The 121,896-nt window shown below is 41.1% G+C and overlaps 3 protein-coding genes across 15 annotated transcripts in view; 1 reads left to right on the forward strand and 2 right to left on the reverse strand.

Annotated features, from left to right (window-relative positions):
* Positions 1-40,828, reverse strand: part of FAM107B (family with sequence similarity 107 member B) — a 217,220-nt gene extending 176,392 nt beyond the window's left edge. Inside the window, exon 1 of the mRNA XM_027121916.1 lies at positions 40,418-40,828. Within this exon, the coding sequence (XP_026977717.1) occupies positions 40,418-40,828 (411 nt within the window). The remainder of the gene's footprint in view (positions 1-40,417) is intronic.
* Positions 40,829-69,992: 29,164 nt separating this feature from the next.
* On the reverse strand, positions 69,993-86,317 carry CDNF (cerebral dopamine neurotrophic factor). Its single transcript, XM_027121920.1, has 4 exons — positions 86,121-86,317; positions 75,854-75,981; positions 74,643-74,784; positions 69,993-70,614 (listed from the first exon to the last, which is right to left on the reverse strand). Exons 1-4 carry the CDS (start codon positions 86,233-86,235, stop codon positions 70,436-70,438), a joined length of 564 nt encoding a protein of 187 aa, XP_026977721.1. The 5' UTR covers positions 86,236-86,317; the 3' UTR covers positions 69,993-70,435.
* A 171-nt stretch (positions 86,318-86,488) lies between these two features.
* LOC113628367 (heat shock 70 kDa protein 14) lies at positions 86,489-121,564 on the forward strand. 13 transcript variants are annotated; one of them, XM_027121929.1, is made up of 15 exons: positions 86,624-86,783; positions 87,901-87,981; positions 88,057-88,139; positions 96,316-96,364; positions 96,485-96,590; positions 97,732-97,822; positions 98,754-98,858; positions 99,947-100,108; positions 101,321-101,476; positions 103,403-103,505; positions 105,046-105,144; positions 117,623-117,835; positions 118,251-118,424; positions 120,446-120,516; positions 121,385-121,559. In XM_027121929.1, exons 1-15 carry the CDS (start codon positions 86,727-86,729, stop codon positions 121,461-121,463), a joined length of 1,629 nt encoding a protein of 542 aa, XP_026977730.1. In that variant the 5' UTR covers positions 86,624-86,726; the 3' UTR covers positions 121,464-121,559. The 13 variants fall into 13 exon arrangements, 12 of the variants coding, with proteins under 12 accessions (XP_026977731.1, XP_026977730.1, XP_026977733.1 ...); XM_027121921.1 differs by lacking the exons at positions 86,624-86,783; positions 87,901-87,981 and adding exons at positions 90,468-90,956; positions 91,466-91,964 and having other exon boundaries at positions 88,065-88,139; XM_027121930.1 differs by lacking the exon at positions 105,046-105,144 and having other exon boundaries at positions 86,489-86,783; positions 121,385-121,564.
* The last annotated feature ends 332 nt before the right edge of the window (positions 121,565-121,896 follow it).

A 121,896-nucleotide genomic window follows, 5' to 3' on the forward strand; every position in this document is an offset into this window, starting at 1 on the left:
GTATAAAGTACAAGTATTTTGAAGACTTGTATAATAATATTATTTTACTATTAAAAATATTATTTGATAATATTAAATAGTATATATATATTAAAATATATATACTATTTAATCTACTTTATACAATATATATAATAAAGTGTTAGATATTCAGAAACAGAGTAAATTATTCAAGTCACATACAGCATTTTAACTGTTCACAGAAACCATACCAAATCTGTCACAGAAAGAATATAAGCTATAGTACCTGCAGACAACCTCACCCAGCTTTCCACAATCAATCCCAGAGTCGCTCTAATGTATCTGATGTATCTAATGTATCTAATGTATCGCTCTAATGTATCTGTTTTGTCAACGGACATAATATTTTCCTTGAACTTTGTCAGCCCCATGCAGAGATCCCTAGGGTTTTTTGTTTAAAAAAATGCCATGGAGTTGCACACAAACCTGACTACAGTTACATGTTAAGCAAAAATGATAGCCACCAAAATAGTATTGTTTTACTTATGATGACAAAGCAGTTCCTAGACGCAGGGTATACTGACAGCATGTGTGCCTGTCACCACCAGGAGATTACACTGGTGACAGGTAGCTCATGGGGCTCTCGAAGTATTGCAGTGGATGCACTCAGCAGTGGAGGGAGGTTGTCCATGACAGTGATAAAGTAAACTGGGGTTAGTTCAGCTCCGATAATCTAACATTTATCTCACAGCCCTGAGAGGCGGATTTTATAATCCCCATTGGATAATTAGAAAACCGTGGCTCAGAGAGGCTATGCAGCTTGCCCAAGATCAAACAGCTAGATTCAACTTCAAGTCCGTCTGACTCCAGAGTTTTGTGTTCTTTCCAGAAAACCACATTTTCTTCTCCAATAGACTTCTAATTTGGTACAGTAACTGCACAAACTCTTTGGAATTAATTTCAGTGAGTGTCCGCGCATTAGTCAGGGTTCTCCAGAGAAACAGAATCAATAGGATATAAAAGGAGACTTATTATGAAGGGTTGGTTCACACAGTTACGGAGGCCGAGTCCCACAGTCTGCTGTCTGCAAGCTGGGGACACAGGAAAGCCAGTGGTGTAATTCGGTCTGAGTCCAAAGGCCTGAGAACCAAGGGAGGTGATGATTTAAATCCCAGTCTGAGGGCAGAGAAGATGAGATGAGATATCCCAGCTCAAGCCATGAGGCAGAAAAGAGGGGCACAGTCCTCCTTCCTCTGCCTTTTTGTTCTAGTCAAACCCTGAACAGATTAGATGATGCCCACCCACCCTGGGGAGGGTGATCTACTTATGAAGTCTATGACTCCAATGCTAATCTCATCCAGAAACACCCTCATAGACATATTCAGAGATAATGTTTAACCAGATATCTGGGCATCTTCTGAGCCAGTCAAGTGGACACATAAAATTAACTATCACAGTCCCTGAAAAGAGGTTCTGGTCACCTGGTATATAGAGAGGATTTTGGCAAGGACAACTGGTGTCAACCCAACGTTGCCATCACTTGAGCCATTGAATTACATAAATGGACTGACAGCCACAGCCACATAAATTGGGGACTAGATTTCTTCATGCACACACACTTAAACTTACTTAGTGGAATCTTCTTCACTGAAAAGAACACTAATCAATTTATAATAAGATTAAAAAGTTAAGATAACGAGAATAAATGTCCTGCCACATGTAGCATTAAAGATCCTTTGTATCATTGATTAGTAAGCCATGGGGGGAGAGTGAATAGTAGTGAATGGAGCTCGCAGACACCAACGTTGTCAGACACAAGGTAGAGCCCAATCATACTTTTCTTACATTGGCCTGTCCGGATGGATAGGGGATTAGAAGCATCTTGTAAGTGATTGTAAAAGCGATCGTCAGGAATTAGTAGCATCTGTACCCCGAAGGTCAGGACACACCTTCATTGCTCAAATGCAGTGACAACTTGGGTATACAGATTTAGCACTGGTCTTGGCATTTCCCTACAGCTCTGTGCTCTTAAATAGTTCATCTGTCTGGTACTTTGCTAGTGAAATGCAGTGGGTACAGTTTTACAAATCCCTCAAAGAAAACAAATTAATAGACGTCATCCTCCCCACCTCCCCCGTGGCACATGGAAGCCCATCTGTCCCAGCCCTCACCTGCCAAGTCAGCTCAGTCCTGAGCCAGCCAGTGTTGGCTGCAGACCGGCGTCCTGCAAGATGTCACCCACCTGCTGTCTTGAGGCTTGTACTGCAAGATTGGGTTGTATTTCAGGGTTCAGTCATTCTGTAGTCCTGCGCGTGCCACTGGGAAAAATAAGTGGAATTTATCCACCCCCCCCAATCCGATGGCCTTTTGTGATGGGAAAGATACACATCTATTGGAGCTATTTAAGGGTGGCCTTGATGAAAAGCAGGGTGACAGCTGGTTAGATGACACCTCAGTAAAGGAAAAAGAGCTTGAATTCCAGATCCATTTGGAGGAAATGTATCATTAAAGGATGAGCAGGAAAACTGGGGGCAAAAGACAGCCTGCTTCAGCATGATTCTAGGAAGAATTCCCCAACTACCAGGGGATCAGACATTGGCGTGCCTTCTTCAGGGAGACCAGGAAGACTCCTTTCCAAAGCGTTTAAAGCAGATGGGTAGCTGATACATTGCCAGGCTTCTCTGAACCAGGGCATGGACTGGAATGCCGTTCACAGTCACCTTCTAGGGGTCTATAATTGTCTAGCTGTACTACAGTTCTAGAGTCCCTTCCTTCCTGGGAAATGTAGTAATGTTAACATTTAATATTTGTATATTACTCTATCATTTTCCAAAGTGCTATTATATATATTATTATATTTCATTGTTACAGGAAACCTATGAGGAAGGTAGGGTGTGATTATAGGTTAAATGCAATAAAATGCTACGATGGGTTTTAGTTGTGGGGCCCAGAGGGTGAGCCATGGGTAGAGGGAACAGAGAGCAAAGATGGAGAGTCTCAAAAAAAAAAATTCCTCTCTCTGGCAAAGCATTAGTGCGTGCCTCTAGAATATACTCAGATAGCCAGCCTCAAAATGGACATGCTGAAAGGGACCTCAGAGATCAAGCGTATTCTCTAGTTTTCCAATGAAGAAATGGGCCTATAGAAAGGAAGTGATCAGGAGAGAGACAGAACTGAACAGAAACACAGGTCTCTTAACACCCAACCCTGTGCTGTTTACATTTGTCCCTGGTGTCTCCCTTACCGTTCTCACGCCTTTCAGTTTCGCACCTTATCCTTACCGGAAACCTGGGTTGACAACTGATTGTAAGTGATCAAGAAATAATTTTAACTTACTGCCTACATGAAAAGCACAGTAAACAGCATTTTAACTTTTAAGTACTAGTTTGAAAGAACAAATAAGTAGAAAAAATGGCAACCAACTGTAAGACTGACTGATAGTAAAATTTTTAAAAAGCCAAGGAGCTTCTCAAGTTAGAGGGCAAATCACACACCTACAGTCACTATTTTTATTCCTTGATTAATTTATTCAGCTAGTCAGTAAATAGCCGTGAGCTCAAAGCATTTGCCAACAACTGTGTTAGATGTGAGGGATCGGACAAGATGGCGATGAACAAGTCAGGTCCCACCAGAGGGAAGGATATGTGCAAAACTGCAGAACTATAAAAGAGCAAAACACTCTCGAGTGTGGTTTAGTGTTACTGTTGTCTAGAATGTTTACGTAAGGGTAGCAAGAGATAGGGCTGCAGATGTAAGTGGGACCAGATAGTGGAAAACCCTCTAGGGCCACACGAAGCGATCTGATGTTGAATTTTAAAGAGGGACTGAAATGGACAGATTTATATTTCACGAGGAATAACATGGCAGCGTGGGCAGGATGCGCCGAAGGACAGACCTCCTGGAGGGCTGAGGGAATTGTCCTCCTGTTACTTTGGCCGTTCGTCTCCAGCGACTTCTGCCAGCTCCTCCTCCATCTGACCTTGACATGTTGGAGAATTCATTGCTCTGCCCTTGGCCACTTTCTCTTCTCTAGCAACACACTTCCTAGGTGATCTCATCCACCCCTGTGAATTTTAATCATATTTAAATATCTAGATCTTTTTTTGTGGGGGGAGCCATGCCACGCGGCATGTGGGATCTTAGTTCCCTGACCAGGGATCCAATGCCCCCTGCATTGGAAGCGCAGAGTCTTAGCTACTGGACTGCCAAGGATGTCCAGTATTTAAATACTTTTTATATTTAATAATAATTCTATGCCCGTGATCTTCTGATCTTTATTTCCCGTGAAGGCACACTCAATATCAATGGCTCACTACGGCCGTGCAAATTAAAACCATAATGAGATGACACTTCACACCCTTCACACGAAGGATGGCTATAATCAAGAAGACATACAATAACAAGCGTTAGTGAGCATGTGGAAAAATCAGAGTGCTCGGGCATTGCTGGTGTGGATGAAAAATGGTGCAGCTGTTTTGAAAAGAGTTTGACAGTTTCTTACAACGTTATGTGTAAGTTTATATGACCCAGCAATTCGACTCCTAGGTATCAACCCAAAAGAAAGGAAAACATACATTCATACGAAGACTTGTATGTGAATGTTCATAGCAGCATTACTTATAACAGCCCAAAAGGAGAAACAACTCAAATGTCTATGAACTGGTGAATGGATACACCAAATGTGGCATTACAATGCAGTAGAATATTATTCAGCGATAAAAAAGGAATGAAGTACTGATATATGTTAAAACACAGATGAACTTCAAAACATTATGCTAAGTGAAAGAAGCCAGACACAAAAGATCAAATAAATGTCCAGAAAAGACAAATCTATGAATACAGAAAGATTAGTGGTTGCCAGGGGCTGAGAGTGGGAACAGAGATTAAGTGTAAGTGGGCGTGAAGGATCTGATTGTGGTGCTAAAATTCATGTTCTAAAAGTGGATTGTGGTTATGCAACTCAGGTTACTTACTAAAAATCATTGAATTGTACACTTAAAGTGGATAAATCTTATGATATATAAATTATACCTCAATATAGTCAACTTGAAAAAAAAACCTTTTCCAATCTGACGTCTTACTGGAACTGCAGACTTCTACATCCGATTGATTACTTGACATTTTTGGAGGTCTAATAAGTGTCTTAAACTTAATATGGCAAAAAGAAAAGTATATGTTTTAAGTTGAGACATAATTTACATAGTTAGCACTAATCAATAGCTCGATGAATTATACCCCAGTAGAAGCACCACGTAGATTCAGATGTTTCCACCAGACCAGAAAATTCCCTCACGCCTCTTCCAGTCAGTGCTTCTGCCCCTCCAGAAGGAATCACTCTTCTGATTTCTAACACTGTTGATTAGTTTTGCCTGTTTTTGAACTTCATATAAATTGAGTCAGGCTTCTCTCACTCAAGACAATGTGAGATTCTTTCAGGTCTTTGTGTGTATCCGTTGCTTGATCTTTTTCATTGCTGTGTGTGAATATATCACAATGTATTTATCCATTCCCCTGTAGATGGGCATTTAGGTTACTTACAGTTTGGGTTATTATGAAGAAAGCTGCTGGGAACACGCTCACACATGTCTTTTGGTGGCTATAGGCACTCATTCCTGTTGAGTATAGTCTTAGAAGCAGAATTGAGAGATCCTTGGTATTTCCTTCCAAACCTTATCTTCCTTGAATTTCCCCACATACATAAATACCACCACCACCCACCTAATTGTTCGATCTCCACATCTAAGTGTTATCTCACCTTCTACCCCCTCACCACTCACTCGTCTGTGAGTCCTTTTGATTCCAAAGTCTGATCTGAATCTGTCTACTTCTCCGCAGTCCCCCTATTAGCTTCTTCTCTAAGTCATATCACCCTATCTCAGGGCTACTGACATGACCTAAATGTCTCCTTGCCTCCGCTTTCGTCCTCCTCAATTCTTTCTCTACATTGCAGCCAAGGTTTTAGAAATGGAAACCAGACCGTATCATGTGCTCGCTTAAAACTTCCTTCAAATTTCCATTGAAGTCCAAACTCTTTTTCTGGCTTATGAAACCCTAGGGATTTTTTTCTTTGTTTGTTTCTGTTTTTATTGAAGTATAGTTGCTGTACAATATTATATAAGTTACAGGTGTACAGTATAGTGATTCAAAATTTTTAAAGGTTATACTACACTTATAGTTATTGTAAAATATTGGCTATATTCCGTGTGTTGTACAATGTATCCAATGTATCCTGTGGCTTATTTTATACATAGTAGTTTGTACCTCTTAATCCCCTACCCCTATCTTGCCCCTGCCCACTTCCCTCTCCCCACTGGTAACCACTAGTTTGTTCTCTGTATCTGTGCATCTGCTTCTTTTTTTGTTATATTCACTAGTTTGTTGTATTTTTTAGATTCCATATATAAGTGATATCATACAGTTTTTGTCTTTCTCTGTATGGCTCATTTCACTTAGCATAACGCCCTCCAGGTCCATCCATGTTGCTGCAAATGGCAAAATTTCATTCTTTTTTGTGGCTGAGTAGTAGTTCATTGTATATGTGCACCCCATCTTCTTTAGCCATTCATCAGCTGATGGGCACTTGGGTTGCTTCCATATCTTCGCAGTTGCAAGTAATGCAAGCTATGAACGCTGGGGTGCACATATCACAAAGCCCTGTTTCTTATCTGGCCACTACCTGCCTCTGAACTTCTCTTGTGCACAGAGCTCTGGCTGCCTCTGGGCCTCCTTCTTGAGTCTATGCAGCTCATTCCCAGGGCACTGGTGCCAGTCCTTTTCCTCACTGGGAAGGTTGTTCCCCTGATCCCCAGCTCCTTCTCTTCACTCAGATCTCACCCCAAAAGTCACCACGTCTGAGAGGCCTTCTCTCAACACCTAACTTAGGACACGTAGGATACGTAATTTAGGATGGCCATTTGGTCATTGGCTTTCCCAACAATGTAGTTTAATTCTCTTCAGGGAAATTATGACTGTCACATTTTTATTTATTCCCTCTTTCTCATTTGTCTCCCCACAAGAACATAAGCTCCACGGGCACAGGAACTCAGCTGTCTTGCCAACTGCTACACCAGTGCTTAAACTGTGTCTGGCACACAGAACATGTGGCTGGATGGCTTTAGTGACAGCCATGGTTGATTGTAACTTCCCCCAGCAATTCTCAAATACTCACATGCAGAACTGGAGAAAGTGGATGGCTGGAATAATCCAACTTATGGGTCTGCCAGCTGCTGCTGTGGACTTTGTTCAGGAGGCAAGGATGTTGAAGGCATTGGCAAAAGAACACTAGAAGTGATACACCCCGGAGAGCAAAGGGAAAAAGCTATGTGGGGAGAAAATATGGTTGGGGAGGAGACTGGGGGTCTTGACACCGTGGAAGAACATTTATATCCAGAAGATTATGTTGACAACCTAGAGAGTGAGGCCAGAATAACTGAAGAAGTATTTGGACTTAACGGTTCCTCTGCCAGTGTGGTTCAACAGGTGTGATTGAATCTTCCTGTGTCACCTCAGAGGTATTGCAGGTTTGGTTCCAGACCACTGTGATAAAGGGAATATCACAATAAAGTGAGTCACACAATTTTTTTGGTTTCCCAGTGCGTATAAAAGTTACGTTTATACTCTACTGTAGTCTGTTAAGTGTGCAATAGCATTATGTCTAAAAAAAAAACCCAGTATACACACCTTAATTAAAAACTCCTTTATTGCTAACAATACTAACCATCATCTGAGCCTTTAGCCACTTGTAATCTTTTTGGTGGTGGAAGGTCTTGCCTCGGTGTTGACGGCTGCTGGTTGATCAGGGTGGCAATTTCTTTGTTGTTTGTTTTTTTTTGGGGGGGGCATGCTGTGGGATTTTAGTCCCCCGACCAGGGATCGAACCCACGCCCTCAGCAGTGAGCGCATGGAGTCCTAAGCACTGGACTGGAATATTGCACGAATTACCACGATGTGACACAGAGACATGAAGTGAGCTAGCTACTGCTGTTGGAAAAATGGCTCTGATAGACCTACTTAGAGTTACCAGAAACCTGTAAAAAACACAGTATCTGTGAAGCACAATAAAGAGAAGTACAATAAAATGAGGTCTGCCTGTATTTTATATAGCTCAGGGCTTGGCACTAGTCTGTAAATATCTGTTGAACGAGTGAGTAGACAAATGAATGGAAGAATGAAGAAAACAACAAAGAGATAGTAATAACTAAATAAACAGATGATGACTCCAAAACTCGTGCTCTGCTATGTTGCTGCTGGAAGTTAAAAGAAATGGTATCTTTTCTTTTTTTTTTTTTTTTTCCATACGCGGACCTCTCACTGTTGTGGCCTCTCCCGTTACGAAGCACAGGCTCCGGACGCGCAGGCTCAGCGGCCATGGCTCACGGGCCCAGCCGCTCCGCGGCATGTGGGATCTTCCCGGACCGGGGCACGAACCCGCGTCCCCTGCATCGGCAGGCGGGCTCTCAACCACTGGGCCACCAGGGAAGCCCAAGAAATGGTATCTTGATGTAAATTCGTCAACCTACTTTCATCAGGTCTCTGATGAAGAGTAATCTGCCTCTCCCTTACTCCACTCCATCCGCCCCCCCGCCCCCGTCTAAGGGACAACCCAAACTGTCTGCGACAGCTTTCTTATAGACTCACAATTAAATCTCTATCCATTTGTATATCCTTCAACATCCTGTTGTGTTAAATTGAACAATACTTTACATAAGCACAGTAAGTCTGCTACCAAGAAACTCAAACCCCGTTATCGATCAGTTCTCCTCACTGGCGCTATCAGTCAATACTCTTTTCTAAGTCCAAGATACACTAAAACCCTTTACTAAGTACAAACATCATAAATCAGTAACTATTCACCTCCCACACTTTCACTTTGGCCAGGGGTAACTATTACTGGGATTTATGGCCCCTCACAAGCAGGCAGCATTATTTCAGGACAGTCAATGCTGTAATTCTGAAAGGGTCAGCTAAAAATAGATTCTAAATGAATACCATGGGAAACTTTGCCCGTAAAATAGGGAGTGAACGTGGTGGCTTAAAGCTGCAGAGGGATCCACTGGCGTCTTGATGATGTGACGCCAGGCCCTCCATTCAGAAGCCAGCACCAGGTGGCTATGTGGACAGCCTGGGGAAAGACCTCCCTGCCTGAGAAAGCGTGAGGAGTGGGAAGTTCTGTGAACCCGCAGAAGGACAAGGAATAAGGGAGGGAGTCATAAGGCAGGCAAAGAAGCAAGTGAGCCAGAAACCTTGTCAGGGCTGTGGGGAAGCAGCTGAGAGAGGCCGTTCATCCCTGCTTGACAGGAGGCCCTTTTGTTTTGCTCATATGGTTTCTCTTTTATTCGTCTATCACAGAATTGGGGTTGGGGTGCCATGGGGAGCAAAAGGAAGTGGGAGAAGAGAGGGGAGAAGAATGAAGAAAACCCCTTCCTTTCATCAGGAGAAGCATTTTATTTCCACAGGGAAATGGTCTAAGATAAGTTTATCTTCCCGGACCAAGAGGCCCCTCTGAAAATGCTCCCCAGGCCGATGGGCCAGCCCATCCCCGTGCGGCACTGCTCTTTCCCCAACCAGCCCGTTGGCTTCACTGGGACCAGGCACCAGCCCCATGCCTCAGTTCATCTTTCTTCCTCATCTGAAAATGCCATTTACCCCACTGACGGATGGCGATGGTGTCCGACATGCTGACCACCTTGGGACTGAACCTGTTCACAGGCAAAAGCTCTGCTTCTAGGCATTTGATTCCCATGACACTCGGCAGTAGCTGGTACCTCCGAATGAAGCCTTTACCCTGTGCCGGCGTTGGGAGAAACGGTCTATGTGCAGGCCCTCGCTGGAACTTCACAATAGCTATGCCTACAGATGTACAAAAACCCAGGGAGGAAGATTTCCCCATTCTACAGCTAAGGAAGCCGAAACGTGGGAAATCTAAGTATCTTATTACAAAGGTAATAAATGTCTGAATTGGGATCTGAATCCACAGTCAACTCCAGAGCCTGGGTTGTCTTCAAATAATCTTAAATTAGATGAGATAGAGCAATCAGAATAGTGAGTTCGTTGGGGATGGGAGTTAGGGAAGAGATAAAGTGTGTTTCAGAGCAAAGTTGGAATTATCTACACCACCAACTGAGCCCACTGTTTGTACAGATAAGTGAGTGTGGACTGGAAAGGAGTGTAAGTGGCCATCATTTTGGGCTGCAGGCCAGGCTCTTCTTCCTGACCACAGCCATGCCCCTAACTTTTTTAGGTCTCTTTAAATCTCCTCTGTAAAATGAGATGGTCTCCCAGGTCTCCCAGGTCTCCCTTTTAGCTCCAAAACATTCCCTCCAGATTCCCAGCCGTAGCCTGTTTCTGGGTAGGCTGAAGCGTGTCACATACCTCCTGAGAAAGGAGGTTAGGTGAGTCAATACAGAATGAGGTCAACAGCACCTGCAGGGCTGCCCGCAGGGCTAGTAAAGGCGAGGTGTCCAGACAGGAAGGCTGACGAGTGACCTGGGCCAAATGGGTTGGTGTGCTCAGTTTCCGTTGATTACCATATTATACTAGCTGCTCTCTGTTCTGGGTATTATCGCTACGTAACAAACAACCCCCAAACTAGTGGCTTAAAGCAACTATTTTATTTCGCTCACAAGTTAGTGGGTCAGGAGTTTGGAAAGGTCTCAGCTGGGCTGTTGAGCTCTGATCCACATGCATCAGCTGGGGTAGCTGGGGCCGGAGGACCCCCTTCCCAGGTGGCTTCCTCACCCACACATTGGGGAGCCCCTCTCCAAGTGGCTTCTCATCCACCTGGGCCCCTTCTCGTGGCTTAGAATTCTCCCAGCATGGTGGTCTCAGGGTATTCATCCTTCTAACATGGTGAATGGCTTCCAAAGACCAAGACAAAAGCTGCCAGTCCGTCCAGAAGAAGAAGAACGCCCCTTCCATCCTGCTGTTAGTGAAAGCAGTCACAGAGTGGTCCGGTTTCAAAGGGGTTGGGGGGAACAGCCTCCACCTCTCCATGGTGGGAACATCAAACTACCACATGTCCTGCCTCAGGGTCTGGCCAGAAAGGGCCCAGGCAATTGGTGGATTTGGAGAAACTGCCACAGAACTGCAGCCCCCCGCTGGGTCGGGCAAGCTGCGTGGGCACAATCAGCAGTGGTTTTTCCAGCCCAGCATCCGTGATCCGACCAGCTGTCTTCTGGCGGCAGCACCCTGGGGGCACCTTACATCCTCAGTTCTCGGTTCACGCGGTTCGGGTAGAGAATAGACTTTACCCCTGGAACATGTGGTTTGGGACTGACCAGTCATCCTCAGTGCCTAGAATGTGCCTGGCACGTAGGAGGTGCTCAGGGTGAATGAATGAAAGAAAAAGATGTCAGTTGTTTGGCCCCAAGAATTGTTTCAAGACTAGATAATGTGATTCAAGTTCTCGAATGACTGGGAAAGAGGTATCCTCCTTATACCGGACTTGAGTATGGGCATTAATCCTAGAGCCATCGAGAGTTACCACAAGGTAGATCCCTGCAAGAGAATGGAGCTGCCCTGGGGGAAAGGAAAGCAGAGATGAAAGAGCAAATCAGAGTCTTCATGACCTAATTCGACATCCAGCTGTGCCGGAAGTTAGTGCATCCCCTGGACTATTCAGCTAAATGCCTGAGACCCAAACACCGACGCCACCAAATGCTGGCAAGGATGCGGAGGCGTAAGAACTCATTCATGACTGGTGGGACTGCAAAATTACAGCCACTTTGGCATACAGCTTGGTAGTTTCTTACACAGCTAAACATACTCTTACAATGTGCTCCAACGGTTGTGCCCCTGGTGAGTTAGAAACTTACGTTCACACAAAAACCTGCACACGAATGTCTGTGGCAGCTTTATTCTCAATTGCCCTGGATTAGAAACAACCAAGATTTCCTTCAATCGGTGAATGAAGAAAGAAACTGAGTTATGTGCATACAATGGACTCCACTACTCGGGTATGAAAAGAAATGAGCTATCAAGGTACAATAAGACTTGTAGGAGACTTAAACGCTTATTGCCAAGTGAAAGAAACCAGTATGAAAAGGCTAAAGGCTACGTATGATGGAATTCCAACTATATGGCTTTCTGGAAAAGGCAAGACTATAGAAGGCTTCAGGTAGAAAGGGGGCAGGAGGGATGAATAGGTGGAACGCAGGGCATTTTTAGGGCAGTGAAACTAGTCTATGTGATATTATATTGGTGGATACATATCATTATACGTGTTTCAAAACCCATAGAATGTACAAAACAAAGAGTAAACCTTAATGAACCAATAGACTTAGTTCATAATAATATATCAGGGACTTCCCTGGTGTCCAGTGGTTAAGACTTCACCTTCCAATGCAGGGGGTGTGGGTTCGATCCCTGGTCGGGGAGCTAAGATCCCACATGCCTTGTGGCCAAAAAACCAAAACATAAAACAGAAGCAATATTGTAGCAAATTCAGTAAAGACTTTAAAAATGGTCCACATCAAAAAATAATAATAATTTTAAAATAATAATATATCAGTATTGGTCCATCAGTTGTTACCAACGTACCGTGCCAATGCAAGATGCTAATAATAGGGGAAGCTGAGGGGGAGGGGAGTGGGGGGGAAGGATGGGAAGAGGGGGTATGTAGAGACTCTGTACTTTCGCTCAATTTCTTATAAACCTAAAATTGCTCTAAAAAATAAGGTCTATCTTTAAAGCTAGAGAGTCTTGATGACATATAGCTATGCCCCAAATTAGCCTAGCCCCTCGACTATACAGCCACAAGGCAATACATTCTCTTTTCAGCCTGAGCAAACTTGGGTTCATTTTCTGTCACTTGTAATCATGAAAAGTCCTGATACGTTTTGGGAGGAAATCCAGCTTGGCGGTCAAGAAACAACATGCAAACATGATGACAGGACCCACTGAGGTCCGACAGCCATCAGCAAGGGATGTTAGGGGTTTCCAGTGGGCAGGCGGCACCAGGGTGGAGCTGCCGCGGCTCTGGTGATCGGAGCAGTGGTGGGCAGTATGCCAGCCACGATCGGGGCGCCAGGTTAGGGCTCCGGGGCAGGACTCCAGACTAGCGGATGGGGAATGGCAAGAGCCAGGTGGGAGCTGCAGTACTGAACAGATTGTCAAGACAGTCAGGCCCGGGGAGCAAGACACAAGTCAGGCATCAAGAGCAGTGATGCCTTCTCCGACCAGACCGCTGGACGTGTCAATTGCATGGCACCCAGGAGGCACTCCCGTTCCCCCTTACCTTGCCTGCTTTTTCTCTTCTTCCCTAGCATTTTATCACTTACATACTGTATAATCTATTTCTTTATTATGCTCTCCCTGGGGAAATCTGGGCTTAATGAGGGGCAGCAATCACCGTCTATTTTGTTTACCAGTGAACCTAAACGGTACCTGGACTGTAAGAGGTGTTCACTAAGTATTTATTAAATGCTGGGTGAGTTCTCTGTTCATTCTTGATGGGAGGCAAAGGGAAGAGGGGCAGTAGATTGCATACATTCGAAGATCAGTATCTGGTAATAAAATGCTGGAAAGGGAGTAATGGCCAGATTTTAGCAATTCCTCTCTGGATCCTATATTACCCCTTAGCTCCTGCCCTGTCTCATCCCTCCTCTTCCATAATCAGACTTCCTGGAAAATACTCTGTACTCCTTATCTCCACGGTCTCACCTTCCTTCTCTCCTAGACTCACTGTAATACTGACAGCCACCACCCATCGAAACAGTTCTCATAAAGGTCACCAATGGCGTCTTCCCACCAAAACCACATACACATTTTAGTCCTTGTGTCTCTTGACCTTTTCTACTTCCTCCTCCTTAAAAACCTTTCTTCCTTCGGCTTTCGCACTCCTCAGGTCTTCTTCCTGCCTCTGTCACTTTGACCCTTCTCTGTTGCTTCACAGACTCTCTTTACTGTCTTCTCGAATCACGGATGATCCACACCCACATGGTATCCCTGGGCCTCCTCCCCACCTCTGCTCTCTCTTGATTCTCCCTGAGTGATAGCAGCATCGCTATGACTTTGACAACGACCACGATGGTGACAGTCTCCAACCTCCATCTCCACCTTAGCCCTCCTTCCTGAAGTTCAGCTCTGCGTGCTCCTCTGCCTCCCAGGTCTTTCTACTCCAATGCCTTATAGGCACCTCGATCTCAACATTTCCAAAATCAAACACATCCTCTCTCCTCCAAATTTATGACATCACTTTCCCCATAATTGCCCAGCCCATGAAGCTGCAAGTCATCTGTAACTTCTCTTCCTCTTATATCGATAAATCCCACATTTAATCAGTTACCAAATCCTGTCAATTCCACCTCCGAAACATTTCCTGAATTATTTTATTCTTGGATCTCTCTGTCGCTGTTTCGTCCCTAGACTCCTGTAACTTCCTAAAGTGAAAGGCTTTACCTTTAGTCTTGTTGCCTGCGATTGCCATGACAAAGTGGTGTTTCTAAATTGATTTTCCTTAAAATTCCCCAATGATTCCCCACAGCCTTCAATATAAGATCCAAACTCCTCAGTGAGGCGTGCAAAGCTTTTATGATCTGTCTGTCACTCCACCCTCAGCCCCAACCTGGCCCCTCCCTGCAACCATCCACAGCTGCAATGAAGTTCCTCTTCCTGAAACACCCTCACCTGCCTTTGCCCTGGCAATTCCCACTTATTCCTCAAGATTTAATTTCTGTGTTACCTCCTCTGATTAGGTGCCCCAGTGCTTACTCTGTCAAAGCACCCACTACACCTTTCTTATTCTGTTTTGTCTACCTTTCCACCTAGATCGGTGTCTATTGAGAAGGTCCTTCTCTATTATCTCTATAATCCACCCCGTCCCACACAAAGTTATCCCAATGCCTGGCTCTCAACAAGTGTTCAGCACATGTACGTTGAGTGAATGAATGTCTTTAAGCTGGGAGTGAGCACGTGAGGGTCAAGGTTAGATCTAACAGAGGGTAGTGGACGTCTGTCATTCTTTCTGGCCACCCAGTATCTGACCCTCCCACATCTAGGGACTTTGAGTCTCAGTGGGAGTAGCGTCTGCCTGCCACTGTTGATGCAGTAGCTCATTATCCCAGTCTTACCTGTAGCTATGGCAGAGACTCTACCCTGACTTCCTGCAATCAGATGCTCGCCCCCTCCCCCAAGACCTTGAATGGGAAGCTAGCAGCTTAAGACAGATGGAACTGGAAAGAGGGGCCATCAGGCAAATGTGTATCCCTTGCCAGAAACAGCAGTGGTGCTAGCAGCAGCAGGCAGTGTCCAGAGCCAGCAGAACCAGAGGAGCAGGCTGCAGCACCTATGCCAGCGGTGGCCACACCACCTATGCTAGTGGTGGTCTTCACAGGACCAGTTCTACAGCACAGTTTGGAGTGTCGTTCCAGGCTGTGTAGGCCAGAACCTAATTCCAGCTCCTCTATAAGCTACACAGCTATCCTTTGAGCAGTTTTGTTTCAATCGACCAGAGTTAATTTCTGTTGCTTGCAACTACAAACTCTGACTGGTACCCAGAGGATTCAAAGGTACAGCATCTAACGGAGATGCAGCACAAAGGAAACTAGGTGAAACTGCAGGGACATCAAAGCCTCAGCAGTCCCAAGTGGCCCCGTGTGAGCCGCTTGCTCGAGTGCCAGCTGGCCTGGATTTTACCCCGTCCTTCTTCAAAACAAGGGGTAAGAATAGATCTGATGATACCATTGGGATCCAGAGTAACTTTCCTTTAAAAAAAAAAGAAAAAAGAAATCCGAGTCCTTGTCCTGGAGTCAAATCCTTCCTGTCCTGCGGTGTGCTTAGAGTTTAGCACCAGATGAGCCCTATTAAAGTTCGCGAGGGAGCTGGGGTTCGGTTCCAGCCAGCCTCTCTGGGAAGGAGTCACAGGGGTGGAATGGCTGTGTTTGTAAGCCAGGGAACAATGCCATTAAGGGGAAACAAAAGCCCAGACCATGTGATCTGCCAGCCTCTTGGAAGCCAGCTTGGCCGAGGTCTTGGAACCTGGGTGACACTCCGAAGGGTGGCTGGTGAGCAGGAAGTCTTCCCCTGCTCACGTGATCCAATGCGCTGTTGGTTTAGCAGCCTTCAACGAGATCCTTGCCTTTTGGCATTGCCCGGACACCCCCTTCCCCTCTCAATCAACCTGGCTTCTGAGATACGAGTCCCTCATCAGAATCTACTCTGTAGATCAAGGCTAGACTATGAGTTCATCTGTTAAGTAAAAAACACTTCATCATATAATGGTTTCCCCTGGTGCCAGCACTCTTACTCTCTGCCCAAATAAATAATGTAATGGCCTTCTCAGAACTGAGGCATGACCACAGTTCACGTCCCAGTCATAGTGAGGTCTTCCCAGCGATGTGAAATGAGTCAGAAGGACAATAGTTGCTCTCTGCCAGCCTCATTCTAGCTGGATGATGTCTCACCATTGGCTTCTTCTACCCCAGGGAGCAGAGGCACCAAGACCCCACCCCCTCCCAATAATATCCTCCCTCCTGGGGTGCCTAGAATCACCAGCAGTAGTGTCTTTGTGATAAGGCATCGTTCCAGAACCACTTATGACAATGCAGATGTGTCATGGGAGGGATTATTATTAACAGCCACTAACACATCCACAAACAGCAGACCTTGAGGGAATGAAACCTCAGATAGGAAAGAGGGAAGAAAAGAAAGGTCTAACCCCATCATGGACGCCAGTCATGGACGAGGCACCTCGGTGGTCGTCCTGAAGAGCCAGGGCACTTGGGAACACGGAAAGATGCAAGTGAACAGCTCATATGAGGGGAACACCTAGGAAAAGACCACCTGGAGCCAGGAGGACAATTGGAGGCAAGGCTAGTATGAAAATCCATTGGTACCATCTCCAAGACCTTTCTTATGGAAACAAATTGCACTCATTCATGAAAGTCTTCTAAATGCCTCCTCCCTGGCATAACTACTGACTGTCACCTGTGGCCTGTCTCTTGGGACTTAGGACATCAGTGGAAACCAACGGAGCTGTATCATAATGGAAAGACCAACACCAATTCCCTGGAAAAGCACTTTTTTTTAATTTTATTGAGGTATAGTTGATTGACAATGTTAATTTCTGCTGTACAGCAAAGTGACTTTGGTTATACATATATATATATTCTTTTCCATTATGCTTTCTCACAGGATATTGAATATAGTTCCCTGTGCTCTACAGTAGGACCCCATTGTTTATCCATCCTGTATATACTAGTTTACATCTGCTCATCCCAAACTCCCAATCCTTCCCTCCCCTCCCACCCCTCCCCCTTGGCAACTGCAAGTCTGTTCTCTATGTCTGGGAGTCTATTTCTGTTTCAAAGATATGTTCATTTGTGGCGTATTTTAGCTTCCACATATACGTGATAGCATATGATATTTGTCTTTGTCTTTAGCTTACTTCACTTAGCGTAATAATCTCTAGGTCCATCCACGTTGCTGCAAATGACATTATTTCATTCTTTTTTATTGTTGAATACTATTCTATCCTATATCTATACCACATCTTCTTTAGCCATTCATCTGTTAAGGACACTTAGGTTGCCTTCATGTCTTGGCTATTGTAAATATTACTGCTATAAACATAGGGATACATGTATCTTTTCAAATTAGAGTTTTGTCTGGATATAGGCCCAGGACTGGAACTGCTGGATCATGTGGCAACTCTGTTTTTAGTTTTTTGAGGAACCTTCATACTGTTCTCCATAATGGCTGCACCAATTTACATTCCCCCAGCAGTGTAAGGAGGTTCCCTTTTCTCGACACCCTCTCCAACATTTATTATTTGTAGGCTTTTTAAATGATGGCCATTCTGACCAGTGTGAGGTGGTACCTCATTGTAGTTTTGATTTGCATTTCTCTAATAATTAGCGATGATGAGTATCTTTTCATGTGCCTATTGACCATCTGTATGTCTTCTTTGGAGAAATGTCTATTTAGGTCTTCTGCCCACTTTTTGATTGGGTTGTTTGTTCTTTGTTATTGAATTGTATGAGCTGTTTGTGTATTTTGGAAAGTAAGCCCTTGTTGGTCGCATCATTTGCAAATATTTTCTCCTAGGCCGCAGGTTGTCTTTTCATTTATGGTTTCCTTTGCTGTGCAAAAGCTTGTAAGTTTGATTAGGTCCTATTTGTTTACTTTTGCTTTCATTTCTATTGCTTTGGGAGACAGACCTAAGAAAACATTGGTACTATTTATGTCAGAGAATGTTTTGCCTATGTTCTCTTCTAGGAGTTTTATGGTGTCATGTCTTGTATTTAAGTCTTTAAGCCATTTTGAGTTTATTTTTGTGTATGGTGTGAGGGAGTGTTCTTAACTTCATTGATTTACATGTGGCTGTCCAACTTTTCTAACACCATTTGCTGAAGAGACTATCTTTTTCCCAGGGTATATTCTTGCCTCCTTTGTCGACGAATAGTCCAGAGGTGTGTGGGTTTATTTCTGGGCTCTCTGTTTTGTTCCATTGATCCATGTGTCTGTTTTTGTGCCAGTACCACATTGTTATGATTACTGTAGCTTTGTAGTATTGTCTGAAGTCTGGAAGGGTTATGCCTCCTGCTTTGTTCTTTTTGGAAAAGCATTTTTAAAGCACTGTAAAGCTATCAAAGATGAGAACATTCCAGTCTATGAAAAGTACAAACACAGCACACAACTTTTACTGATATTGTCCTAGGGATGTCATGAAACTTCAGGACACAGAATCAAGCCCTTGGACCCAGACAGGCAGCGCCTCTGCCTGCAACACTTTGCTCTAGAGAATTCCACTCAAGGAGTTCTGGGCCAGACGATGTGCCCACCCAGCACCCATTCCCTCTTGCAGACCATTGGGACTCTGGACCCAGGAATTCCACCCAGGTGGAGCCTTCTTTCTCAGGTCTGGACTCCCGAGGGACCACATGGCAAGTGTGTGCACCTCTGCTGAGAAAGAGAGTTCAAAGGGTGGCTCTTTGGGGAGGGATGGGATAGCACTGGGATCTGCAGGCAGAGGCGTCCAGAGGCATGTGCTAGAGGCTCCGTCAGGGCACAGGAAGGAACCAGGGATGGCACAAAAAGGGGAGCTTGACCTCGGACGTTTTTACTCTGGCTCCAATCCTGCAAGTGTTAGAAGTAGGTCTGCCTAACGCATCATTTCTGTGTCAGCTCATCTGTGAAGGGGCTGGCCCCGTATGCTGGTGGATATCTGCTAGGTCATGAGGGGAGGTCGATGGGCCCCAGCTGGGCAGATGGGGTGTGCACATCTGCTCCCTTCCTTCCTTACTATGGTCCCTAGAGAGAAGTTGAATCCAAGCACAGAGACCCAACCCCCGGCCCTCCCAAGCAAGAGAATGTTGCAAAGCAAACCCACAGATGTGGACTTTGAAAGAAGCTCTCTTTGCCATGAAAACTAGAGGATGTTTTGGGAAACCATTTGGTTTTTATATCATTTCCCATACATGGTCCTTGTCCTGCAAGGGCCCGAGCGTGTTTGATAGCACAGCTGGTCCTCTGCAACAGTTTTTGAGCTTACCGGTTCAGGCTGGGGGACCGCCACCAAAGTGGGGCAGCTGAATGAGTCTGGGATGCCAAGCATTGAGCAGAGCCCTGCGGGAGGCAGGTTGAGTAGAGTGACCTGATATGCTAATCCTTTGAAAAAGTGTGGAAAGTCCTGGGATGTCCATAATTCCCCCAGACCACCCCCAGATGCCCCCAGAGTTGTCCCTGGGTGTCCCTCTCGCTGGTCTGTGGCTCTGAGAGCTGCAGGGACAGGAGGGTAAGTAAGTGTCAGGTTCTTGAGAAGAGGTTGTAACATATCTAGACTGCAGTCTACCTGCCCGAGCTCCCACCTCCCTCTCCAAAGAAGGTGTAGGTTGTGAACAGGACCAGAAAGCCTTCCCCAGTGGCTGTGAAGACAAGGAGATTGCAGAAAGAAGGAAAGGAATCAGAAAAAAGGTCTAATCCACAGCCTCTCTTGCTCTGGGTTGCAAATGGTTTTTGAAATACCCGTCTCCCTATTTTCATATTTACTGGGCCAGGGCGGATTTTTCCATCTCAATGATGTCATTCCCAGCCCGCAGTTTTCCCAATACCCCGTCTGCTGGTGCAGCTGACTTCTGCAGAGACTCTGACCCATTTGCTCAGGCCATTTTACTGCAGCCTGGAAAGTGATGCCTGGAAAAAGGGACTCAACCTATGGCCCGTCAAATCTTCATGACGTCAGAGTCTCTTCCCTTTTGCTCCTCACTCATCTCTGCAAAGAGAACACTCTGGAAGGGACAGAGTGCCTGGAAGGGACCCAGCTTCACACTCAACGGTTTCCCTTTCCCATTTCACTTGCAAAATGTTCAGATAAGAGTTCTACTTCCCCTCCAGGCCCAGTCCAGGTGCAAAGGCACGTGGCTTCTAGTAACCCTTTGGTATAGGATATGAACAGCCAATGCCAATGGAACTGAATGTGTGCCATGGTGTGTAAGCCTGTCCTGTGTCTGGGGACCTCTGTGTGTGTGACGGTCTCTGATCTTAAGATGGGGTGAATAAGGCTCACGCAAACTTAGCCATTCAAACAGCATATCGTATAAAAGATAATGTAAGAATGGGCAATTTTTACCAGCCCAAGTATAATTTTAATAAAGTTTTAAGTGCTCCCAAAGCACAAAGTTTCTAGTTCAAAAGCTATTTATGATATTATCAAAAGGGTAGTAATAAAAAGAGTGGTAATAGATTTTAGAGAACATGCGCGCGCACACATACACGCACAAGCGCCACAGTGACACACGTCTACAAAGTTTTTATGGCTACACTGTTCCTGACAAGCCAAGCTCTACTATTTGCTCTCAGTCAGGATGGCAACAGAAAGTAGAAGTTAGGATTGGGAGTATAAAGCCCATTGTACAATCATGGGCAGGTCTTCCTCAGCCTGGTCCATGATGCTTGGTCAAGTTTCACAAAGTCTAGAAGGAACTTCTAGATTTACCGTCGAGGTCCATTGTGATTATTTAATACTTACTCAAACTAACGGTAAACTAGCATTCTCCTCCTTTAGTTTTCCTCACATCCATGTTATCTTTACTGTGTGTGACTGGTGGAAGGGAAATGAGAGCAATAGAGCCGAACGAAATGGTGAGGATGAACATTTATAGGACTGACTTTTTGTTATTCAGACTTTTTACTTCCCATCTGCTCTTCAGTGATGCAGAGAACTTTTAATGCTTTTCAAAGAAGGAAGAAAAGTACGCTCAACTTTTCCATTTTGATAACCAAAGAAAGTCTTTTGTGAGTGGTTTTCCAAATCATCCACATTGTCCTCCCACATATAAAATGTAACATGTGTGATGGCTGAAAACAAAAATTACCTGGAATTCAACTAAACAATTTTCACATCAAAATGTTTAAAGGAAGAATGGGGCTTCCCTGGTGGCGCAGTGGTTGGGGGTCCACCTGCTGATGCAGGGGACGCAGGTTTGTGCCCCGGTCCGGGAAGATTCCACATGCCGTGGAGCAGCTGGGCCCGTGAGCCATGGCCACTGAGCCTGCGCGTCCGGAGCCTGTGCTCCGCAGCGGGAGAGGCCACAGCAGTGAGAGGCCCGCGAACCAAAAAAAAAAAAAAAAAAAAAAAAAAGAGAGAGAGATTAAGAGGGAACTCCTCAGGATGTAAGAAACCACTGTCTAACGATTTCTGCAGGGAGATGGCAAAGTGTGACTAAGACCTCAAAACTGGTATGTCATGTAGTGGAAACTATGGGGAAAGAATCTCCAGCAGCCGAAGAAAGGGTGGTAGCATTGAGGGTTTCTTAAAGCAGGCAGAGTCGTCTCCTGATAATGTCATAGTAAAGGAAAAACAAGCAGCTCTCAGTTAGGGTGGAAATAATTTGGTTGGAACTGGTTCCGAAGAAGGAAGGATAAAGCCATTCTCTTTCTTCTTCTCTTTATAAAGCCATCTAGGTCCTTCTTTCTTAGAGAGGCAAGTCATGGAACTTGAAGGTGAATTTTGAAAGATTGCCAGTTCGTTGCCAAGTATATAACTATGCTTTTGAGCCTAATATTTGAAGGATGCCATTGATTCTATTTGCATGGTAGGAGGGAAAATACATCTACATATAGTGCTGATAGGCAGGGCGATTTTTGTTTTAAGCTTCAAAGGAGATTTGAAAAGGCATGACTTACTGAGTAGGAAATAGTCACCTAAAAAACAAACTAAATCACAGAAACTTCCTTTTCCCTTCTTACTGTGCTTCACCATTCACTTTACAAAGGAATTATCAGGAATCCTTCACATCTGGTACTGGGCATTGTTTTCCTTAAGGATCTCAAAAAATGTGAGGGTAAAAGAACAATAAAGAAGCTGTTACATGTTGCATCTCTCTGGGGAAAGCTTTTAAAATACTGATGCAATAGTCCCAGCTCTGATGCATTAAATACAAATTCTGAGAGTGCTAGAATTATTAGTCAGTATTAGTATTAGCAATTAAAAAAAAAACAAAAAAAACTCCCCCAAATGATTCTAGACGCAGCCAGGGTTGAGAACAACTGGGATAAAGAATGGGATGGAACTGTTTATCAGTTAAACAGCAGCGTGAACAATGGGAAGAGTGACCACCACAAAATGGGTATTGCTGTGTATTGAACGTTTGTGTCCCCACCCCCAGATTCATATTTGAAAACCTAATGCCCAAGCTGATGGTATTAGGGGGTGCCTTTGGGAGGTGATTAGGTCATGAGGGTGGAGCCCTCATGAAAGGGATTAGTGCCCTTATAAAAGAGACCCCAGAGAGTTCCCTTGCCCCTTCCACCATGTGAGGACACAGCAAGAAGTCTTAACTGGGAAGACGGCCCTCACCTGACCATGCTGGCACCCTGCTCTCAGAACCCCAGTATCTGGAACTGTGAGAAATAAATTTCTGTTGTTTATAAACCTGTTCTAATAAATTTATATAATAAATAAATTTATATAATAAATAAATTTCTGTTGTTTATAGTCTGTAGTCTTTTGTTATAGTAACCCCAATAGACTAAGACAGGCATCAACCCCAAATAAGAGCAAGGTCCTTTGTGGCCACCCTCTCCAGAATTTCTGCACCCCCTCACCCCCAACATTTTACATCCTTTCCCTTGCTTCATTTCTCTCCTGCAGTTATTACTATCTGTAACGTATTATATAACTTACTAGTCTACCTTATTTATTGTGTGCCTCCCTCGGTAGGCTGGAGTCTCCACAAGGGCTGTTTTCTTCGAAACCGGTTGGCTCTCTAGTTCCTAGAACGGTGCCTGGTCACATTTCACGTTCTTGCTAAATACTTGTTGCATAAAGGAATGAATCCATGGGAATCAGGTCTGGTTTCGGTACTGTCCTTGTAAAGCAATTCTGCTGCTGTAAAACTTAGCAATTAGCTTCTGAAGGATTGCTCCTCACTGAGCTCCTCCATGATCCAAGAAGACAATGGGAGAGCTGGTCAACCTTGGCTGGGGACTTGACATTTGTGTCCTGCAAATGAGCCACCCATTGGAAGCTCCCTCAGACAGGAATAAACAATCCAGTAGGTCATTCAACAGTGAGCCTTTGGAACTCAAAGAGAGGCTTTGCTTATGGCCTTGGGGACAATGAATTATAATCCAGATGGTCACGCAGGAAGGACGGTGCCACACACATGCACGGGAAGTACAGAAAATCTAAAGTGAAGAATTGGCCGTAACAATTGGCTAGTGAATACCTGAAGCAAACATGCATTTTAAAACTAGCCTGGGATAAGAATATCATTTCAAAGACCTGAAGTCAAAGAGGTATTTAGGAGACAGGCCTGAGCTCATGCTTCCATGCCCAGGAAAATACCTTACAGGCCAGCAGGGAATGTGTCTTCTTCCAAGAGAGCAGAGCGTGTCTGCAGCGGGTAGGAGGGGAGGGGTGCCCTAGATGCCCAGCCTGGGGTTCCCATCTGCAGGAGGTGCCAACCAGCTGGTCCCTGAGGAGCAGAGGAATGCAAAACTTTCACCTGAAGTTCAAAGTCTGGACTGGGCTGCTGGGACTGCTGACATGCATCCCCAGGTTAGTTGAAAGAAAAGCAGAACACAAACGGCCTGCAAGTGGATTTAAAAAGAGAATCTCTATGCTCTGTAAACATTCATTTCAACCCTCTCTCTATTTGCTCCGTTTCCTTAACTTCTTAATAAAAGTTTCACTGAAAAAATCTAGCCATCCACTTTGAGATAGATGAATATCCCCCCCGGGGGCTAAATGGGCTTGTGACATGAGAGGGTCTGCCCCAGAGCCTGAAAGTGCCCCTCTGCTTCTTTCAGCAACTCCAAAGGCAGCCAACCTCTGGACATCTAGTTATGTGAGATAAGAAATGTCCTTCCTGTTTAAGCCAATTGGAGTCAGGTTCTTGGCCACCTACTGCCTTTCTCTACCTTGCTTACCTGGTGAACACCTTCTAGCTTTGAGACCCTGCTCTCATACAGCATTGATTCACTGCCCACCTGCTTAGTACACCATACATCTACCATGGCACCAATGTTGTTACTGAAGTTTCTGTCTCTGTCGGTCAGACGGTAAGCTCCTTAAGAGAAAGAAGTATGTCTTCTCCCTTTTGTTTTTCCAGAACTGACAAGAGTCCATGGCACAATTGAAAGGTGAATGAATCAATGAATAAATCAATGAATGAATGAATCGATGACTAAGTGAATCAATGATCTTAGAGATAGAGACCCCCTGTGACAGCAGAAATGCCAAAGCATAAGTGTGAGTCAGGAGAAAAGGAGACAAGAACGATAAAGGACACAATGGAAATGGGGAGACAGGAGACAGCAAAATGGGAAAAGTTTGAGACTGTAATTATGAGAAACTGATATGTGATCATTTGGGTTTATGGCAGTTTCATTGGATGGGAAAGAAAAGAGTGTGTATAATTGTATAATGCTTTGAACAATAAGCTGTAGAAATGAGATAATGCCATTTTGGCATTGATGACCTCATTTTGCAGCTGGTTTTCTTTGTTTTTTGTTGTTTTTTTTTTTTTTGCCTGACTCCTGTCCTAACACACCGCAAGCAGCTCCAAGGCAAAATGAGTGCTTGGTTCTTTGTGGCAAACTCAGCAGCTAACCCAGCATGTGTTAGGCCCCCATTAATGTTTGTTGAACCGAGGAATGAATGAAAACTTTAAAGCTCCCAAGTTAGACTTCAAACTAACTACTGAAAACACAGAAGAAATAACCTGCTGAATGAAATGATTTGTTCCTTGTTAAATCAAATTACTTTTTTTCTCCATTAACACCCTCTAACTTGACAATAATATGTACATCATTGGCTTTTATCTCCTATTTAGAAAGTAACCCATTAAGTGCAAAATCATATGCTTTATGCTTTAACCAGATTAACTGAAAATATCTTTTAGATACTGAGTTCTTTGCAAATCAGAAAAAAAAGTTTTTTCTTTCAGCCAAAAACGTTGTAAAGTCAGAATTGTGGGAAAAAATTTAAGCCATTATTGCAGTGTCTTTAATACAGCTCAGGGTCTTAATAATGTGAACAAGATTATCTGTATACTTCTCCACATGCTATTAAAGTCACAGAGAGTAATGAGGTGAATGCATCTCTTTGTTTTCTTCAGCTCCCGTTTCAATGGTGTCATCATTTTGTTATTAATATTCTCTATTTTCTCCTGTATTCCTTAAATTTCTGTATAAATAGTCATTCTTTCCAACACGGCACTAGAATAATAAAAACGCTCATTTTGAAAATAGGTAAACAGAAGCATAAAGAGGTTAGTTCTTTGCCATGTGGGGAATTCATTGAGGGCTCCAGAAAGTAGTCTAGAAGGACAGTTGAAAGAAAACTGCTTCCTCTAGCTGAGTTCACTTCAAAATAAGTTTTTCTGGCTCATTTGTCTTAAACCTGAGTAATAAACAGTTCATCCTTCAAAGGGAAAATATCTTGACCCCTACTCTCTGGTGTGGTCTTAAATTATTTCCATCCATTTCTAAAACAACGAATGGATCACAAAGATATTGGCAACACTAAACAGAAGGCTCTGTGAAGGCTCATGTACAATGAACCTCTCCCCTGATTTTGATTTTGCTGATTCATCCTTCAATTTATTCAATAAATATTTGTTAAGTATCTTCTACATGTCCGGCATTGTTCTAGGCACTGCCCATCATAGGTAAAAAGGAAAAAAGATACAGCCCCTGTCCTCAAGCTCCTGATAGCCTAGTGGGACAGCCAGACATATGAACAAATATGGTGCAGGTTAATAAGTGCTTTACTTGAGGTAAACACCAAGTCCTAGGCCAGCCCAGGAGAAGGCACCAACCTGGAACTAGGTATTGGGGATGGTGACAGAGAAGGGGACGGAACAATAACATTATGAGGAGGGATTGTCCAAAGTGTGTGGGAGGTTAGAGGGGGAGGGAGAAGTCACGTGACCCAGCTGCTACTGGGAGCCATTTCATCACCACCAAGGGAAACACACGTTGGTGAAGCCAAGGCCACAGGTGGCTAAGCAGAAAGATGGAAGACACTAGGTGCTCCATGGCTTCATTGAGCTGCTGAATCAACCCATTCCAAAGCCACCCACCCTTGGGGCTTGTTTTTAAGCGACATAATATGTTTACATAGCGTCTAAGTTTAAGTTTTTCTGTTTCTTACAGCTAAAAGCATCCTAAGTGATACATGGAAGAGGAGGTTTGGAGGAAGGATAGTTCATTTTTACACACATTGAATTTGAGATGACTGTGAGACCACCTGGAAATTTCCCGGGGATAGGTAAGTCAGTCTGGATCACCCTTGTTAAAACATCTGTAATTATTTTTTAATACTTCGGCATAAACACTTTGAGTATCTGTATCCCCTGGACATTGAGTTGCAGTTGAAGTGCTTCCATGGCATCTTCAGGAACCCAGGTTCTTTCTTCCTACTCCACCATCTCAAGGTTATTTGCTTTTATCTACAAGTGTGTCCTCTCCCACTTACAGGATGGCTACAGCAGCGCCAAGCATCCCATCCTTACCCAACAATGTCCAAAGGCCAAATTCCAGAACATTTTTCCTTGTGTTCCTTCTTGAGAGCAAAGAAAGTTTTGGAGGCTACACTCAGAGGTGCTTCGTTAGTATTTGAAGCACCCTGTTCAGGTATCTACTTCCAGAGATGACCACAGCAAATGTTCCACATGAGGCTAGCTACATCTCAACTAGAGGATTTGTTATTAGCCTAAGAGATTTGGGGAATTATTTTTCCCTTGTGAAATGAATGGTATTCAAGGTCCCTGACTGACCAGAGGTTTTGCCTTTGTAAAATGAAGTATGAGAAGGTGGCCAGTTCAGAAGTCCAACTCCTTTATCACATCCTGGATCTTAAACTCCAGTTGGTCTTGGACCCACATCCAGCAGAGGGCTCTTCGCCCCATTTGACGCACGTGGCCGGCTGGTTTTGCCATCAGAACACTGTCACCTTCTTATGTGTCATTCTATTCATGCCAAGGGCTACTACGTAAAAGGACAAGAGCTAGGGGACTTCTTCCACCATTCAGGGTCAGGGAAGGCGCCTCTTTTTGTGTGCTCTCGCCAACAGATGTTTGTACCCGTGGCAGGATTCATGTGAGACTTCCTTTAGTGAAGCACATCACTGGGGAGCAAGTTGTGGATGGGTAGACATGGAGCCCTCAGGCGCCTCTACTTGTTGGAGGCTACCACTGTCTACTGGACAATTCTGAATGGTCAAAATAGCTCAGGTCGACTTGCAACACCACCACACCAAGATACCTCTCCCTACAGAGACTCAAGTATTACACATCCAGGTTAGGTGGGTCCTGGCAGAGACTCAGTCCAGAGACAGGCTTCCTGGAATCCTAGGTAAAGCCCTGGGATGGAGAGCCAGCTAGGAGAGCCATCACCTGACTATGCAGCAGAGTCTATTCAGTTGCTCTTCTTCCTTCCTTCCTGCTTCCTGTGTGTGTGTCTCCAGCTCAGTCAAAGAGGGTAAGAAAGCAGATATTACTGGTTAAGGGCATGTGCATTGATGTTCCTGTTCAAGAGCTTCCTTACACAAGATCTCACCCTTTTTTTAAAAAATTTATTTATATTTTATTTATTTATTTTTGGCTGCGTTGGGTCTTCGTTGCTGTGCGCGGGCTTTCTCTAGTTGCGGCGAGTGCGGGCTTCTCTTCGTTGTGGTGCGTGGGCTCCTCTTTGCGGTCACTTCTCTTTTTGCAGAACACAGGCTCCAGGCGCGCCAGCTTCAGTAGTTGTGGCTCATGGGCTCTAGAGCTCAGGCTCAGGAGTTGTGGCACACGGGCTTAGTTGCTCCGCGGCACATGGGATCTTCCCGGACCAGGGATCGAACCCGTGTCCCCTATGTTGGCAGGTGGATTCTTAACCACTGCACCACCAGGGAAGTCCCAAGATCTCACCATTTATTCGGCCTCTACGTACATGATTTTTCTCACAGCCATCTTTCACGAGCAGGGGGTGGCCAGCACTTCCTAATGGCCAGCAACTCCCCAGGTCTAGTGCCTCCTTCCTTCCCCCTTAAGTCAGTACATCAGAAAGCAGATGCGGGAGAGTGATTTATTCCAGCTTTACTGAAGAGTGATTGACAAACAGAAAATTGTATATATTTCAGGTATGCAACGTAATGTGTCGATATCTGTATACATTGCGAAATGATTACCCCAACTAGCTAACATATGCATCATCTCACATAGTTACCTCTTTGTGTGTGTGTGGTAAGAACACTTGAGATCTACTCTCCTAGTGAATTTCAAGGATATAGTATGTTATTATTAACTATGGTCACCATGCTGTCCATTAGGTCTCCAGAACTTATTCATCTTAAAACTGAAAGTTCATACCTTTGATCAACATCTCCCCTTTCCCCCACTACCCACAACCCCTGGCAACAGTCACTCTATTACTATGAGTTCAGCTTTTTTAGTTGAACTCCACACGTAAGTGAGATTATGGAGTATTTGTCTTTCTGTGTCTGGCTTATGTCACTTAGCATAATGTTCTTTAGGTTTATCCATGTTGTCACAGACGACAGGATTTCCATGTTTTTAAGGCTGGATAATATTCCTCTGTGTGTGTGTGTGTGTGTGTGTGTGTGTGTGTGTGTGTGTCACATTATCTTTATCCATTCATTCATTGACAGTTACTTGGGTTGTTTCCATGTATTGGCTACTGTGAATAACCCCACTGTGCTCATGGGGGTGCAGATGTCTCTTCAAGGTAGTGATTTTATTTCCTTTGGATATATACCCAGAAGTGGAATTGCTGAATCATATGGGAGTTCTATTTTTAATTTTTTGAGGAACCACCATACTGTTTTCCATAATGGCTTACCAATTTACACTCCCATCAACTGTGCATAAGGTTCTCTTTTCTCCACATCCTTGCCAATATTTATCTTTTGGCTTCTTGATAATAGCCATCCTAACAGATATGAAGTGATATCTCATTGTGGTTTGCATTTCCTTGATGATTAGTGATATTAAACCTCTTTTCATGTACCTATTGGACATTTGTGTGCCTTCTTTGATGAAGTGTCTATACAGGGCCTTTATCCATCTTTTAATTGGGTTATTTGAGGGTTTTTTGCTATTGAATTGTACGAGTTCCTTATATATTTTATTAGCCCCTTATCATATATATGATTTGCAAACATTTTCTGCCTATCTGTAGGCTGCCTTTTAATTTTGCTGATTGTTTCCTTTGCTGTGCATATGCTTTTGGGTTTGATGTAGCCCCAATTGTTTATTTTTGCTTTTGTTGCCTGTGCTTTGATGTCAAATCCAAAAACTTATTGCCAAGGCCCATGTCAAGTGTTTTTCCCCTGTTTTCTTCTAGGAGATTTAAGGTTTCAGGTCTTACATTTAAGTCTTTAATTCATTTGGGGTTGATCTTTGTGTTTGGTGTAAGATAAGGGTCCAATTTCATTCTTTTGCATGTAGATGTCCAGTTTTCCCAGCACCATTTATTGGAGAGGCTGTCTTTTCCCCATTGAGTATCCTTGGTGGCTTTGGTGGAGATTACTTGGCCATATATAAGTGATTTTTTTAAAAGAGATAACTTTAAATTGGCTCTAATTATAGGTGTACATATATCACATTTGAACTTTCTATAAGACTGTGTTGTTTTATCTAAAAATATAACAGTTGCCAGGGCTGTCATTTTCCATTTAACTGAATGTGGGATACCCACAAACGAGCTTCCCACAACAAAATCATAAACACTTCCCATAGCAGGTCCTGTGCCCTTTGTGGAGACTCCCTCTTCCTCTAATTGCCTCCAATTTCCAAACTCTCACCTCCCCTGGTGCAGAATTACAAAAGCGAGCGTGTCAACCTCATACTGGAAAAAGTGTTAACGTGATGAGATCTATTTTCTTTGGAAAGGAGGAACTGTGAGTGCAAAACTAAAGGCAGTTCAGATCAGGTTAACACATGTCCTTGGCTAGAGAAAAAGCCTTTAACTTCCCATGATTGATGCAGCGCATTCATTCAACTAGTCCCTATGGTTCCTGGAGCATATGAAATTTTAAAGTTTCCAGTATACTCAGTGAGTGAAATAGCAGATATTTTTTGACTAAAGGACAACTACATATTATATAATCAAGAGGATGGAAATCCCAACTTTACAGAAGCAGTTATTTTGGGAAAATGGGTCTTGGAATCTCCTTGGTGACTCTTTGGTTAGACAATCCCAGGCCATTGCCTATGAACAAAGTAAACCCTGCTCTTTATTAACCACCGGTGAAAAGGAGGGCAAAGGATCAACTAGGTCATGGGCCAATTGCCAGGTTCTCTCTGATGTGCTAGAAATAGGTGTGGTTCAGAAATGGGCTGACCTCTTCCTTTTGTACCTCTCCCTCCAACATATCAACACCACCTCAAAAAATATATATAATTCTTATCTGAATTGTGAACACAGGAGAAACCTCACTTGAGAACAATGCTTTAAAATTTGCTAAAATTATGCACTCAACTTTTTTTTTTTTTTTTTTTTGCGGTATGCGGGCCTCTCACTGTTGTGGCCTCTCCCGTTGCGGAGCACAGGCTCCGGACGCACAGGCTCAGCGGCCATGGCTCACGGGCCCAGCCGCTCCGCAGCATGTGGGATCCTCCCGGACTGGGGCACGAACCCTCGTCCCCTGCATCGGCAGGCAGACTCTCAACCACTGTGCCACCAGGGAAGCCCCTATGTACTCAACTTTTATTTCTTAGCTTGGAACATATATGCCCCTCAGCTCTAAATTGTCTGAAAATTTTGCATTTTTGCCATCATGTCGTCTTTTATGGATGGTCTCCAATAGTCAAAGTGGTTCGATGTAAAATTTGCATGGTTTTATGAGGACTATTTATTTTATTTCATTCTAAGAGAATCCAAGAAGCTGTCTCTCTCTTTTCCAGTTGGGATGCAACTGAATATCTGGATTGGAAAATTCCTGTCTGAGCACACTGGGTATATCATGCACTATCATGCCACTATGTTTAACATCTTTTGAAAGTAGAAACCTAGTGTAAGAAATTATCAGGGCTTAAAATGAATGGTATGGTATTCCCACCAGCTTGTTAAGATACCCACCTTGTTGGTGTTGGCATGTGTGTGTCGAGGGGGGCAGTTTGTGATTTTGCTAAGAGTATGAAAAGGAACTAGAAAACTAACATTTAATTGCATGTGTCTGTAAGTTGCTTTCTATTAGAATTGCTTTTATGTCAAATCATCTGTCTAGCAGAAAGCTTTCTTAATAGGGTATTTTTTTTTAATAGGTAGCCTAGAATTCTGTTCTCTTCTATTAGGGTCCATAGGAAAATGAAGGGAAGATTTCATTCTAAAGAAATGCAGGAACACTAGTTTGTACTAGAAAGTAGAAATGCAGCCTAACACAGTTGCCCCTAATGATGCTTAAATAAAGGGAATGCAGAGTTAGGGTGGGATGAGGGAGTGGTAGATGTTTACATACAAGTTTACAATATGCTTCTAAGCAACACTGCCCTCTACAGATGGTATTCCCAAGGCTTGACTTCAAGGCAAATTTAAGACATTGAAAATAAAATTAATTTGTTGAATGAGATCAGTTGCCTATGGAGGTGAATATCTCCAAGAGTTTTTCTGTTAATAGGTATCCAGGAGCCTCTCCAACACCAAATTCCAATTAACATGGCCAAGAGAGCATAGTCGGAATCTGATTCTAACCAAGGAAGCTGAAACCCACTTAATTAACTATCCTAGGTCTTAACAGAGACTGTGCCAAGAGAAGAGGAAGGATGGGCGTGGAGCCTAGACAAGGAGAACAGAATTAACAGCTATTCAGTTATTGGCAACATGAGTTCTGTACAGCCCAAGAAAGTCATGCTTTGACTGGTTGAATTGAGCTTCCCAGCCTGCTGCAAAGGTTACCCTTAGAGTGGAAATGGATCATATGCCTAACTCCACTGAGTCTTAATTTCCCCATCAGTAGGAGGTGAGTTCAGAGAGGTAATGGGACATACTTTGTAAAGGACCTATGGGCTACTGTGAAGACTTGATTTTTATTCTGAGTGAGAGAGCCATTGGAGGGTTTTGAGCTGAGAATTGATTGGGATTATCAGAAGCTAACATTGTAGAAGGATTAGAAGGATCAAATGATCTAATCCACCTAAAGCATTTAGCACCACGCCTAAACTATTAATAGTGCTCAGCAAGTGGTAATCATGACTGTGATTACCATACTTAAGTGGTGCTATCAAAGTGGCTCCACTTCACCAAGACTGAATCATGAAGAAATAGAAAATCTGAACAGACCTATTACTAGTAAGGAGATTGAACCAGAAACCAAAAACCTCCTAACAAAGAAAAGCCTTGGGCCAGATTCACTGGTGAATTTTACCAAACATGTAAAGAATTAACACCAAAAAAACAAAAAAGAATTAACACCAACCCTTCTCAAAAGCTTCCAAAAAATTGAAGAGAGCGGAACACTTCCTAACTCATTCTATGAGGCAGGCATTACCCTGATGTCCAAGTCAGACAAAGACACTACAAGAAAAGAAAACTAGAGATCAATATCCCTGATAACTATTGATGCAACAATCCTCAACAAAATGCTAGCAAACATAATTCCATAACATATTAAAAGGATCATACCATGACCAAGTGGGATTATACCATTTAATCCTGGAATACAAGGATGGTTCAACATACAAAAAAAATCAATCAATACAACAACATATTAACAGTATGAAGGGGGAAGATATGATCATATCAATTGATGCAGAAAAAGCATTGAGAAGATTTAATACCCTTTCATGATAAAAATACTCAACAAACTAGGAATAGAAGGAAATTACTTCATATAATAAAGGACATATATGAAAAACCCACATTGTACTCAATGGTAGATACTAAATGGTGAAAGACTGAAAGCTTATCCTCTAAGATCAGGAACAAGACAAGGATGTTCGCTTTTGCCACTTCTGTTGAACACAGTATTGCAGAATAGTATTGAAAGTTCCTGTCAGATCATTTAGATAAGAAAAAGAAATAAAAGGCATCCAAATTGGAAAGGAAGAAGTAAAATTATCTCTGTTCACAGATTATAATGATCTCATATGTATAAAATATAAAAATGCCACAGATATACACACACAACTATTCAAACTAATAAATGTATTCAGCAAAATCACAGGATGAAAAACCTATGTACAAAAAAACCAGTTGCATTTCTACACACCAACAATGAAAGATCAGAAAAAGAAATTAAGAAAACAATTTCATTTCCAATAGCATCAAAAAGAATAAAATACCTAGGGATAAACATAACCTAGGAGGCAAAAGACCTGTATACTGAAAACTACAAAACATTGCTGAAAGAAATTTAAAAAGGCACAAATAAATGGAAAGACAAACTATATTCACGGATTAGAAGACCTAATGTTTTTAAGATGTCAATACTATCCAAGCGATCTATAGATTCAATGCAATCCTTATCAAAATCCCAATAATTTTTTTGAAGAAATAGAAAAATCCATCCTAAAATTCATATGGAATCTCAAGGGACCCAAAATAGCCAAAACAGTCTTGAAAAAGAACAAAGTTGGAGGTCTCACATGTCCTGATTTCAAAACTTACTACAAACTACAGTAATCAAAACAGTGTGGTACTAGCATAAAGACAGACATATAGACCAGTGGAATAGAATAGAGGGCCCAGAAATAAACCCTCACATACATGGTCAAATGATTTTTCACAGGGATACCGTGAGCATTCAATGGGGAAAGGATAGTCTTTTCAACGTACGGTGTTGGGACAATTGGATATCCATGTGCAGAAGAATGCATTTGGATCCTTAACTTATACCAGATATAAAAATTAACTCAAAAGACCTAAATGTAAGAGCTAAGACTATAAAAGTCTAAGAAGAATACATAGAGAAAACTTCATGATATTAGATTTGGCAATGATTTCTTAAATATGACCCACAAAGCACAGGCAACAAAAGAATAAATAGATAAATTAGACTTCATCAAAATTAAAATTTTTGTACATCAAAGGACACTATGAACAGAATGAAAAAGCAACCCACAGAATGGGAGAAAACATTTACAAATCATATATCTGACAAGGAATTAATAAGCAGAATGTATAAGGAACTCCTATAATTCAACAACATAAAATAAACAACTCAATTTAAAAATGGGCAAAGGCCTTGAATAGACATTTTTCCAAAGAATATAACAAATGGCCAATATGTACATGAAAAGATGCTCAATATCAGTAATCATTAGGGAAATGCAAATCAAAACCACAGTGAGACACCACTTCACACCCAATAGAATGACTATTATCAAAACAAACAAAACTTCAAAAAGCAACAAGTGGCGGCATGGATGTGGAGAAGTTGGAACACTCGTGCATTGTTGGTGGGAATATAAAGTGGTACAACCACTGTAGAAAACAGTACGTCAGCTCCTCAAAAAAGCAAAGATAGAATTACCATATGATTCAGCAATTCTCCTTCTGGGTATATACTCAAAAGAATTGAAGACAAGGTTTTTTGTTTGTTTGTTTGTTTTTTTTAGCGGTACGCAGGCCTCTCACTGTTGTGGCCTCTCCTGCTGCGGAGCACAGGCTCCGGACGCGCAGGCTCAGCGGCCATGGCTCACGGGCCCAGCTGCTCTGCGGCATGTGGGATCTTCCCGGACCGGGGCACGAACCCGTGTCCCCTGCATCGGCAGGCGGACTCCCAACCACTGCGCCACCAAGGAAGCCCGAAGACAAGGTTTTGAAGAGTTATTTGTATACCCATGTTCAGAAAAGCAATGACCTCAATTGCCAGAAGGTGGAAATGACCCAAGTGTTCATTGGTGGATGAATATGTAAACAAAATGTGGTATAAAAATACAATGGAATATTATTCTGCCTTAAAAAGGAAGGACATTCTGACACATTTCAACATGGATGAACCTTGAGGACATTATGCTAAGTGAAATAAGCTAGACACAAAAGGACAATACTGTGTGACTCCACTTAACATGAGGTACTTAGAGTAGTTAACTTCATAGGGACAGGAAGTAGAATGGTAGTTGCCAGGCAGTGGGAAGAGGGGCCAATGGGGAGTCAGTGTTTTGTGGATACAGAGTTTGAGCTGGAAAAGATGAAAAAGGTTCTGGAGATGGATGGTAATGATGATTGCACAACAGTGTGAAAGGAGTGACCACCTGAGCCTGTGACACTGCGTCCAGAGCCCGATTTGCGTTTTGGGGATGTCTTGGTTCCCACTTCTCTGTCTAGTAGCAAAGCCAGCCTGTTACAAAAAGCAGTGCAGTTAGCAACTGCACTACAGGCTCTGTTTCCCTTCTTTTTTGTGAAGTAGACTTTTAGTTAAAATACCCAGGAATGATTTCCAGAACCACAGTTACTTTCTCTTCCCGTGTTAGGCTGGCTACTTTGTTGGCGTAAGAACTAGATGAAGGGACTGCCCCGGTGGTCCAGTGGCAAAGCATCGCCTGCCAACACCGGGGACGCGGGTTCTGTCCCTGAAGATCCCACATGCCGCGGCGCAGCGAAGCCCTCGCACCTCAGCTAGAGAGAGAGAAGCCCTCACGCTGCAGTGAAGATCTCGCCTGCCGTAGCTAAGACCTGGCACAGCCAAAAATAAAATAAAATAAAATAAAATAAAATAAATAAATAAATATTAAAAAAAAAGAACTGGATGAAAATTTACCACTGCTATAGAAAGACTTTCTGAAACTTCCAAACTAACTCTGAAGCCCTTAGTTGCTTCTTGTGGGAGCTGTGCCTTTCTTACACTGCCAGATTTGTCAAGGGAGAGGGAGAGAGGAGAAAAATAGCACCATTCAGCTAGGAAGAAGGCAGTGTTAGGTCTGATGTGCAATGATAAAATAAAGTAGAAATCCTTCTCCATATATTCCAGCCCCCCTTGTCTTCCCAAGGCTAAGATGGGAGTCTCTTCCATGTGCTCCTGTGGTGTCCAGTGCTGACCCATAAGCCTTCTCGTACTGCACTGACACTGCCCAGTTACCCAACCGTATCTCCTACTGGAATGTAAGCAGCTTCACGGACTGTGTCTTAAACTATCTTTGTTTCTCCAGGACTAGTGCTGTCCTGGCACAGATTAAGAACACAGTACTTCTTGGCTGAAAAATAAAGAGTAAACAGCCTACTGCTGTATTTCATTGACTGTACGATCCCACCCATTATGAGTTTTCCATTGCAAGACCACTAAGAAAGAAAAAATTTATAATCAGAAGATAGCAGCAATTATAAGACACATTCCACTTTTATGGTTGTTATCACCTTGGTTTTAGTCCTGGATCAGGGAAGAGATGACCGCAAAAAGGTTGAAGACTAATTGGCATCACTTCAGAAATACAGATATGTGCACGTCTACTTACACAAACGAAAACCTTTCCTCTTTAATTAGTTCACTTGGCCTCCCTATCTTGAGCTTTCCTGCTCAGACCAGATGTTGTTTCACATTGAAATGACTCACCCTCCTGTCTGAACCCCAGGAAACTAAAGACAGATAGAGGGACTCATTTCTCAGCTATGATTATGTACCAAGGCTGAGCTCTTAAAAAAAAAAAAGTATTACTTGTTGCCTCTTCCAAGACAGCTTAAACGATGAGGCTCAGTGCCTCCAAAAGAGAACTATTTTGCCTCCAGGCAAGCTTGTAACAAAGAAGCTTATTCATCATCTTCTGAGAGGAAACATGTCATGACAAAAGTACCAGGTAATGAAAAATCTGGGCAGTCCTATGGCACTTTTTTTTATTTTTATTTTTTTATTTTTTTTCGGTACGCGGGCCTCTCACTGTTGTGGCCTCTCCCGTTGCAGAGCACAGGCTCCGGACGCGCAGGCTCAGCGGCCGTGGCTCACGGGCCCAGCCGCTCCGCGGCATGTGGGATCTTCCCGGACCAGGGCACGAACCCGTGTCCCCTGCATCGGCAGGCGGACTCTCAACCACTGCGCCACCTGGGAAGCCCCCTATGGCACTTTTAATGGGAAGATCTCACAGCAATCCCACACTGTCATTGACGAAGCCTTGTCATCAGCAGGAGGCAAAGTAGAAAGCATCTCTTTCCGTCGTGTTATACACCATGAAACTAAGATAAAACAATGTTAAGCAAATTAATAAAAATGAAAGGTATGAATTCAGGTATGAATACTTGACTGTAACTCCTCAAACATCCTACAAAGAATAATACTAAGCAGTAGAAGCATGTCATAATTCAAAGGATAGACAGGATAGAGATAAACAGAACTGGGCTCCAATCCTGGGTCTACTACTCCCTCCCTCTGTGACCTTGGGCAAGTGTCTGACCCTCTCTGAGGGTCAGTGTCCTCATCTGTACAATGGGACTTGTAAGAATATGCGCCTCACTGTAACCATGTAACGATAGGATACTCTATGTAACGCGCTCAGGCCAATGGCAGGTGGACAGCAAGTGCTCTGTGAATATCAGCTCCTCAAATCGGAACCAAAACAGATGCCCATTTACTACGCCCATGGGACTGCACACCCTGGCACTTAATTTTGCAGTGTTTCCGTTTCATCACTCCCAGTTTGGTCTTTTTCTCCTCCTTGCTCAGTTTGGGACCCAGAGTCCACTGCTGCGTTTGCTACCCCGTGGGGTCCTCTCTTCTTTGCCTCCCCCCACCCCACCTTCCTGCTGTTCCTTCTGTGACCGTCCTCGGGCTGGGATGATTACAATGGCCCCTCAGCTCCAGTCTTCCCAAATCTAATCCATCCCACGTGGCCCCACCTGTTTATTTTCCCACAGTGAAATCCCAAGCGTGACATTCCTCTGCTCAAAATTCTCAAAGGTTCCCCACTGCCTTCTCACCACAGCTTTCAAACCACTTTTGGCCTCAATTTACCTTTCCAGATGTCGCTCCAACTTAACCAAACAGATGTACCTGCCTATCCCTATCCCTACATTCAAGCTTTTGTTCATACAGCTTCCTTTTATTGCAAGGTCCTCCCCTTCATCTCTGCCTTTAAAAATCCTAACCCTCCTTCTAGACCAACCTCAAATTCCACCTCCCCTGCAATGTTCCTTTCCAGACCTTCCAACCTCCTTTGAAACATCCTATGTGTATTTCTCTTTGAGACACTTATATTCAGATTCGCATTAGGGCTGGTTCCATCATAAGGCCTGCCTCACCTCTGTGGTCTGTCCTTGGCTTTGTTCATACCAAGTGGACAACAAATATGGATGTTACCCTGCTGCGTTTAATTGGTTATATTTGAATACACTTATTTACCTTGAACCCCTGTGTCACATATGCCACTAGCACAGAAAGATAAAGTCAAATCAACTCTTGTACTTGTTGCTATGTTTAGCAACATAGGGTGGGTCCTGGGTTGCTGGAATCTCTACCCAAAAGAAACTCTTCCAGCCCATTAAAATAGTGCATCAGTTGTTCCTTTAACTCATGCAGCAGATATCATCTTAGCCGTGCCATCCACTAAGCTAACTACGGTACTACTACAAATGTCTTATTCTGGATGTGGGTGTAAACTGAAAATTGAACAAGAAATATTTGGGGTTCTGTTTGTTTGGGATTTTGATTTAGAAAAAAAAAATTACAGTTCTTGCTATAACAGAGGGCTTGGTGAAATCCTCGGTCCAGTCTCAGAATAGAAGGATGTAGACAGTAGGGCTGAGCTTCCATCATTTAATACAAGCCTGTAGAATGTCAAGTGAAACTATTTTTAAAATCCTGTTTTAATCCTATCTTCACTGTTTGGCAGTTCTCATTGCTTGCGTTCAAATCAGCAAGTCAGACGAAAAGCGATTTGTTAAACTAGATAGAAAAAATAATCTTAAAAAAATCAGAATATCTTAGTAATGTTTGATGCCAAAGACTTCTCGGTTTTTTCAATCTGGTCCTAAGCTACATGGGCAGGAATACAATCCCAGAATGCTCAAGGGGTGTCTCTGGAAAACATCATTCAAGAAACCCCGCCCCTACACTGTCTCCCAAATTGAGATTACCAGGAACTTTGAAATGATTTTGTAGCTCAATCCAATCAGAATATTCGACTTGAGGACAGGGGGAGGGGGAAGGGTAAGCTGGGACAAAGTGAGAGAGTAGCATGGACATATATACACTACCAAATGTAAAATAGATAGCTAGTGGGAAGCAGCCGCATAGCACAGGGAGAGCAGCTCAGTGCTTTGTGACCACCTAGAGGGGTGGGATAGGGAGGGTGGGAGGGAGACGCAAGAGGGAGGAGATACGGGGACATGTGTATATGTACAACTGATTCACTTTGTTATAAAGCAAAAACTGACACACCATTGTAAAGCAATTATACTCCAATAAAGATGTTAAAACAAACAAACAAAACAAAACAAAACAAAAAACAGTTAAAATCCAGTAATTCCAGAAACAGGAAAGTAGATATATAAATAACTCAAGATGCTGCCTTTTAAGAGCAACAGCACCATTTTTTTCAAGTAACGCCCTTTAAGTCTCAGAAAACGATCACAGAAACATCCCCATTACGAAGAGGGTTATAGGCCAGTTCCTTTCTTTACTGCTATGCGTACACTGATGGTCCTTTCCAAATTTTCCCAAATATCATGTGATTCATTTTAAGTAGAGGCAACTGCTTAAATTCTATAATCAAACCTTTCGTATTGTGGATCTTCATATAGATAAATTCACAAACTAGTAAAAATTTTTAAATGCTTTTCCAGACCCTATTTCTCCTCATCTTGTGTTGAGACACTGCTGGTTCTGGAGCACCAGGGGCAGGTAAAGGTCAATGTTGGCCACTGCCAAGGCCCTGGTGCTTATTGTCACGGCCTCCCTCCACATCCTTTGAGAACCTTATGAGAATTTAAAAGGCTTTACACACTTCCTCTCGCTAGTAAGAGCTCCCCCAATGTCTCACTCACTCATAACGCTAAACAAGCTTGTTTCCTGAAGACACTCACCAAACACTGGACTCTCCCCCAACACCACTCCTTCTACAGTAACACTGGGAACACTCACCGCTGGCGTTTCAATAATTGATGGTCTGGGAATAGAAGTCTGAAAAGTAACTGCTTCACAGTCCGACGCCCCATCTAGAGAGCTGGGCAAATCCACAGGGGTCTCCGCGGGCTGGACAGCAGCGTGGTTACTTGAATTCCGGTTCGCACTGCCATTTCTCTCTGAATGGGTGCCGGAATCTCGCCTTTTCTCAGGAGTTCCTTCTTCCCTTCGTGGGTGACTTGGGTGTCGGCCCGCTTTGGCCTTGGGCTGAACAAAGACGGTGGAAGGGGTATCGGCTGCGCTGGGCTGATCGAAGGGAGCAGTCTCCCTTGTGTCCCCAAAACAAGCCAGCAGCGCTGAGCACGGGAATGGATACATCCTTCTAGGTGGAGATTTCAGGCTTTCAGCCAGCCTTGCCTTCCACCTGGACATGACCCGCGGCGAAACATTACAGAGTTCAAAGGGGGAAAGAAAATTCTCCAGGGATTCTGATCACCTCCATAGTAGGTGACTGTTTCCTTGCCTGAAGAGAAGGACCTTTAGTGGCTGCCCTCAAATAGAAGATTAGGAGATGGCCAGGCCACCCTCCCTGAGAGTCCCTCGGCAGCCAGCCCCGCTTCGGAAGCATCCGTTCCCGGCGATTTCACGCTCTTCCTTCCTTGATGCTGTCAGCGGCTAAAGAAAGCTGTCTGTGAGGCATGTGGTTGACTTGGGTTACAGTCCCCAGGCGGGGCAGACACTTCAGTGTGAGGTGGTGCCAAGTCAATGGACAGCTGCTTCAGATTACCTTGGAGGCATAAAGATAATGTAGCTGATAGCATCCGCCATAATAGCGTCAGCCCGTGTATCAATAACATCACAACAGCCACGTAACCTTCTTCGGTTACCCCCTTCAAATATTTATTCCCCCCAACAAAACAAAAACCACCCAGTTATGCGTCACAAATGAAGACCCCCGAGAAGGTCCTCGACCCTGGAAGCTGTTTCATTATTAAAATAGGAGGCCGACTTGAATCTTCTGTCTGGAGAGATCCATGTTTGGGTCTGATGTCCCAAGAACTTTTCTCGATCTTTCCTGAATCTTCTCCCAAACAAACTTCCTGGCTTCAGGATCCATATTGTCGCCTGGTAACTACAAAGAAGTCTTTGTTAATTTGGTCTTTACTATCCATGCTAAGTCCTTTGTTAATTTTCAACAACACCAAAAAAAAAAAAAAAGGAGCCAACGTGAGCAATTAACACAAATATTATGTATGTGTGAATGTGTGTTCTGTCCATCTACTGTGTATATTACTTAATTTTGGAAAATAACCCCCTTTTGAACATAGATCTATTTTTCAACACATCAATTTGTGAATGGTGAAATAGAATAAGAATAATAAATTATAACCACATTCCAAAACAATGCTCAAAATTGAGATCTTTCCTTAGCCGAGCATCTGCTAGGAATGCTAAAGAAATATAATACTGTAATGGTTTTCCCATTAATAGTGACTTTCAGGTCAAGATTTCAGGGTATATTGCCCTTTCTAATTTATTTGTTTGCTCTCTCTTTTAATATAATGTCAAGATGTGCTCTTAAGCTCAGACAGGTGGTAGATATTACAGCATGTATCCCCATTTTATGGAGACAGAAACCGATTCTTTGAAATTTCAAGATTCTAACGCAAGATTATGCTGTTGAGAAGGGCTAGTTGAAAGCCCAAGACCCCTGGGGCTATCCTATCCTATCCCTGCTATCCTATCTGGTCTCTGAGTCCCATTCGACCTGACAAATCATCTTACCAAAATAACAGCTGTACTAGGAATATTGTCCTGAGTGTGCAGCCGTCTTGATAATACATGAGGTCAGATATGGTGTGAGGAAGAGTGGATACAGCATCAAATGAGGACTTTAGTTTTAGTCTTTACCAACCTTTAGAAATAAAATGTAAAAAGCTGTCATTTACTTAAAGGTTACCAAGTAACAGTCCCTGTACTAACCCAGATATATCAGACTTCCCAGTCTGGAGAGATCATTCTCCTTTTAATACCCAAGTACAAGCAGTGCAGATCCCTTTCCGTGGAAGCAGGAGGTCCAGGCCTTTAGCAGGCTCCCCCCACCAGGTATTTCTGGGGAGCCCTGGGCCCTGCGTTCTGTGCCTCTTCTGCAGTGACTGCTGCCACGCACTCAGGCAGGACGACTCTGTGACGCTTCCCCACATGCTCTTCCTCGGTACCCTCCCTCCCAAGCAGCTCACAACAGGGCGAGGCTGTAATGGTTAACAGGGATTTACTGAAGACCCAAGGAGGACAGGAAGGAATTAAAGAGAAGAAAAAGTAATTCTTCAACCTGGTTTCGTTCACTCATTCATTTATTCATTCAGCTATGTGCCAAGCACCTTCTAGAACTAGAGGGACAGCAGCTAACGGGGCAGCTTTTGAGTGGCTACATTCAGTAGATGACTGGGTAAGAAAGCTCCAAGCCCCTCCCTAAGGTCTGTCTCTCTCTTCTTGGCCCTGAACTTGCAGCTCCTTTGTGGAGACCACTGTACCTCCCACAAAGAGCCGTCACAAGAGTGATAGCCAGAGGGCAGCTCCAGCCCACCTAGAAGAGTGCCTTATCTTCACTAGTGTGGTCGCTAAGTCCAACCTAGAATAACAACATTAACAGGTGATGGTGATTGAGTGTTTATGATCAGACATGAGCCTCAGGAAATTAACTCCTTTAATCCTCACAACTCTGGGAGAAAGGTGATATATTAATTCTCGTTTTTACCCATTAGAAAAACAAGACAGAAACTTAAGTAACTTGCCCAAGGTCACAGCACTGCTAAGGAAGAGAGCCAGGATTATGAGCCCAGGCAGCTTGGCCTCCGAGTTCATGCTTTTACTTACTATACAGTATCACTTTCCAAACACACACACACACACACACACACACACACACACACACACACACTCCAAAGAGGAACTTCCCAATCCAGCACTCTACCTCTGGGGATTTATTCTACAGATAAATACATGTGCATAGAGGCATGTCCAAGAATGTTCACAGCAGCAGGGTTTGTAGTCACAAAGTTAATTGTTAATCAGTAGAAGACAAGTTAATATATAAGAAAATAGCCATACAGTTGGATACTATGCAGCAATTAAAAAAAAAGGATGTTTTTTTTTTAACTATCTAGTTGGCAAAAACATGGGCAAAATATCTGAACAGACACCTCATCTAAGAAGATATACAGATAATAGGTAATATATGAAAAGATGTTCAATATAATTTCTCATTAGAGAATTGCAAATTAAGCAACCATGAGATACCAACATACACCTCTTCAAGTGGCTAAAATCTAAAAAAGCTGACAATACTAAATACTGACAAGAATGCAGAACAACAGAAACTCTCATTCCTTACTCATAGGGACGCAGAATGGGGCAGCCACTTTGCAAGACTGGCAGTTTCTTACAGAGCTCAGCATAGTCTTAGCATACACCTGGGCAGTTGTGCTTCTGAATACTTAGCAACTGAGTTCAAAACTTATGTCTACCGCAAAACCTTACACAAGTGCTTATAGAAGTTTATTCATAGTCACTAAAAACTGGAAGCACAGTATGTCCTTTAATATGTGAATGGATAAACAAACTGTGATACACCCATACAATGGAATGTTATTCAGCAACAGAAAGAAAGGAGCTGTCAAACCTCAAAAAGACATGGAGGGACCTTAAATGCATATTGCTAAGTGAAAAAGGCCAGTCTGAAAGGGCTATCTACTGTATGATCCCAATTATATTATATTCTGGAAAAAAGAAACTACAGAGATAATAAAATGATCAGTGTTTGCCAGGGGTCCTATGGGGGTTGGGGTCAGAGGGTAATGAACAGGTTGAAGTCTAAGGGATTTTAGGGTGGTGAAATTCTTCTGTATAATACTGTAATCTTGAATACATGACATTATGCATTTGTCAAAATCCTTAAAACTGTACAACACAAAGAGTGAACTTTAATGTGTGCAAAATTTAAAAATTACTTGGGAAAAAAAAGGGTGTAGAGCCTTCCAGTTTAATGTGGTGTACTAACGGAGCACATGTATTTATGTCGTCGCCTTTCTAAGAAACCGTGAAGATAATAGTAATGGAATCCTTTCAAAGGCTTAAATTCTCAACACTAAAGAGAATAGGAAGGAGGCCACTAATATACAAGAAAACTCAACAAATTTCTGTAGAAAAAAAAGCAGATGAAATATTACTAATTAATAAAAAGGAAAAAAAATAAAACCCAGAAAGCCAGCATACTGAGTGGCACCTCATGGAAGCTCTTGGCCCTGGCAGCAGGTAGAGTGGAACTAAAGAGTAGGTCTGAAAATGTGGGATAAAATTGAAGGTCTGGGGGCTTCCCTGGTGGCGCAGTGGTTGAGAGTCCACCTGCCGATGCAGGGGACACGGGTTCATGCCCCGGTCCGGGAAGATCCCACATGCCGCGGAGCAGCTGGGCCCGTGAGCCATGGCCGCTGAGCCTGCGCGTCCGGAGGCTGTGCTCCGCAAGGGGAGAGGCCACAACAGTGAGAGACCCGCATACCGCCCAAAACAAAGAAAAAAAATTGAAGGTCTGAATATGGAAGTCAAAAGTTTCTATACCCTCCCCTACCTGCAGACAGACTATAAAATGAATAATGAATAAATTAAAATGAATAAATTAATGAATGGATGCCTAAATAAATTAAATGAATGAATAAATTTTAAAAATAAAGATTAAGGTAGGGGTCAGGGTCTTATTGAAACATCTGAGCTATTTAATGAGCTGTGTAATCAGTTCTTATCTAAAGTATTTAATGAACTGTCTAATGAACTGTCAGGATAGCTAGTGTGGATGTCAGTATCCAAGAACAAAGACCCTCTTGTTCTTTATATAGACCAGACATTGTAACAGAAAGCTCCCTGCCTGTTCACTTAAAGTGAACCGGTCTGTTGACGAATCCCACCAAGATTCACAGAGCTCCTGTTAACTTCAAACTCCTCTCTCAGGGAAAAATACAGATCATAAGACATCACAAGACATTTAAGAAGAACTGCAACATCAATGACAACAACCAAGAGAAACAAAGAAAAGATCCGAGCAGGCGAGAACGAGGGAATGTCAGGGGCGTAGGCAACCGTATCTGCCATTCAAAGTCTGGGGCAAGTATGCAGCAAACTACAGCACAGCTGGATTCTGAGTGTTGGGGGAGAGTAAAGGGGGAGAATCTTTGCAACTTGATACCAAGAACATTCTCTGAGTGCCGCAGGAGGCACGACAGGAATCCTAGAGAATTTGAAAACATTAATTCTCTCTGCCATAAAAACTGTTTACATAGCTATAATAATATAAACACTATGCACACTTTTTTCTCAGAATTAACATACAGACCAGTAGTAGCAGACTGGTGGCTCTCAAGCAACATTAGGCCTCCAGATGTGTTTTGTTTGGCTAATGACATTTTAAAAAATTTATTGCACCGCCGTTAGATCACAGAAACCACCACTCTTTGTGTCCTGTGCTCAGTCAGTTCACAAGTTTATATAAACGGAACCCTGAAGAGTTTGTGGTCTAGGGTGGGTATTTGTTATTTTTGGTGCCTAGCATCCTTTCCCCCTTTCTTTTGGTAACAGTACCCTGATTTCCTTTGGGGAACCCCTTCTGTGCCTTGGGTGGAGCTCCAGTCCTGGTTCCAGAGGTGAGGCTTAGATAATCAGCACACCCAAAGCCCCCCCACCCACCCCCGGTCCCAGCAACGGGTTCAGGGATGGGCATGAGAACACAATATTCCAATCAGGATGACCGGGAAGAAACTTTCTCCTTTCCCCTGAATTTACTGGATCTGAACTTGAGAAAGTGAAAGCTGCCAACATCTTGCCTTCTTGACGGGAGAGAATTTAAGAGGTGAAGAGAGAGAAACTGGGTCCTGATAACACTTTTAAATGAAGCTTTGCATTAAGGCCGCATTTCCCCCTAGACTTTACTGTTACGTGAGCAAACTTCCTTTCCTGTTTCGTTTGCTTTGGGTTGAGCTTTCCGTCACTCGCTGCTGAAAGAGTTCAACTCAGTATATGACCTGCAAGTACCAGCAAATCACGGAAGAAGACGTCATTATGGTTACAGAATAGAATGAGAATGTAATCCACCTTGACAATGGCAAAATAAAGGGGGCGCTGAGAGACTTTGAAAAAGGGGAATGTTGTTGCGGAGGAGATAAGTAGAGAGAAGGGTAGATTTGCTCATGTTCTTATATTTCAAAGTCAGAAGATGCTTCCTATGTTCGATGCAAAGAGAAATAAAGTTAAGTGTGGTGTTTGAGGCTGCAGAGGTGACCAGAGGGGGGGATTGTAAATAGAGACAGTACAAAATTGGGAAGAGATGGGGTGGAGTAAATGCTCATCTATCTTATGAGAAAATTAATAGATAACATAGAAAACGTCTAGAATTGTTGGAGACGTAAGCATCTTAGTTAATGGTATTCATCATCCATCATAGCAGAGTGTCAATAGATAATATTTTAAGTCGATAAATTAAGGAGTATAAATGTGCTGTTTACCAGAAAAACTAAACACAGGAGCTACTGTAAGAGGTTGCCTTGAAGGGGTCAGGGCTAAAGTGAGAAGATGAGACCGATGATTCCCTTCCATTATAAACCCTTATGTATGGTTCATACTTATATCACGTGCAAGTATTATCTTAATACATTTTTTTTAAAAAAGGAATACAGTCAATTTACATGTTGCAATAGGGAAAATCTTCAAGATATATTTTGAATGACAAAAGCAAATTGGAAACAAGTTATACATTGTTGTATTAAACAATGTATTAAATTGTTGTTTAATACAACCTCCCAGTTGTATTAAACACATGTGCATACCTGTAAATATGCCCATATAAATATGTACGTGTGTGTTTACATTTACATAGAAAATTCACAGAAGTGTGTCCAAGAAGTTAGTATCTGCCTCTGGAGAGAGGGCACTAAACATCTGGCCCGGGAAGATGACCCTTTTCATGGTTTACCCTTTTGTTGGACTTTTTTAACCATACGCAAATGTTAATTTTTCAATTAAAAAAAGTCTAGGGCAGAAACATTCCAAAGTACCACGTCACCAACATAATGGTCTCTAGGCAGAGTCTCAGATAAAAGTCAAGGATTTGGCTGAAGTGACCTCTCCAAAGAGAAGACTAACAGAGTTGTCTCGGTCACCTAAGAGTGAATGAGTCATTGCGTACCACCATCAGAATGCCTTGAGGACATGGGTCATTCTCCATACAGAAGTCCTAGGTGAAACACTAACACTGCGGCACATTTATTTAAATGCTATTTATTGAGAAGCCACTGTAGGTCAGATTCTGAGTTCCGTGTTGCCGTGGGCATATTAGCCAAACAAGATAGGATTCTTGCTTTCCTGGAGTTCCAAGGCCAGCGGGGCAGGAGAGAGAGTGTGCTAAGTGGTAAGAGAAACCCACTGGCTCCCAGAAATGAAATGTGACTTGTGTGGGGAAGGATGGCTGACCTCACAGCTCAGGTCTGAGGACGTTCACTTTCTCCTTGGGATCCCACTTGTCACTGCCCTGCCGCACAACCTGGGGGTGGTAGGAGCGGGGGCACTGCCCTCCCCTTTGCAAATCCAGCCCAAGAAAACCACACCTGTCTCTTCTCCTCCGCGGCTCAGCCGATACTAGTTTGCGGTTATGATGGTTGCTTTTAGGTGTCAGCTTGACCAGGCTAAGGGATGCCCACATCGCTGGGTGTGTCCATGAGGGTGTCTCCAGGAGGGATGAGCATTTGAATGCGTAGACCTCCTCCCCAGTGTGGGTGGGCACCTGCCAGGCCACTGAGGGCCCCAAGAGCACAAAAAGTGGAGGAAGAATGAATTCATTCTCTCTCTGCTTGAGGTGAGACATCTACCTTTACCTGCCCTCAGGCATCAGTGCCCCTGGTTCTCTGACTCTGGGGCTCAGATAGGGATTTACACCATCAGCTCCCCAGTTCTCAGGCCTTTGGACTAGGACCGGATCACATCAGCTTGCGTGACTCTCTAGCTCACAGACAGCAGGTAGTGAGACCTCTCGGCCTCTATAGTCACGTGAGCCAGTTCCTATAATAAATCGCTTATATCTACTTACCTATCTATCTAAATATCTATCTATCCATTGGTTCTGTTTCTCTGAAGAGTCCTGACTAATCTACATAGTGGTGTGGAAGCAGACTTTACTGATTACAAAAGGGAATTAGATCTCTCAAAACCCTGTTTTCTTTGTTTTCACTAGCTGCTAGGTAACGTCGGCTGTCAGTGCCCCAAAGCCCAAGGAGAGCCCTGCAGCATCCCCCAGGGCTTCCCCTCTGCCTCCTTCCTGTCCAGGCTCCAAGCGGCAATGACCATCTTACCCCTCTAGACTCCTTAGAGACTAAGCTTAAGAGACAAGGCCCCGAGAAAGGAAGGGGCTCCCTCTCCCTCCCGATAGCCACCTTGCTAGGTATTTCCTGCCCAAGTGTGACTGACCCTGGGAACATCCCCTGTCCCAACAGAAGACTTTCCTTGCCCCCAGGCCTTACCCACTTCCCACCAAGACAATCACACCAGAATTCAGGGGTCCAACACCGGGTCCCTGAAAGTAGCAGGAGGGGTCAGCTTCCTCCTCAGTGTGGAGAAAGGAGGGTCACCTAACCAAGAGAGGAATGGCAGGGGAGGGGCAGGAAACAGGCCCCTCAGGTGTCAGACCCAGAAACACAGCTGTGCTTCCAGACAAGGCCAGTAACAGTGCACCGTGTGATTTCACATCCTCTCCCCCTCCTCGTATTTATTTTAAAATCAAAGGGAATTAAAAATAAGTTAAAAAAAGGAAACAAAAATTAAAACAAAGAAGAACATAAATTAAAATATGCTTCCCTTTTTTCTGGTAAAAATTTCTCAAACATTTCTGAGACCATTGAAAATGCCCTAATTTGTTGCAAAATAGATTTGACTATGTGCCTCAGATGAAGACTGTCCTACCCTCGCATTTCCAGAATTCTCTTTACCCCTTTTCTTAATCCTCACACAGAAATTCCAGCTGATTACAACACGATCTTCCTTGGGGAGCAAAAGCAAAAGCTTCTCTGCTTTCCACTTGAAAGCACAGCTGAAATTAAAAGGGCTGATACGTCAGGTAGGCTGAAAAAAGCCAACCTTCTCTGATGCTCAGCAAATCTCCAAGCTTCAGGATTATATTTCCATCATTACAGCTTCCACGAATACTTCTGGGGAAATACTGATATATCAGGTTCCTAATTAGCCTCCTTCCATGGGGCCCTTGATCTTTGGGTGAAGTCAAATATTCCCCAGATGTGCCCGTTTCCCAGCTCCTTCCACCATTCTTCTTGGTCCACAGCCGGCCACTGAGGGGTGTATTCAGCCCCCAGGGTGGCCATAGGAATACGCAGTGGGTGTTGGGGGCAGTACTGGTGAGTTCTTAAAGGCAGATAGAATTATATCCTTATGACGGTGGCTAGTCCATCTCAGTACACAGTCATTATGATGTCTTACCCATAGACAGAGTCTGGATATGCATAAATTTTTGCTCCAGCAATTTCAGAGTAAAAAGGCATCTGCCCTAGACCACACACCTCATGTCCTTTCCCAATAGTGGCACCTGGGCAGTGGTTCATCCTGTGTTCACATCTCACCTTACTTAGGACTTACAGCGCCTTGCAGTCTCCATCCTCCTGGGGCAGGTGTGGTAACCATGCTTGTTTTCCTGCTCTACCAGCAGGTGCTGATGAAGGGATGAAGAGGGTAGGTCCCCTGGCCAGTTGGCCACAAATTAAAAATCTTTTAACTGTAGTAAAACAATCTTTTTACTATAGTTTAAAAAAGGGGGATTATAAAGCATCATATATGGTCTCATTTGTTAAAAAAAAGAGAAACCGTATTTTAAATAAAAAGCGAATATGTGTTCTGATGTGGTTCAAAGCTTTTGTGCAAGTTCTAAATGACTAAAGAGTAATAAAATAACAGTATAGGAATCTAACTAAAATAACATTAAAATAATGTCTTAGTTCTGGGTGCTATAACAAAATACCATAGACTGAGGGGCTTAAACATCATACATTTATTTCTCACAGTTCTAGGCTGGGAAGTCTAAGATCAAGGTGCCAGCCAATTCCATTCCAGGTGAGGGCTCTCTTCCTGGCTTGCAGATGGCCTCCTTCTCTCTGCATCCTCACAGGGCAGAGAGAGAGCTCTGGTGACTCTTCCTATTCTTAGAAGGCCACTAATCCCATCATGGGGGCCCTCCCTCATGACCTCATCTTGAACCTAAGTATCTGCCAAAGGCCCCACCTCCAAACACCATCACATTGAGGGTTAGAGCTTCAACATGTGAATTTTGGGAGGATACAAACATTACAGAAGAAGAAATAGAAGACAACAGATATAAAAGGAAACTGGAGGAGAGTGAAACTGTCTTAGCTGACTGAAACCCACATGTCTGAAAAGGATACAAAATGATAAACAAGCTAATCTTCTCCACTGTACTGCCTCTCCACACCTCCACTCTTCCCCAGTCCATCCAAAAGCTTAGAAATTGGAGGCACCTGGTAATTTGGAGGTTGGGAGGATGGGAGATCGTTTGAAAATTTGTTAAAGAGGGCTCAGATAACGATATCCTTTCTCTAGTCCATGCAGCCAAGGAGCTGCTCCCTCCTCATCCCCCACAGAAGACTAGACTGTTATTCCCTGGAGAATTAAATCAGAAAGTTTCTGGGCTTGAGTCTAGGGAAAGAGGAATGCATGGAAATGAACAATAAGAGAGAAGACAGAAGAAAATAAGAAGATCAACCCAGGAGGTTTAATGTCTGGTGAATAGATATTCCAAAAGGAGAGAACATTGAAAATGATGGATAAGAAATTATTAAGAAAGGAAGGAAGAATGAAGGGAGGGAGGGAGAGAAGAAAAAATGAACTCTCAGCCTTTCATTGTCTTTCTCCAAATCATTGATTTTCTCCAGCAATAACTACCTGTTTCCATATTCCTTATAATTATTAATCCCCCTTTTTAAAAATGCCTAAAACATTGCACACACCCCATTATCACAGAAAGTTTTTATCAGACAGCACCATTCTAACTATTGCTTTAGATGTGTCCCTCAAAATTTTTGACATATGCTGTTGCCATTGTTTTTCAGTTCTAGTATCTCAGAATTTCCCTATTTTTCTTCTTACCAGGTTATTGGTAATATGTTATTTAGTTTCTAGACATAGGTTTGTTTGTTTTAGATATCCTGTTGTTACTGATTTCTGTTTTTTCTTTTTAATTTTTATTTTATTTATTTATTTTTGGCTGCATTGGGTCTTCCTTGCTGTGCACGGGCTTTCTCTACCTGCAGCGAGCCGGGGCTACTCTTCGATGCGGTGCACGGGCTTCTCATGACGGTGGCTTCTCTTGTTGCGGAGCACGGGCTCTAGGCGGGTGAGCTTCAGTAGTTGTGGCTCACTGGCTCTAGAGCTCAGGCTCAGTAGTTGTGGCGCATGGGCTTAGTTGCTCCATGGCACGTGGGATCTTCTCGGCAGGGCTCAAACCCACGTCCCCTGCATTGGCAGGTGGATTCTTAACCACTGCGCCACCAGGGAAGCCCTCTAACCATTTTTCATAGTAGTCAGAGCACAAGATTTATATGATATTTCTTCTTTGGAATCTACTGAGGTTTCTCTCATGACCTAGTATGTGTTCAGTGTGTATATATTATATGTGTACTTGGGAAAAGTGTGTATTCTCTGCTAGGTAACAAATTCTAATTATGTATCTAAGTTAGGCTGAATAGTGGCCCCTAAAGATATCCGTGTCCTAATCCCCAGAACCTGTGACTATTATCTTACATGAAAAAAGGGACTTTGCAGATGTGATTAAGTTAAGGACCTTGAAATGGGGAGTTTATCCTGGATTGTCCAGGTGGGCCCTGGATGCAATCACAAGTGTCCTTATAAGAGTGAGATTTGAGTACAGAAAAGGAGAGGGCAATGATGATGAAAGCAGAGATCATGGTGATGCTGCCACAAGCCAGGGAATGCCAGCAACTCTAGAAAGAAGCTGGAGGAGACAGGGAACTGAATCTTCCCTGGAGTCGCCAGGAGGAACAGGTTAAAGACATCTTGACTTCAACCTCCTCAGACTCATTTTGGATCTCTGGACTCCAGAACTGTAACAGAATTCAGTTGTGTTGTTTTATACCACTAGGTTTGTAGTAATTTTACAGCATCTAATAGTTTGGTTCTTACTTGCATTATTCTGAGCTATATCTTTCTTACTTTTAGTCTGCTTGTTTTTTTTTATCAATTTCTGAGATAATAATTTTAAAACCTCTAACTCTATGTGTTGATTTATATATTTCTCCCCCCACACTATCAATTGCTTTTTATACTTTGGGAGTATTTTGTTAGCCGCATATATATTCATGATGATTATATCTTCTTGCTCTATTTATTCCTTTTGTAGGAACATCCCTCTTTTTTCCTTAATATGTTTTCATGCTTTTAATACTATTTTATTGGATATTAAAATTGTCTCCCATGTTAAAAGTTTGGCTACCCTCACTAGGACAAATTTGAGGGAGTATCTACTTCTTTACTCCACTGCCTTCCAATTCAAACTCATACATACATACAAATATACACATACGTACACACAAATAGATACAGAAACAAATACATATATGTGTGTGTATGTGTGTATACATGTATATGTTTATAATAATTCATATGTATACATGAGTTAGTATAAATACAAATGTTTCTTGGCTCGGCCCCTGAGAGGACCTAGAAGTAGTGACACCCTAGTGGCAACGAGCACACCTGGTTCCAACATCCTGGTTTCTAAGTACCATTCTCCAATAAAAGGAAACAGGGCTCTTTACAGGAGTGATTGGGGCCGAGAAAATACCAGATGAGCCTAGAGCACCTCAAGGTGCTAGAAAGTAAGGAAGTACTAAAAAGGATGGTGGCGTATTAAAAAGAACACCAAAGTCAACTTGGAAGAGCTCTCATGGCTAAAGCTGGAATAAATTAAGCAATAAAATAAATAATGATAATGTTGGATTATAATCCAAAAATTAAGATTATACTAATATAAATAACTGAATAAATAAATAGAAGGAGCAACTCTTTCTTCTAGAAGAATACAAATTAATAAAGATAGAAATGAGGGAAATAGAAAATTGCCGTTAGAATACCACATGGATTAAGGAGAATTACTATGGAATAAAGGATTCTAATTTCCCAAAGGACAGGATTGTCCACCATAACATTTACATTTTCCCAAGGCAATATATTTTGGTTACTGTATCAATCAGGGTCTAAGCAGGCAACAGATGGTATACTCACAATGTGATATTAATGGGACTGAATGAGGGACCATGTACAGAGATGGGGGCGGGTTTAACAAGGGGAAGGCAAAGCATCCTGACCCATGGATCTGAAAGGTCAAGGGGAGGGTGCCACAGGCCAGAGACAGCTAGAGCCCTGGAAGTAGGGTTGCCTGACAGCAGCTGTGAGAAATGCACCCACTGCCATCACTGCGGTGACACAGGCAGGGAACAGGGAAGATAAGTACCCGACCTCTCACTCTCCTGCCCTCTGATCTCCTGCTGGTGCCTCCCATTGGCCAAACCCAAGGCCAACAGGAAGCCCAAAGGCAGACAGACCACAGAGGCCTGCCTCCTGGGATACACGACAGGGCAAGACGCATAGAGAATGGTTCTAGGAGGACAAATGGAGAATGTTTACATAGATACGGAAAAAAATCATGAAATTTAATTGCATTAAGATGTGTATGAGTTGAATTGTGTCCCCCCAAAAGATACGTTGATGTCCCACCCCACCCCGGTACCTCAGAATGTAACTTTATTGGGAAATAGGGTCATTGCAGATATAATTAGTTAAGATGTGATCATGATGAAGTAGGGTGGTCCCTTAATCCAACATGACTGGTGTCTTTAAAAGAAAAAGGAGAAGAGACACAGAAACAGACCCACAGGGAGAGTGTCACGTGACCACAGAGGCAGCGATGGGAGTGATGTATCGACAAGCTGAGGAGCAACAAAGATTGACGGTGAATAGAAGAGCCAAGGAAGGGTTCTCCCCAAAACGTTTCAGAGGGAGCATGTCCCTGCCTACACCTTGATTTTGGACTTCTAGCCTCCAGAACTGTGAGACAATACATTTCTGTTATATTTAAGCCACCCAGTTGGCAGTACTTTCTGACGGCAGCCCCAGTTTAAATACAGTGTGTTTACATGAATCAGGAAAGAAATCATGATTTTTAATTTTGGTCACATAGAAAACTTTTCATCTAGTGAAACCCACAATTTTCCTGATAGTCTTTATATTTCAGTCTTGGGACAGCAGCCTTTGAAAAAAATAATTTCAAAGACTTCAAGGATGTATTTTGAAAGCATATTATCATCTAGGTTTTGCAGGTACATCATCAATATTGTGCAGTGAGAATTAATATTCATATTAATCTCTGTTAGAGAATCCTTTGCTTCATATAGCAAATTATACTTCACATACTTCATTTACTTGTGCAGGAAATGGACCGAAAAACACATCTAAAACATCAACAGCTAAGTTTAGGATCGATCGGCTTTTTATGTTCACTCACATTTAACCAGAAAAATGTAAATTTTAAAACGATTGCCCACGAAGTTAATAACTATTATTATATCACGGCTATCCTCACTCTTTACTTGATGAGGTGTTGCTTTTACCATCCCAAGCATCTTATGATGTCTGATAGCATAGCTGGAGAGAGGATGGGGCCAACCACAGGCTGCATCTGCTATATATGGGAAATAATCAGAGTAACAAACTATCAACCTAGAGCAGGACCAAATACGTTTTTGAGATTTCTCAGTAGGTTGCCACCTGCTGGTTGGAAGATCACATCTCTGTATGAAGTTTTTCCTCTTACTACACAGATGAAAAATAAAACAAGTGTGGCTGGGGCCATAGTAATGCATTTGAAACAGCAGTGGGCTATGAGTCAAAGGTCTCACAAGGGCGTCCCAACTCTGTCTCTGCAGAACTACTCGACCATGAACAAATCATGAAGTCTCTGTTGGCTTTCATTTCTTCAGGTAGAAAATAAAGGTCTAGTGCTACTTCTGCTCTGGAACCATTCTGGGAGGGTTTCTCTGTCAGAGATCAATGAATTAACGTCCATTATTAAATAATTTTAATGAATAAGATTATATCTAAATCCCTGATCTGTAAATACACTAGCCTTCAATTATTGTGATACATGAGAAAATCAGGGAATTATGATGTGTGTGGATTTTCAGATGCTTAAGAAATGGTTCAGACTGACCAACAGACCGTGCTCTGAGCGTAGGGTCACTGAGGTCGCCTTGTCGAGGACAGCTGTGAGTTTGTCCAGGAGATTCCCCTCCTTTACCTTGGGGGTTCCCAGTTCCCCCTGCCTTTAGGAACAGTCTGTCAACTGGTTAGCCTGCTTTTCTAAGATCACTTTCATATCACCTTCAAGAGTTGAGCTCAGAAAACAATAACAGAAGCACTTTTGCTTTTTTTTTTTTTTTTTTTTTTGGGTCTCAATATCCTTGGCTTTCTCTTCTTCCACCTGAATTAGTTGTACCAGAATTAATTCTGTAACCAGAAGCATATTAGGGGGGACTTCAGGCTTCTCAAGCAGCCTGAAGCTTGCTAACAGAGACTGTAAGTGGATGCAACGAGCATCTATTAGATTTCCTCTCACATTACTGTACTTCAAAGCCCCTTCCTCCACTGCCTTTGTAAAAGTGTCTCCCCTGCACCTTGAAAGGTCATTGCATCAGTTTTCATAACCGTCAGTTATAATGGTTTGGGCAGCAAGAGAAAAACAACTCAAGCCAAAATGTGTGCAGCAAAATAAGGAATTTGTCGGCTCACATAAGAGAATGTAGAACTGGCTTTGGACAAGGTTATCCACAGGGAATACACAGACGCACTCCTCTCTCCCCCGGCCATTTCCAGCCACCACTTGAAAGCTCTCAAGTCATTCCCATCAAGGAAGGAGCTCAAAACCTTACGCTTTTAGGTACTCAATAGTTATGCGCCCTTTTCTAAACTTGTCTTGGGTATCCAGGATCTAAATACACCTTGTGTCTGAAAGTTACTCATAGAGCACTTCCCTGGTTTAGCTTTTTGGATCTTGGCCAGCTTCTCACTTCTGTCAGAGTAATCTATCTTTGCTCACACATTAGCAGACCTAGCTTCAGATGTTACCAATTGTGACCAAGGTTATACTGAACTCTGTGTACTGAAAACTAATATTATTAGGAGGGGAAAGAAAAGTATAACCAAAGGAAGGCTAGCAGCTCCTAGCCTTATTCTCATCCACGCTAAGAATTGTATTCCAGGGGGCGGGGTGTGGGATGAATTGGGATTGACATATATATACACTACTATGTATCAGATAGATAACTAAGAAGAACCTGCTGTATAGCACACGGAACTCCACTTCGCTGTATAGTAGAAACTAACACAACATTGTATGTGTTGTGTATGAGCTGTTTTTTTTAATTAAAAAAATTGTATTCAAGATACCAAAAAAAACACAAAAAACCAAAGACTCAGTAAACACCAGAGCAGAGAATGGGAATAGGAGGCAATATCTATTCATTTTGTTCTCTGATCCCAAAATATCCTGAAAATAATTTTAAATATGTATTTTTGAGTTTTAAATATACATGTACCTACATATATATATATACACATATCTCTACATTTTTACATACAGAGATAGAGAAAATTCTGGAATACATGGAACCAGAACGTGTCAGACATAGAATATGTCACCAAAGTTCCCTTGAACTATTCCCATTCCTTTGTGATGTTATGTTGCTTAAGATGTTAATGGGATAACTCAAAATAATGCTATAGGTACCTCCCACCCTAATACAGTAGCAACTTAATTACTTCCATGATGTTGCTATATAATTTATAAAAGCACTTTTGCTTCTTAGAGCTGCCTACTTTCTTAAATATTAGTTATTTCTAGTAAATTTTTAAATTATTTATTACATATTTAATGTTACACAATCTAAGAAAACTGGTACTCAAAACATCTATAATTTCACCACCCTACAATGAATATAAATTCTAGTCATTTTATTTGAATAATTTCTCCCATATCATAGATAATATACAATTTTATAATCCTATTTTTTCACTTATTATAGCATATACTTCACACTGCTACAAAGTCTTGACATCATTGTTTTCAGTGGCTGCCTGTTACATGTCATATAGCTACTTTCTGCTTTTCACTATAATAAATATACTGGGAGGAGACTTTTCATGAATATCGCCTTTTCTCTCTATTTTAGATTACCCCAAGATAATAGCACAAAGTCTATTAGTCAAGATATTAGCACAAAGAATATAAATATTTTCATGGTTCTTGAAGATGTCAAATCTTCTCCAGAAAGAGTGAATTTTATTTCTTTTTAACAGTAGTCAGCAGACTCATTGGATAAGACAAAAGCACTAAGGGGAGGGTTGCAGAACAAGATTCTGTCAGCCAATAAGGCTCTTTTCTTAATGTGACTAAAATTCTAGGTTTTGAAAATATTTTCATTTTATTAAAAATAATAAAACATGTATTAGGTGTTTAAAAAAATCTTTTTTATTGAAGTATAGTTGATTTACAATGTTGTGTTAATTACTGCTGTACAGCAAAGTGATTCAGTTATACACATGTATACATTCTTTTTTTAAATTCTTTTCCATTATGATTTATCATAGGATGTTGAATCTAGTTCTCTGTGCTATACAGTAGGACCTTGTTGTTTATCCATTCTATATATAACACTTTACATCTACTAACCCCAAACTCCCACTCCATCTCTCCCCCAACCCCTTCCCCCCGGCAACCACCAGTCTGTTCTCTATGTCCGTGATTCTGTTTCTGTTTCATAGATAGGTTCATTTGTGTCATATTTGAGATTACACATATAAGTGATATCATATGGTATTTGTCTTTCTCTTTCTGACTTACTGCACTTAGTATGATAATCTCTAGGTCCATCCGTATTGTTGCAAATAGAATGAGTTTGTTCTTTTTAGGGCTGAGTAGTATTCCATTGTATATATGTACCACATCTTCTTTATCCAGTCATCTGTTGATGGACATTTAGGTTGTTTCCATGTCTTGGCTATTGTGAATAGTGCTGCTATGAACACAGGGGTGCATTTATCTTTTTGAACTATAGTTTTGTCTGGATATATGCCCAGGAATGGGATTGCTGAATCATATGGTAATTTTATTTTTAGTTTTCTGAGGAACCTCCATACTGTCTTCCACAGTGGCTGCACCAAGTTACATTCCCACCAACATTGTAGGAGGGTTCCCTTTTCTCCACCCCCTCTCCAGCACGTTATTTGTTGACTTTTTAATGACGGCCATTCTGAGTGGTGAGAGCTGGTACCTCATAATTTTGATTTGCATTTCTCTAATAATTAGCGATATTGAGCATATTTTCATGTCCCTGTTGCCCATCTGTATGTGTTCTTTGGAGAAATGTCTGTTTAGGTCTATCTGCCCATTTTTCAATTGGATTGTTTGCTTTTATTGTTGTTGAGTTGTATGAGCTGTTTGTATATTTTGGAAATTAAGCCCTTGTGGGTTGCATCATTTGCAGGTATTTTCTCCCAGTCCATAGGTTGTCTTTTTGTTTTGTTTATGGTTTCCTTTGTTGTTCAAAAGCTTGTAAGTTTGATTAGGTCCCATTTGTTTATTTTTGTTTTTATTTCTATTGCCTCAGGAGGCTGATATTAGGTGTTGGTGTTTTTTTTTTTTAATTCAGAGAAATATTAAGGGAAAACAAGCAAGCAAAATTAGACCACAATTGACCTGCTCAGGTTCCTCTTGTTGACATATTTTAATAAAAGTAATATAGGTGTTCAGTTAGAAAATGCAAAACTGCATTTTAAAAACACACACAGGGATGAGCATGGACTGATTTTCGTTTTGTTTTGTAACAAAAGAGGAAGCAAAGTGTCTGCTACAAAGGCAAGGAGGTGGGTAGATTTGATGGGGAAAATCCAGGCTGTTCTCTTGGGATCATGTCTATTTTATCAACTGGAGTCAAGGTCATCAGCTGAGAGGGTGGACCAGTGAGGAGGTGCTAGAATTTCAGGAAAGGACAGAAGATGTGGTCTTCTCCTTCTCATTGACATTGCTAAGCTTGGGGAGAAGGGAAGTAAAGACACGGGGCAGAGGTGATGGATTTGAATAAAGTAATGAGCTACATCCAAATGCTTGCTAAATGATGAAACCACACGATGCTTGGCTTTAGTTCCTCCTGGGTCCCCCTCACCGCCTCCCTTGGTGTGTTCCTCCCCTCCTTCCCTCCATGTAGGCCCTACACAGAGCTCGTATCAACTAACACACAGCAATGCATTCGATGAAAAAGCTCAAGGGCTATTTATGGTTTAATCAGACACTTGCTTTTTGGCCAATAAAATCTAGACACAAAGGTCTCAGATCTCTAAGGGTGAAAATTGAAAACACTAATAGATAGTGAGGAACAAATCTGGGTCAGAATACCTAGCACAGATTAATATGTTTATTAAATGAATCAAAATATGAAGATGTCAGTCCCAGAACAGGGCCCAGACTGGTGAGTTGTGATGGACGTAAGTGCTGGGAAGATCAGTGGATCCTTAGAGGAGCTGCTTGAAGGTTCTTCAAAGCCATCTTGAACTTGGACTAGTATCTGTTCATTAGTTACATGGTAAAAATTCTGAGGGAATAAAGCTCGCTTTTATAGATTCTCCCCCTTTTTCTCCCCAGGCACCAATATAGTGTTAGGCAATCTTTGAGAAAATATTGACAAAATGACCAAGCGTATGGTCAGTGGACCAGCCAGACAAGCTGACACCAACATCAAAGGAAGGGCAGAAGGGATGGGAAGCCCGTGAGTCAATGTGTGCACATCTCTCAGAACGACGACCCTCCACATCCTCTGAATCTATCCGCTTTCCCAAACACCTCAACCCAGAGAAGCTGTCACGGAGTAGCCCTCGAATAGAAAAGGCTTGCGCTGCTATTTCCCCTGGAATCTGGGCTGCAGGCAGCTTCCGCATTAGATAACTCATTATGATCAAAGAGTGAGAAAACCTGTTTCCTGGCCTCCTGCACCTGGGAAGGAAGAAGCGCGCCACCACCCACCTCCTGCCCCGACCCGCCCCAGGAGGCGTGCGTGGTGCAAGGTGCCCTGGCTGCACACGTAGACCTGGCCTGCCTGCTGCCTGCTTTGTGGGGGTGTTGTACTGCTGGGTCCAGCCAGCGAGAGGCTCGGGGGTATCCGGGAATGGTCCCCAGAAGGAATCTGGTCCTCACCTGTACAGGGAGAAGAGAAGGGAGCGGGAACTCCATAATCTTAGTACCTTACGACGATGTGCCCAGAAATAAGACTGGAGGGACATATTCCCAAGTATAAATGGTTATCTTTGCCTGATGGGGTTACCAGTGATATTACCAGTGACAGCTAATACCTTATTTTTGCTTACATTGGTTTTCTAAATTTTCTACAGTGAAAATGTATTGGATTTAAAAGGGGGTAAAGGGTGAGAAATGTTCTTTAAACATCTCCCACTTCATGCACTGGGGAACACTAGCTCAGTTGATCCTCACACAACAATTTCCTAAGATCGGGAAGCCCACAGCACCACCCTCAGTTTGCAGGTGAAGAAACTAAGGCCACGACTGGACATGATTCTGCACTGGGTTATAGTTATCCCAAGTGGATTGATGCCGTAGGCAAGCCCTCTTGATGACACTTGGTCCACCTGGCTGGTACAGCCACCCACTCCCCTGAAGCCCTCTCACATGCTCCAGCCCCGGGGCCTGCTGAAGGCTGCTGCTCAGCGTTCAGTCAATGGCTACTGGACCAGCGAAGGCAGAAGCCTTTATTCTGAGACTCCGGATCTGTACCCAAGTCAGCAAGAAGCAGCAGGGTGGCCCGCGCTCTCCTGCTATGGCCTGTCTTTGAAGAGAGGGATCTTAGAGCCGAGAAGAGGTTAACTACTTTGCCCAGGATCACACAGCTGTCAAGTGGCCCAGCTGTTATGTAAACCTGACATTCTGACTGTAGAGATCTCACACGTAACCACTAGATTATAGCCCCTCAGTAAAAGAGTCAAGATTCATTCAAAACCATAAGGGTGAGGGACTCTCAGCTGGCATACCACCAGGGCTGGGGGGACCTCTTGGCTCTCGCCCTGCACTGGCCAATGTGAGTCAGAAGCACTGGAGATGAGGGAATTCCCTGGCGGTTCAGTGGTTAGGACTTGGCACTTTCACTGCCGAAGGCCAGGGTTCAATCCCTGGTTGGGGAACTAAGATCCCACAAGCCATGCAAAAGCATGGCCAAAAAAAAAGAATCACTGGAGATGAGTGGGAGTTACATCTGAAAGAATTAATCAGATATGTTGAGGAAAATGGGGGCCAGCTACTCACTGTTGGAGAGGGAGGTACAAATCTGGGAAAGGAAAGACTAGAGTAACTAACTCGTGTAATGTTGGATTGTAATTGGAGGCATTGGCATGAACACAGGGTTTCCAGAATACATAGGTATAGATAATGTATGTATGTGTATATATAGCTCTACCCCTAGAGAGGACATGGAAATGATGACACCCTGGTAGCACCAAGCACTTTCAATGCCTAAATCTTGATTTCTAAGCACCATTCTCAGGTAAAAATAACTAGGGCTTCTTGCAGAAATGGATGACTCCAAGGCTGGGGCAGCAAAAGTACCAGACATGCTTGGATTTCTTGTGTGAGGAATAAGGAAGTTCTCCAAGAATGATGGAGATTGTCAAAAGTCACAGGGGCTTGAAAAGGATCTCACTGGCCAAATCTGAGCCAGCTGAGGCATCATAGTAAGTGTAATAGTAATAGCAGTAGTACCAGTAATGGATGATAAATCATTCAATAAAACAGGAATCCATGAATCCATACGGACATAGATAAATAAGAAGAGAAAGCTCTACCTTGTAGTAGGATGCCAATGAATATGTATAGAAGGAATGGTAGCATATATAATTAATTACCAACCATCTTAATAATGATTGGGTCAGGTGAAAAGCACCCCTAGATGCCAGAATTAATGGATAAAGGTTTAATGAGGGATTAGATATTTACACAGTCTTAAACTATCTCGCCGCAAAATACTTATTAACATTGTAATGAATACTTATCAATACTTATTAATATCCCACCACAGATTTCTTATTAACTTTACTGTGGAGAAACCCGACAGACACCATCTTAACCAAGTGAGAAAAATTAACATCACCAATAATAGGTTAAATCAACATCACGTACCTGCTGATAATACGTACTGAGAACGCAGAGTCGTTTCTGAGACATTCCTGTGATACACCTGAATGTAATCATGAGAAAACATTTTGAGGGACATTCTACAAAGTAATTAGCTTGAACACTTCAAAAATGTCAAGATCATGGAAGATAAGAGAAGACTAAATAACTGGTTCCGGACTGAAGACGACTAAACAGACATGCCAACTTCATACAATGCATGATTCTGGACATATAAAGGACATCATGGGGACAATCAGTGAAATTTGAACGGGGACCTGGGATCCCCATTGAAGATTGTACAATATCAATGTTAATTTCCTGATTTGGATGGGTGTCCTGCGGCTATGTAGTGAATGTTCTTGTTACACACTGAAGTATTTACAGGTGTAACAGAGCATCACACCTTTTGCAACTTAATTTCAAAGGGTTGAGAAGAAATAGTATGTGTATATGTAGAGAGAGAGAGACGGAAAATATGGTGGAATATTAACAAATGGTGAATCTGGGGAAGGGCATATAGGACTTATGTGTACTATTCTTGAAACTGAAATTTTTCTGTGTTTAAAATTATTTCAAAGTAAAACCTACCCCCAAAAGTATATGATACTAAGTCACTCTAAAAATATTAAATCATCAATTCATCATCATTCTTACAGCTGGGAAAAAATTCCATCTGAGTAAATTGCAATGATTAGTGGAAGCATTACGTGGCCTTTTATATATATATAAAATTATGTATTTTAATTTTATATATATATAATTTTATATATAAAATTATTTAAATTAAATATATATAATTTTATATATATAATTATTTAACTTATAATAATTTACTCATAGAAGGCCTAAGTTTAAAATTAAGGTGTAAGTAGGCTTATAACCAAAGCATATTCATAAATAATCATTTATTTTCTTGAGCACTATATTACACATTTTCCCCTCTCTCCAGCAGACAGATGTATAATTTAGAGTGTGTTCCAATAGGTGTAGGTCAGATGAAAATAGTTGATATTACTGTGAAAATAGGAAAAGGATATCAACCCTTACATTTCTAACAATTTAAACAAGTGAAAAGCAACTCTTCAAAACAGAACAATAGGCTATCACATTCTGGTATATTATCTTTTTTGTCTAATAGGAAAAGGAAGGCAGATGGGAAATTTACTAAGAGTCAAACTCGTTCAAATCAAGCACAACTCACAAAGTGCTTCATTTGAGATTGCTGAGTTTCAAAAGTTTGTATAGGCTTTCTAGAGACATGCTGATGAATACATTTTCCAGGTGTTTCCAGAGAACTGGTAGATGTGGCTGCAATAAAAATATCCATGAACATACTCAGACTTTTTTTTTTTTTTGGACAAGATAGTTGACCTATATTTTCCTGCGTCCTACAAAATGCAACAGCGTCACGGAGGGGTGTAGAATTAAAGGATGCTCCAGAAATATCGAGTTACCCCAAATAAAAGAGATAGCGCACTACTGATCACAGGTGACATCCTAGACTACATTATATTCATCATTTATCGAATTCCAACCACTTTATTTGCCATCCCTTTAAGAACTCTAAGGCATGAGGTGTGAATATTCCTTATTCCGAACAATTGAAGTCCAAGTTTCCAAATCATCAAACTCTCTCACCCCTGAGTTTCTCAGCCTAAAAGTTACATCCAGTCCAGAAGCCGGGTGACCTGAATTCATTTCCTGGCCTCAGTAAACAAGTTGCTAAATGTCTTCTCACTTCCTCATCTCTAAAATGTCTTTACGTACAATGCTGTGACAATAAATGAAACCTTTAAAAGTGCAATTCAGATTCAACTAATATCTACTGAGGTGTCCACCCTGAGCTAGGCACTCTGTTACATCTTTTACCTATATTTTTTTCCATTTAATCCTCAAAATATGCAATTAAGTAGATAGCTGAATCCTAAGATGAAAAACAGAGGGCCAGAAAAGTTAAATGACTCTACTCAGGTAGCACAACCAGCCATAGGCAAACCTAGACTTCAAATTCCGATTCAATACTCTTTCCATCTTATTATTTCTATCTTTGTATAGTCAAGATGCTATTAATTACAGTAATAAGATTTTCCAATAGAATGAAATTTGGGGGAACCACCAATAAACTATATTAGAGAAAGTAAAAGAAACTGCAAAGATCATTTGCAAAGTCTGGGTCTGAACTAAGCTTTTGAGCACTTACAGCCCAAGGTCAAGGTGCTATGACACTGAACTTTCCAGGGAGGCCCAGACATAATTTCTTTCTGGATTTCTTTTTTGAAAGAAACAAAGAACTTATTCATTTAGGATTCAGGAAGAACAGAGGTATATGAGAAGTGAATATCTGGCTGTCAGTGGAAGACTCAGAAATAGGGAGAAATGAATTCCTGGGCCAGACACACACATTCTTAGATAATATCAAGCAGGTGAGCAAGTTTACCACCTGCTAGAAATTGCACGGTCCAAGATCCCTCAGAATGTATTTATAGCTGCTCTGTCACGAAGGCGCCAACATCTGATCTGTTCTTTCCAAAATAGGTTTTAAAAAATTCAAAAGGAAAAAGGCAAGAGCCTGTAAACAATGTCTTCTGCAGCTGATTGTAAGACAGGACAGTGGGTTGCAAAGTCTGAGCAGACTTTCAGTCTGAGGAAAGAGAAGGGCTCTTAAGGCAGTGGGGGGCTGCAGAAAGGAGCCCAGCTGCTCCTTTCGGCTTCTTGGCTACCATGACCTGAAGAGGAGAAACCACTGCTGACCCACCTCGTTTGGAAGGAAGACAGCCCGGTGAGCACTGGTTCCCAGGTGGGTGTTTCATGCTTACCACACACCATGCTCCTGGAAGGCGTGTGACCAAAAAAGAAAGAAAGAAGGCACTAGGAGTCCTAAATTTCTGAGGCCCCCAGGTGCTTTTCAACTCCTTTCTAGAAGAAACAAGTTCTGTCTATGGGAGACTAGTCTATGGGCGGTAGAGGTTTTATCAAAGAAGGGCTGAAGTCTTAATTCATGATTGATAAACCCTAGATTGGAGTCACCACAGAACTACAGTGCCACGCTCTCTCATCTAAGACTCAGAAATCCGAAAAGCTCTGAAAATACCAAGTTCTTTTTTGCAACTCCTTTGACAAGCAAAACCTGGCCTGATTTCTCCTAATGACAAAACCTGACCTGGGTTTATGGAAGGGCACAGCCACAAGGCCAGAGGAGATTATGAAATATTTAGTATATGCATCATATTATCTTTCCAGCATCTGAAAAATTATGAATTCCAAGAATACCTAGCTCCAAGTATTTTTGGTGATGGGTCATGGGCCTGTATTATATATTTTTATGAGTCCTTTTTGCTGTCTTCTCTTGTTCTAAATGTGGGTTGATCCATCTCTTACACAGTATGATCGACTAGGTGTCTTCAGAAGTAGGGATACATTCACAGAAAATGCACGTGCCGTACTATGTATGTTGGCTCGCAGAGTCTGCCAGCAAACTCTGGGAGAGCTGAATGCACAGGCTGAGCTTCCCACAGCAAGGAACTATCACCATGGGGAGGCAGATGTCAGAACTATGCGCAGAGAACCTAGGACAGCCTCACGGGGAAATCACCCAAGAAGCTTCAAAAATACTGCCTTAAAGTTGATCCACTTCATGGACAACCAACGACCTTTCCTCTCTCAACAACCACATTTAAATTTTTAATTTGTTGGTCCCACGCATTAAAAATTTAATTTAAATCCTGGTGAGCTTTAGAAATTCAGCACTGGATATGCCCACACAATCCCAAATTCTCAAAAGTTTTTACCAGTGAAAAGCATACCAAACACAAACAAACAAACTTAATCATACATACTACTCATTCCCTTTCCTACTTCTCTTTTGGTGGAATTGTTTTTCTTTCAAACACACTGTGAACGAATGGGCACCTGAAAATAATTTCTTCTGGATGACACTCAGGATAAAAACTCAAATATCTGCTTAGAAAAGACTCTTAAGAAGAGCTGCTCAAACCCACAGGTGGGGCCTCTGGATCACAAAATGCTCTGCTTTTTTCAAGGATCTGATAATCAAATATTTTCTTGTCCTATATGGCAAGGTAACTCGTTCTAAAGCTAACACTCTTTAGTGGAATGTAGATTACAAGTATCTATACTCAAGTGAATAACTACAACTTTTAAGTCGTGCTCTATCTAGCCTCTCGTGTGTATTTAGGAACCAAATTAAAGGGTCCTCTGCTCGGAGTTTTTGAAATCTAGAGTAGATTAGGAATAATGTCTGCCCCAGACCACCACTGTTTAGATGAGAATTTTTAGCCCAGCGTTTTGTCACTCTTTGAAGTCAGAATGTCTGATTTCTAACTTGTGTGCTTTTAGATTTGGGGTTAAAAAACACACCCCAAAAATGCGGAGTCTCAGGTCCCACCCAGCCCTACTGAGTCAGAAGCCACATTGTAACAAGATCAAAACCAGACTAAACGTCATGGATTTGAATGACTTGCTGGGCAGTGTTCTCATTACCTAGATTTATATCCTGAAAACATGACACAGAAATATGACCTGATTTTGAGAGCAGACATCACACATATTATTTTCAAATGACAAGTTTCTCGACAGGTTCAAAATGCACTGAAGAAAAGCAAACATAAAGGTTGTAAATAGCCTAAATTTGGACTTTTAAAAAATATAATTCATAATAAAGTAGGTGCTTTACACAAAATGCTCAAGCTGCCAACATCCAGAAACAATAACCCTTTGGGCTATTTATTACATCAAAGCTTTTTTATTCTCATTTTTAAGTTACTAACCACTAATTCTCTGACAAGTTCAGTTGTATCCCAACTGCCCAGCTGGAAATGCTTTTACCTATGCGGCATTTCAAAGTGAAAATTATACTTTCATTGTATACTTTCAGTCTGGAAATTTTCTCCTCCACTCCCCAAAAGAACTCCTAGTAAGTAAATGAAGTTTTTTTTATTTTATTGAAATATCATTGATTTACAATGTTGTGTTAATTACTCCTGTACAGCAGTGATTCAATTATACATATATATACATTCTTTTTTTTAAAATATTCTTTTCCCTTATGGTTTATCACAGGATATTGAATATAGTTCCCTGTGCTATACAGTAGGACCTTGTTGTTTATCCATCCTATATATACTCGTTGGCATCTGCTAATCCCAAACTGCCACTCCATCCCTTCCCCACCCCACTTCCCCTTAGTGACCACAAGTCTGTTCTCTATGTCTGTGAGTCTGTTTCTGTTTCATAGATATGTTCATTTGTGCCATATTTTAGATTCCACATATAAGTGATATCATCTGGTATTTGTCTTTCTCTTTTTGACTTATTTTGCTTAGTATGATCATTTCTAGGTCCATCCATGTTGCTGCAAATAGCATTATTTCATTCTTTTTATGGCTGATAATGATAACCACTAGTTTGTTCTCTGTATCTGTGAGTCTGTTTCTTTTTTGTTATATTCACTAGTTTGTTTTATTTCTTAGATTCCACATATAAGTGACAGCATACAGTATTTGTCTTTCTCTGTCTGACTTATTTCACTGAGCATAACACCCTCTAGGTCCATCCATGTGGTTGCTAATGGCAAAAATGTCCTTTTTAATGGCTGAATAGTATTCCAGTGTGTGTGTGTGTGTGTGTGTATGTATGTGTATGTGTATATATATATATATATATATATATATATATATATATATATACCACATCTTCTTTGTTCATTCATCTGTCAATGGACATTTAGGTTGTTTCCATGTCTTGGCTATTGTAAATAGTGCTGCTATGAACATAGGGATGCATGTATCTTTTCAAATTATAGTTTTGTCTGGGTATATGCCCAAGAGGGAGATATACCCAGGAGTGGGATTGCTGGGTCATATGGCGACTCTAAGAAAATGCAATTCTTAAAGAAACAAGATGTTTTGAATCAATTGATTTTACTTAATTTTCAAATAATTTTTCTACAGCAGTATTTTAGGTATAATTTACATACAATAAAATGCCTATATCTTAATTGTACTGCTGGATGAACTGGACAGTCATATTCACCCATGTAACCATCACCCCAATCAAGATTCAGGACATTCCCATCACCCCAGAACGTCCCCTCCAGCTGCCCTGCAGTCATTCCCCACCTCCACCTGCCACAGAGAGGCAGTCATGTCTACAGTGGGGTTCTTATTCTTGTGTGGCCAGAAAATGGAACCAAAAATGATTTTACAATTTAAAGCTGATAAAATAGCATTAAGAACCATAAAGCTCCATGTTGTCCACAGGTGCTGTTAATATTCTTTAATCCTCTATCAAAAGCTTGTCTAATGTGTGATAGGAAGCCGGGCAAATGACTTTGAGCTTGGTTCAGTTAACAGTGTGAGTGTGGATACAATTCCCTAAAATGTTGGCTGTACTCATGTGGATTCTTGATCTATTCTAAGTAGGTTTAAATAGGTTTTAAAAAGGTTTTCTTCACCTAGGAAACACTAATTTCAAGTAGTGCTTCCTGCCCTCCTATTTCTGATACCAAAGAGAGCTAGAAGGTAGAGTGATTTACAGTTAAAAACACAAAGTTTACTTTTTAAAAGACTTCTGATTATGCCAGGTTATCATTTGGGTTGAAGTTGGGAGTTAGATAAGCTAAACATCATTTCTTTTGTCATGATCCAACATTTTCTTTTATTGGAGTACAGTTGATTTACAATGTTGTGTTACTTTCAGGTGTACAGCAAAGTGAATCTGTTATACATATACATATATCCATTCTTTTTTTAGATTCTTTTCCCATATAGGTCATTACAGAGTACTGTGATGTAATTTCGTTCCTTTTTATGGCTGAGTAGAGTTCCCTGTGCTATACAGTAGGTCCTTATTAGTTATCTATTTTATATATAGTAGTGTGTTTATGTCAATCCCAATCTCCCAATTTATCCCTCCCCCCACTTACCCCCTGGTAACCATAAGTTTGTTTTCTATGTCTTTGACTCTATTTCTGTTTTGTGGATAAGTTCATTTGTACCCTTTTTTTAGGTTCCACATATAAGTGATAGCATATGATATTTGTCTTTCTCTAATCCAACATATTTAATTAAAAATTAGTGCACAGGGGCTTCCCTGGTGGCGCAGTGGTTGAGAGTCCACCTGCCGATGCAAGGGATGCAGGCTCGTGCCCCGGTCCAGGAAGATCCCGCATACCACGGAGCGGCTGGGCCCGTGAGCCATGGCCGCTGAGCCTGCACTTCCGGAGCCTGTGCTCCGCAATGGGAAAGGCCACAACAGTGAGAGGCCCGCGTACCGCAAAAAAAAAAAAAAAAAAAAAAAAAAAATTAGTGCATAGATAGGAACCTCTGAGCACTCTCTTCTTGCTTAGAATCAATTTACTACACCGATTTTTCAGTGGTTCACTTTTCCCCGTTTTAGGAGATAGGCAATGGTAACTCACATACAAGAAAATCATGAGAAAGGCACTTGTAGGTTCTGGTACACTGCAGATTTAAGAAACCACTAATACTAGCAGTTCTACTTATAAACCCAGGTAACCAATTCTGAGGTGTAATATCAAAACAAGAAGTCTGAGACCACACACACTGCAATTCCTGGTTCCTCTCAACAAACGCGTCCGTATCCTAGAGAGGCATTTTGTCTCTAATCACAATCAGTGGTGCACCAGCTTCTGGGGGTCAGAGTTCTGTTTTGGGGTACGTCGCTGTGTACTTGGGTGCCAGTTCTTTGATGAGATTCACATAGTCGGTTTTTTCCACACAGGCCCTGCACTCTTCTCCCCAGCTGTACAGTATCTGTTTCAGCTCTGCTACTCTCATCTTGGACAGGTCCACTGATGCCAAATCCAATTTTTTTTCTTCATGACAAAAAGGAAAAGCACAATTTTTAAAAAACAAAACCAACTATGAAACACTTAGAAAAGCAAACAGTGTTACTTATCTTGGTGCTGACTACCCTGTGATTCAAAGTGGGGAACAGTTCCGGTGTCTATGGAAAACAAGACATACCTAAGAAAAATGTATCATATGCAAAGCTATTGGGATAACTCATGATCTGTTGGACTTCCTTTCCGTGGAATTATACTCGCTTCAAAACAGGGCCTGTGTAGCTTTGCAGTCTTTGCTACCACTCCATGGCTTCTCAAGATCAACGTTCATAAAACAAATAGCACCGCATCCTAATTGCTGCTCCTAAGGTGAGAAGAACGGAATCAATAAAAGGCGGTACCTTGGGATGGCCCTGTGTGTGCGGCCAACTGAAAGCCATAGATTGTAACTAGCTAGAAAGTTACGATTCACTTTTATATGGGATATGTCTGTGGTAAAACAGATGAGCACACATATTACAAAGCACTAATACAAATTAGTTTTTAAATTAAATTTAAAGAATTTAAATACAATCTAAAGAATTTAAACTGGTTTTTAAATACAAATTTAAAGAAACCCAAACCCATGAAGAAAATTAGGAGCGTTATCACTGATCCTTAATTGTTTTGGATCTCTGCTTAAACTCACCTGACCCCTCCACCCCTCCACTGGGATTCCCCAAATCATCACAGGGTTTATTGACAGACCTTTGCGGGTACAGCCACCTCTCTAAGGCTGGTGCCTCGGGACCAGCCAATCTGGCTCCTAACATTCTTGCCAATAATACCTGTCACCAACATCTAACTCCTCTAGCGAGACTATTGTTTCCCTGTTTACAGATTATCTGCCAAGGCTGTCAAGAACTCAGCTACTTCTCTATTGCCAAGCCCAAAAATAGAAAAATAATTAAGCTCATCTATAATATACTTGTGATTCTGATTTCCCCATGAGAAAGGGGCAATTTTTCTCTTTCGAAGGAAAGTCTCCTTCCCCCTTCCTCACCACCAGGGGTGTGCCTGAACATGGATACAGCGTTTAAGTTGACTTATTTTACAATTAGTGGCAGCCTAGGACTTTTTCAGCTTGACCTCTTGAAGCACTCCTTTTTTTTCCCTACATAGTAGAACATGGCATTTAAAAGCCTTTTAATAACCTAACATAGTTGTCAAGTGATTTATCAGAACTTCCAGTCAGTGTACCCTAAGTTAAAAGTTGGATTTTAGACTTAGGAATAAATTTAATCAGGAGGTAAAAGATCTATACACAGAACACTACAAGATTTTGATGAAAGAAATTGAAGAAGACACAAACAAATGGAAAGAGATCCTGTGTTTGTGGTTTGGAAGAATTCTTATTGTTAAAATGTCCATACCATCCAAAGCAATGTACAGAACCAGTGCAATCCCTACCGGAATGCCAGTGGTACTTCTTACAGAGATAGAAAAACAAAATCCTAAAATCTGTATGGAATGACAAAGGACCCTGAATTGCCCAAGCAATCCTGAAAAAAGAACAGCAAAATGGTGATTATAGTTAAGAATACTGTATTACATATTTGAAAGTTGCTAAGGAGTAGATCTTAAATATTCTTATCACAAAAAAGGAAACGGTAATTATGTGATATGATGGAGCTGTTAGCTAACACGGTAATCATATTGCAAGATAGAGGTATATCAACTCAATGCATTGTACACCTTAAACTTACACACTGTTATATGTCAATTACATCTCAGTAAAGCTGGAAATAAATAAATAAAAGTTGGATTTTAAAGGCTTTTTTATTTGGAGGGTCAGCTACACTCTGCTCCAGAGAATCCTTACATTTTTTAGTAGTGATTCCCATTCTTTTAAAAATCAGAGCAAAGGGCTTCCCTGGTGGCGCAGTGGTTAAGAATCCACCTGCCAATGCAGGGGACACAGGCTTGAGCCCTGGTCCAGGAAGATCCCGCAGAGCAACTAAGCCCACGCACCACAACTACTTGGCCTGTGCTCTGGAACCCGCGAGCCACAGCTACTGAGCTTGTGTGCCACAACTACTGAAGCCCACGCACGTAGAGCCCGTGCTCCACAACAAGAGAAGCCAGCACAATGAGAAGCCCGTGCACTGCAACGAAGAGTAGCCCCTGCTCGCCACAACTAGAGAAAGCCCACGTGCAACAATGAAGACCCAACACGGCCAAAATAAATAAATAAAATAAATTTATAAAAATAAAAAACAGAGCAAGCGAAAACATTCTTTCAGGTCAAAAACCAAATAACACCTTCCTAATTGAAAACATAATCCAAGTCTACACTTACCTTGTCTGTTAATTTCCTGCCTGACATGACAAAATACCTTTAGGAGTAGAAACTTTTATAGCCCAAATTATTAATACTACACAGCTCAAAGGCCCCTGTTCAGTCTCAACTTTCCTGCCAAATATAAGCTGGGAAGAATTTAGAACTAGTGGTCTATTCAAGATAAATGGTTGAAGGAAGAAAATACTTTCTTGCAAGTGTTGGTAGTTTCTTCAGGTTATTCTAGAGGATTTGGCATTTGGCATTAACTTTAAAAGGGGGAATCCTCTATGACTCCCTAAAACTACAGGGAAAAGGTCAATACCAACAGTAAATCTAGTCCATGGCTCCCCAAGGGCCTCTAGTGGCCAGCATTGCCAAAACATTAATAAGTACTCTCTTCTTCTCAATAATATCTGATTAATTTTTCTATTATTCAAGGATCCCAGTAAGATCCCTTGCTCATAGTAAAAGCTATTCAAAAGAAATTTGTTGAATGGAAGAATCAGGACAGTTTTGTCCCTTTGGGGGCTATCGTTTATATGGACTCAGTGCTTCCTGCCTCTACTTCATTACTTGAAAGCCAATAAAAAAATAAATCTGCCTCATCAACCACCCTGGAAGTTAGGGCCTGCCCTTGGCCATTTGAGAAACAGTTTGTCTTTGGCATCTTCTGACCTTAAACCTATTTAAAGACATCTGTGTAACTATGGTGCATAGGCTTATATTACACAGCTATGCTGGAAAGTAAGACTAAAGTAATTCAGAGTTGGGTGCTAATTACTTAGGTAGTTTACAAGACTATGCCAGGTATGTAACATCAAACAATGACATAAGCAAAGGAAATGGATTTCTACTGGTGGAATTACAGGTGTTAGGATAGGCTAAGTGGGGAATCCCGCAGCCTTTTATTTTATTTATTTCTTTGGCTGCACCGGGTCTTAGCTGCGCACTCAGGATCTTCCTTGTAGCATGCGGGATCTTTAGTTGTGGCATGCAGGATCCAGTTCCCTGACCAGGGGTTGAACCCTGGCCCCCTGCCTTGGGAGCACAGAGTCTTAACCACTGGGCCACCAGGGAAGTCCCCCTCCAGCCTTTTATGATACCTAATCAATCTACCCGAAAGACTGGCCCAGATACAAATCCTCTGTATAAGAATAGATCTATGTATGTAAAATTTATAAGGCCAAGGATAATGTTTTAAATAGGACATCTTCCTTTTCTGGCTGTTTATTTTAGGCACCCTTGATAAGGCTATTTCGTCAGGTAAAACCTGCTTTGATGTGAATAACCTATTTCCTAAAAGTTGAGGCTGGCAGAATGATAGCTCTAGGAAGAACGTTAGAGTCCCATTTAAAACTTCAGAGTCCTTACATCACCTTTGAATAGATGCAGCTTTTGTCTTAATAGGTTACCAGGAGCTAATTCACCACGAGTAGCTGCTCCCTTGAAATTCTGAACTCTTCCTTGACATATGTAGTTGACAACGCCTTGGTGATTTTAGAGGTTAAACTTTGCCATTTGGGTGGGCAGTTTTACCTAATGCTGACTGTGTCAGATTTCATTTCTCTTCCCCCAAGCAGTTCAGATGGCACTAGGCACCACACAGCAGTCCAGCACCCTATTAGCAAGTGTCGAGCTTCTTTCTTTCTAACGCTGACTTTTTAGAAACTGGCCCTATGTTTACAGAATTGGCAATATGCTGGACATTTGGGGAAAAAAACATTTGACTCCGTTATACCATATTTCAGCTCGCAGATCTGACTGTCCATCTTCTTCAGCTTCTCGCAAATCTTCACCGCAGGCATGTGCACACTCATTGGGCGAGTGACCTCACTTAGGATCTTTGTGGCCGCATCTTTTGTTGCTCCTAGATAGTAGCACTGAAGGGGAATGAAGAGACTTTAGGGGCCCAGACACTGAAAAAAAGCAAGTAGTATAGTTTCAAGAAGTGAGAAAGAGGTTAACCTAGTTTTTGTGGCCCAGCTTTTAAATTTAACCCCTGCGAAGACACCAGAAAACCAATGGCTGCGTTCCCAGGATCAGCCTAATTAGAAGCGCCCTGCAATTCACATGATGCTTAAAGACTACTGATAAGAGCTAACACTTGCTAAATGTTTTATCTGCGCCGACACACTGTTCTCAGGGCTTTAAAGGTATTGATGTATTTAATTCTCATAACAATCCTGTGACGTAGGTACTAGTATTTTACACCCAAGCCAACTGGAGGTCACCCAACTAGTGAGAAGAAAAGACCGAATTAATTTAAAAATCTAGCCTTTTGGCTCTGGAGTCCATGCCCTGTTCCATCATGTTCTACTGCCTTTCAAGCTCCCTGACAAGCGTTTGACATTTCAAAATATAAAGCTTAATGGTGCAGACAAATGCTGAGACTTTTACAGTGTGTCAGTGGTGAGCAGTCAACGAGGAAAATTTAACTGACAGATTCAACATGACGATTTTAGGCAAAATGAATTGGCCCAAGCTTGTCTTTAGTGATGTAAAAACAGTATATTGAAACAGGTCATTTGTGTATACCCAGGAAACACCATTACAAGATAATAAAAGTACTTCATTAATTATGCATAAATAATGATGTAAAAATATTTTGATAGGTTTCACTAATTGTCTTGATAAGAAGTGGAAAGTCTACCCACTCTTAACTCAGGACAGTAAATTCTCATTAGGAATTCAGTTGTATAATTTCCTTTAAGAAATCGTGGGATTGGTTGCCTATGGTTTTTTCAAAAAGCCAAATGAAATGAGACATATTCTAGATGAAAATACATTGACTCCATTTCCCTGAAAGATCAATTTCTGCTTGCTTTCTGCAGTGAGCAGGCTTGAGGCAAGCATCGAAGAAGGAGAACATTAAATTCAAGATGAGAAATGAAACGATTAGCAGTTTTCTCCGAGCACAGGGAGAAAATGAAAGGTGAAGATTTACCATACCAGGCGGTTTTCTTTTCCTTTGACATCCAAGCAAAAGCTGATCAATTCTTTTTCTATGGTGTCCAGAGAAAAGTTGACTCCTCTGGCTATCAAGGAGTTGTAGAATCGGTTCAAGAATTCTTGACACACTAGAAGGAACAAATAAATTATGTATTTGTGTACAATATCACCACTACCACACCTATGTATATGTTTCTCCCACCAAATAAAAAAGTAAGTATGATTCAACGCATTGTGACAAATTAAATTCATATGTTAAGAATGGTTTCAGGCCTGTAGCTTTTAGCTTAGTGTTGGGCCTTGAATAACATGAGCTTATTGAATCAATCCGTCAATCTGTGGAACCAAGTTCCACTTAATAGGAGAACTTTCCCACAAAATGTCACTCACCCTAAAAGAAAATATTGCCTCCTCTGGGATATGATGCTTGGGACAGCTTTGTTTAAAGTATAGAGAAAAAACAGAACATGTGTCTGGAATGAAGCCCCTTGGTAGTCTGCATCTGCCTGTATGTTCCAGTTTGAACCCCAGTCGGAACAATCATATTCAATCCCACGGTCCAGAGTCAGTGAAGAGATGACCCTCAGAAGAGGCACAGGCAATAAGAACAACCACAGTTACCATTGGTTAGCACTGTTCTGAGTACTTTACGTGGATCAACTTATTCAAGTCTCAGAACAAAACTCGGATGTAGATACATTACTATCCTCATTTTACACAAGAAGAACCTGAGTCAGAGAGAGGCCAGTGAGCTTGCCCAGTAAGTGGTAGAGGGAGTTTGACCCCAGATGGTCTCCCTCTGGGCCCACATGCTTATCCACTAGGGTACTATGAATTAGAAGGAGGCTGCTTTCCCACGTTGTTGTCCCAAAGGGGAAGTGTCCAAGCAATCAGAGAAGGACATGGAGGCCAGAGCATATGCCGGAAAACAGCAGCCCTCACATTAGAAAGAATTTTAGGGAAATAGCATGAGGAAGAGTGGCGAATTCTAGGGTAACCTGGAATAAATTTCATAGTATAGCAAGACTCTGAAGGAAAGAAATTAGAAAACTGTATCAAAAGACCTAAAAGTAGACCTAAGAAATGGGAAGAATAGCCATGTTCATGGATGGGAAGATTCAATATTATGGATGATAATTATTTTTAAGTAGATCGATAAACTCAATGCTCTTCTAATGAAAATCTCAATAGGCTTTTTTATAGATTTGATAAACTGATCCAAAAATACAGATGAAAAAACAAGAGCAAATGAAAGTCAAGAAGTACTTGAAGAAGAAGGAGGTTGGGGAGTTGACCTTATCAGATATCAAGACCTAATTCTAAAGCTATAGCATTTGAAACACTGTGGGACTGGCACAGAAATAGACCAGTGGAACAAACTAGTGAGTCTAGAAACAAATCCACAAATCTAGAGGAGCTTGGTAGAGTACAGAAGTGATGCTGAAAATCAGTGGGGGAAAAATGGGCTAGTCAATAAATGGTACTAGGACCACCTGCCATGGAAAAAGTTAAACTTAGACACCTATCCAAAACTACACACAGACGTGAATCCCAGGTGAATAAAGACATATGGGAAGAGCAACACTACAAAAGTTTTAGAAGAAACCTTTGGAAAACATCTTTATGGCATCAGGATAGAGAAGGATTTCTTAAAGAAGAGACCAAAACACGGATCATACATTTGATTACATCAAAATTAACCAGTTTTTTAATGCAAAAGAAATCATAAGCAAATGATAAGACAAGCCACAAACTGGAGGAAGATATTTACAACTTATAAACTGACGAAGGATTAATATCCAAAATACATGAAAAATCACCATGGTCATACCCTTAGGTCCAGTCATTACCAATGACTATAACCTCTATAATCTCAGTGGAAACATCCCATTGTCTGATCATCATCTCCCATCTTTCCAGCTCACATCCTCTAACACCCCAAGGTAAACAATTCCCTGATCCCGCCAGGTCATACTATTCATTGATTCTGCCACCACTTCACCCTGCTTCCCCACCCAGCTTAGATTCCGTGGTTCAACATTATAATAACTCCTTTGCACACAAACTGAACTCCCTTGCATCTCTCTCCCTTGTTGGACTCACCCAGCAAAATCCTAACCCGGGTTAAAACTTTGCACCTATACTCACTGAACATGGCTGGAGGAAATAGCACAGCCGTACTCACTGGTCTCACTGTAAATTCATGACCGCTCATTTCAGTGAGCCATCAGTGCTCCCAACAATCCTACTACATTGACCTCATTCTCACTCTCTCCCACTCCCAAGAGGACAATTGCGCAGCTCTCTCAAACCTTGTGTCACACCTCCACCCCATCCTCAGCGATGGTGGTGCTTCCTATCTCTCTGAGGGAAAAAAAAAGCAACAGGAAAGAACTCTCGCTTGCTCTGCCACCACATCTACAACACGTGTATCAGCACAGTCTACCTTAATTCTATGAATGAACTGTGACAACCCTTCCACCTGCTAAAGTAGATCCTATCAACTCCCTGCTTCTGCACCTCTGCCCTCTCTCTCCTGTCTTGTTTCCATTAACATGCTGTTAATTCTTATATCTTAAAAGCAACACAACCTCTCTCAACATCACATCCCATTTCTCCACTCCTGTTTAAGAAAAACACTCTAAAATAATTTTTATACTTGTAGTTTCCAGGTCTCTTCTCTCTCCCTCTCTGTCCCTCCCCCACCCCACACCAAGTTTAAAGCCAGCGAGTTATAAAATGTTCAGTTTGAAAAATAGTGTCCCTTGTCTCCCCTTCCCCATTTCCCCAAACTCAAAGCTTTCGTTTTCAACTCTTATAGCTGATTCCTTTGGAATTTACAAATTTTAAATAACATATTTGTGTGGCTAATTCCTAATTTTATTTTTAGTCTTAGATATTTATTATAGTTTTTTCCCGTGGAAGAGAAAGATTTAACTCTTTTGCCCAGACCCATCTCTTGTAAAAAGCATTTGGTTGGATGTTTTTATGTAGGCTTACAATCTTTGTCTTTTAACTTGAGTATTTACTCCTTAACTTAGTACTTGAAAAATATAATAATGTCACCTGCAGGAAAAGAGCTACAACGTTTTAGAAAAGATAATAATAAAGTTTAAAATCAAGTTAGTGGAATTATTAAATTATCAGCGGGCTAGGAACATTATTTTCAGCAGTTCCATCCACACCTTCTAGAACTGAAGGCAGTCCTACATTATCTGCTCCCGCTTGATTTTGGAAGGAAAAAAAGACACCAGATTAGTCTTGCTGGTACCGGTACTAGGGGAGAATTGCTACCTAGGAATAAAATACATGTTGTCATGAGTTAAGACTTAAGAATAACCAGAAGCTCTTGAATAATTTGTATATTACTTCATTGTTCTAATTTTATTTTTAATATTGCCTTAAATAAATTAGTTCCCAACTCCACACTCAGAAAGCAGTATAGGTAGGGATTCAGTGCTTTGGCTCTGAAGCCAGACTCTCTGGGTCCAAATCCTGGCTTTACTAGTTAATATTTACTAGCTGTGGCTTTGGGCCTTTCAACGTTGAATCACCCGACAGTCTAATTGCCATTCCCTTTAAGTTCATCAGTCTTCTTTCTCTGTGTTTAAGATTTTCTCTTTTCTCCTTTTGTGTTTTGCAATTTCCTTCTGATATGGTTAGATGTGGAAGTATTTTTATTTATACTGTTTGGAATATACTGGACTTCCAAACCTGTGGATTGATGACTTTCATCCGTTTGGAAAAATGAGCTATCATCTCTTTTGCTCCACCCGTACACGCTCTCTTCTCCTTCTGGAAGTCCAGTTAACATATGTGGGAATTTTTCTCTTGATCTGCATTGTACCTTTATCTCTGTTTCATATTTTTATTCTCTTAATTGCTCAGTGATTCCTTCTTGACAATTTCTTCAGTCTTCTAACTCACTAATTCTTTTCTCAGCTGTGTCTAGTCTGCGGTTAATCTCACTACTTTCTATTTGTACATGTTTATTTGGTTCTTTTCCAAATATGTTTGGACATTTTTTGTTTTGGTTTTTTTTTTTGGTACGCGGGCCTCTCACTGTTGTGGCCTCTCCCATTGCGGAGCACGGGCTCCGGACGCGCAGGCTCAGCGGCCATAGCTCACAGGCCCAGCCGCTCCGCGGCATGTGGGATCTTCCCAGACCGGGGCACGAACCCGCGTCCCCTGCATCGGCAGGTGGACTCTCAACCACTGCACCACCAGGGAAGCCCTGTCTGGACATTTTTAATAGCCTCCTGCCCTTTATTCATATTTTCAATCCCTTCCTTTATTTCTTTAAATATAATAAAAATATTTTATATTCAGTGCCTGATAATTGTAAAACCTGAAGCCTGTCCAGGTATGCTTCTTCTGTCTCTTGTCTCAACTGGCTGTTACTTACGGTGCTCTTCTTCCCATGGGTTTGTGATTTTTCCGAATGTGAGCTTTCTTTCTTAGAACTTTGTGGGAATTATTAGAATTTTGTGGGACTGGATTGAAGGTGGATTCCTATGTGAGATTAACATTTGCTGATGCCTACTTGAAATCCCTGTAAACTAAATTCTCAGTTTGAGACGTTTTGGATCACCCGGGTTGGCTGTGTCCATTTGGGCTTCAATGCATATGTGTGGTAGCTTGTGAGTATGCGTGATCAAGAGACATTTTTGTTTTACCTTTTATTCAGTAAAAAGTTCAAGTACTGCAATTTCTTTTAGTCTCTAAAGAATGGTGGTAGAATTGTGGTTATTTCCAGGTCACCTTTTATAATGAAAGTCTAGCTCTCTGGGGTTCCAAACTAATTGGGGGAGGATCCAGTATGACACACCTAACTTGGGAAGGTTCTGGGCTATGTCATTATTCTTTTTATTTTATTCATTCTCTTTATTTTACATCCATGAAAATCTAAGTTTAAATTGCCTGGGTGGCAAATACCCTCAAGAAAAATCCCAGCTTCAGGGGTCCCTTTACCTCTTTTGGTTTTCACTTTCACATTGTTTTTGGCCTCTGGGTATGCCTTACTAACTCACACTTAACATTTTCACATTTTTATTTTATCCAGTGTTTTCAGTTGTTTTCAGCTAGACGACCAGAAATGTCAGTTTTTAGAACATGAAGTCATATTCATTCCTAATGCTATTTAATAGGAACAGAACGCTAAATATAATATAGCCGTGTCGTGGTTTTAACAAATATTTATTGAGCAATCAGTAAGTGCCAGACAGTATTCTACAGGTTGTTGGAAAAACAAAGCTCTTACTCTCAGGGATTACATTCTGGTGAATAAATAAAAGCATCTTGTGGCTGTGAAGAAACATAAATTTGGTAAGGAGGATAGAGTAATAGTATAAGGTAATAGTATTATTCTAAATGGGGTGGTCAGGGAAGGTCTCTCAGATAAAGTCGTGTTTGAGCTTAAAGCTTAAGGAAGTGGGAGAACACCTTAAGTGGAGTGCTAGGGAAGACCCCTCCAGGCAGAGGGAAGAACAATGTAGGCATGTCCTTGGCAGGTCCAAGAACCATAAGTGAGCCTCCCTCCCACCAAGAGGGAGGATGGTAGAAAATGAGGTCAAATGAACAGCAGCATGCCAGGTCATCTAGGGCTTTGAGGTCATGGTAAGGGCTCTGGGTCCTACTCTGAGAAGGCACGCCATTAAAGGTTTTGAGCAAAAGGGTGCAGTGATCGGACATTACTTTTAAATTATGCCTCTGGAGGTTCTTTGGAGAATAGACTGCAGGGTAGCCAGAATGAAAGCAGGCATAACCATTTGGAGTTTCTTAAAATAGCTGCATACCTTGGACCAGGGTGGGAGCATTGGAGGTGATGAGAATGGTTGGATTCTGGATGTATTTTGAAGGCAGAGCCAAAAGAATTTACTAATGGATTGGATGTGGCATGGGGTGGGGGTGGGGGCGGGGGCGGCAGCAGCGGGCGGAGACACAAATCAAGAATGACCCCAAGGATTTGGGCCTGAGAAACTGCAAGAGGGGAGTTGCCATTTGCTGAATTGGTAAGACTGCAGGAGAAGCAAGTTTGTGGAGACCAGCAGGAATTCAGTCTTGACATGTGAACTTTGCGATACTTCTAGACAAATGTGACGATTAATTTTATGTGTCCACTTGGAGGGTGTTTTTGAATGAGATTAACATTTAAATCAGTGAACTCTGGCTAAAACAGATTGCCCTCCATAAGGTGGATAAGCCTCATCCAATCAGTTGAAGGCCTGAATAGAACACAAAGGATTGGCATGAATAGAACAAAAAAGCATGAGGGAATGCTCCAGCAGACTGCTTTCTGCACCATCGGCTCTCCTGGGCCGCCAGCCTGTTGGCCCACACTGCAAATTTTAGACATCTCAGCCTCCATAATCAGGAGAGCCAATTCCTTATAATAAATCTATCTGGATGTATGTATATATCCTATTGGTCTGTTCCTCTGGAGACCCCTAATATAATGTCTGACACTGCAAACAGTAAAGAGCTGCTGGGGATATAAATCTGGAGTTCAGGGGTGAATTCTAGGACAAATACTAAATTTGTAAGTCATCAACATTAAAATGATCTTTGTGGGATGAGACCACACAAAAGGGAGAGATCCTGGGTCTCAGTCTTGTGAAACTCCATTGTTTAGAAATTGGAAAGATGGAAAGAACCAGAAAAAGACTGAAAGGAGCAGCCAGTAAGGGAGGATGAGAACAAAGAGTGAGTGTGTCCCAGAAGACAAGCAAAGAAAGTGTTAAAATGGAGGGACTGACTGATCAGCTGTGTGAAATGCTACTGATAGAATGAGGAAAACGAGACATTTGCCAACACGTATTTTGCTAAGTTTAATTAGCAAAAGACCAAGTACGCAAGGGAGACACCTACTGTAATGATCCATGCATAAACCATCGTTAAAGCCTCCTGGTGACCTGTAATTCTCCTCTTCCTGAAAAAGAAACCCTGTGTCCTGATGCCTCAAAGCTCTGTCTTTACTCCCACAATATACCTTCAGATGATTTCTACACCTTAACTGTTGCTCTGTTGTCAATGTATTACCTAGAGGGTGGGTGTTGGGAATTCTAACTTGTACTTTGAAAGATACACTTTTGACTCACTAAAAGCTATATAATATTTTATTGCAGCATATGTGCGTACATGTTTTCAACAGAATTGAGTGCCTACCTTATGCCCCGCACCATGGTAGCCACTGGAGATGATGTGGTGAGAGAAACGGTCTTGACTGTCAAGGAATGCACACATGGAGGAGACCAAAACGATTTCTCCACTATGAGACATGTACTAGATAGTGTGGGAGAACAAAGGAGAAGCACCTCCCTGGAGGAAATTGGGAGATCACTGAAAGATATTTAGTGAGGAAATAACATGATCACCCTGTCATGGGAAGGATGCTGTTGTGGGCTTACACGAAGAGACTAATCTCACTATAATCTCTTCAAATATTTTCTCAGGTCCTTTCTCTCTCTCTTCTCCTTCTGGGACTCCTATAACGTGAATGTTGTTTAATGTTGTCCCAGAGGTCTCTTAGGCTGTCTTCATTTCTTTTCATTCTTTTTTCTTTATTCTGTTCCAGGTCACTTATCCGTTCTTCTGCCTCAGTTATTCTGCTATTGATTGCTTCTCGTGTATTTTTCATTTCAGTTATTGTATTGTTCATCTCTGTTTGTTTGTTCTTTAATTCTTCTAGGTCTTTGTTAAACATTTCTTGCATCTTCTCAATCTTTGCCTCCATTCGTTTTCTGAGGTCCTGGATCATCTTCACTATCATTACTCTGTATTCTTTTTCTGGAAGGTTGCCTATCTCCACTTCATTTAGTTGTTTTTCTGGTTTTATCTTGTTCCTTCATCTGGTACATAGCCCTCTGCCTTTTCATCTTGTCTATCTTTCTGTGAATGTGGTTTTCATTCCACAGGCTGTAGGATTGTAGTTCTTGCTTCTGCTGTCTGCCCTCTGGTGGATGAGGCTATCTAAGAAGCTTGTGAGATTAATCTCACTATAAATCACCTAACAAATTAGTAAGTTAAGGATCCTGGCATGCATTTATTGCTATAACCAGATAACCATAGTCTTTTTATTTATGTCATAGGGTTTTGTTTATTAAAATTAGTCCCATAAGTGAATGTATAATTATTTCAAAGTAAAAAAAAATTAATAGCCCCATAATACAATCCTTTTAAATAAATTCAGAAACGTTTACATTTTTTTTTTCAGTAAGCTTCACATGACCTAAAGCAGTCATAAACTTGAATATTCACAGGGCCCAGGCAAGTAAAATGAATGGGTAAAGCAATCCAAGTTTAGGAAAAACAAAAACCTAAAGAACACATGTCCTTTCTAAAAAGAGCAGCCACCATCAGTTCCCACTATATGGACATATGGGCTAGTCTTGACTGGTCACCTGGTTTTCAAGATAAGCCAGAAATCTGAACTTTTTAAAATGACATCTCCCAAGTTTAAAATATAGCCAATTAATTTAGATGTTTTTTTTCAAAACACTATGTGAACTTAATAAAATACATTAATAGGTCCCAGGTGGTTCATGGACTATCAGGGGTTTTTTTTTGTTGTTGTTTTTTTGCGGTATGCGGGCCTCTCACTGTTGTGGCCTCTCCCGTTGCGGAGCACAGGCTCCAGACGTGCAGGCTCAGCGGCCATGGCTCACGGGCCCAGCCGCTCTGCAGCATGTGGGATCTTCCTGGACCGGGGCACGAACCCGTGTCCCCTGCATCAGCAGGCGGACTCTCAACCACTGTGCCACCAGGGAAGCCCAACTATCAGTTTTTTACTGATAAAAGAAGTCATTGGTGTCCCATGCCACAGAGTAGTCAAGATAAGAATGGAAATTTGCCCTACAGTATGTATAGAATTTTAATCTTATACACTGAGGGAAAATTAATTGGCGAATGATAAAGACTCATAAGCTGAAACAGAGCCAGATCTAGACTCTATTTCTTTTTGTTCTAAAACCAGTATTTCCTTTGTTGTGATTCTACAGTGGAAAAGGAAAATATAAGGAAATATACACCCAGGTTACTGAGACATGCAAGTTAATAATCACAATATGCTGTAATAAATTCAAGAAAGATGTTAGAAGCTTCACAATTAATCCAGAGGCTCTGGCTCTTCTGAAATGTTTTTAAGTAGAAGCTCCAGCAATTAAATTACTGATGATTAAGCCAGTCAACTGTTTGTGCCTCACAAATTCTGCTTTAAACGTATAGTACCCAGTTATAAGGGATCTTTAACTGAAAATTATAACTTGGCTGAACAAATATCTATATCTAAAGTTTGACAATAGCATCATGTAGGTATTTTAAATTTCTGGAGAAAAGTTTAATTATTGCAGGGCTGATAGAAAACTGGACTCCAATTGTTAAGACTTTATTCAGTTATATTACAGTCTATACTCACCCATTCATTAAACATATATTGTGAACCTACCATTTCCTGTTATGTAAGAATAGATTCGAAAGCTCAGAGAAGGGTGAAGCGGATATACATCTAAGCTAATTATTTTAATGAATGAAACACGGAGGTAAGTGCTACAGTAGTCCAGGAGGAAGGAGGTAGCACAGCTAATTATCTCCTTTGACCTCGTTACCAGCCCTCTGCTGTAGGTATTATCACGTTGATTTTGCCAGAACCGGGTACAGTGGCCTCAGAGCCAGAAGGCTGGGTGGGACGTAGACCCACCTGTTCTGAGTGCAAGTCCACAGCTGAGATTCTGTGAACAGAAAAGGAATCTTTTTTTGTATTCCTCCTCTTTCTAAGGAGTTAAGGTACGCCTTTGTTAAGAAACTTTTCCCTGTAAAGTCCTAACAAATGTTAGTTATGTGCTCTGATTTAAGCCATTTCAACTCAATTACAATTTGTCATGTTTTCTCCTTTGGGGAGTTATAAACTAATTTGAACTTGAAAGGCTTCTGTGCAAGGAAAGGCAAGTCTCGCCGGTTAGGGCAGCAGAATCATTTTGGAGCCAGGGTCGTCTGCCTCTACGTGCGTTTGCACAAAATCGAATCCAAATCCAAACCCACCAGCTCTGAGGCAGTTTAATCGAGCAAGACCAAGAACGCGGCCTGAAGGTGTCACTGGGCCCGGCTCGAACTTTTGCCTAGGCTTGGGCGAAGGCGATCGGAAGCCACGGCCAGGGCCCGTATTTCCTAAGTGAAATGCTATTTATAGACAGGCCCGAGAGAAGCCAAAGCCGACAACAGCTGCACTGCGACGCGGTGTCACCGCCATGCAAGCAGGTCTCACACCGCTCACCTTCACAGTCGGCGCCCAGCCGCCCCCCGGCCTCCTGGCCCTGCGCCCGCCCCGCGTTAGAGACCCAAAGCCCGGCGCAAAAGGCCACCACTGCGGCTGGGCTCCCGCACCACATGCTGAGCCAACTCCAAACGCCTCGCCGCCGCCTGTTAAATCAACCGCCGCGCTGCTATCGCCGGGGGCTGCTCCAGGACGCAGGAGCGCAGACCCGGAGTTGGAAAATAATCTGCCTGGAGTTGCTGGGACACATGATGCAACTCAACCGTGAGTTTCCATTGGCTCTCAAAAAAAGGGCATGGAAGCGGGCGGAGCGGAGCAGCCGCTTCCTTTCCCTCCCCGACCTGCGCGTGCGCACTCTCGCTCACGCGGTGCCTCCCCAGCGGGGCGGGGAGAGACGCAGTAAAGCTATTCGCTGACTGCTCGAGGGGGAAGGCGGGACCTTCACGCTGATTGGCGGGGACGCGGGAAGCCGCGGCGGAGGGACCGGACGCAGTGGGCGGGCGGGAACGTGAAGTCTCCGCGGTGCCTGATGGGGCTGTTCCGCGGCCTGGCGCTCTTGCGGCCGGGGCCACCGGTCGTTACTGCTACCGCCGTGTCTGCCGCCTCATGGCGGCCATCGGGGTTCACCTAGGCTGCACATCAGCCTGTGTGGCCGTCTATAAGGTGAGGGACTCGGGGACTTGGGCTGCGCGTACCCAGTTCTCTGGGTGCGAGGCCAAGTCCTTTGGTCTCCTGCGGGGCTGTGAACGGCGTGTCGCCGTTCTGGGGACGTCGCGCGGAGAGGTGATTCTGTGGGGAAGTTTCGGGGTGAGAGCTGTGCGGACCTGGCCTCGTCCCCCGCGGCTCCTCAAGGAAGGCCGCTGCGGACCCGGGACCTCACGGGCGCAGGAGGCCCCGAGGGGGGGCGGACCCGGGACCTCGCGGGCGCAGGAGGCCCAGAGAGGGGGCGGACCCGGGACCTCGCGGGCGCAGGAGCCCCCGAGCGGGGGCGGACCCGGGACCTCGCGGGCGCAGGAGGCCCCGAGGGAGGGCGGACCGGGGACATCGCGGGCGCAGGAGGCCCCGAGGGGAGGGCGGACCCGGGACATCGCGGGCGCTGGAGGCCCCGAGGGGGACCTGAAAGTGTGGTACCCGGAGGTTTCTGGATGTTGGCCAAGAAAGGTTTCTGGACGTTGGCCAGAACGCGGGGTGGCCGCATTCTGGAACTGGAGGTGTTGATCCCGCGAAGCGTGTGAAGCCAGATGATGGTGTGTGCTCTATTCAGTTGTCCTTTCTGGAAATGAGAGAGCCTGACTAGGAGTTCGGGGCTTCCTGTCATCAGTGGGCAGGTGGAAGGAGCAATAATGAGGGACAGCCCTGATCCTAGTCTCACGTTTAAATGTCAAATGATTTGTAAGGAAAAGCCAAAGGGTTTAATGCTACTTCATCACATGTAGAGAGTGAAGAAAGATGCATTTATAGGGAAAGGAAGAGAAGTAGGAAGTTTAACGCAATAAGGCTTGTTATTGTACATAGATAGGTGGTTATTATGTCTGTTCTGTTATCCACTATGCAGAGCAGACTGAAAAAAATGAGGTAGTTCTTCATGGAATTCTGATCTTAATTAAAATCTAGGAAATTGATAAGGACAATTAAATCTACTTGTTTAAAATAATGATAAAGCAGTTTTTCTCTCCACATATATGTCAGAGTAACACTGGCCCACCCATGTCTGAATATATCTAAAGAGACTGTATATTTCATCACAAAAGAACTAATACAGTTGCGTATTTTTCTCCAGGATGGCCGGGCTGATGTGGTCGCCAATGATGCAGGTGACAGAGTTACTCCAGCTGTTGTTGCTTACTCAGAAAATGAAGAGGTACTGTTCCCCTCATTTTTGAACTTTGAAATAAGGAAAAAATTATGTGCGTTGTAATATATTGCTCTTTTTCAGGTTGTTGGATTGGCAGCAAAACAAAGTAGAATGAGGAATATTTCAAATACAGTAATGAAAGTAAAGCAGATCCTTGGCAGAAGGTATGGAATAAAATAATACTTTTACCCATGGTAATAAAAACGTGTTTATACATTCTAAGTGTAATGTGAAATGAAACTAGAAACGCCAGTGTGTTTTTTCATTGTTTTTTATGACTGGGTCATTTCACAGAATACTCTAGGAAGCTGTTATCTTCTGATATTATCTTCTGCTGAGTCTTCTCAAGGATGGGATTCACTCAGACAATTGTTTCTTGCTTTCAGATCTGTTAGTATTGATAGATGCCAACATACATTTAGTTTTGATAATTTGTGTCATCCAGAGGTGGGAATTTGGACTTATCACATTTGTACAGTACTTTTTTAACTGAGGGAACTTGAAAGATTGTGTGCGAATTTGAAGATTTCTTTGCACTGTAGTTGAATTTCGTGGAATCTATTATAATTGGTGAAATATTTATGTAGAAGCTATTGATTTTCTTCCTCAGATCTTTTTGTGACACTTTCTGGGAACTAAGTTTAACAGTTGGCTTTCAAATTTAAGCATTAGGGAAACAGCTTAATTAATGTCTTAAGAATCAGGTTAATCAGCTGTTGTAACTTTAATTAAAAGATTAAAGAGGCTCGCTTCCCCAGACTTCTGTCTCCTCAAATTATAGATTACCATGATAATTAGGGGTTTTCATTTTCACTGGAGTTGTAATACTTGCTATAGTGTTTTTAAATTTTCAAAGTGCTTTCACATCTGTTATTTTATTTAATCCTGTCAAATCCCTGTAAGATTGTCAGGCAGGTTTTATCCCTTCCCATTTCTAGATGAGAAAATCAAGGCACACAGAAGTTAGATATCCCTAAATTAGTTAGGGGGTAAACTAGAAAGGACTGCAGTCCAGGGTGCCTAACCGTTAGCCCCAGGTTCTTTCCTTTCTACTTCGTCAGTTAAGAATTTAGGTAGAAATTTCCTTGTGTTGACTTTAGGATTGGGGGGATCATGGATTAAATTTAAAATTTATTCCTTTTATACATACAGATATTTTGTACTATCCCTTACCTGTGTTTAGTTAAACTGAATTTGATACTCATTTTTTTCCCCTTAGGATCTTTATGCATTACATCAAAACTTGTAGTATTTCAGAGAGAATTCAAATATTCTCTGATGATACATATATTCCCACATCCATTTATCTGTTGACAAAATTTAGTACTGAGCATATTGGAAATAATTTGAGTTGGTGTCAAAAATTTTCAAATTATAGACTGAAAAAGAAATCAGGGAGTTGTGGAAGCTAAATTCACTCATTGTAAGCAGCCAACAATGTATTTTTTAAGTAAACTTTTTTTTTTTTGAGATAATGGTAGATTTACATACTGTTACAAGAAATGATACAGAGAGATGGAATGTATTATTGGATTTACCATTTTCTCCCAGTGGTAACATCTTGCAAAACTATACTACAGTATCACAACCAAGGTACTGGCATTGATATAATCAAGATACAGAACAGTTCCACAGATCCATCCCCTTGGTAGCCCTGTTTGTTTTTTTGCTGCTATTTTGGGGCAGGTGGTGGAAGTAAAGACGTGGAGGTCTTCTGCCATATTATGCAAAAAGCTTTGTATTAGCAAGAACAACTTCAGCTCACTTTTCTGGCCCTGGAAGTTACCTTTTAACAAAAGAGTGCAATGGTGACAGTCAGCTGGGTAATACATAGGCACAGCATGCTATTTAGACCAAGGTTAGTAAGGAATGAGCCCCTTTAGACATGTATTGCTATGCCATGGTCCTGCTAGGACTTCTCCAGAATGAGCTGCCTCATGGTCCAGGCATTTCTCCGCCTCGGTCTGTCTGCTTAGAAGTTAATGGTGATTTTTATAGATACACAGTTGTACCAGGTCTCAGCCTTGGAAGCATTCTGCCCTTTGTGGAGGAGCCAGTCCCCTTGTTACCAAGCCAGTAAGGCCCTTTTTAGCCCTTGATCCAGTACCCATCCTGAGCGAACTCCCAAAGTTGGGCTTTCTCAGTGCTGGCATCCTGCCTCTTTGCAGCCTACTTACAGGTAGCACCGCTTAACTTGCTGCCACAATTATCCTTACCCATCCCTGTAACTTTCATTCCCCTGTGGCCTTCCAGCCAGAAATGCGGTCCTTGGACCTGGCTTCTCAGCAATTAGCCCTGAGAGGGAAGAATCGGCTGGCTCCTGGAGATAGACCTGAGCACACAGAGCCTCCCCACACCTTCAGATCGGCACCTTGCTGCCCAGGAGCCTCCTCCAGCTAGCCTTCCTTCCCAGTCCGCTATGGCCACTTCCAATAGCAGCGCAGGCATCCGGTGGTCCAGACAGGAGACACGCACGCTTCTCTCCATACTAGGTGAGGCAGAGTATATTCAGCGCCTCCAGACCGTGCATCACAATGCAGACGTCTACCAGGCTGTGTCTAAGCGGATGCAGCAGGAAGGCTTCCGCCGCACCGAGCGTCAGTGCCGCTCCAAGTTCAAAGTCCTGAAGGCATTATATTTAAAGGCCTATGTGGCCCACGCCACAAGTATGGGTGATCCACCACACTGTCCCTTTTATGATACGTTGGATCAGCTTCTCCGAAATCAGATAGTGACTGACGCAGACAACGTAATGGAGGATGCTGCTTGGGCCAAGCGCTGTGATCGGAACTTAGCGGCCCCTGACGCCCCAGGAGAAGAAGGAGCCAGCATTCTGGGAGCAAAGAGGACTCAGGCAGCAGATCATCAGCCTGTCTTGAAAACAGTTAAGGAATCAGATGAGGATTGTCACCTGAGGATCAGTGACCAGATGCGAGAAACCAGTGACCTTGAGGACTCCTGGGATGAATCTTCGGGTGCAGGTAACTCCCCAGCGTGTGAAGGATCAAGGTCCCAGAGTCACTTGTTTCTAATCGTTACATGTTTGGATGGTGACCTTGTCAGCATAGTCCCTATTTCTGCCCCCTGCCCTCTTTTTTAAATCTAATGGTAAGATAAAGGGCTTCAGGTTTTTAAGAGGCGTGACCCTAGGTATGTAAGATATTAGAGCTCCTTTAAACCTGGAAGCACTCCTTAGAACCAGACTAGTTTGGGCATTGTTAATAATGGAGACTTAGGAATTTGTGGCTGTAGAGTAGGTTGGATAGCTATGTGGCAGGGGGCTCAGGAAGGCGAGGGGAGAGGTTTTGGATGTGTGATTGCAACAGAACAAAATGTCCAGATAAGGAAGTGAATTCTTCCCCATCCCTTGTGGAAAGAGGCCTTGCTGGGAATACCATAGCTTTGTCACTGTCCCTCAGCTCTGCTGCTGGCTCCAAGCATTCCCGTAGCAGGAATGTAATCTCTGCAACATTGTTGCTTTGTTTTTCAGGGTGCTCTCAAGGGACCCCCAGCTACAGCAGCTCCCACCACCTTTTCAGAGGTGCAGCTGCTCCCTGTCAGAGCAGCCCCGTGACCAGACTGGGGGTGTCCGGTGAGCCCAGCCCCTGCACCAGCTCCAGCCGAAACACTCCCGGGGTGGCCTCGGCACAGCGGCCTCCGGGCTCCTGCTCCAGAGTTCCTTTTGTTTCTGGTGGGGATGGGCCTTTGACCAGTGAGCCCCCTCCCAGGTGGGCAAGGCGAAGAAGGCGGTCTGTGGCCAGGACTATCGCAGCCGAGTTGGCAGAAAACAGGAGATTGGCACGAGAACTTTCAAAGCGGGAGGAGGAAAAATTGGACCGGCTGATTGCCATTGGCGAGGAGGCCAGTGCTCAGCAGGACACAGCCAACGAGCTGCGCAGGGATGCGGTGGTCGCCGTCAGACGCTTGGCCACAGCGGTGGAAGAGGCAACCGGTGCTTTCCAGCTAGGGCTTGAAAAGTTGCTTCAGAGGTTAATTTCAAACACCAAAAGTTAGGAGCTGATCACACAAGGGTGTATTTCCTACTCTGGCAGAGGCCCGGGTCCAACGGCTGCCTTCTGGTAGCCTGCCTCCTTTTCCGTGTCCTCAGGAAAAAAAAAGAGTGGATGGACCATTAACGTGCAGAAGGGTAGTAATACTAGAATATTCAAGGGTAGAATACTTGCATCTCCCAAGCGTCTCCACTAGTTGAAAGACGTTTCAGAAACGTGAGAGGTGGCCTAGTAGACAACGGAAGCAGGCAAGTCCAGAGAACTAGTTAGCCCTGGCTTCACCACTGATGCGGGACAACTTAGTTTACCTCTCAACACCAGTTTCCTCAGCTGTTAAAAGGGGGCAGCCTGCCTACCTCACAGGGTTGTTGTGAGGATCAGATGGCTTAAATAGATGTGAAAGGGTTTAAAAGTTTAAAAGCACTATACACATGTAAGTTATTAAAGCATATGACCTTGGCTGAGGTCAGGCTAGGATGAAGCACAGTAGCTGACAAGATGTAGAATTAGGGCTGTATACCAAGACCTCATTGCCTGAATCTACTAGTTTAACTTGACTGCTTCCTGGAGTTTACAAGCTTCACTTCTTTAAATCTCTCTATAGCTCGTGAGGCTAATATAGACACAACACGTATTGGTACCTTTATCTCATATTTTCACTGCTGTGTCTGTGACATACCGACTAGCACACACTCAATAGTCAAACCATCTTTCCCTCCATTTTACTAGTCCTCAGTCTCTTAACACTATGGATATAATTCACAACTGACAGGGAGCCACAATCGTGCTTTTTGGTTCATGTTGATAATCTTTGATATAATGAGAAGTTGGCTGTCTTATAAAATATTACATGTAAGTAAATTCTTTGCATTCCATATTTTTTAGGTTCCATGATTATGCATAATTATATATCTTGAGCATTGGTTTGCCATTTGGACCTCGTGGAAACAATTCAGATGATATCAGTTTCCCAAATGCTTTTAGCTAATTTTGTTCTTCTCTGTTAGCCTTTTTTCTGTCTAGTATGTTACAGAAGGCAAGCCCTAGAAAACTTTTCTTTTAGGGAACTTTCCAAAGTCACTTTTTCTCACACGTTATAGACAAAATTTCACCTCATTAATGGCATATGATGGAATAGAACAGCTTTGGGAACAGTTGGGTGGTGTGGATAAGGACGGCCTGCAATAGCTAGCTCTCTTTAAGCACCAACCCTCCACAAATCCATCCCCTTTTCCCTCCAAAACACATACACATCCTAGAGGAGATATGATGGTGTTGAGCCATGCTTCCAATTTACTCTAGAAAGGAAGCCATTACTGACCATCGTTAACCTAACTTAAAGCTCTTAGCGGTTATTTAGTACTTTCAGAAAGTACAAAAAGGAGACTTAGAATGTAAAGAGCTTTCCTGTAATCAAGAGGCTGGAAAAAAAGTGCAGGCATGTAGGGAGAGGTTTTATTTTCTATTTTGCCAGATTGGTTGCTTACCTAAATGCTGGAAATAGCAATAGGTGGAGAAATGGTCCAGACCACAGCGGGAACATATGGGGAGCAGGAATAGATGGCAGGTTCCTCTGGGGAATGGGCCATTCTGTAGGAAGCAGCGTGAGGTAGAACACACTGGAATCTAGACAGAACCCCCAAATTCTAATGCTGCCACACTTCGTTACACTGAGCAGATCACTTGCCCTTTTTGTGCCTCGGTTTGTCTCTAAAATGAGAGGTTTGTACTAGGTGACATTTCTTGTACCTTCCAGTTCTAAAAAATTAGATGAATAGCATAACAAAAGGCAAAGTGAAATTCTGATTGCGATATTTTCAGACACAGCAGTGTATTAACGTATGTGAAATCCTGGTAACAATTGTGTTGTAAGGAAGCATTCTATGGCATTAATATTTATGAATGTACTTGTGAACTTCTGTAAGCACCACACCCAGACACAGATTCCGTGCTTTAAAAGAGCGTATGTTTAAGGCACGGAAATGGAGATATATAATTTTTTTTCTCAGTTTTAGGCCCTTATGTGGAGGGGTCCATGTCAGTTACAACTGGATAACACTACTGTAGATAGGTAGACTTTCTGGAAAAACAGGGAAGTACTTGAAAGAGTTAGGCCTGTACTATATTAATCTATTAATGGTAGCAAAGTACATAGGCAGGGATTTATTTGAGATAAGAGAAGTGCTGAAGAGCAGAAGTCAAGGTGAACTTGGGAGGTAGTAGTGTGCAGGTCTAATGGGCAGAGTAAGTTTAGGAATAAAACAAGGGAAAAATCTTTAAAAACAGGCCAAATCTTGTGAAGAGGAGAGAAGTTGTAATAAGGGGAGGCTGTAGAGAAACAGGCCCAGAAATCCTGTCTGAGCTGTAGGCCCAGCCGTGACTCCCTGTCAGTCTGCAGGCAGGCCACTTTACCATTCTGTACCTCAGGCCCCTCCGCTATCCAGTGGGAGGCTATCCCTGCTACCTCGCAGGAGCTGTGTGAGGGCCCAGTGGGCAGATGAATGTAAAGACAGACGTTTCCAGACCGGGTGGGCTCTGTACTGGGAGAGTGGGGGGGAAGAAGCCCGGCAGTACGTGAGCGCTGGTGAGTGCTGGTGAGTGCGGGGCAGGGCCCTTCAGGAGGGAGGGGGAGGGGCAGGATGAAGGCCCTGGTACCCTGCTAGGAGTGATGCTCTGTCTGCCTCCTGAAGCCCTCCACGTAAATGGCGCTGTGTATGCCAGCCTGCCACCACCCTCTGTCTCTGTTCAGTAACTCAATCCTGGTGTGGACAAATAAAGTTGTCATCTGTACCTGGCTGTGGTCAGTCCACTACTTTCTGGCGCTACCGTGATCGTTTGTCGTCACCTCCATTCTCTGCTTTCTGCTCCTCCGCTGGCTAACCTCCAAGGTCTGGCCTCTCTGTGGCCCTCAGAGCTACGTGTGCTTCTGGCCTCACCTGAGCGAGGCCCTCTCTGCATGGCAATTGAGAAAGAATTTTCCGTTTCTCAGAGTTCTATAAATTCAATTAAAATATCCTTTTCTGGCAAGTTATCTTGTCTGAGTGATAGATAGCTATTTGGTGAAATTATCCTGGTTGACTTAAATTCTGTCCTAAAGGAAACAGAACCACTAAGTGTCATGCCAAAATTACAGTATTGGTAGGAAAAAAAAATTACTGTGGGCACACTTAATCTTTTTTTTCTTACCTTTAAAATATTTGTCCAGGAGCTAGTATAAATATTGGGTTTAGAAAAGGGGCAGGGGTGGGGGGAAGGCTAGTGGAAAGAATATTAAACATTGCGTTAAAGATCTGGATTCCAGCCAGTTCTATTAATTAGTCATGTGACTTTGGGCATTTTCCCCTTTACAAGATTAGGGTCCTCAGATGTTCAGTTACCCTTCAGCAATTAGCCAGTGTTAAATTTCACCTGCTCTTACTAAACAGTTAAGACTGGTCTCTGGACAGAATAGCCACTGCCTCTTGCAAGAAGGATTTAGTGAAAGGGTCTACCTCATCTTCGTTTCTAGTTGAAATTAAGCCAAAGATCAGACTCCTGTCCCTGCTCACGGCAAAAGTACCTTAGTCATTTAGCGTCTCACCGCGAGGCAGTCTAAACCCTAGCCTGGTAGAGAAGGCCTGGGATCAAGTACTGACTCTGCCCCTTATAGTGTTGGGAACATCAGGTAAGGTAATACATGTGAAAACATTTTGCAGTCTGCATTAATTCGTATTACTATTCTGAGCAACATAACACCCATTGTTTTAATTTTTCCATTGCCATACAATTGTTTAGTGCCTACTTTGTATAGGATGTTATATATCTATCTACCTGCAGTAGTCTGCACTTTTACATATATAATATTCATACTTTTGCTTAGTCCTTTCAGGTTTCAGGCATTGATTCATATTCAGAAACCAAGCAGCAAAGATGGTGTTAGGTATTCTGGTTTGCCATTAGTTTGTGGTCCTTTTGTCCTTTTTATCTCAGTGGTTGGGTCTTCAGGATCAAAGATACAAGTATATATGACATAAAATCATTGATATTATGAAAGTCATCCCCAAATGTTTAACACCTGTTGATAGTAAGATCCGAACAAGGAAGAGCTATTCACTTTCAAATGTGAAGTTAGCACTTTAATAGAATTACTCAACCTTGTAAATTCTGCAGCCATTCATTCCTACCGTCTAAACCTACCCTAATATTGCAAGATTTCTTTTAATATTAAGCAACTTAATTTTGTTTATATTTTTATATTTGTCAAGTGGTATTGAAGAATATAGTCTTCTTTAAAACTTATATGTCAACAATAGTGATATAAATATTTAACTATGTTTATCTCTATGGACAGCTCTGATGATCCACAGGCTCAGAAATACATCAGGGATAGTAAGTGTTTAGTGAGTATGCTTCTATTATTATTTCCCTGTTACACAAAGTAATTGCCAATTATATTGATTTGAAACTGTATTTTTATTAAAATCATTCCTTATTTAACACACTCATAATTTCCTTCATAGGTCATTGAAAAAAATGGGAAATTACGCTATGAAATAGATACTGGAGAAGAAAAGAAATTTGTCAGCCCAGAAGATGTTGCCAGACTGATATTTAGTAAAATGAAAGGTATTGAGCAAAAGAAAAGATCTTTTTAAAAACTGACCTTTAAAAAAATCTAGAGATGGTTTTTGATCTGGGGCTAATAAGCAGGGTGATTGAGCGAATGAGCAGTGAGGAGACCTAAATTATGCTAGACCTGCCCGGGCCACTAACTGGCTATGTGACCGTGGTTAAATGACTTATTTTCCCTGACCTTGGTTTCCCTAGAAGTAAAGTAAATGGATGGGGCCAAATTAGCATTTTCAAAACTTCTTAAGATGAAGTGACCAGGTGGTCCAGTGGCTAAGACTCTGCGCTCCCAACGCAGGGGACCGAGTACAATCCCTGCTCAGGGAACTAGATCCCACACGCATGCTGCAACTAAGAGTTTGCATGCCGCAACTAAAGATCCCACATGCGGCAACTAAGACCCAGTGCAGCCAAATAAATAAATATTTTTTTAAAAAAGATGAAGTGGCCAATAAGCTTGGCGAATAGTGAATGTCGTATCTCTTTCAAGATTGACAGTGCACTCTCCACGGTAATTTAGGCAGATTAAGTAGGTCTGGTTTTATCTCCACTTCAGGTGAAGGCTTGGAGCTAGCTGAGCAGCCATCTGTGGAGCAACTTGAGGGGTTCTGGAGTAGATTACTGACAAGGCTTACTTCAGCTCTGGAATGTGTAATGGATTTGTGGGATGGAAGGCAGCCTTTCACCATGGTCGTTGGTCTGCACATTAGTGCATTGGAAGCTCATTGTCTAAGAACCCGTCTAATTTGGGAGATGGTTGAAACTTGGAAGCCTAAGAGCAAGGCACTTTGGAAAGTACTTAGTTCCATGTCCACAAACTATACCAAAACCACAAAAAAGTAGTGCACAACTTAAGAGAGCAAGAGAAGATCATTGGGGTGGAGCAGTCAAGTGAACTGGCAAATCCTTATAGTGAGAATGTCTTTGGCTCAAGTTAACAAACCTCAGAGTATCGCTTGACATTTTTGTGTATCATCAGAATTTATTTTTATATAATTTTTTCTTCCCATTTTATTGAGATATCATTGACATACAGCACTGTATAAGGTGTACAGCGTAATGATTTGACTTATGTATATCATGACATGATTACCACAGTACGTTTCGTGAACTTTTAAAATATTTTTTTCACGTACAGAAACAGCACATTCTGTCTTGGGCTCAGATGCAAATGATGTAGTTATTACTGTTCCATTTGATTTTGGAGAAAAACAAAAAAATGCTCTTGGGTAAGTATAATATGGGGTTTCTTTTACTTGCTTAGTTAAAGGAAATAACAGATTTCACAGTATCACTATATAGTGAAAGGTAAAATTGCATTCGAAAATAACTTACACAATAAAGTTGTATTTGTAAATACATGTATATTTACCTATGTAAATCATGTGGTCAAAAGTTATGGTAGTGATCATTAATAGTTCCTTTATTTTATGAAATGTCAAAAGAACATAAAATTAAATGTACTTTCTTAGCTATTTTGATTGGAAATGTTTTTGATTACCAGGTTAAGTTGATGTTTATGAATCACTTTGCCTTAGTGTCATGTAATTAAGGCTTACGTGGGAATTATATAAAAATAAGCAATTTTAGAAAATATTTGCGATTATTTTTTCACCTTAGGTTAACATCTAAACAAAAAGTTATATTTAGTTTTTATAGGTTGTTATGCAAATGTAATTGGCAAGCACCCAGTCTTTTGCTCTGTGGATAGAGTTCCCTATGGGGCTTTGCTGAACACCTGAGTTGCTTCTGGGGCAGAGAATTGCTTTATTTACTTGCACTTGTGGGGTGTTAAAACTGTGACCCTAAATTAAAGAAGTTGGAAAATGCTAAAATGTATTATAAATATGTCCTAATCTCTTTCTAAAGTTTGTAAGCTTGAGCACTTGGAGAGTTTCTCTTCCTTACTCAGTATAAGCACGTTATTTTCTTTGTCAGGGAAATAGACTCTGAACATTATTATTTTAAACAGGAAGTGATCTACGCTTAAAGACTTAGGTCTGTTTCTTATGTTCTGTTATCTTCTAAAGATCATTACCCTTCATGTTCTACTTACAAAGTCTTATATGCTATTGCATAAAATCTTCAGCAGAGCATTTCTAAAAATGTAGACTTCAACATGTTGTGATATTAAATGTATTAAAAGTAACTTGTCCACAGGGAAGCAGCCAGAGCTGCTGGGTTCAATGTTTTGCGGTTAATCCACGAACCTTCTGCAGCTCTTTTGGCTTATGGAATTGGACAAGACTCCCCCACTGGAAAAAGGTAAAAACCATATTTGCAGCTTTACGTTTTTCACTGCAGAAAACATTTTAGATTATAGCAATGATTTCAGTAGAGATTGTTACATAGCACAGTGGTTCCAAGCCTTTATGGATGGAAAGACATCGAAACTCTCACCTGGAGTTTTTCAAATAGGTGAGAAAGATGTCCTAGGAAAGCAGAGAAAGAGTATAACAGGCAGGAGGGAAGGTTGAGCTTTTCCGCCCTTCTCTTATCACCTACACTTTGTCCCCTTAGTGGAGGAAGATTTGAAATTTATAAGCCCAGCCAAGTTCCAGCTGAAGCTCTAGGGCACCGTTAATTTTACTACCAATTCTAATTATTAAACATGCTTAGAAACAGTGAGGTCTTTTATGTACATTTGTCTTGGCAGGAGATGGGGGAAAAGCCAGTACGGGGATTTAAGACTTCATTTGATAATGAAATAGTAAGACATACTCCTAATTTAATTATAAAACTTGTCTTAATAGATCTGACACATCGTGTAATTTTAGGGAAATCAATTCAGATGTGTTAATTTCCCCTAATTGTGTCATTTCATTCGTATCTCACAATTAACCTAATATGTATAAATTACTAGCAGATTTTTTTTTTTAGGTAAACTAAAATATAGAATATAAATTACAATATCAGAAATTTTGGATTTTGATACATAGGAAATTAGCTCCTAGTTTTGCCTATGTTTTACTTTTGTAGAACATGTTACTGCAGTAGTAACAAGGACAATATTAACATAAAATTTCTATGTTTAATTCTCTTAAAATTCACTTTAATTACAAATCTCTTCTTTATTTACTTTGAACAGTTAGTGTTTTGAACTCCAGTTAGTCAGAAGAATACAGTTTTACCAGTACAACTACATGAAAAAGAGCTTTGACTTAAAATCAGAAGATCTGGTTTCTAGGCTTAAGTCATCACTGAGTGATGACCATGGACAACTTAGTTACTCATGTGAGATTTTCAGTTTCCTCATATGTGATTTATAGTGACTTGTTAGTTTAAGAAGTCGAACCTGGCTTTACAATGCTGTGATTCTCTCATAACTTACTCATGTTATCTTTTTTTTTAAGCAACATTTTGGTATTCAAACTTGGAGGAACATCCTTATCTATCAGTGTCATGGAAGTTAACAGTGGAATATATCGTGTTCTTTCAACAAACACTGATAATAACATTGGAGGTACACATTTCACAGAAACCTTAGCACAGTACCTAGCTTCTGAGTTTCAGAGGTGAGTATAAAGGGACTTGATGATATATTTCGATTGAAGTTTCACTTCAGGTTTAATTTTTTCCTAATTTATTTGAAATTGCCCTTCAAAGGAGGACATGTTTTTTCCAGTGCGCTGGATATTTTTGTGTCTAAAGTTCTAAGGTCTGTTCTGGTAAACAGGGGGAAGCAGAGGCCAAGCTGCCCAGTGCAGTGTACTTGGATTTTTCCCTCAGTTCTTCAGTGGTTGCTTTTATGTCTGGATGAAGGAGGGTAAAAGCACTGAGGCCTCACTACCTTCTGAACAGTTTTTACAGGTGTAGAAGATTACGTTATAGTTACATTCCAGTAAGTGAATGTCTTGCAGAGTGTTTATTTTATTACTAATCTACTACCACAAGGAATATTTTAGTTTTGTTGCTGGATATAATTATTCCATTCAAAATTCTAATCCTGTTTGGCACATCATGAGTCAAATATATAAAGGTTATATTTGGGACATTCCTGCTGTAAAAAGAAGCTGAAATAGCATTTTCATCAGTTTGACTAAACTGGGTAAAAAAAAGTCTTGAAAAAGTGATAATTTCTCATTTCTTTAATAAAGACCTATACTGCTTTTTGTTGTAAAGGAGTTCCAACTCAAGGAAGGGCTGTGTTAATTTTACTACGGATTTCAGTTTTTCAACATGTTTAAAAACAGGGCCATCAACATCACCACTTAGCAAGCAGTTTTAACAATTAACTCCCCTTGGAGGTAGCGGAACTAAAATTTTACGTATTTCGTTATGTTTCAAATTTCTCTGAAGAAGCACTTTTAGTTCTTTTTTTTTTTTTTTGCTGGACAGATAATTTTGTGCCTTCAAACAATAATCATGCTGTGGTTGTAAGGGGTGAGGTGTGAGACTTGACCCAGTTGCATGAATCTCCTTTAACCTCCTTTTGTCTCATCTGCAAAAAGATGATGGTTCCTGTACTTCTTCAAAGCACAGTCCATTATTGTGATTACAGAATCCAGCAATTCAAAGTGTTAAGTATATTGATTATTCATTTTTCTTGAGACACTTCTTTAAATGCAGAGAATTTTCTTCGGATATTTTGGAGATACTAAAATCTGGTATTAATATTGATTCATGAGCTTATAGTTATCCTAATAAGGATTATCCAGATTTTAGTTACAATAAATTCTAAATGACCTAGTAATTTTTAAACTTCAAAGATTGTATTTTTAATTTAGATCCTTCAAACATGACGTGAGAGGAAATGCCCGTGCCATGGTGAAACTGATGAACAGTGCTGACACTGCAAAACATTCTTTGTCAACCTTGGGAAGTGCCAATTGTTTCCTTGACTCATTGTATAAAGGTCAAGATTTTGACTGCAATGTGTCCAGGTAAAACTGCAGTTCAAAAAACTTAAACAAAAAACTTTCAAGTGTATTCACATTTAGGTGTAATTTTCTCACTTTGGGTTTTTCGTTTGCTCATTTGAGGTTTATTAGCCCTCTATAAAAGGGGAGTTTTCCTGTCTTTACTTCTGGGGTCCAACTCTTGTCAGACTAAGTAACTGTTCTCAAAGTAATCATGTCAGCTGTGATTGCCCTGTTATTTTACAGCTACAAAGAGCAGTGTGTGAAAAGGGCTTCCTAGATTTTTTTTTTTTTTAACATCTTTATTGGGGTATAATTGTTTTACAATTCCTAGATCTTTGAAAGAAAGATGAGAGAAGACTTGAAGTTTGAGATTTGCGAGTTTCTCTTACTGAATAGCAGTCCCACCTGTATAGTCCCTAGTTCTCTCTGGGGCTTGCACATGTATCAGTGGTTGTTACTATAACTTGATCGTTATCCCTGTGTGGCAGGCTGTATTCTAAGTACTTTCTGTGTATTAACTCTCAAATTCTCCTAACAACCTGATGAGGTAAGTACTGTTATTTTCCTTACTTTACACAGGAGGAAGCTGAAACACAGGTTTCATTTCTTGTCCGAGGTTATCCAGCTAGTAAGTGACAGACCTTGGACTCAAACCCAGCTAGTTTTGACTCCAGAGTTCTGTTACCTATCACAGTACTTTGAGGATTGATCCCTTTCTTGGTTTTATTTGATCTGTCATCCATTGGCAGCATTGTAAATTTTAATAGCTTTTATGACATTTAGTAAACACAGGTTTAATGTGCATAAAATTGTTTTTAATGCTCATATCTTTTACTTAATCCAAAACATTGCTTACAAATGATTGCACCTTCACCCAGGAAGTCCAAGGGAGGCCGTTGTCCTATCATCCTATCATTTTGCATTGCATATTACTCAGAATAATAATAGCTACCGTTAGCACAATTTAAACCTCCCAACAAGATAATGGATGACTTGGAAGCATAGTGAAGTTGTCCAGAATTACAGTATTATATTATTTTTAGGCTTTTACTGAGTCTGTGTGGTTAAATTCTCTCTTCATCTGGCCCTTGTAGTTTAGCTTCCTCATCTCTCTGGGCTTTCTCGAAGACTCCAGGTCAGCACTGCCACCTGTGGCTGTTTAAACTTTTTAATTAATTACAGGTAAATAACATTAAAAATTTGGTTCCTCAGTAGCATTAGCCACAGTTCAAGTGCTCAGTAGTCTCATGTAGCCAGTGGCTCCAGAAAGTTCTCTAGATCTTTTAAGAGAGATTTCAAGCTACAATCTAAAAGAAAGTTGTTAAATTGAATTTAAATCTCTTTTGTGGCAACAGAGTCTTTCTATTAACTTAGTGCTAAGTTTGTCCAAGTACTCAGTATATGTTTGCTTATTAATAAGGAAATAGAAGGAAATAGGATTTATTAAGAAGGAAATAGAATTCGTAATTTTATTTGCTAGCATTTAAGCTTCTCGGTGCAAAAGAACTAAACCTATGTGCAGCATGGGCTCAGACTATAAAGAAAAGTAGTGAGAAACAATTTTAAAAATTTTAACACATAAAAATAGCAAAAATTTCCAAATGGCGGTTTGATTTGGATCAATAGATTTATTGTCAGAAATGCCATACACTGAGTATTTATTTTTAGGTGTTTTGAAAGCTTACAAGCAGGCTATGGGTAAGATAATCTTCCATCTGAATTTAATACTAAACATCTTCATACATTTGTAGATGGATAACCTAGACCTTTTCACCCCATGATATTGCACTGCTGGGTGTTTAACATCCTGTTCTGATCATAAACCTATTCTAAAGAGATTCATCACAGTAGGTTTTGTCATTAACCTTCACAAGAAAAAGATGTCTTGTTTGACTTTTTTCTGTCTTCTCTGTGTGTATGTGTATTTGTGTATGTGTGTGTGTACAGAGCAAGATTTGAACTTCTCTGTTCTCCACTTTTTAATAAATGTATAGAAGCAATCAGAGAACTCTTAGAACAAAGTGGATTTACAGCAGATGATATCAACAAGGTAATACTTTTGTATTTTCTTATTTATGTTGGGAGTAATTTTCAATTTGGAATTTAGGAAGCAGCCCCTTGGTACAGAAAGAATATTTTTATACATTTAAATATTTTCTTAGCTTATATTAGGAAGGACATTGATTAAATTTTGATTAATGGCTCTGATGAACTCATAGTTCTGTATGTTCATTTTCTTAGCAAAAAAGACTAATTCCTTTTCAGTATATTTTTTTATATGTAAGCAAAAACTGACAGATATTAGAACATTTGCCATGTGTCAAGCACTGTTTCTAAGCGTTTTACATGTATTAACTTGCTGATTGCTCACCAACAGCTCCATGAAGTAGGTGTTATTATTTATCCCCATTTTAGAATTGGAGGCACAGAGGTTCAAAGGTATAAGTAACTTCATGGTAATTGTGTGTTTAGTGGTAGAGCTAGGATTTAACTCAGTGTGGTTCCCAAGTCTGCTCTTAACCAGAACACCAAACTGCTTCTCTCTGCTTGCTGAGAAATATTGCGTATTTGCTTGCATAAGAAAAGATTTTGAGACTTTCAAAAATATTCCAACTGTTCACTGTTCTCTTTTCTCCCAAGATTATTTCTACTAATTTAAAATACATATACATTTTTTCATTTTTGTTAATAAAGGAATTTTCATATAAGAAAACTCAGAAAATAGGTAGTGTTTTATTTTATAATAAACTAGTCTAATTTGTATGCACAATTTTGAATTCTATGTTCCTTAAATAATAATATAATCAATTTCTTTGCCCATATTACTGTGTAGTCTTCATCAACACAATTTTAAATAGGCTCAATATCCTAGAAAAGGAAGAGCACCGTAGATTATTTCATTGTTCTGTTTGGACTCCTAGGTCGGATCTTCCCCTCCCCAGAACAGTGATACCCATCTTTTCCCATATTTAAGGTTACTCCTTGGGATAGATTCCCATAGTAAAATCATTGGGTCAAAGAGTATAAATAGCTTAAACCTATTTTTACCTTCAGTTACCTTCCAAGAGAGTTGAATTAACTTATACTTTCATCAGCAATATATGAGAACAGACATTTTACTGTAACCTTGCTGACACTGAGTTTTATCATTTAAAGATAAATTTTCCATTAGGTAGTTGAAAAAAAGATATTTTTTACTTTATATTTTATTGGGTACTATAGGATTCTTTAAAAATATTTATTATTAATATTATTAAATAATGTTTAATCTTGTGTTTCCTTATGTGTAAATATTTCATATTCTTTGCCTGTTTGATCAATTAAATCTTAGTATTTTTTAAAATGTATTTGTGTAAATGCTTTATATAATCAGAAAATTAACTGCTGTTTACTATAGTCTTCTTTTGAGGCATGCAGTTTACTGTTTAACTTTGGTCCTGTTATGGAGGAGGGTATTTGATACACTGAGGTTTCATTTATTTATCTATTTAAATCTGTTGGTCTGTTACTCTGATTTCTTCAGCTGCTTCTAAGTTTATAAATTCCATCTTTGTTCAGGTGTATTTAATACTATTTTCTTTTTGCTATAGTTTGAAAGTTTTTATATTTTCACTATTTTGCTGTATGCTGTAAGATGGAAATGGCATTTTTTTGTCTTTTGGTGGAGGTTTTCCCTTCAGTCTAGTTCAGTAAGTATTTTTTTTGAACACTTATAACATGCCATGCGTTGTGCTAGGTGATTGGGGGTGTGTGTGTGGGGGGGTGAAGGTGGCTTACAAAGATTAAGGCACATGGAAGAGTGGTACAAGGCAGGGGTGGAAGGGAATGAGCTTGGAGACAGACCCACCTGAACTGGAAGGCTCACACTGCTGATTGTTCCAGAACAGACAAATCACTTAATTTCATGAGCCTTACTTGTCTCTTCTTATTAAGGAGGGTGATACTACTTAACTTATAAGTATAACTTTCTCTATAAGGTTGTTATGAGGATTAAATGAAATATCATGTATGGCACAGGGTGTGCTGTGTTGTAGATGATCAGTTAATGTGAGTTCTCTTCCTTCATTAACTGGTCAATCAGCCCTCACATTAGATACCACAAATGGTACGATCCTCAATGGCTTGACTGGAGGTCAAGTTCGTTCTTAGGATTAAGAATATTGTTAAAGATTCACTCTCCAGATACTTCTAAAATACAAGCTTTTGAGAACTTAAAAATACGGAGTTGTCTCTGTAGTTTGTTGACCTTGCAGCAGTAACAAACAACCCCCAAGTCTCACTGGTTTTCTACTGTAGACAATTTTTTCTTGCTAGTGTTTCATGTGGGCAGCTGAAGGTGAAGGTGGCCGTAGGTCTACTGCGATGGCTCTTTTCCGTGCTTCTCCTTCTACGATCCAGGCTAAAGGAGCAGCTCTCTGGGACGTGCGGTTCTCACTGTGGAGGGGAAAGAGGAAGAGAGCTGGCGGAACGTGCAGGGCTTTTAAAGCTGCTGCTTAGATACGTTGTACTTCAGTGTAGTCACATTCATTTGGCCAAAGCTAGACATGGCCAGGCCTGAGTGTGGGCAGGGAAATCTCCACCTGCACGGAGGGGTTGCAAATTCCGGGCAGTGGCAATGGGCGGGTAAGTATAATCCTCTTATGGGGATGGAGGGAGGGCTTTACAGTCATTCACACATTTAATCCTCACAAAGGCATCAGGAGATAGGCACCGCTATCTCCATTGCCAGAGGAGGAAACTAAAAAGGTTCCAAAGAGGTTAAGTGCTTTGCTTAAAGTAACGCTGGCACGCACGTGCAGGCGCTGGGATTGGAGCTCACAGTCGGCCCCCGCACGCCCATCGCCTTTCCCACTCTAGTATCGGGCAGTCTAGTCTTAGGAGTATTTGGTTTTTCCCGAAGGAATACTCTCATTGAGTGCTTGAGAAGGACACGGCTGATCTCTGAGGACAGGGAGCGTCAGGGTTCCTACTCTTCTTTACGGTAGACTTCCTTTATCTCCGTGTGTTCAGCACCGTGCTCCCCTCTCTCCCCTGCTGCCCCCAAGCTGGGCCGAAGCCCCGTGTCTGAGGGGGCAGGAGGCGCTGATGGGTCAGGGCCAAGGTCTGGGGGTCTGCTGGCCCCGTGCGCGTGCTGGCGGGGCTGGTGTCCACCCGGTGTCCCGCTTTCACCCCTCGGCTTGGCCCTCGCTTCCTGTGGCCTTTGGTGCTTCGCAGTCCCAAGCCGCTCTGGGTTCTGTGACGCAAACCATCTTGCTTCCCCTTTGTTTATCTCTAGGCCACGTCAGCTTTAAGACAGTTACTTCTTTCCCTTTCAGCTTCCAAAATTTGCTGAAATCTCAAGCTCAAGTTCTCTCCTGCATTTATTCTGCCATTTATATCTTCTTAAATTCCCTTATTGTCTACAAGTGGACTTGTAGAAGGGTACGTAGATATACCGATGCAGTTAATTCTCGCCTTTTTTACCAAGCATCCAGACTCTTCAGCTGCAATTTTAATACCTGCATAGTATTTTGTTGCATTGATGTATCATAATTTACACAGCCAATTATTTGTGTTGAGTGTGTACGTTATTTTGGTTTTATAAATAGCAGTCTTTGTGGCTTTGTTAACATCCTTAATTTCCTTGGAATAAGATTTGTGAGTAGAATCCCCAATTTTAAGGCTTTTAGTATTTATCAGATTGCTCACCAAAAGCAATTTACTTTCTGAGTAGGTGTAAACACTCATTATTAATGTTGCAATTTTTTAAAATTCTTTTTATTCATATTGGTTTTTTTCAGGGCGCTTTAGAATTATTTTTTCAACTTCTTAGATAAAAATCCCATTGTGATTTTGTTGCAGTTGTATTAAGCCAATAAAATTTTGGGGAGTGATATATTATCTTTACAGTATTTAGTTTTCCTAACCACAAAGTTGGTATCTCTCTGTGTTCAAATCTTCTTTAATACTTTATTGAGTTATGTGTTTTCTTAATTGTGGGATCTCTGGCTGTTGTGAATGAGATATTTTTATGCTTTTATTTATCAATACTAATTTGGTTTTGCTGATAGAATACTTACTGGTTTTGCCTCTTTATCTGATACTCTGCCACTTCATGAATTCTTGGTATTAATAATTTTTCAAGGAGTCTTCTGAATTTCCTAGGCATGCATTCAAATCCATTTACTAGTTAACACACAACTAATTATTGAGCACACCTGCTCCGTTCCAAGCGGGTTCTAGGCACTTGGGACACAGCAGTAAACATAAAGTCTTTGCCGTCAAGAAACAGTTAAAATAATGCCCAGTTGTGATAACTGTTATGAAGAAAAATAAAGCAGGATAAGGGCATAGCTAGTGACAGAGGGTGATTTTGCAGATAAGAATCCCATCTAAGGAGATGGCTTTTGATCAGAGCCCTGCAGGGACTGAAATGAAGGAACAGACTGGGTGAATTTCTGCCGCTTTTCCAGGCAGAGGGAACAGCCAGAGGGGAGCAAGCTTGGTATGTTTAAGGGGCAGCAGTGGGGATGGGACTGAGTGAGCCAGAGGGGGTGGGAGGAGGGAGCAAGGGACCAGATCACTGGGAAAAGCAGTTGCAGTGGAGTTACGGAGGGAGACACCTTACTGGAGTGAGTTTAAATAGGAAAGAAGGTGAGTCCATGGACACGATAAATATAAATAACTCTTGAGAAGTTCTGCTAAAAGGGCAGAAGGGAAATGGGGTGGTAGCTGGAGTGGGCTGTGGGCATTGGGAGAGGGTTTTATCCGTGTTTGGTGATACTTTTATCTTGCATCTCTGTACCCCTCGCTGCTGCTGCTTTTTTTTTTTTTTTTTTTTTTTTGCTTGCGGTACGCGAGCCTCTCACTGTTGTGGCCTCTCCCATTGCGGACGCGCAGGCTCAGTGGCCATGGCTCACAGGCCCAGCCGCTCTGCGGCATGTGGGATCTTCCCGGACCGGGGCACGAACCCGTGTCCCCTGCATCGGCAGGCGGACTCTCAACCACTGCGCCACCAGGGAAGCCCTTTTTTAAATTTTTATTGGGGTTTAGTTGACTTACAGTGTTGTGTTAGTTTCCGGTATACAGCAAAGTGACTCAGCTATACATATACATATATCCACTCTTCTTTAGATTCTTTTCCCACACAGGCCATTACAGAGTATTGAGTAGAGTTCCCTGTTCTCGCTTCTTGTTTATATTTGATTGCCTTGGTCAGGCCTTGAATATTTTAGTTGACACTGGACCTCTTTCTTTTGTTCTCTTTATAAGGGGAATAGTGTTAGTTGTTTACCAACAGATTTAATTACTGGTAACTGGTTTGAAATAGATTCTCTTTATCATATTGAGCATTTCTCTTTTTTTCTTTTTAAAGGTGTTTTAATATGAAATAGGTGTTGAGTCATTACAATTGCTTTCGGACACCTGCAAGACAGCCTTATGGTTTTCTTTATATTTGTCTTCAAACTATTTGATGAATTATTGATAATTTCCTAATATGGAACTATCATTGTATTCCTGGGATAGATCTTATTTGGTTATGAGGAATATTCTTTTGATATATTACTTAATTTTCTGTGATAATTCATGTATCATTTTCATGCTGTTCATGCTAAGTTAGCAGAAATGAGATGGGCTATTTCGAACTTTCCTGCCTTATGCATATTGTCTGAATAACATCAGACACTGAAAAGGGGAATGGTCCTGTGCTTTGGGTTGCATTGGTCTAAAGAAGTGCCTTAGCTTCTTGCCTCCAGCTCGTTCTCTTCTTCCTGGATGATGAGATGGACCATGGCTTATCGGTATGTCCCCAAGGCTTCCGTTTAGGGAGAGCCAGAGGCACATGGTTGAGTCTCAAGCAATGAGCGAGTGAGAAGCTGGAGCCAATGCTCAGACCTTTGCTAACCCTTCCTCTCCCCACCTCCCTTTTTTTTTCTGTCCACACAGCATGACCTGCTCTTTAAGTTGTATAACTTTGTAAGCAAAGGCTGCTTTTCTCTTTTAAAAGCTCCTGAGACATACTCAAGAAATAGGGGATTTTAAAGTGCTTGAACTTACCTAGAATGACAAAATATCACAATATATCTAATTCGTTTACTCAGAACAGTACCTTCTAAACCAAGACATCCGGTGCTTTAATTGCCCTTTATTCCAAGGTAACATAATCATGCACGATGTTCTTCAGGAAGTAGGCTGATAGTACCTTCCTTTTCTTCGTAACCCAAGGCAGAGTGTGAGAGAGGGTCCAAGCTCATTTCATTTTGTCATGAAAAATATCAACTCACAAAATAGGTTCGCATGACTACTCCAAAGATAGATGTACAATTCTCAAGTCAGCCTTAAGTTCCACATTGTGGGAATATGATTTTAAGTTATCACTTTCATAGCTGTAAATTAAGTTCAACATAAGAAAGTGTGCCAAATCCCTTGCCTTGTGAGTTTTCCAAAATACTCATTTCTCTAGGAATAAGCAAATCAAATCCTTTACGGGGACCAAAGTATCGGTAGTGTTTATATGGAATTCAGTGTCAGTCATAAGCACATTGTTGGCCCCAATCTTATCCAACTCACTGATGCTGGGATTTTTCCCAAAGATGATATGAAAGAAGGTCAGTTTCTTTCCGCACATAAAAATAACAGTATGTGTATCTTAGGCCCTACACCACAGTTAAGCTGCCCAGATGCCATGTAGTACAGTAGACTCACTGTACCATACCATTCTCCCAAAGAGAAGTATGTCCCCCAGCCATTGTTCCTGAGACACACAGTCCTGGCGATCTTCCTTTCATTCTCCTACTAGTTTGAGAACTGGGGTTTAGAGAGTAAAGAGTTTCACGTTGATCTCTTTGCTGTAAGAAAAGTAAGAGCACAAATAGGATTGTAATTGGCAAGGACCAGTAGCTGGTGGGAGGGCCACGGGTGGTAGTGGTGGGCTGGCCACACACACCAGGAGCTGTTCTAGCCCAGAAGGGGCAGCTGCTGCTCCCCACCAGTCACTGCCATCCAGCGATGCAGGCCAGTGCTGTTGGAACCTGGGGCGTTTTAACAGACTCTCAAAACTAGGGCTTACCATCAGACTTTTTAATGTTTCAATGTTAGTAGCTAATGCAGAACCTTTGAAAACACTATGTGAAGAGAGAAAATATAGCTTGCCTGATAGAATTTGCAAGTTGCTACTTGGCAACCTCTACTCCAGAACGTGTTGTTTTATTGCTGTTTGTTTTTACTGTTTTGTTTCTAGGCTATCAGGTGCTTATAAAATGGAATTTAATACGTTTTCATCTTTTTAAGTATTCCAGGTTAGTGCATAATACATAAATTCTCTGTTCCGCAAGAATTCTAAAGAATTTGCCTGTAAACACATTTTGTCTGAAACTAATTTTTTTTTTTTTTTTTTTTTTTTTAAATAAGTTATTTATTTATTTATTTATTTTTGGCTGTGTTGGGTCTTCGTTTCTGTGCGAGGGCTTTCTCTAGTTGCGGTGAGCGGGGGCCACTCTTCATCGCGGTGCGCGGGCCTCTCACTGTCGCGGCCTCTCTTGTTGCGGAGCACAGGCTCCAGACGCGCAGGCTCAGTAGTTGTGGCTCACGGGCCCAGTCGCTCCGCGGCATGTGGGATCTTCCCAGACCAGGGCTCGAACCCATGTCCCCTGCATTGGCAGGCAGATTCTCAACCACTGCGCCACCAGGGAAGCCCTGAAACTAATTTTTGAAGTATATTTATAACTTTCATAATTTCTTTCTATTGCTTCAATTTTGTTTTTTTGTTTTTTGTTCTGGTTTTTTTTGTGGTACGTGGGCCTCTCACTGTTTCGGCCTCTCCCATTGCGGAGCACGGGCTCCGAACGTGCAGGCCCAGCAGCCATGGCTCACAGGCCCAGCCGCTCCGCGGCACGTGGGATCTTCCCAGACCGGGGCACGAACCCATGTCCCCTGCATCGGCAGGCAGACTCTCAACCACTGCGCCACCAGGGAAGCCCCTGCTTCAATTTTGAATTAAAGTATTTTATAGACCTATTTCATAGTGATTTAAACTTTTAACATACAACTTTGCATAATGTTCTTGTAATTTTTAATTTTACGTAGCTTTTGATATTAAATTTTTAAAGTATAAGGAAGTTATTTAAATTAAAACTGGCGGATTTTTCTCTCTTTTTATTTATTTATCTTTTTCTTTTTGAGTTTATCTGTTTTTTTTCCTTCCCTAGGCTTTGTAGATATTTGTTTTATTCTTTTTTTTGCTCCCAACTCCTGGCACTACAACCCAAAAAAAACTTTCTTAGATTTTTTTTTCCAGGTGATATATTTCTCTTTTCTAATTGTTTTATTTCTGGTTTGCACTTTATTTCTTCCAGTCTTTCCAGGATACTTTTATTATTTTTATAAATGTTTATTTTGAACATTAATTAATTTATTTCATTTTTTCCCTAACTAAAAAATTAACTACCGGGTTTTCCTGGTGGCACAGTGGTTGAGAGTCCGCCTGCCGATGCAGGGGACACGGGTTCGTGCCCTGGTCCGGGAAGATCGCACATGCCGCGGAGCGGCTGGGCCCGTGAGCCATGACCGCTGAGCCTGCACGTCCGGAGCCTGTGCTCTGCAACAGGAGAGGACACAACAGTGAGGGGCCCGCATACCGCCAAAAAAAAAAAAATTAACTAACATTTTACTCATTAGCAGCTTGGTTTTATTCCACAGGCTCTGATAGATTTTACTATTTTCTTTATTTTCAGAATAATCTATAATATTTTCAATTTTCCTCTAAGTTCGCAAAAGAAATCTCAGACTACAGAGTAAATGTTTAAAGAATTTATTTAAATTAAAATTTTCCGGTTACTGCCAGCATTAATAATGACACACTATTAGTACTTTTTACCCTTTAAATGAGAATACCAAAAAACAAGATTTTCCAGGGGTTATTTATTTTTTGTTTTAACACAGCACCACTTATTGCTTATTTATAAAGCATTTCTATGTTGACTATAAGAAGTTCATGAAAAGGCATAACCTCCATTTTTATTCTCATGGTATTTACCTGGTATCAGACATTTTAGAGAAGACTTTCCTTTTAACTTACCTCCAAAGCAGACTTTTGGGAGAACTCTGCCAAGGCAAACCTGCTTTTCTTTTTTCTTTGTAACCCTGAGTTGATGTTCCTCACACCCTTACCTGCGGAGGAACGTGGTCTCCCTCCTCGTTTCACGGCTGATGTGAGCGGGGCCTCATTTTCATCAGTTGCTCATCTTCTCCACCACATGGAGCTTTGAGAACATCCGTATATAGACTGAAATTTGTAGTGATTATTGATGATTTCCCTCCTTGCGAGAACATATTCAATATTCTGCATACCCATGGACTTACAAGTGTTAAACGTATTAATTAAGGAGGAAATTAAAATATTTATAAAGGAGCAATTTTATTTTATTCAGCTTTATTGAGGTATAATTAACAAATAAAATGGTAAGGTATTTAAAGTATACAACATGAGATTTAGTATATGTATTGTGCAGGGATTATTATTACCATCGAGTTAATTAACACATCTATCACCTTATATATTAACCTTTTCTGCAGGAGGTGAAAACACTTAAGTTTTACTCTCTTAGCAAATCTCAAAATACTACACAATATTATCAACTGTAATCACCATGTTATACATTAGATCCTCAGACCTTATTCATCTTATAACTAAAAGTTTGTATGTACCCTTTTACCATTCCCTCCCTATTTTCCCTACCCCCTCAACCCCAACCATTTTTCTGCTTTATGTTTCTATGAGTTGTTTTGTTTGTTTTGTTTTAATTTAGACTCCACGTATAAGTGATACCGTGCAGTTTTTGTCTCTCTGTCTGGCTCATTTCACTTAGTGTAATGCCCTCCAGTTTCTTTCAGGTTGTTACAAATGGCAGGACTTCCTTCTTTAAACTGAATAATATTGCATTGTATATCTGTACCACATCTTCTTTATCCATTCATCCACTGACACACACTTATGATCTTTCCATAGTATGTTTCCAAATACCTTGGCTATTGTGAATAACGCTGCAGTGAACATGAGAGTACAGATATCTCTATGAGATAGTGATTGTTTCCTTTGTGTATATACTCAGAAGTGGGATTGCTGGATCATAAGGTAATTCTACTTTTAATTTCATGAAGAGTTTCCATACTGTTTTCCATAGTGGCTATACCAGTTTACATTCCCAACAGTGTATAAGTGTTCTCCTTTCTCTCCATCTTCACCAATATTTGTTATCTCTTGTCTTTTTAGTAATAGACATCCTAACAGGTATGAAGTGATGTCTCATTGTGATCTTTATTTCCATTTCCCTAATGATTAGTGATGTTGAGCACCCTTTCAGGTACCTTCGGCTACTTGTAAGTCTTCTTTGGAAAAATGTCTATTCAGGTCCCTTGCTCGTTTTTAAATTGTGCTATTTGGTTTTTTGCTATTGAGTTAATGAGATTCTTGTGTATTTTGGATATTCACCCCTTTTTAGATATATGATTTACAAATATTTTCTCTCATTCAATAGGTTGTCATTTCATTTTTTTTTTTTTTTTTTTTTTTTTTTTTTTTTTTTTTTTTTTTGCGGTACGCGGGCCTCTCACTGTTGTGGCCTCTCCCGTTGCGGAGCACAGGCTCCAGACGCGCAGGCTCAGTGGCCATGGCTCACGGGCCCAGCCGCTCCGTGGCATGTGGGATCTTCCCGGACCGGAGCACGAACCCGCGTCGCCTGCATCGGCAGGCAGACTCTCAACCACTGAGCCACCAGGGAAGCCCTGCCATTTCATTTTGTTGATGGTTTCCTTTGCTGTGCATGCTTTTTAGTTTGATAAGTCCCACTTGTTTGTTTTTGCTTTCCTTTGCTTTGGGTGTCAAATCCAAAAAGCATTGCCAAGACCATTGTCAAGGAGCTTACCCCTTATGTTTTCTTCTAGGAGTTTTATCGTTTTAGGTTTTACTCCAAGTCTTTAATCCATTTTGAGTTGATTTTTATGTGTGGTGTAAGATAGTGGTCCAGTTTCATTCTTTTGTTTCCCCACCCCATTTATTAAGGAGACTCTTCTTTCTTTGTTGTATATTCTTGGCTCCTTTGTTGAAAATTAATTGACCCTATATATGTGGGTTTACTTCTGGGCTCTCTGTTCTGTTCCATTGATCTATTTGACTTGTTTTATGCAAATACCTTACTGTTTTGATTACTACAGCTTGTAATATAGTTTGAAATCAGGAAGTGTGATGCCTCCAGCTTTGCTCTTCTTTCTCAAGATTGTTTTGGCTATTTGGGGTCTCTTGTGGTTCCACACAAATTTCAGGATTGTTTTTTCTATTTCTATGAAAAATGCCATTGGAATTTTGATAGGGATTACATTGAATATTTGGGGTAGTAAGGACATTTTGACAATATTAATTCTTCCAATCCATAAACCCGGAATATCTTTCCATGTATTTGTGTCTTCAGTTTCTTTCATCAAAGTCTTGCAGTTTTCAGGGTACAGATATTTCACCTTCTTAGTTAAATTTATTTAAGTATTTTTTCTTTTTGATAGTCCTGTAAATGAGATTGTCTTCTTAATTTCTTCATCTAGTAATTTGTAGTGTGTAGAAAGTAATTTAAAGTAATTTTTGATAGGTATGACCTTACTATTGCCATTTTGTTAATCATTTTCTGTCTGTTTTGTAGTTCATTTCTTTCTTTCCTGTCCTCTTCTTTCATGATTTGATGACTTTCTGTAGTGGTTTGCTTTAATTCTTTTCTCTTTACCTTTTGTGTGTCTACTACAGATTTTTCTTTTGTGGTTACCATGAAGCTTATATAAAACATCTTATACAGTTAAAATAGCCTATTTTAAGCTGACAACAACTTAACTTCAAACGCATACAAAAGCTCTACATTTTTACACTCCTTCTCCCCACATTTTATGTTTTTGATGTCACAGTTTACATCTTTTGTGTATCCATTAACACCTTATTGTAATTACAGTTATTTTTAATACCTTTGTCTTTTAACCTTTGTACTAAGGTTATAAGTGATTTACCCACTACCATTACAATATTGGAGTATTCTGAATCTAACTATATTTATCTTTACCAGTGAGTTTTATACTTTTATATGTTTTCATGTTTATTAATTAGCATTTTGTTTAAACTCGAACAACTCCATTTGACATCTTTTGTAAGGCCAATCTAGTAGTGGTGAACTCCTTCAGCTTTTGTTTGTGTGAAAACACTCATCTCTCCTTCAGTTTTGGAGAGCACCTTTGCTGAATTGGGTGTTCTTGGCTGACGGTTTTTTTCTTATGACACTTTGAATATCTCCCTTCTGGCTTGCAAGATTTCTGTTGCAAGACCCACTTATAGTTTTAAGGGTGTTCCCTTGAATCTAACCAAGTTGCTTTTCTCTTGCTGCTTTTAAGTCTTTCTGTCTTTAACTTTTGGCAATTTGATTATGATGTGTCTCAGTGTGGGTCACTTTAGAGTCATCTTATTTGGTACTTTTTGGGCTTACTGGATCTGGCTGTTTCTTTCCCCAGATTAGGGAAGTTTTCAGCCGTAATTTCTTTGAGTAAGTTTTCTGCCCCCCTCTCCCCCCACTTCTCCTTCTGAGACCCTTATATTTGCATATATTGGTCCATTTACTGGTGTTCTGTAAGTCCCTGAATGCATCTTCATTCTTCTTCCTTTTTGCTCCTCTGAATAAATTCCTCTGCCCTGTCTTCAAATTCACTGACCCTTTCTTTCACTTTATTTAGTGTGCTGTTGAAACCCTCTATTGAGTTTTTAAGTTCAGTTATTGTATTCATCAGCTCTATGATTTCTCTTTGGTACTTTATATTTTCTATCTCTGTTGAAATTCATACTTTGTTCATGCATTACTCTCCTGACTTCATTGAACATCTTTATTAGTTGTTTTTAACTCTATCACGTAAATCACTTATCTTTGTTTCATTAAGATCAGTTTCTGGAAATTTATCTTGTTATTTTGTTTGGAACATATTTTTCTGTATCTGCATTTTCCTAGACTCTCTGTATTGGTTTCTGGGCTTTACATAAAACTGCTACCTCAAAAAAAACAAAAAACAAAAAACTGCTACCTCTTCCAGTTTTGACAGACTGGTCCTGTGTAGGAGATGAACCTTGTTAGTCAGCCCTACCTGAGTTCCTGGTAGCTTCTCAAAACTTTGTGCCCGTCTAAGCTGCCATTTGTGTTCTTGGTGGCTCTCAGTATTTGAGGGTGTGCCAAGACCATCATGAGTGATGATGATCAAAAAAAGAGGAAGATCAAAAGCAGCACCTAGATATAGGCTGATTAGAAACTGGACCCTCAGGCAGCAGCAGCTGGGAAAGCATGCAGTCACACCCTTACAGGGAGAAGCTGGGAGATGGGCATGCTTGCCCTCTCCCTCTGTGCTGAACCCTGGTGTATAGCCACAGGGCAAGAGTTGCTCCTTTGCCCATTTAAAAACTGCTTCTTTGTTTGGTCTCATCCTATGGGACTCATGAATGCAAGCCCTGTTGGCTCTCAGAGCTGGAGATCTGGGGGCCCATCCTTTGGGTGGCAGCTATAAAAGTTGGGGCACTAGATGTGTGGGCAGGCTCATAAAGGGACAATTTTATATGGAGTTTTTGTGCATATTTAATCAAGTGGTACCTAGAGCTTAAAACGTAGTTGTATAAAAAACATCTTTTTCCTCAAGAAAATTATTATTCCACAGTGAAGACAAAATCTATGGCATAGTTTTCACATAGAGAAGATTGCCACTGTTTATTTTGCCACAGAAATGCTGTGATTTATGTAAACACTTCTTTTAGATAATGCTTGAACAGTACGAAGTATTAAGTACAGTATTTCCTATACAAATGTGTATTTATGGTTAAGCCTCATATGCCCAGTATTCATCATGAGCCATATATATCTTATTATATTATATTTTCTAATATGTGGTGAGATCTCCTCGTTTTAAATTTTGTTGCTATGGGTAAACAGTACATTAAATATTTATAATGTATTAAATACATATTTATATGTATATATGGTAAGTATAACATAAAATAATATGTTAAAATAGGGCTTCTTATATTTTACCTTTTCATGTGATGAAGATGACTTGTCCTGTTACACTTAATTTTGAGAAACAATCATTGTTCTAAAAGTAAAAAACAAAATTATTTTTATTTTCTAGGTTGTCCTTTGTGGAGGGTCTTCTCGAATCCCAAGGCTACAGCAAATGATTAAAGATCTTTTCCCAGCTGTTGAGCTTCTCAATTCTGTCCCTCCTGATGAAGTTATCCCTATTGGTGCAGCTATGGAAGCAGGAATCCTTATTGGGAAAGAAAACCTTTTAGTGGAGGACGCTCTTAAGATAGAGTGTTCAGCCAAAGATATTTTAGTTAAGGTATGTTGAGCTTCTCTTCACTCTTCCATGGTAGTATAAATTTATTGCCACAGGTTTACGTACGTACTGTTTTTAAAATAAAACCTTGTGTACTGGTAAAAATTTTAAATTTCGAGTTATAAATTTACTTTTAATGAGTTTCTGATATTCTTTTAGTTAGTATTAATCTAATATGTTAATTTCTTAATTAACTGTGTTTTTAAGCTTAAGATTCTAATACAAGTAGAGAGGTGTATGTTTCAATTTATTTTTAAATAAAGTGGGTTGGGATTAAGGATCATTTCTATTGTCTTCTCTTTGCCGCTGTGTAGTTTCCAGATTATCAACAAGGAATATATATTAATTTATAATAGGAGTGATTTTTTATCATTGTAATGATATCAAAGGATGTGCATATTATTTTCCTGCTTATTAGGGAGTCGATGAATCAGGAGCCAACAGTTTCAAAGTACTGTTTCCGTCAGGGACGCCTTTGCCAGCTCGAAGACAACACACGTTACAGGCTCCTGGAAGTATATCCTCAGTATGTCTTGAACTCTATGAGTCTGAGGGGAAAAACTCTGCAAAAGAGGAAAACAAGTTTGCACAGGTGACTACATCAGATTGGACTATGAATTAATCACTTGAAACTGTTTAGTTTTTCCTTCTGGATTAGACTCAGTTTAATATCAATATAATATGCATATAGGACATTTAACACATTTTTATGAATGGATTACTTGTACTTATTTATTTTTGAAAGAGAGAAGAAATAGGCAATTGCATTTGAAAGAGTTAGAGGAAAATAAAGTACAATTGTATTTCTACTGCTTGTCTTTGTGCTCTTAACCCTCCTTGGTAATAAGGTCAGTGGCAGGGGAAATGACATTTCTTTGTTTGCTAAATGCCAGGTGTGCTGTACTAGGCAATTTACAAACATAATCTCAAAATGCTGTGAGATAGACATTTTTATGTGCATTTTATAGATGATTAAGAAACAGGCTGATGGTAGTAAATACCTTGTTATTTTCTTGACTGAGCTGAGATTTAGCCTCAGGTTGGTTTTACTCCTGGGCCCATGCTCTTGCCATTATACCATGCTGCCTCTGACATAGGATAAGTTTGTTTTTTCAAATACCGCATGCATATATCATAGGATATGGTCCTCCACATCCTTTAAAAGGAATGAGGTGGAGCCATGTTATTTGCTTAGAAACATGCCCAAGAAATACAGTTTCATTAAAGCACACACACAAGGACTGCAGAACTGTATTTACAGCATGGTACCATTGTGTTTAAGTAAAACAATTGAGAGTGTGGGTGTGTGTGAAGGAGTGGTGTTTGGATAGGTGTGTGTATTTAGATACCCACGCGTGGATACAGAAAGTAACTGTAGGTATTTGAACTGTACTGAGGAAACTTAACAGTGGGTAGATTTGAAGGTACCAAGAAGGTTTTTTTTTTACTTTTTAACACTTCATACTGAATTTTTTACAGACAGAACAGAACATGAAGATTAATTACTTTTACAGTAAAAATAAAACAAATGTAGGTAATAAAAGAGAATGTATAGTATCTTTAGCTTTATATCTGTCTTCTAATTTCAACAAAAGGATAATGAAAACACACACACATAATGTCTGGGCTCCACCTCAGAATTAACATCTTAGGATCTACTGGAGAAGGGCTCTTTCAACTAGTAAAGGTTTCAAAGCTCCGCCAGATGTTTCTGTGGTATATCACTATAAAAGCATTTTCCCGTGCACCAGATTTCTAAACTCAGGTGGAAGTCTTAGTATTCCTCTCTGGTACACTTCTTACCTTTTCTCTCCACATACTACTCTTGAGACACTACAGCTACTGTCACTACATCCTAACTTACAGATGCTGGAAAGAGAAAAATTAGTCACATAATACTTTATTTGGAAGAGAATCTTCTAGAGATTCCATCTCTTCTAACCTCCTCATTCTACAAATGAGTAGACTAAGTACTTACCTAAGGTCATAAAACTTGATTTTGGCAAAATCTGAAAAGTCACTTTCAAACTTGGTCTATTGGTATACCTTCCTTTAGGAAACGAAGGAATTTTATAGTAAATTCATTAGTATCTCTTACTTACAAGTGTAATCTTAGCTGTACAAAAGAATTTGACATGTATTTCTTTTAAATAGGTTTTCCAAGTGCATTTAAAATATTTGAATTTTTTAAAGTATATATAAAAGGCTTACCAAAATGTAATTTACATGTTACTGTAATGGTGCAATTACCAAAAAGAAAAGCAGTCTTTATTTTGTTTTCTTTTTTTTTTTTTTTAGTCTTTATTTTCTCAGACAAACAGTACTTCATATAAATAATCATCGTAATCTAGGACATGACATTTAAGAGGGACAAATATATTAAATATATTAGTTATCTTACATGCCCTCTTTTTAGAGGAGACATGTTGTCAGTTAAGAAAGCTTAATTCTATTTTCCAAATTATGATAAATGGTAGGAGAATTGAAAACGGCCCTGTTTTAAAAGGTTCATTTCAGTAATGAGTAAGATTTAGTCCATTGGAATAATTGATGCATCAGTTTATTAATATGTCAAAGTACTAAATCATCGTTGTATTATTTTTGCCTAAACAGGTTGTACTCCAGGATTTAGATAAAAAAGAAAATGGATTACGTGACATATTAGCTGTTCTTACTATGAAAAGGTGAAAAATTAAACTACTTCTGATGTTAAGAAAATTTGCTTTGAGACTTGACCTTTTTTATTAGTTTATTGATTCTTAACCTGTTGTCATTCTGGGAAAATCATCTATTAAAAACTTATAAAGATCTTATCAGTAACTTAAATTTTTGCCCTGTAAAATTACTATATTTACAAAGAAAAGTATATCTCAGGTCATTTGCACTCTGAATTTTTTATGAACTCTTTGATTATTATGGGTGTAGTCAACCTAAAAAACTGGTCCATGCAAGTTTGAGATATAATTTTCTTCGACTTTAAATATAATTTTCTGAGATTTACATAATTGATTTTTTGTCCTATGAAAGGGTAAGTTTATTTCAATATTGCAACAGGAAATCTGTAGAAAATAAATTACTAATTAAATCCAGCTATTATCATTTCCTTAACAACAGTCCATCCATAATACTATGTGTTACAAGTAAATCAGTTCCAAATTAACATTAAGGACAATTCATTCCATAAACCATAATTAGCCAAAATGTAGAATTCATTAGGGTAGGTCTGCCATGGCCTGGGCTTGAAAACAGCTTGATACTTCTTGAACTTGCATAAAGTTTTCAGCTTAAGGTATTTATCATCATGGGTTCTCAAGGAATACAACTTTTAATCACAGTGATCTAGGAGGAAATTTTTAAGAACAACTACCTAATTATGGCATACGGTTCTAAATGTAAAGACATAAAGTTGTGTCTCTTCTTTATCTCTTAATGCTCTTCTTTCAAAAAGTAAAATGATCTCTTGTTTACTCAAAGTCCTCAAGTAATTTCTTAAGGACTATCTGTTTTTATATATTGAGCTTATGAATTGTTATTTATTTTTTGTTTGCTTAGGGATGGATCTTTACACGTGACATGCACAGATCAAGAGACCGGAAAATGTGAGGCAATCACTATTGAGGTGGCATCTTAGTGTTTGAGAGAAACCACAAAGTTTTTAGAACTAAAATATCAACATTATTTGTTTTGTTTATAAATGATGTTTATATTAAAATACTTTTTGAATGAACTGTATGATTTATGTTTCTATTTTAACTACAGTATATTGCTAAGTGTTGCAACCTTTTTTTTTTGTTTTCCATTAAAGATTTCCTTTATTAGTGAGAAATACAAGGAACTTTTTCTACCATGGAGCTATTTAGAATTAAATTGTTTGAGTGGATTAAAGGAAACTTTACCAGAAATTTAACATTGCATTTTAAAATTGTTTCTGTCTTTAGAACTTCTGATTTTAAGAAGTCGTTTGTTAATTCTTATTAGGTAACTAAGAACAATTTAAAAGTCTTTGATATTAAATGAAACAAAATTGCAGAGCCATATGCAAAGTAAGGTACCATTTTTGCTTA

Source organism: Aethalodelphis obliquidens, unplaced genomic scaffold (assembly GCF_003676395.1).
Source record: "Aethalodelphis obliquidens isolate GAN/ISIS:26980383/991018 unplaced genomic scaffold, ASM367639v1 scaffold23, whole genome shotgun sequence".
In the NCBI taxonomy this organism is placed as follows: domain Eukaryota; kingdom Metazoa; phylum Chordata; class Mammalia; order Artiodactyla; family Delphinidae; genus Aethalodelphis; species Aethalodelphis obliquidens.

Bases quoted from the DNA above. Each gene is read 5' to 3' on its own strand.
- LOC113628367 (XM_027121921.1), top strand. From the start codon at position 90,542: ATGCAGCAGGAAGGCTTCCGCCGCACCGAGCGTCAGTGCCGCTCCAAG. The intron at 100,109-101,320 runs GTGAGTATAAAG...TTTTTAATTTAG, and splicing joins CTAGCTTCTGAGTTTCAGAG to ATCCTTCAAACATGACGTGA. The intron at 117,836-118,250 runs GTATGTTGAGCT...CCTGCTTATTAG, and splicing joins CCAAAGATATTTTAGTTAAG to GGAGTCGATGAATCAGGAGC.
- CDNF (XM_027121920.1), bottom strand. From the start codon at position 86,235: ATGTGGTGCGGGAGCCCAGCCGCAGTGGTGGCCTTTTGCGCCGGGCTT. The intron at 74,785-75,853 runs GTATGGTAAATC...ATTCCCCTTCAG, and splicing joins AAGGAAAAGAAAACCGCCTG to TGCTACTATCTAGGAGCAAC. The intron at 70,615-74,642 runs GTATAACGGAGT...TTTGTCATGAAG, and splicing joins GATCTGCGAGCTGAAATATG to AAAAAAAATTGGATTTGGCA.